The 139276-nt window shown below is 51.6% G+C and overlaps 6 protein-coding genes across 19 annotated transcripts; 2 read left to right on the plus strand and 4 right to left on the minus strand.

The window, feature by feature from the left end:
* Nucleotides 1-452: 452 nt before the first annotated feature.
* MAJIN (membrane anchored junction protein) lies at nt 453-17464 on the minus strand. 4 transcript variants are annotated; one of them, XR_003993806.1, is made up of 10 exons: nt 15930-17464; nt 11576-11621; nt 10244-10319; nt 8982-9107; nt 7664-7695; nt 6704-6819; nt 5129-5183; nt 2343-2405; nt 1776-1920; nt 453-940 (listed from the first exon to the last, which is right to left on the minus strand). XR_003993806.1 is itself a non-coding variant. In XM_030501873.1 (10 exons), the coding sequence occupies exons 1-10, from the start codon at nt 16028-16030 to the stop codon at nt 895-897; spliced, it is 816 nt and encodes a 271-aa protein (XP_030357733.1). In that variant the 5' UTR covers nt 16031-17464; the 3' UTR covers nt 453-894. The 4 variants fall into 4 exon arrangements, 2 of the variants coding, with proteins under 2 accessions (XP_030357733.1, XP_030357731.1); XM_030501873.1 differs by having other exon boundaries at nt 2333-2405; XM_030501871.1 differs by having other exon boundaries at nt 453-1411; nt 2333-2405.
* Nucleotides 17465-18680: 1216 nt separating this feature from the next.
* On the minus strand, nt 18681-57035 carry MORC2 (MORC family CW-type zinc finger 2). Of its 8 annotated transcripts, XR_003993808.2 has the most exons (27): nt 56749-57035; nt 50568-50621; nt 48536-48570; nt 47521-47589; nt 40652-40742; nt 39020-39128; nt 37628-37787; nt 37435-37546; nt 35592-35717; nt 33602-33681; nt 31736-31818; nt 30785-30870; nt 28720-28860; nt 28046-28200; nt 27776-27904; nt 25709-25814; nt 25315-25447; nt 24887-24961; nt 24251-24741; nt 24130-24172; nt 23825-23965; nt 23679-23733; nt 22777-23428; nt 22248-22439; nt 22058-22151; nt 20644-20832; nt 18681-20032 (listed from the first exon to the last, which is right to left on the minus strand). XR_003993808.2 is itself a non-coding variant. In XM_030501874.2 (26 exons), the coding sequence occupies exons 1-26, from the start codon at nt 56814-56816 to the stop codon at nt 19964-19966; spliced, it is 3084 nt and encodes a 1027-aa protein (XP_030357734.1). In that variant the 5' UTR covers nt 56817-57030; the 3' UTR covers nt 18681-19963. The 8 variants fall into 8 exon arrangements, 6 of the variants coding, with proteins under 6 accessions (XP_030357734.1, XP_030357735.1, XP_030357737.1 ...); XR_003993809.2 differs by lacking the exon at nt 24130-24172 and having other exon boundaries at nt 22824-22918; nt 24352-24741; nt 56749-57033; XM_030501874.2 differs by lacking the exon at nt 24130-24172 and having other exon boundaries at nt 22777-22918; nt 24352-24741; nt 56749-57030.
* A 20949-nt stretch (nt 57036-77984) lies between these two features.
* On the plus strand, nt 77985-100610 carry SMTN (smoothelin). 4 transcript variants are annotated; one of them, XM_030501881.1, is made up of 22 exons: nt 77985-78206; nt 83095-83255; nt 83496-83589; nt 83691-83769; nt 83863-84200; nt 85911-86013; nt 86242-86492; nt 86612-86675; nt 87939-88037; nt 88575-88928; nt 89926-90020; nt 92079-92195; nt 93252-93410; nt 93502-93577; nt 93855-94019; nt 94572-94634; nt 94769-94832; nt 95160-95330; nt 95406-95529; nt 95602-95753; nt 97029-97201; nt 99696-100610. In XM_030501881.1, exons 1-21 carry the CDS (start codon nt 78156-78158, stop codon nt 97171-97173), a joined length of 2925 nt encoding a protein of 974 aa, XP_030357741.1. In that variant the 5' UTR covers nt 77985-78155; the 3' UTR covers nt 97174-97201; nt 99696-100610. The 4 variants fall into 4 exon arrangements, with proteins under 4 accessions (XP_030357741.1, XP_030357742.1, XP_030357743.1 ...); XM_030501882.1 differs by having other exon boundaries at nt 97029-97099; XM_030501883.1 differs by lacking the exon at nt 92079-92195.
* Nucleotides 100611-101113: 503 nt separating this feature from the next.
* Nucleotides 101114-103028, minus strand: SELENOM (selenoprotein M). The gene is made up of 5 exons (XM_030501885.1): nt 102711-103028; nt 102598-102633; nt 102478-102512; nt 101922-102000; nt 101114-101830 (listed from the first exon to the last, which is right to left on the minus strand). Exons 1-5 carry the CDS (start codon nt 103020-103022, stop codon nt 101618-101620), a joined length of 675 nt encoding a protein of 224 aa, XP_030357745.1. The 5' UTR covers nt 103023-103028; the 3' UTR covers nt 101114-101617.
* A 2445-nt stretch (nt 103029-105473) lies between these two features.
* INPP5J (inositol polyphosphate-5-phosphatase J) lies at nt 105474-116036 on the plus strand. The gene is made up of 12 exons (XM_030501886.1): nt 105474-106329; nt 107251-107361; nt 108880-108988; nt 109758-109874; nt 109945-110120; nt 110686-110797; nt 111185-111294; nt 111627-111816; nt 113831-113968; nt 114389-114481; nt 114719-114823; nt 114956-116036. The coding sequence occupies exons 1-12, from the start codon at nt 105575-105577 to the stop codon at nt 115574-115576; spliced, it is 2637 nt and encodes an 878-aa protein (XP_030357746.1). The 5' UTR covers nt 105474-105574; the 3' UTR covers nt 115577-116036.
* An 83-nt stretch (nt 116037-116119) lies between these two features.
* Nucleotides 116120-119023, minus strand: PLA2G3 (phospholipase A2 group III). Its single transcript, XM_030501496.1, has 7 exons — nt 118789-119023; nt 118396-118747; nt 118176-118310; nt 117757-118043; nt 117307-117724; nt 117051-117185; nt 116120-116848 (listed from the first exon to the last, which is right to left on the minus strand). Exons 1-7 carry the CDS (start codon nt 119021-119023, stop codon nt 116647-116649), a joined length of 1764 nt encoding a protein of 587 aa, XP_030357356.1. The 3' UTR covers nt 116120-116646.
* Nucleotides 119024-139276: the final 20253 nt, after the last annotated feature.

Below are 139276 nucleotides of genomic sequence, written 5' to 3' on the forward strand. Positions count from 1 at the left end.
TCTGAGCAGGTCATTTGTGGTCAGCCTCTGCCTGTGGCAAGAGCTGCCTGCTCCTGGCTGGAGCTCTCGCACTCCTCTTGCTGGCAAGAGCAAGCTGAGAGCACCTACCCTGCACAGTGCCTGGCCTTCTCCTGCAAGGAGAAGGTCTGTCTGCCTGGGCATGCTCCTTCTGAGGGTGTTGTCAGGTACTACATAGAGTACTGGTAAAGTAACAACTACTCGGCATTAGGCTTGAGCCCAGCACTGGTGCACATAACATGCTTATGGTGCCTTAGCTCAGGAGATGGCTGAAGAGTGATGTTTTGTTGTAAATGTACTGGCGTGATGGCAAAAAGCTGCCTGAGCATCTCAAGTGAAATCTCAACTCCCAGCCTCACCCCACTGCTTATCGAAGGCATAAATAATTACACAAGTTGTAGTTTGGTGGTAAGAACATAATCCAAAATACTTTCACCAATTTTCACCTTTTTAATGGTGTGAAGCATAGTACAAGGGTCTATCTGAAACCAGAAACCTCTGCTTCTTCTGAGAGGGAAAAGGTGTTTTCTGCCTGCATGAGACTGATTAAAATACCATGCAGTCCCAGGGTGATGCCGGTTGATTTTTATTAGAATCTCACAGAATTTTTAACTGCAAAATTCCCAATTTATGACACTCAAGGATCAAAATCTTAAAGCTTGTTGCTCTTTTCCCAAAATACTCCAGGTTGTGAAGAAAAAGACACTTTAACCCAACATCTCCAGTACGTTAATTTGAAAATATAAACAAGGTAGAATTTCATTTAAAGCATTTCAAAGCTGAGACAAGCAATGTGAAAAGCGGAACTACACAAGAAACAATCCCACCCGACAGCCACGCTGCAAGTTTACTTTTCCACAACTTAGTGCTTTCAGGTCAGTTCTTTCCACCAAAAAGATGCTGTAGTGGCGACAAGATTGTGCTGGGGACACAACAAAAACAACACGTTACACTTAAAATACTTGCACTTAATAGCAGCATCCACCAGAAAGACACAACCCCAGCACAAAATAGTACAGAGGAAGGTTGAAAGAATAGAGGAAACATAAAGACTAACTTGTGCCATAACAGTCGAGTCTCAGCAGTTAACGGCACACATTCTGATTACAGGGGCTTTCATTTCTGCCACAACTGATTCAGCTACCAAACAAACAGTTCCTGCTACTGTTCAGCTTGTGCTGTGCCGTGAACAGACCACTCTTGGGGGACACAACTTCAACAGCTTTAGAGCATTCTTCAGTCAACAATGCCCAGCAACTGTCTGCATGGTTACTTTAATTTTGGTTTAAAATGGTGTCTTTGGGAGTCAAAGTTACAAAGGCCACAGTTGCTAAGTGGCCAAATAAAGATTGTACTTACCTTAATGGGGCTGAAGGTCCACCCTGGGAAGGCCCTGTTAAAAGGGGGAGTGTTTGAGTCCTTTAGAAATGGGGCTGGAGATGGCACTCCTCGGCTGATAAAAGCCACATTGTATGGGGGCTGTGGCTGTGGTCAGTAATCCTCATGTGAGTGCTTTTTTTCCCCCCAAAGACAGCTCAGAAGAGGAACATTTACTGGGGATGTTGCACCTTACCACAAGACAAAAGGACACCCCTGAATGTTCCTTTGCCTTAGGAAACTTTGGTTTAACCACAGAAAAGAGGGATCCATTCTTCAAGATAAGGCAGAATCATCTGAACTGCCAGAGTCAGGCATAGTCTCTGACACAGGCTTGGACACAGCCAGACTGCATCTGCTCATAGCCACAGTATTAGTACCTTCTCCAGAACTTTGAGAGACCTCTTCTGTCCAACTCCATGTCTCCTTTGTTTACCATTCGGTCCATTTGCTGCAGTAGCTGCCCTGCACCGTCAGCCTGACAGGTTGCTCTTCTTTGTTCAGGGTTAGGCACCACAGGTCCCCCTGTAAGAAACAGCAGCAAGAACAAAACCACAAGCTCGCTCCCTGCACACTCCCTGTACACCCAACAGCAGATGCTGAGACTGAGAGGTGGCTCCAGGCTGACTGACCTAATGCCTGGCAGGTTTCAAAGCAATCCCAATGCAGGCTGACTTGGAGGTGAGCTGCCACCTCACAGCCCAGCCCTGAAAACTGTGCAGCCCAGCTGTACGGGTGGGAATTCGTGATGGGGGAAGAGAGCCTCAGCCGAAATCATGGGTGACCTACTGCTTTATGGTGGTTTTAATTCCCAATCTCACCTGCTGGAAAACACCAAACACGATTCTTGAAGGAAAACTAGTAACGACGTAATCCTTGCAGCTTTTGATTTGATATGACCAATGTGAATGAAATAATCTGGGAATTCGTTACTTACAGAAACTCACTTGGTTGCAGCCCACTGTAAGGGACGCTGGACTAAACTCACACTCATTTTCTCTGAAGGAATTCTGAAAGGAAAGAACCCAGGAACTGTTACACAATGTAAAATTTTATTGTACAGGAGATTTTTATTTGTTTCTTGCTTTAGGAACTAAAAGGCAAGGTCTATACTCTTGTTCCATGATATTTTTTCCTGCTACTATGAGGACTTTCTTCACTAATACATTTCTACCCTCCCTTCTCAGGACATTCACAGGTCTAACATAAGCTATAATTTATTGAGTAGACTTCAGTACAGCAGATAGTGAAAGAATAACAGCAGCTATGGCATAGACAGAGATTTGAAAACACATGAACAGAAGTGCTGTGGGAAGTAACAGCCACTGGACAATACAGGCTCCCAGACACTAGCCCTACTAACACACAGTCATAGGAAACAGAGTAACAGGGAAGGGACAAAAGTGAAATGTCAGAAGCAAGAGGTGAGCCAGGAATACCCATTAGGAAGGCTATCAGGAATACGAAGGACCACAAACAACAACATCAGCACGGAAGATTCTTTAAGAGAGAGAGAAATAACTCTGTCATAAAGAGAAGATAACAGAACAGATTCCCTCCTCAATGGTGTGTCTCTTGCACTACTGAGATCTTTGCAGCTAAGTCTCAGAGCATTAACTAAGTTAGGAAAATTATCTGCAGTGCTGAGCATCTTTTGGTTCTCTCTTTCTTTCTTTCTTTGGCTTTCACTGGTGCATTTGGTAAGTGGAAAGACACAAGGGCTTGACTCCAACCATCGTGACTGACAGCCTACTCTCAAAATCACAGCCCTAGAAGGCTGAGAAGATGGATGATAGCTGAAAACGCAATCTATTGAACACCCATGTGACTGCAGCACTTCCATTTCCCGAACCAGTGCTGTAAAGTCAATCCTACATGTACTGAGTAGACAGATTTCCTTCTTGTTTAATGAGACCCTTTTCTTTTTGACTTGCACTCTAAAACACCAGGTGGATTTTGATCCAAAGTCATACACTGCTGCTAAACTGAACAAGAGCCTGGAGGAATGATCAGAAGAATCCTGAAAAACTACAGGAATGACTGATGTGTTTTTTCCTAAACCTAGTCTTCCTTCTTGTCCTGAAAACCAGAAGAAAGTAAATGGAAAGCAAACCAAATGGAAAGCGTGTCACAGGAGTACCTGTCTCTGATAGCCTAAAAAAAATGCACGAGGGAGAAGCCCTCTGCCCATGATTTCATGCATTGCTCATGACATCTGGTCTGCTATTCATAAACACAACAGTTTTGACATCTGGACATCCATCCCTCTCAGTGTAGCACTGCCCTAACTAGTGCAAATTTCAGGGACAAGCATCTGTTCTGCACAAGGTTCATCTCACCTGAATTGGTGATTTATTCATCACAGTTCCAGTTTACCTGGAAAGAGCTCAGGACATGTCCTTTCACATTAATCCACGCAGTACGAGGTCACAGTGATGTCTGCCATCCACCACATTATTCCTCAGGGTCCAACACGCTACCCTGGAGCTCCAGCTTTCAAGGACTCTAATATTAGTTTGTGAAATCCAACCACTGTACAAGGAGCAGAGACATTCTGGGGACAGTGATTAGAGCAAGGCAGGGAATAAAAACGCATTTCAGAGGATGACCCTTACCCCACCAAGAGGGTGTATGGAGCACCTGAGGAAAGAAGCCAGGAAGGGCATGTGTAGAGACCTGTCACTAATCCTGCAAAGGTAAGCTGAAGGGTGGAGAGGAGCAAGAGCAGGGGACGTGGTACAGGGTTTAGAGATAAATGAGCCTGTTCGGTTTAGAGAAGTTCTTCTGTACTGAATGCTCCTGAGAGGGTATGAGGCAGTCTCCTTCCCATCTTGAAAATGTAATAAACCCGTAAAAAACCCTCTTCTGAAAGAATGCTTTGGGCTTCCTTTGTGGACAATTCCAAGAGGAATGAGTTTGTCTTCTGCGAAAAGACTCTCTCCTAAGAGTTGGAGAGGGGAAAAGGCCAGGAAGGCAATAGTGTGGCAGGGATTTGAACTAAATTTAGAATGAGTATCAGTATCAAGAAAATGGATGAAATGCACTGGAACATTTGGGAGGATGGGCAACAGCCAGGAGGAGGAAAACAAGGGTGTTAAGGAAGACCCTGTTACCTAGCAGCTTTGCCTAACAGCAGCTTGGCCACAGCAGCCTTCCAGCCTGAGGGCTAAAACAGGCTCTTCCCTCCTAACAAAGCCTTGGGAGAACAGTTGGTTTAGAAAGCAACTGCCAATCCCTCTGGAACAATCCCATTCTAAATCTGCCTTCTGATGACATGGTGAGAAAAGTCATGACACTGTTTCCAGAAGAGGGAGAAGCCTGCAAGGCCATCTAGCCTAGAGAAAGGACACTGGTGGGGAGTGACGAGTATCCACACTGAAGCCAGTGTGAAGGTGTTAGTACTCACTGCTGGCCCTTCATGGAGTTCTGCACAAAGGGGCAGCTGAGGTAAAAGAGGACTGGAGTCCTGAAGACAAGGCAGGGCATCTTCAGGTTCACCTGTGAGAAGCTGAGAAGCTAAGCTCACCCCTAGAGTTTGTGGCTGGACAATCAGAAAAGCTTGTGCCGTCTCCCTGTAAAACTCATGGCTAAGTTTGATGAGCAGGAATCTCAAATGTCTTGATGCACGTGAAAAGGCAAGAAGAATTACCTGAAGGCATCTTTATGCTTGCCCCTTTAAGAATCTAGGACTAAACAGAAACTGTTGGCTCTTCCTGAATATTCTGTAGCTTACCATTTCAAATCCATGCTTTGCTTTACTCGTACGGTGAACACACTCAGCTCCAGTCCTAAAAATAAGTCAAATAAGAACTGAGTTTACAAAAAGACACAAAAAGAAAGCAAACTTGTAAATGACTACTCCAAATATTTCATTAGGAATCTGGATTTTAGTACCTCTAGACAACAAGATACCCTTAATCTATATTTGCGCTCATGTTTCAAAGTCTCACTTAAAAAATGAAAACATGCACTTGTTCCAGTATTAGGCTTTCTGCTTTTCTAGTAAAACCAACGAGCACTTAAAGAGGAGAAGAACTGTTATATGACATGGAAAAGAGGATGAGCAGTGAGTTGAGGAAGCTTGCAAATCCTCACAAAGAGAAGGGCAGGTAGCAAAGAACCACAGAAAGATCTACAAGATGCAGTCATGGAGCAACAAAATGGCAGAGGAAACTCTGTACAGAGTGAGAGGTACAAAGTGATGCGCATGCAGAAAACCAACCCTGGCTTCACACACAAATAGCGCTTTTTGAGCTGATCAGTATCGCTGTGGAGATTCTGAGAGCTCAGCACTCAACAGCACCCCAAGAAAATACAGGGCAACAAGGGAGATGATTTGACTTGGTCTGTTCATGGCCATGGAAGGGGAAAGGCGAGAATAAACACTTCTGATCACAGTGTTGGATCTGGGACTCTCTGCCACACACTTGCGAACAGAGGAGAATTTCCTGTTTTTAAAAACCACACTCTATGAAAGAAAGAAGCCTGCTAGACTCTAACTAATAATGGGCCTGCCTCAGAGAGGTAATCAAGGACTAAGCTTGAAGTTATCCACCGTAAGCCAGCATTGCACCCTCGTGCTGAAGGAGGCTAACAGCATCCAGAGCTGCACTAGGAAGAGTTTTGCCAGCAGCTCAAGGGAGGTGACCCTTCCCTTCTGCTCAGGGCTGCTGAGGCCAGTCTGTGTGCTCTGCCCAGACTGGGCTCCCTTTGTGACTGCAGCTGTGGTCAAGCACTGCAGCCAGGTGCTCACAGAAGTTGTGGTGTCTCCACCCTTGAAGTCCATTCAAAACATGAAGGGACACATCCTGGACTATCTGCTCTGGGTGACCCTGCTTGAGCAGGAGGGGTTGGACTTGATGATATCAAAGGTCCCGTCCAACCTCAATGAATCTGTGAAATCAACAGATAGAGATCTCAGCCTCAAGCCAAGAGGCAGCATTCATCAGCCCACTCAGAGGAACAGGCTGGGGTGCAGTTAGAAAACTGTTGGCAGTTCTTTCCTTGTGATCCCTGGCTCAGGTTTGCTAGCCAGCTGCCAAGTTCTCATCCCGCTGTGATTCTACAGATAATGTTAATAGAAAGATGATAAACAGGGAGACCTCTAGTTAATGGCATGGGAGCCTGAGAGCACAGGACAACTTCTCTGCAATTATGGGTAATGCTGCTTTAGAGTCTGTCACCTATGGAAGAGAAGGAAGAAGAAAAATGGGGCAAAGGATTACACAGGAGTGAAATATGAGGAAGGTACGTGAGACATTAAAAATACTGATACGTGCCCTGGAAGACTATTTTGTAGTTTACTGACCTGTCAACCTGACCACCCAACTGTGGGCATGAGGTCTCTGCTTGGACTTCCACTCTTCTCCTCTTCACTGATGCTTCCCCTGCAGTACTTTCTGAGACTTCATTTCTTCTCTTCACCTACAAAACATTGCAAAATTGGCATGGATCAAATTTGATGCTGACTTTTCTATTTTAGAACAAAATTCAGAGTTAATATACATTCATGTTTTGCAAAACCGTTCATACAGTGAAAACCAAAAAATGAGTCCAGCATAAAAGATTATCTGCCTTATTCAAACAGAAGATTAGCACTGAGAGGCCATCCAGAGAACTATGCTCAACGGTTTTAAACAAGAAATACTGCTCTCCAGGACATCCCTTTTGCTCCATCTTCAGAAGACGGCCTAGGAATATAATTAGCAGGAATGCAGTGCCAGCAGGGTTGAGGGGGATTTTCTTTTGGGCATTTTGGACAGGACGTCTTCACTAATTCACTCCATCTCCAGATACTTCCCCATATTGAAAACAAGCCTACGCTAGACAAAAAATTTCCAAAGAAGCTTCACATTGTTGCTTCTGACACATGCAGCACCTCAGAAACTATTTAATTCTTCTACAGACTCTCAGAGACTCTCACAGTGAAGAAACCATTTGACAGCTCAGCTCAGACTTGCAGAAAACACACTTAGCTGCAGCCAGCAGGACTCTCAGGTCCTTCATTCAAAGTCTCATGGAATTGACAGCAAGATTTCTTTTAACTAGGTGAGAATTCAGTGCCATCTAACATTGCCTGCCTGACACCTAGAAACAGGAGAACCATGGCATTGCCTATATGTTATATTATATTATATTATATTATATTATATTATATTATATTATATTATATTATATTATATTATATTATATTCTGTTTCTCCAAGCTATTTGGAACATAACTTAAAAGACAAACAAACCACAGAACAAAACCACACACATAACTTACAAGCTCATCACTGCCCTGGTTTACTTCTTTACCTGTAATAGAAGTATGACAAAATTTGGTGAGTATTTAGACTGGACATTCTTTAACCATCTTAAAAGGACATTTTTGCATTGCACCCTACTTTCTGAGAACAAGATAAACTACTTTTAGAAATTATACTGGACTTTGCATACGAGATGCTGACATCGAAAAACTGCAAATACAGCTCTTTCAGAACTGGAATTCCTGGCTATGAATACCACATGTTGATGGGATGGGGAAAGCTGCTTTTCTTGAAGAAGTCCAAGGAGTCTTCTGAAAAGCAGAAGGTACTGAAGAACTGTTAGCATCACCCTGTGTTCTGGGCACCAGGTGGAAGATACAAGGACAGGTGGAGCATAGACTCCACAGAATATTGGCCACCTAACCTTTGATGCATAGGATCCATACATGTTTCAGTGCCTGAAAGTAACAGCACATTATGTTGTGCATAACTGTAGAACAGAAGCATTGTAGAGCTATGTGCAAAGGGCAGTTAAATACTGGAGCAAGGTGTACAGGGAAGGGAGTGAATTCTCCATGTTTAGAAGTTTTTAAATCCAAATACAGTCTATTTGGTAGGGGATGCTAGACACAAGCAAATGGGTGAGACTAAGAAACTACTTGTCCATTTTATAAAGGGGACAAGAATATCTACTAAGCAGTCATAAGAAAACACAGCAGTTTTTTCCAGGGACCAATAACCAGAACAGGAAATAGTAAGAATAAACACTCAGTTTTCACAACAGAGGAGGTTAAATGTGGAGTCCCACAGAGGGCTCAGCTGGGGCCTGAGGCTGTTCAGGGGATTCATAGGAAACTGTAAAACAATACACTAGGGAGGTGACAACATTTGCTAATTTTACAGAAGACATTATTCCCATTATTACTATCATTATTTAGAAAAACACATTCATTCGGAAAACAGAAACAAAGAGTGCGAAGTTCAATGTCAACAGACATAGTCAACCCCAAGGAAGAAAAACATGTGTTCCATAGACATGTGCTGGCCCCAGCCCAGCCACTGATATTAAAGAATGAAGGTTGGGAGCCACTGGGCACTGTTTCACAAAAATACTAGTTGAAGAGTGAGCAGTGACAGAAAAGGCAAAGAGATTCAGCAAGTTTTAGAAAAGCAATACACACTGTTCTGCTCTGTTTCAAATCCATACTACAGCCGTGCTGCACGCAGCTTTGCTCCCTCTAATTCAAAGGCACAGTAGAGGAAGAGAAAGGGAAAAACAAGACAAAGATCATAGATGCTTCCCGAAATTATCCAAACACACCCATACAGACTTACCACAAGGTACGTTTTGCTGAAATGAGTTCAGTTCTAGATACATAGTGCAAATGTAGGGATAAGGCACAAGATGGACATTCTCATGTTTGAATCTCATCTTCGATACTCTCTCCCATTTACTCAAATCTGAGAATGATGATAAGACTTAAGAACATAGCGCTAACATTTCAAAGGAGCAGGAGTCCTGACAATGTCCCCTTGTAAAGCTTCTAAAGTCAGATCACACTGAACACATGTATAAGGGAGCAGACACAACTTGTCAAAATGAACTTTGTAACAACAAAACCTGCCTGTGAGAATAATCAAAAATTAGCTTCTACACGCTGATGCTGTGCTATGGCACAAAGCTTTTACACCCCTGTCTTTTGACAGCAGCTATCACCACTGGGAAGTTTAGGGAAGAAGGAAAAAAGCTGGTGGCTGGTCCCAAAGGAGTAAGGGGCAATAAAATATGGTGAATACTGGGTGGAGGACATTTGCTTCACTTTTACTTCTAGACTTCAAAGACTACACTGAAGAGGTGACCCGGATAACTGAGTGACAGCCCTGCAGGCTTTGTGCGTTCAAAAGACTGCTTATTGTCTTCCAGCTCTCAGCTCACCTACTTCTAGTACAACTCACTGTGAGGTGACTTTTACTCCTCTCAGCCACCTATGTGGGTACGTAAGCATATATTCACATTCGCTCCCACCCAAGAAACAACTTTTATACTCAACATCCCTCTAGGCAATGTAAGATTTCATGGGAATGTTATCCTAGTCTCTCAAGCTCAAGCTAACTTCTTCCTGTACAGACTGAGGACAGCTTTGCAGGTACAATCCATCCTCAGAGGCTCATGGATGTAATTTAATCCCAATGTACCTTACAAGAAAACTACTGCGGTCTTCTCTACTACTGAGCCTATGAGGAGCATTTTACATTTTACTGACCTTCTGAAACAAGGCACTAGCTTTGCTTGCAGTTGCATTAGGGGGGATCCCGCCACTTCATATATACACACTCATTTTCTCTGGCTAAATCAGACCTGGAATGCAAGGGTGTTCATCTGAAAACACTGCAAAACACTCTCTTCACACCAGTTCTCTCTCTGGTGAAGGCAACAACTGAGGACGATCTTCAGCTAACATAGAACTGCAAAGCTCAAAGCAGTTGTACTCCAGCTAAAGACCTGCACGCTACTGGACATGAACATCAAATTCTGTAATTGCCCACAGACACAAATCATTGAATCTTTTCTTTGATGAGTAGGAAAGAAAGGATACATGGAAAGATAGTGAAGTGGTCTGTAGAAAATGGATGCAAATCGTCAAGATTTCCAAGGATTACTCGAATTGCTTCCTGGAGAGGCCAAAAAAAGGGAAGACTATTAAGAGTAGAGCCACAATTCCACCATCAAGTACAGTTTTGAGGCTTGGGAAAGATTTAAATTTACAGTTTTCACAAATCATGGAAAAGCAGGTTCTAGATATTTTGCTTTTCCTCCTCCCCTTCTTCACCCATCACCTTAAAGTGCGCTGCACTAACAGGCTCATTGAAATGAGAGTGAGTGAATGTCTTAATCTTGAATTAACATTAACCATTACTACAGAGGGTGGAGGTGTGCTTTTAAATTTAACAAGTTTTACATTTAAGAAGTCTCCTTTTTGCCAGCAAAACATATGTAGCATTGACTTGTTTCAAAAAATAAACATATTCCCCTTTTTCTGGCTATTGACCCAATTCAATGAAAAGGAACTGTAATTCTGTCCCAACAAAACCCTGTTTCAAAGACAAGAAACTTTTTCTGGTAATACCTTTCAGTACTTTTCAAAAGTGAAAAAAAAAATCCCCACCAAAACCCAAACCATTAATTTCTTGTATCAGTTAAACCCAGCACATTTTCTTCAATAATATTTATAATGTTATTACTGTACTCTGAAGACTTTTTTAAATGAAGTAACAGGAGCACTTTTAAGCAGGCAATAGAGTTGTCTCATTTCCTTGGGAATGGCAGGAGCTTCCTTCCGTCTCAGGAAGAAGATGACAATAACAGCTGCCACCAAGCTTGGTCACAAAGTAATGGCATCATTAAAAGAGCCACCACTGATTCCACTAGCTCCACAGCTAGGAGGAAAGCATATGCAATTGAGCATTAGATCAGCCTCTGTCAAGCTAGCTCACCAGTACTGCCAGCTCCTGAAAAACCCGGGGGGGGCTGACACCTAGTCAAGCCTGGCAAGTTAAAAGCAGTGGGCAGGTCTGGGGCTGAGAGCAAAACCCTGGGCAAGTGCTACTGCAGGATGAATCTCAACAGGAATCAGAAAGGAACGGGGGGCAACTTGCTCAACAAATAGGAGTTTTCATTTGTCCAATGCTAACCATCTAGCTTCTCTGAGATATTTCAAATAGAAACATTGTTTTCCATCCTAATGCTGCCTGTCAAGGACAGTTTTCATTTATATCATTTTTTTCACCCTTATACTCTCCAGAGAAGTTCCCCATCTCTCTCACTCAAGGTGTTGCATCTGACAAAATGTCCTCAGTCCCATAATGAACAAATTATTTGCTCAGCTGAACTTTCAGCTCAGGTTCTGTGAACCTGCTTCATCTCCTACCTCTAACTCCTTGGCAGCACTTTCTGTGTTGTCGAAATCAGGAGCACTGTGAAACAAACAGAGAGTTAGTCCCACCCCAACCAAAAAGCAACAGAGATATGTTTGTTGTAGAGCTTAAACAACAACAAAACATCATTCCCATTGCACAGAGAAAATACTCAGTGGGCAGATGAACTCCTTCTCCATTATTCCACAAGGACTGTTTCTTGTGAATTTTGTGCTCATTTGTATTTTGTGGGAGATCAGATCTTTCCAATCGATCCTCAGTAACCTTTAGGGTTGTTTTTTGACCAGGTGCCCTCAAACCAGCACCTCTGTCTTCCAGCCTATCACGATGCTCTTCTGCTCAAGGGACTACAAGAAGGAACTGGCAGGACGTGCCTCTTAATCACCTCCACGGTGCAAACCTGCAGAGGAGCAGGCCTTCACAGCACTGGAGCTACGCCCTGTGATGCTGGGAGTTGTGTACTGCCTGCAACAAACTCTGTTCCCAAATATTAGCTACATCCTCTGTAAGACAGCTTCTCAGAAGTTGTTTGCTGAGAGGTGTTGGCCAACAATAAAATGCAGAAGGAGAGAGAAGGTCTTAAAGAAAATTCAAACACATTAGAAAGGAAAGAAACCACACAAATGTCACTTGGAAATAAGTAAATACGTGGAGTGCGAGGAATTACGCCATGCAAGCATTCTCTGGTACATGGCTTAGTAAGCAGCCATTCTCATATCCTCCACAGTCAGGGTCCCCAGCCAGAACTCGGTCAGAGATGAGTGCTTTTCATCCTCTTCAGAAAGTCTCTCTCCTTGTCTGGTACAGCACAAGTTAATGAAAGGAATTACACAGCACACCACAGCAGGACAGGTATCACCCACCCAAGACTTATGCTGTGCTTCATGGATCAGCAGGAAAACAAAAGTACGATTCAGGAAGGGACGTTGCTGTGGTGATGAGAAGAGGATGGGAAGAACATCCATCCAGGGTCTCCTGACAAGGATGTCAGACCTGCCATCTGACTGCAGGCCATTCATCGCTTGGGTTGTGAGGCTGGGGAGTAGGGGGTGAGTATTGTCTTTTAAACTGGAGTGTAGAGAGGCAGAAACAGGCTCATCTTTAAAGAAGGGAAGAACCTTCATTGTTACCTGTGTTTTTCTGGGGATTCGGAAGATCTTCAGTGAACATGACCTCACTCTAGCAACACGCATGTGTAGATGATCAGCTCTATGATCAGCTCTTGCAACTCTGTCAATGATCTTTTGGGAACCTGGCCTCGGATCAGTCACCACCTTATTGAAGGCAAAAGGAGTTTCACTTCCCAAATCTGCAGACAGACTGATAGCATTGCTTTGGACATAAGGCTATGGATGCACTTAGGAGTCACTCCTTTACTCTCTCTTAGGAACTGGGAGTGAATCCAGATGCTCTGAATAAGCACACCCACTCACCACAACCATGACACGGCAGGGAAGTTTCACAAGTTTTGGTGTACAAGGAGTTGCTTTTGCTGTATTTGACTATGTTGACATGAAGACAGACTTGACAAGCTCACTACCAATTCCAGAAAATACTGTGAAACAAAAAGGTCCTTCAAAAGTCTCTCCTCCTGTTCCCTCAAGTATAACAATGAATTGCAACACACACAAGACACGCAGGGGTAAAGAAAGACTAACTCAGACAGATGCAGCGCTCTCTTGAACACCAGGAGATCAAACACCCACAGGCTCTTCAGAAACATGTACACACTACCAGCAGAGCCTTCCAAAGGGATTACGTTGAGGGAAAGAGCTCAGTCACAGACAAGAGCAACATTTCAAGGATCTTCTGAACACCACACGACACCACAAGACAGACAACACACCTTCCTCTCCAAAGTCAACAAGAGAACAAAACAAGAAGGAAGGTTAATCCTCCTGGATGTGACACTGTTCCAGCAAAAATGCTAACAAGCAAAGCTAAGGAAACAATTGTGTTCTACTTCATCCCAAAATAAAGTCGTGAAACAGCATTTCAAAGACCCAGCCTACTTCAACAAAGGAAAAAGGAGACAAGTGTAGCATGAGATTTCATGTAGCTTCAGGTCTGGAGACAGCCTACTTGGCATGATGTTCACATTCACAGCACGTTCTCTTCCATTCTTCTGCAATTAACAACAGTCAGTTCCAGAGTAAACCCAGGCTCTGGCAGTGTCTGAGCACATCTGATTGCAAAAGGAAATCCATTCACACTCCTAAAACTACTCCATAGGCAGATGCTCAGATCACTGCCTATGGCATTTCAGCCCTGCTGCCACCTCACTGGCATGAAAACAGGATTTTCAGGATGGCACAATGCTGTTCTGTTTCTCTGATGCAGGGATACTTGCTGACTCCCAAGGATCTCAGTCCTAGTTTCTGCATGCTGGCCACCATGAAAAGAGATTTAACCTCAACAGTTGTTAGGTCTTTGCAAAAGCCTGTGAGGGCATCAACCTTGAACTGCTGTCTGATGATGATCACAGCCTCAAAGGATGTACACAGGGAGACAGATATTGCTGAGCCACTGTTCTGGGGGCTTTTATTAATATTTATGAATACTATCACTATTAATTCTTTATCAGAGGCTCAGACAGCAACAACTCATAAAGTTTCCAACCAAGGCTGAGCTCTACAGAACACTCCTTCAGCAGGACACAGCCAGGAAGCACCTGGTTTGGAATACTACCCTTAAACCTGAGCAGCTTCAGCTCTTTTTGCCAGAGCAGCTCAAACTTGTGTGATTATAGATTGCAGCCTCCAGGATTCTGAGTCTCAGACTAAAACTCCAGAGCTCCTTGAGTGAGCTGGTCAAGGTTTTGCCCACTTGCAAAGTACTTGGCCATCATCTCTGTGTGTCTGACCAGCAGACACAAGCAGATTCCTCAGGGATAGCCTTTTCTTTTACCTGTAAAAGATTACCCTCTTTACATGTTTTACATCTTTCCCGTCTTGTGCTTTAATTACTTTGCTGGCTACTAACCCCAACTTCCTATTTGAGGCTTACCACACAACCATTACCTCCCACAACCCTCCTATTCATTGTCCCCTGCACACCCAAAGGCAGTTTACCTTCCTCTTTCTTGCATGCCAGCAGTACCATAGACTAAAATACTGTCCCTTCACTCTCATTTCTCACTACAGTGCCTGTAGAAACTGAGAGAAACAGTTATCCGAAAAGCCCTGCTCAGCCTCCCTGCCTGCAGGAGAGGCTCACTCTTGTTTCAAAACAACCAGACAGACAGGCTCATCACAAACACGTTTGAAGGAGGCAGTGGAAAGGGAACCTTGATAGAAAAATTCCTGAGAGCACACAAACATCTGCCAACAGCCAGAGAGCTTCCAAAGGAGCATCCACACTTGAGCGCCAGATTACAAGGCCAGCAAAAGGTACATTGCTAACAGCAGACAGCCCAAGAAACAAGTACAAACTCTGAGAGCTCCAAGGCAGTGCTGCTTCTGACTGGGATTCCCAGCTAATTTTCTCCATAGTAGTTCGGTTGTGGCTATGTTTTGGATTCCTGCTGGAAGCAGTGTTGATAACACAGGGATGGTTTAGCTACTGCTGAGCAGTGCCTACAGAGCAACGAGGCCTGTTCTGCTCCTCACACTGGCTGTGTGCGAAAGGAGGCTGGGGGTGCACTTGGAGTTGGGAGGGGACAAGGCTGGGACAGCTGACCCCAGCTGACCCAAGGGATATTCCAGACCACAGGACATCATGCTCAGCAGTAAAACTGGGAGGGGATAAGGAGGAAGGGGGGACACTCGGTGGCGTTACAGCATTTGTCTTCCCAAGTAACCATTAGGCGTGATGAAGCCTGGAGATGGCTCTAATCACCTGCCTGCCAATGGAAGCAGTGAATGAATGCCCCATTTTGCTTTGCTTGTGCACATGCCTTTTGCTTTACTTATTAAACTGTCTTTATCTCAATCCACAGGTTTTCTTAATTTTACCTTCCGGATCCTCTCTTTCATCCCACTGTGGGGCAGTGACTGAGCAACCATGTAGGGTGTAGGGGTTGAACAGCTGCAAAGGCTGGGGAACTTCTCAGTTAAACACTTAGAAAATTTAAAATACTGTCAGGAAAAGCAGCCCCTTCTCCCACTGCAGCACAAACTCCACACATGGCAGTGAAATGATAGCATTTTTACAACTCAAATTACTCTCTCAGGCCGATGCCCAGCATGGGGAAGTGCAGGAGCAGCTTTTAAGTGACCACTCTCAGTGTCTGTGAAAGAAGGCAGGAAATGAGGAGCTCCCGAGCTCTGAATTTAGGGTTTGATCTTAACTCGCTGCTACATGCTGCCCTCAGACTGCAGGTTGCCTTGGCAGCTTTAACATGCTCACCTGCTGAAGTGGCCATACCGGATTTTAAACTTGTACACACGGCTGCCTGCGTGAAGAAACCTTGTTTCAGGCAACGGACAGGTAAATGATTTCAGTGGCATCTTTCTTCCTCCCTGAATGCCAGCCTAGGCAAGGAGGAGAGTCAAAGGGAAATTACTAAACCCTTCACCAGCTCTCTCCTGTCACACGGCAGAAGATGGCAGCAGCTTTCGCTCTAGAGGAAACGTGCAGAGAGAACCCCTCCTGCGGCACCTCCCGCCAGCCAGAACATCGCCGGTCCGCGCGGTTCGATGGAGCCCGGTGCCTGCAGCACGAGCAGCGGGCGGGCTCGAGCTGACGCTGCGCTGCCTCCAGCCGCGCTGCTCTGACCGGCGGCCCTGGAGCTTCACCGGCCTCTCGCTCCCGGGGCTGCCCCAGGCAGGACCGTGCCGCGGCCCGTGACCGACGCCAGGCTGCGGGGGAGGAGAGGGGCCGCCCGGGTGCTGGGAGGAGGCCGGGACCCGCCGCGGACGCCGGCCCAGCGCCTCGGCTGCCGAGAGGGGAGATGCCGCCGCCGCCGCCTCAGCCCCGCTGCCGGCCTACGAGGCCCCCGAGCAGCGCCCGGCCCCGCTGAAGGGGACAGGCCCCGCCACGGCCACCGGCCTCGCCGCGCCCGCCGACTGTCCTTGCCTCAGGAGCCGAGCCGAGCCGAGTTCAGCCGAGCCGAGCCGAGCCGAGCCGGAGCTCGGCCGGAGCCGCGCCGGGCAGGAGCCGAGCCGAGCAGCACGAGGGGCCGGTGCCCGCCTGGGGAGGGCGTCCCGGCGGCGGTGCCGCAGTGGGGGGCGGCTGCGGGCGGGATGAACAGCTGGTGACCGTGCCTTCGCTCGAGGGGTCGCAGCACACGGCTCCCGCCGGCAGCCGAGCACTGGCTGAGCATGGCGTAAGGGAGGCAGGATGGGAGCGGGTCCTGGTGCCAGATCCACACTGGGTGAGCAGGGCACCAAGCCACCAGACCCGCACAGCACAGCTGCCCGTGCCTTGCTTGGCAAGCAAAAACCAAAGCCACAGCTTTGAGATCAGACCGGGATGGAGGCAGCAGCAGCCAGGGTGGTGGCACTGGGAGAGGATCAATTGCCGTGAGCTCAGATGTTCCTGTCCCACTCTGCAAGAGGAACTGAGCAAATCCATATGAGGTGGAGGATCACGGACAGACCTCGTGTTCCAAGGTCAGCCTGGCACATCAGCAAGGACTATTGTGGTCCTGCTGACAGAAGCCTCCCAGCGTTATGCACGAAGCTGCGACAAAGTTGGCCTGGAGCAACAATCATCATGAGAAGCAAAAGTTAATGTTAAAAAAGTTATTTTCCTGCCTCATTATTAAATACATAAATTAGCAACCTTAACAATAGACATCTGTGTGCTACAGCATGTCTGGGTGACAGCCGTGGGAGGAATTTCCAGAATGCATGACTGTAACAATGGGCACAAACAGAGGAGATTGAGATGAGCTCTGAGGCAGAAGCTCTTCCCTGTGAGGGTGCTGAGGTGCTGGCACAGGGTGCCCAGAGAAGCTGTGGCTGCCCCATCCCTGGCAGTGTTCAAGGCCAGGTTGGATGGGGCTTGGAGAAACCTGCTCTAGTGGAAGGTGTCCCTGCCCATGGCAGGAGTTGGAACTGGATGAGCTTTAACTTCCCTTCCAACTCAAACCAGTTTTGGACTGCATGATTCTGTGATTCAACTGGAAAAGGCCCTGAACAATGTGATACAGCTTTTGAGTATACCTGATTTGGAGCAGGTTATTTAGATGACCTCCAGAGGTCATTTTGTTCCTATGTGTTCTAAAGGCATTACTAAAACCTGATGTTACACACAGTTCTATTTAATAAGGTTAAAAGAAAATCAAATCCCACAGAAGCTCCTGCGGGGGCCACGGGGGACGCTTTGAGAATGAACAACTTTTTTTTAGTTGGCACTAAGAAGCTCTTAGCTTTTCCTCGCAAAATGGAGCTTTGGAGAGGACACATCAATTGTACTGGTGGAAGGAATCCCGGGGAAGAAACGTAACTCAGTATAAATACCCGGGACAGGAGCAAAAAATGGAAATGCCATAAAATAATTAAAAAAAAAAAAAAAAAAGGAATGGGAAGTTTCCAGAGCACAGAGGAAAAAACCCGAATAACACGTGAGAGCAGGAGCAGGGGATGGAGCTGGGTCAGGAAGCTCAAGTAATGTGTAAGAGCTCTTTCTCTCACACCAGTATACTGTGAGTGTTCCAGGCTGAAGCTTGCACCAACTGAACTGCATTTTAATGAAATCTGGTTCTTAAACCAGAATTAAAATCAAATTTAAAATATAAAACCAGAATCTTATAAAGCAGAATTTCTGCTGGCCATCTGCAGAGGACAGAGGTTTCTTCCTTCGCCTTAATATAACCCTCAGCTTCTGCAGAAGGATCATTCACCTGCAACACCAACGTGGCACCACAATGAACAAAACCTCCAGCATGTGCAAGGAAATCAAGACAACCAGTAGAGCTTGCTCCGGCATTGAAGGAATGCTGCCCCTTAGTCCAGGAAAGTGTATGGGGGTGGGAGGATGCTCCTTACCTTAATCCATACTAGGATATCCAGGCCCAGATCCTGAATGGAAGTAGTCAGTCTCACTGCGTGCTGTTACAAGGACCTGGATTTCAGGTAATAAGCAAAAGTCTTCTCTCTTGAGAGTTCTCCAGGACTGTAAACCATTAGTGCTTAAGATTTTCTGTGCAGCACGCTTAGTTTGGACTTTTTTATTGCAAAACATCTATTACACATTCAGCTGTCAAAAGAACCCCAATGGTCCATTTCATCTGATGTTCCTGAAGGTGGGCACCTCTTGGTCACACTCTTTCTTCAAACTGCCAGGTTCTAGGGATTTCAGTTTTATGAGCACCAAGGTCACAGACTTCTTGCCCTTGCAGAGCTGAGCAGAGGGCCAGGCAGGGAACTCAAACCAAGTCACCGTGGCCACACATGGTCTGCTTGGAGCCGTAGTGCAGCCTCCAGCTGGGAGGACGAAGGAAAGGCATTGCCCTGGCTGCTGACCCAGGGCCACGTGGGACTCAGTGGTGCAGGCCTCCACAGGCTCCACATTCCAGCACTCCTAATAAAATTACCTGGAAGAGCAAGTTGATCAAAGCAACGCAAACCTGAGGGAGTGACAACAGAATAGAGGGTCACTTTATTTTCAGCTGGTTGAGGAGTTCTGCCGTTGCAATTACGTCTCAGAGAAACAGCAAGTGTGCAATAAGCTGACTGCTAGAAAAGAATGTGAACTCCAGCTTTCTCCTTTTGATGATCACAACCCACTGTGAGCAGCTTAGGAGGCCATCCTCTTATAAAAGGTTCCTCATCCTCTGACTGTTAGCATGGTGACAATACCACCTGCTTATGGAGACCTCATATTTGGGAATTTCACAGCACTGGCAAGTGCTAATCCCCTACTCCTAACCCCTTCAGAACCACCAGGATTTCATCCCCTCCACTCAAGTTCACCCAAGGACTGTACTTCGACCTCCTCCGTGTAGCTCAAATTCCTGATTTGACTTCCTCTAGCCCAAGTTCAGCATCTCTGAAGTACAAGTCCTGGCCTCCTTCTCCATAACCCAGGGCTTATTTTTAAGTTGCTGCCAGATTCTTACTTGAGACAACCCGCTAGGCAGGATGTTCTGGTCTTCCAGGTATAGCATATGAATATACCCCAGATGCAAAAGGGTACTCATGCTTTTACCTCACTAAAAACCACACAGCAACCCTCCCATCATATCAGGCACAGTTCCTATTTCTTTTAAAAATAAATATTTATAAGCAAAAGGAAGAGACCCAGAGAACTACAATGTTAAAAATTTGCCTGCCAACAGCACAAATGTCTTTTTTGCGTCAAGTCACAAGTTGTACACCAACACAGGTACTGTCTAAAAACCCTCTCTCCTCATCAGCTACTATAGTCCTCCACTGCAGGAATCCCATCGCAGCAACCAGCTCCTCTGCACTTCTCTAGGACTTGTACTGGGCTGCTCAATCTCCTTTTGTGATCAAGTCCTCGATATATGCATCCAGTTCATCATCTGTATTAATATCAATGTCCTGAAATCAAAGGCACAAGAAATACCAGTGAGAAGTGCATCTTGAAGAGCAGTGTAAGAACAGACAAGACAGAGCAGTACAGCGTCCTCTGCAACACCTGTCCTGGTCAGCCTTTACACCCCAACTTCCAGCCCTCTCCAGCTGCTGACATCTGCTGTGAAAGCACCACCAGCTTTCCTGGTCAGAGCCTGGCAGACAATGCCTGGAAACCAGTCAGCACTTGATGCTCAAACAGTGCGCTCAAGCAATAGATTTACTAGGCTGATCTGGGAAGAAATTCCCTGCAGAACACTGCCTGTGCCCAGGGAAATTCTCCTGCAGCCCCACATTTCCTAGCAAAAAGCAGAGAACAAATAGAGACTGTGCACTATGTACATGCCATGAAAAATGCATCTGTGAAAATAAACACTCATCAGGATGCCTGGATCCCAAAAGGTGGGCAGCGAGAGGAGCTGTGCTCTCAGCTGCTTCTAAGCCCAAGTTTCACCCAATTGAGAAAGGTGAAGCCCAGTTAATGCTGGACTAAAACAGCTCAAGTGCCTGGAGGGGCCTGGTCGTGGGAAGGTTGCTACTTGTGGGGTTGTTTGGTTTCACACCCCTTCCTAACCCACCTCCTGCACTTTCTGCAGAAGGGCCACAATGTTAGTCCTTAGCTTCTGCAGTTTCTCCTCTGTTTCCTTCAGCTTTCTCTCTGAGTTGCGGAGGTTTTCTTCACAGGCTTTGGCCCGGGCATCAGCACGTGTCTGATACGAATTGCACAGGTTCTGCAGACCAACCTCATACTGTTTGAAATATTCTTTCTGTAGAAGACAAAACACGTCAGATGATGTGTCAAGAAAAATCACCAAACGGCAAGAAAACCCAAGCACTCACAGCTTGTGGAAGAGTCCAGCTACCTGCATCCCATGACCAAACACCACCAGCCCTGCACACTGTTGTTACCGTACTTACATTTCCATTTCTGATTTGCCTACTGGAGGCAGCAAAACAGTCACACAGGTTTTCACATTCCTCAAACACCAGAACTGCAACAAAAGCTGCCTGAATTCAGATTAAAGATGTGGCATGTTTTAAAAAGCCTAAACCCACAGGTACGGTGTAGAAAGATCTGACGGCCTCTGTTCGCAGCGAGTTCCTTCATATAGACCACCCAGAAAACACAGTTTATTACTGCGAGGTAGGAACATCTACACATGTAGAAAACTCCTGACAAGACCAACGTGCTCTGTGAAAGCAGCAGGACCAGTAGCTTAAGCAGAGGCCAGAATTAACAGAAAAGAGGAAGAGAGACTGTGAATGAGGGAGTAGGGCACTGTGAAGACTGCCAAATAGGCAGTGGCTTTTGTCGTTTAGTCACCTGTAGGTGGATTTTGTCACCTACAGATGCCTCCTGAAAAGATCTCCCTTTGTAGTATGTCAGAGAAGAAAGAAGTCAGAGAAGCCACTACCATTTCTCTGCATTTCTGCCTGCACTGGACCTTCCAACACCAGCACAGGGATCCTGGTGTACGCTCAGCCCCATCTGTTCCTTGCTCAAATAAATGGAGGCTGCACCAAAAGCCTCAGGATGCACAGCGGCCTTTCAGGTGCTCAGCCTGCTTCCCTTGAGGAGTGTGAGAGGATTGGCTTCTGTGTTCTCTCCCATTTTTAAGATTACCTCCAATTAAGTTAGATTTATAAGGCTGGGGGCAAAACAAACAGGTCTGACTATTTCTACAAACGTCTAACTTGGCCTCACTTTTTAAAAGCTTAGCAGCAATGGACAAGACGTTAGGACAGGAGCAGCCAACAGCTTTCCCACACAGATGTATGGTAATTTAAAAAGTCCTCAGAGAATAACTGTCAAAAGACCTCGGGCACGTTTCAGAGGGTTTAATTCTTTTCTCAGCTGCATTAGTCTGCGAAACATCCAAATGATCTTCTGAAGAGTGTAACTTTGCATAAACAGGATGGATGCTTGCCATAAGAATGGAATGTGTTTGGGGAAAACCCCCAGACTTACTTTTCTAGAAATACTGAACTCACCAAGGGAAACGCCAACAACCCTTCTGAGCTCATGGAACTCAGCTCCTTCTTGGAGATAGGAAAATTGGGAGGTAAGAAGTACCGCAAACAATTTCTAGGCAGGAAAAGAAAAACACAAAGCCAGAATTGGGAGTTTAAAAGACTAAAGCAATCAGACTGCAACAGCTCACCAGAACTGCCGTGAACCCACCGAAGGATCTGGACTAGTAAGTCTACTGTTTCATGGCTGCTACTGGGACCGGTGGTGTCTGGCTCAATTCTGACACAGTCTGAGGTAGAAGGTTCCGCCACAACGACCTCCTCTTCCTGCTGTGTATCTGGAGCCTGGTACTCAGGAGAGGGAGGCTTCATCAACCTCACATCCTCGCTGCCCTTCTCTACCCTGAAAAAAACATAGTGAGGGAAAGTCAGATATCTTTTTCTATGTTGACCATACCCGAACCTCTGTTAACAGCTTCATCAGAACCTGTACCCAGCTTCACTCTGAGACCTCTATATTACACAACAGCTGCCTCCACAGAAACATCACAGCAGTGATGGGCAGACTGGATGGAGTCTGCCCTAATAATTCCTTACGAAGCAGCTGGACATTCCTGAGCACACACACGCTCCCTGATATGACAGTAACGTATCTGTCTTCAGCATGTATGGAAGTAAAATGGGGTCTTCCTCCTGAAAGCAAAGCAAGCCTCCAAAATCCAGTAGCTAGAGATAGTTACCAGCGATCCCTTGGTGTGGTGTCTGTAGGAACATAATCAAACTTCACCTTCCAGCGTACTGCATGCTTGCCCGTCTCCACAGCTGTGACACGGCCTGTGAACCACTCCTTGTTCACACGCACTTCCACATGCAGCCCTTTATCTGCAAGGAGGACGACAGTAAAGATGATTGCAAGCATTCAGATGCTGGAGAGCACATTCTGCATGAGCTCTAGAGAAGACAGCCACTCTCAGTGGGGAGCCAACCTAAACCTGTGATAATTCCTTCAAATGGTACATAAAACATACCACCACTGTCACACAGTTTAACTTCTACTTAGAAACATTAAGATACAAGGATACGGCATTTTCAGACAGAAGGTTTCTCCTGTACTCTGGGCTGTTTGACATGGGCTTTCCAGGCCCCTGTTGGCCAATTTGCAGAGGTTTGCAGACAGCTCCTTAGGAAGAAGCTGAAGAAATGCCCTGCTCTGGCAGAAGGTGCAATACATCCTGGCTATCATCTTTCCTGGGGATCTCTTCGCCTCTCTTCTCTCACAGCAGTGCAGCAGGTCTAGATACAGTCCTCAGCATCTCCCAGCTAACACAGGTCCATGCTCCATTCAGTAAGGAAGGGTGACATCAGTCTACACCACACAGCCAAGCATCACATCTGTTAATGTGACACAGCCCTCTGATTACAGATCTTCCCATGCCACAATTGCCTCTTTTCTAATCAAGGGGGTCCTGACCAAAATGTTTCATGTCAGTTAGTCATCTTGGGGTTTGGGACCCAAATTTACACTAATTCTTATTTTAAAAAGCTCATTAATGAAATCACGTTTAACCAGTGAGTCTAGTTCTGCAACAGTTCTTTTGCACTGTGGTAGATACCGGAGGCAGTTCAAGGGTTCATTTCTCACCTTTCTGAGATTTCTTCAGTTCCGCCAGCTCTTCTTCTCCAGCACTGTCTGTAAGCTGTGAGTAGAGACCTCAGATTAGCTGCCTCCCACCAAGATTATAAACACTTGACAAATACCTTCTGCTGGAGAAACCAGTGCACTCTCACCTCTACCACCACCTCACTGGAATCCTTCTCTTCTTTCACTGCCACAAATTTGCCCCGTTTTGTCTTCTCCCTCCTGTGCTCCTCCTCCTCCTCAGACCCATCCTCTGAGGTGTTCAAGATCCTCTTCCGAGTGGTGGAGGCCTGCAGGAAGCAAACAGGCTCTAGATATAATTCCAGCATGCTTCCAACCAAAACCTTCTTTCAGCCAAGTTAGAAAAGCCCTCAAAATCCAGTATTTCGTTTGGTAGTTCATTAGCTTTTCCAGCAGATTTTAGCAGGTGCTACATGACCATGAAAACACTCACCCTGCCACTCAACATTCCTTCATTTCTGGGGAAACAGTCTGGTCTAACAGGAAAGAGATGAAACAAGTCTTCACAAGGGGTGTGGAATGGCACCCTAACCCAAGAGTAAAGTAAACGTTACCTTGTACGGGGACTACAGTGCAAATCCCATGCAATAGAGCAAGACAGGCTATGCAGAATAGTAGGTAAGGACCTGACAGTTTTCATCGCATTGAGTCTCACCTGTGGGCATTTGACAGTGGCAGATTTCTTTACTGCTGGCACCTTGGCAGCTTTGACACTGGGTGTCTCACGTGAGCTTTTGGGATTCTGCAGGGCAGCAGAAGGTGGCTTCGTTGTTGTACCTGGTTTGGCAGCAGTTTTTAAATTGCTGTTAGACTTCCCAGCTGTCAGAGTGTGCTGGTGTGTCCTGGAAGTGCTGGCCTCCTCCCTGGAGAGCATGGTTGCCAGTTTGGGAGTGCTGATATTTGGCCAAGCTGAAGAGCTCTTTTTCAGCTGCATGGTGGACTTGGCAAGAGGTGAAGATGGTGGTGGTCTGCTGGGAGCATTCTTGATTACATCAGGTAAAGGAGGAGATCGCGGACGCTGAGGTCGGGTTGGTGACTGCGTGTTCTGAAACAAATGAGGGTACAGAGAGAGAAAGGACAAGAAGAATCGGGCACTGATTTTCAGAGCAGTTAAGGACAGCACAAATAAGGATATAAGAAAATAAGGATAGCTAAGGATAGTACAAATCCTACAGTGGTATCGCATTTACCTCCCCTGCAGGCCGTGTGGTCACCTCCAGAGGCAGTTTCTTTAAGTCAGCTTGAGATCGAATTGGAGTGGTTTTCTATTTAAAAAAAAAAAAAAGGAAAAAGAAATACGAAACTCAGAAAGGCTCATCATTAAAGGCTGCCAGGGCCTGCCTGAGTCCAGCCCTGCAAACACTTCTTCAGCTTCAAATCAACAATTGTAAGAGGGTGTGTTCTGTGTCCTTCAAGAGACACCCCTTCATCCGAACACCAGCAGTCCCTCCTATTTCCCTAGCAAGCTAAGATGCTTGTTAATCTGTTATTAAAACAACCCCTGCCCCAGTAAGGAGCACAGGCAGCATTAGAGGCTGAGACAGAGGTGATTGTCTAGTGATTTGCACTAGGAGGTCCCTCAAATCTGCTGTGCTTAGCTGGAGACCTCCAGATTCACCTGCAGAGCTTCCAGCTTTTCCTGCTGCTGGCGGATTTTCTCAGCCAGTTGTTTCTGCTTCTCTTCCTGTGATTTCAGGTCTTTCTTCAGAGTTCCCAGTGGTACCTTCTGCTTCTGCTCTGCAGCTTCACATCTAGCAGGATGGGAATGCAAGACAACCTCAGTAATGACAGTAACCTGTGCTGTCTCACACATACAGCATTGTCTCCACAACCCATCCCAAAGGCAGCAGTAAAACTGCCTTCCTTTCTGCAGGACACACAATCTCAAAACCAGTGGTTTTCTTCTTGGGAAACACATATACAATTTAAGGATCAAAAGCACAGTTGTTAAAAAATAAACACATGCAGATAAGGCATGCTGGAAGAAAGTCTTTATATTAACTGATTCTTACCTGTCTTGTTCAGGATCAGGGTTCATGGAGCAGACCCAGCTATCAGGGTAATTCTTCTCCACTGAACTCAGCTGGAAGGGGAGCGTTCGCCATTTCAGACACACATCTGTTAGATAAACACTTTGCAAGTCAGAAATACGCAGCCTGAGCCACCAAGTAATTTTGTTCTGTAGCACTTCTCAACCCTATTTGATGCTAAGAGACCACCAGTCACCACCCAGGGACCACCCCAATTGCCAGGTATCCAGTGACTGTCAGACTAGTGGCCACAAAAAAAAAAAAAAAAGTGAGAAAAGCACAGGATCTACTGAGCCAGTTCTTGCTTCATGCTCACAAAATGCTTGGAGGAAGACCTCAAATTTTGTACAAGGCATCCATAACAAGGATCTGATGAAGCCTGGGATCAACTGATACTAGAGGACCTCACATTCACTGCTGCAATGACAGCATGTACAAAACAAACTGAACAGCCAGTCCTGAAATCACTGCTCACCTCAGAAGCCAGGCTGCTGCTGACAACACCACAAAACAAGTCAGAGACTTATCCACTAAAAAAAATACTGTCCCAGGTTCAGCTGCAACAGTTATTTTTCTCCTTCTTAGTAGCTGATGCAGTGCTGTGTTTTTGACTTTAACCTGAGAACAACGGTGATAACACACCGATATTTTAGTTGTTGCTAAGTTAATGCTTACCCCAATCAAGGACTTTTCAGTCTCATGCTCTGCCAGTGAGGAGGGGCATGGGAAACCAGAAGGAAGCAGAGGCAGGACACCTGACCCAAACTGGCCAAAGGGGTATTCCATACCTCAGCACGTCATGCCCGGTATATAAACTGGGGGGAGTTACCCAGAAGGCCAGATCGCTGCTCGGGTCGGGCTGGGTATCAGTTGGCAGGTGGTGAGCAATTGTACCCTCTCCCCTTGTTATTTCCCTTATCATTATTGTTATTGATGGTACCAGTAGGGGTTTTGTGTTATACCTTAGTTACTGGACTGTTCTTATCTCAACCCATGGGATTTACATCCTTTTGATTCTCCTCCCCATCCCTCCGGGAGCGGGGGGAGGAAGAAGGAGGGGAGTGAGCGAGTGGCTGCATGGTTCTGAGTTACCGGCTGGGCTTAAACCACGACAAATACTTATCTAGTAAGTTTTAGATGAACCTGGAAGACAGATTTGGCTACCAGAGCATTGCCAGAGCTTTGCTGGCCTACCAGGAAATCAATAGCTTAGAAAAAAAAAGTTTTGCCAAGAAAATGGAAACATTCTTAAATGAGGCTCTGGAAGGATGTCAACAGCAGAAGACAAGAAGAATGACAGGAAAGCCCCTCCTCTTTGAGAGGAACTTGGAAATGACTGAGAAAACTGTTAAGGCAGGAGAGCCTAACAAAGTAATTCCACAAGACTGGCCTCATATCCCTTGTTACATCCTCATACCAAAATCCTGTGGGGAAATGAGGTCAAGGGAGTTTGGTGTCCCTCTACTAAGAGACAAAGTGCTTGTGTTGAAACCTCCCTTACCCCAGAGTAAGGGCTTAGCCAAATCTGTTCAGAGGTGCACAGAAGAGAACTTGCACTGATTTTGAAAGTCTACTGTAAACAGTTCCCTTCTGTGCTCACACCTAGTACCGATTAGCAAGCCTCTGCATCAGCATACAAATTACTTGGCCACTTTCTATTGGGAGAAATTTCAGATCTTATTCTAGTGTTGGGGTGGGTGGCTTTGGACAGTTCCAGTTCGTATGACATTCTAAGCCCATCCTCAACACTGGTACTGCCCACACCTGCCCCATTCTAAGGGCACCTGAAGAACATCATGGTTAATAAACTGCAGGAAAGCAACCTCATACCAAGACATCTAAGCGGACCATCAGCTGCAGACAATGGCAACTCACAGAAGGAGAGAAGCCCTAGAAGATGGTAACAGTAGTGAAGCTCATCTCAAGTCTCCTACCCATGTTGCTTCTAAAATCTCCTACCCATGTTGCTGCTCTCCAACAGCAGCCAGCAGTCCCTCCCCCGTGCACCAGGGAGGAGCAGCCTCCTAGTCGCAGCCTGGCCAGACGCACCGCACTGAATCGTGGTAGGGATCTCCATGGCTCTCCGGCGTTTGTAGCGCAGTTCACTAGATGGAGGCTGGTTCCAGTTTGCTGACAAATAACCAAATTCATCCCAGAACTTGATGATACCTCTCTGGGCTGGAAAACAAACAAGTTCCCACTCAGTATGGAGCCGTTACCACAAAAATCACCACCTGCAGTCTTGGCTGCTCTCCCCCTTAGCTGCCCTCCAGCCGAAGTTTCCCCTTCCAGCCTCTGGTAACTGTGAAGCTTCATTACCTATAGCAACATCCTTCCAGTACTGAGCCAAATGCTCCCCCATGGCCTTCAGCAAGTGTCGATACTCTTTGGCATCAGCAAAGTCTTGTTTATTATGAGTTGGCTCCAGAACCAAATAGGGCACATCCACCACACCTACCACTCCACCACATGCCCTGGAAGAGGAAGACACAGTCACTAACATCATTAAATTACCAGATCGGTGTTCAGAGAAACAGTGTTGAAAACAGCAGGTTATATACACATCCACCCACCTGTTCCTGCAGCAGTACTGGATTTAAATTATCAGCTTTCCAAGTCAGACTGGAGCTGGCATACAAAAAGGTGGGCTCAAATATTTGTATTTGCTTTCAAGACCTATTCTCCTTGTCCCTAGAATGAGGCAACATTGCTACCAGTATTCATCAGCCCCAAAGGCCAGCACTGAGCACAAATGCCTGACACTTTAGGTCTGACCAAAACCTGTGTAGAGAACTCTCTATCAAGAAACCAGGGAAATATTGGGCAACTATAATTTATTCGCCAGAATCCAAACTAAATGCTGACACAATGAGTAAGCCTCACACTCACGAAGAACAATTAATGCAGAACAAGGTTATTGCACGGCCTAAATTGTATGTAGGAACTCGCAAGGCTTAAGCAAAAGGATTGCTGAATAATCTCCAGGAACTCACATGCCACCCTCCAGCTGCGGGCCCACCTTCTCATACATCTTTATCAGGCGACTGCAGTTATAAATGAACATGCCGTCCAACTCGCGTTGCTCGATATTCACACCAAAGACAAAATTCAGCTCCTTGGGTTCCTTCAGTGCCCTGAGAGAGAATAAAACAAAGCCTCAGGAATGTTGAAACTAAAACTAATTCTTTGCTGTCATTAGAAGAGATCCAGAACCTCTGAGCATTAGGGGTTTACTAACACCCATCCTGTAGTCTGCTACTGCTAAAAAACACCAAGCACTTGTTGAATGTGAATGAACAAAATACAAAACCTTTGCAATACAGACACCAATTTAAGCTGGACAGTATCTTTTCAGATAATTTAATTATTTATTTGGATATGGTTTCTCCTTCCAAAATGAATTCTGTTTTTTATTTCAGATCTGCTTGTAAAAAAAAATTAAGAGTTACATAGCTTTAGAGAAGTACTGGTAGGTACAAACTGTCCTCTCCAATGCTATTTTGTTTATATTTTCCAGATGTACATCTCTATGCTAGATAAAGCATGGAAATTAAGATTTTGATACTCAGATTCTGGGAAAGTTCTCGTAATCACAAGTTTTCCAATGCCAGCTTGAACTCTAAGTTCAAAAGCTGGAAGATACAAGAGACAGCCCAAGCAGGGCTTTTTTTTCTGGAAATGACAGGATAGCAATTTGCATGATTTCTACTTTCTATGCAGCAGATGACATCAACAAAAGTTGGCCTCAAGTATGTTTGTGAGCACATGTGGATTTCTGAACAGAAACTGTCTCCTGCGATGCAGAGAGCCTCAAGATCTCTTTGTGTTACAAATAAACCAAAATCCACAGGTCTCACAAACAGATCTATTGCTCTTTAACAGACAATCAAGTAGGTTCCACAGCCTCCATGAAATCCATGCTTAGGATTTTTCATAATAAGGATCCTCCATTTCAGGCTGAATGTATCATCAAATGTCAGGTCCAAACTTTTAACTACTACAAGGCTATACCACTGACCTACCCGTCCCTCTCATCTCTGACCTCCAACTCCCCACCATCTCATCAAATTCTTAGCACTTATGTGCTTTATCCCAGCTAGAAATTTTACTTTTGCTTAAGGGATCAGCTGAAATAGTGGAATTCTTTAAACTGATCTGTTGACTGCCTACTAATATCAGGTATTAAAAGAACCTGAGCTGTGCATGCATGAGCACTGCACAATAATATTCTGCAGATAGAACATGTAAGTCTATCTTAATGGTCAAGCATCTCAAAATAAATCCATGAAATAGATTCATTTCATATTCACTTTCTGTTTAAAGCCATCCTCTTCCCCACACAGATAAGTACCCTGTAACACACCTTCCTTTAAAATAAGTTACTAGGAAAGCACGTGGAATAGCAGATTTCAGTAATTTTAACAGTAAACCTTTGCCAAGGGCTATTGTGAACACTGACAACATACAAGTTGCGCTAGATGTGTTAGATCTGTCTCTGGCAACAAGTCTAGCATAGTTCTGACCTAAGCAGCCATGTAAACTAGCATGCAAAACAACCAGGTGGGAATGCAGACTTGGCATAACCAAATCCCAAACTTTCTCACGCTCAGCATTTGTTTGAAGAGCATTTTTATCTGGTTATAACTTCATTTATGAAATGCATATGACAACTTTGAAGAAAAACCTTATAAAAAAAGTGAAATATTCTTGTGAATATATCAATAGCAAACTTAACTGCAACCAGAGCTAAGTGCGAACAATGCCTTGGGATTTCACAGCACTGACTGTAACAGAGCTCACCAAGTTTTTAGAAAACATCCCTACAATTCTAAAAGTCATTTCACTGTAACATTTCATTGCCTCCCTGAATCTTACCTGCAGATGAAAAAGAGTGAAAAAAGCTGATGTGAAAACCATGTAAACATCTACAGAAAACAAGCCAAATAGAAAGATGTCTTTCAGCAAGAGGGGAATAGCAGAAGCAACCAGAAGAGCAAACTCAGAGATGTGGAGTGAACAGCCGGGGAGACCCAGAGCTCTGAACCACCCTGCGCTCACCGCTGCTTCGCATCCTTGATCCTCTTCTTGACATCAGCCTCCCGGCGCATGGTTATTGCCGAGTTTTGGACTTGGCGTAGCATCACCTGCAAACACGCGTGGTACAGAAAAAACTGCTGCTGTGAAATTCATCATTCGCTCATTCTATGATTTTTTTGTCCTCTCCAAGATCTTGGAAATGTTTTAAATGTAAATAATTCACTAACAGTGGAGAGCAACAATCAGCACGTCTTTATATTTAGGGCAGTGTTCACTGCTAGCTTGTTTAAGCAGCTACACAGCTCCTTGGAAGAAAATGTCGAAATGTAACTAAACATCTAAGTTAACTGAAACCAGAGGGTAATGGAGGTACAAGGAAGCAGCCAGGGTACTTGGATACTCCTATTTCCATTGGATGCCTATAGGAAGTACAGTGATTTCAAGCTGGTGACACCTGGGGAAGCACCAGGCATCCCTGCAAGCTCTCCTCCCACCCAGATATGGTCTGGGTCTCAGACTTGCCCCTGTCAAGAGCCACGGCCCGTGGGGAGGAAGCAAACAGCCCCTCTCCAAAATCTTTGGAGCCAGTTATGCAGGCAGGGAAGGGGAATAGCCAAAAAGCACCCAGTTTTACTTCTGTTCAAACACCTTACATTCCCCTGGCCTCTTCTGCAGAGGCTGACATCAAACAAAGTGCCTGGGGGCTGTGGGTTGCCTTCCCTCCCAGAATATACTGAAGAACATCAGCACACTTCCCACCTGGGCTGGAAACCACATACTGATGTTAAAGCATGTCCACTGGTGATGAGCCCCCAGAGCTGCCCAAATGCTGCAAGCTACTCACCAACTGAAGTCACCGCCTGCATCACCTACACACTGGGTGCTACCACTGGACACTGACCCGCCAGCGCTGCTCTCTGAGCCATTCCCCAGTGCCTGAAACATGACATGCTGCCAAAGCACAGTGCTTACCCTGGACTCCCGCGTGAGGTCCCCACCTAGGCGCAGCTCAAGGGCACGGGCTTTACTTTCCGCCTCACGAGCCTTTTCCTCCGCTGAAACACACACGAAAAAGGATGATGTCAACCACTCAGCATATGCAGCATATCCTAAGGCATTCACCTGAAGTGACAGACTTCCAGAGAGCCTTTGCTGGGCTGACATGTACAAGGGTACAAAGGTAAAACAAAAAGGTACACAAAAAGCGGTGCCCTTACATATGAGAGGGCACCACTGACATGCCATCTTATAACTTGCTCAGAGGTCACAGTCAACACCAGCAAAATTGCAAGGCTAAACTCTGCAACAGCATGTTTAAAGGAAGGATCTATGAGGAAGTTAGTGAGGAATTGGAAAGAAAAAGGATGCACGTGGCCCTGTTTGCTCTGCTTGGAAGCATGAAGGCAGAGAAAAGGCTGTCACAGAACGAAGAGTGAGTTCAGGCTTGAAAAGGAGTTACAAAGAGGTAATCTTGCAGACATGAAGGGAAAGCACTAGTAGCAGAAATGCTTTTAGCTTTGATAATTGCTAAATTTTGCTTGGAAAATGACAAATCTGAGCTACAGAGTAAATAGGACACAGAGTTCTCTGAAAACCTACCACTCCACCTGATGTTTGCACAAAGTTTACCACTTGGAATAAACTCCCCTTTTCACTTCTCCCTGAGACTTCCTGGCAATAGCTACATGTCACCCTGGTATTGCAAGATTCATTCAACAGATTTCATTTTCAGCAAGGAGATCCCTTTCTAAAATTGAGCCACAAGGTGCTTTGGTAAATCAGCACCATACACCTTGCATCTGCACACTCTCCAGCCGAAAGAACACTGGCTGCAATCCTCTCTTGTGCCCTTTTAGGTCAGAAGCCTGTTTTACTCACAGCTGTACAACTAGCTGAGTGAGTGATCTTCCTCCATCTTACAGACTATGAGGTCCATGGGGGTAAACATGGACTGGCAAGTAACATCCTTTTTTAAAAAGGAAAAAAAGGAACACGTGAGGAACCACAGGCAGGTCAGTCTCACCTCAGCGCCTGGCAAGATCATGAACCAGAAATTCCTGTGCTAAGGCTCATGGAGAGTAAGAGGGTGACTGGTGATAGCCTCCACACAGCCTCTCTTCTCCAAGCTGAACAGCCCCAACTCTCTCGGCCTGTTTTCCTACAGGAGGTGCTCCAGCCCCTGATCATCCTCATGGTCTCCTCTGGACTTGCTCCAAGAGCTCCATGTCCTTCTTATGTTGGGGACACCAGAACTGCACACAGTGCTCCAAGTGAGGCCTCACAAGAGCAGAGTAGAGGGGCAGGATCACCTCCTTTGACCTGCTGCTCACACTCCGTTTGATGCAGCCCAGCACACGGCTGGTTTCTGTGCTGCGAGTACACACTGAAGCAGCTCATGTTCAGTTTCTCCCTTGTACACCCAGACCAACCACTATATGAAGTGAGAGAATAAAAATCTTACTTTTTGAACAACTGCCTCAACAAGGAAAGAGCAGAAGGAAAACAGAACCCAAAGCTAATACAAAAGGTGAGAGCAGAATTGCAGGGTAACAGGGCAGCAGCTTAGCCAGACTTCAGATGGAGCAAGGGCAGACAGCTGTGACTCCAAGAGTTACTCTGTACACGCATTTCCCAGAGGAAGTGGTCTTAGGGATCAATGTACATTCCTTCCATTGCATGGAATATGTTTGGGTCATCAGTAGTCACTGTAGTAACTAATTTCCTGAGCAACCAAAATGATCACAGAAGCAAGCAATTGCAGGCCATATCCAGCACGGCAGCCTCTTACTGACTGTTGCTACAGCACAGTCAGGATGCATGCATACCCCAAAGACTCACCTATCCTTGCCATGTGCTCTGCTTTCTTCACCTCTTGCTCTGCACGGGTCTTGAAACGGTTTGAAGTATATTTGTACATCCTGTGATGATCAAAACTTACGAATCAGCAAACTCAGCAGTAAGGTCAAGCCAAGATTTCATCACTGTATAAAAGAATAAAATCTCCACATGCTACTCCGCTCTTCTCAATTGATTCAGTAAATAGAGAAGGAGATTTACACATCAGGAACTGAGCAGTTTTGGATGCAGTTAGGCAAAAACTTTTGAAGTCAGTGATGCTTTAACAGCAGCTGCAAACACAATTCCCTTTTCTGCATTAACCAGTGGGAGTGAAATATGTCCATATTCTCAGAGGAAATCCCAATGTTTTGAGGAACAGCTTCTTTGGAAGCGGATGGGAAGAGTAAATATACATGGAAAGCTTCTCAAAAACCCTTCCTTTCTGCTGCAAACAGCCATTCACAGATGCAGTCTGATATTGCCCATCACACAGTGTAGCTCAAAGCCCCTAAGTGGCAGAGCAACTCTGAATGGAGCTTCAAGTTTCAGCTCTAAGGTTTCAGGACATTTGTGTGTACTACACATCTAACTCACAGCCTTGTAAACCATGCTTGAGTCACAGCGGCTTGTTCCACCTTCCCGTATCATGCCAAATGCAGATCACAGACTGACTACTGCAGAGTGAAAGGCAAGTGTGCTTAAGAGGCAGAAGCTTGTAAGTATGCATCACCTCTGTGCAGAGACACATAATTGGGGAAGAGAAAATGACACCAAGAAGGATGATCAGAGTCTGCAGGAACTCAAACTGCCTTAAGACACAAGGTTCTGGATGTTTCGAGAGGCAAGTCCCATCCCAAATAACTTTTTATGGAAAAATAAGGCTACGATAATTGTATGTAAAAAAGACATACACTGTGCTCCACAGGGAGGCCTTCTTTGCAGTCTTTGCTACTCTGCTGCAGGAATGGGGATTTTAAGTGTAAATGCCTTTACAGTGCTGGGAAATTTTTATTGCCCTACCACCATAAGCAGATCTACAAGGAGTTTGCAAAGATGTGGCACAAGCAGATTTGTTAGATACACCTGCACCAGCATTGATCCTATGAGTGTCACCGTGAGGCACTGCCCATCCCTGAGTTTCTGATATAATTTCACACATCTTCATTTAAGAAGCTGAGGAAGTACAAGCCTAACAAGCAGACCACGCTGTAAGCTGAAAATGGGCCAGGCTCTCAGGGCAACAATCAGTGGCATGACATCAGATTGTGGTTAGTAAGAGTACCCAACAAGTTGATAGTGGGCTATAGTATTGAAACAATTGATATTTCTGCTATCAGAAAAGCTATCCATAAATACTCTATAAAATTATTACTATTTTATTAAGACAAATCATGTTATGGTATCTGGAATACAGCCTGTGTGCTCCCAGGGACAGAAGAACACTACTGCCTCAAGCAGACTTAAACACATGTTTTTCTTCCCCCTCTCATGCTTATATCCTTTTCCAGACCCTGTTAAGCCAACTGGCAGCACATCTTGCTTGCTTTCAACTTTTTTGTATAAGGGAACTTAAAAGGAAGACAGGGAGTAGTATTTCCCAATCTCTATGCAAACCTTGATCAGCTACATATATAAGTTAATTTTCAAAGCAACTGTTTCAAAGTGCTTAGCCTCGTTTCTTTTCAGTAATAATTCTCACACACATCATATTTATTTCCTTAAAAACAGTTACCTAACAGTTTTGTATGGATATGTAATTTTGAAAAACAACTATCTTCATTTCTTGGTTTGATCTGAAAGGGAGCCAAACTGCACAAATTACTCAAGGTATTAAATTTTCCACTATCTACCTCCTTTTCCATATGATCTGTTTCTGTGGCTTTAACATGGAATTATGCAGGATATACCTGGAAAGCAAAATGTTAAACCTTTTCCATAAGGAAACTCCAAGAAGCCCTACACATCTGCAGATGTTGGGTCCAAGACTCACCTGGGCTTGTACAGGCAGCATGAAAGTCGTTTTGTTTGTACTTTGTGTCCATTTATGAAGATCCTCATTCTGGGATCAATATAAAGCACAGCAGCATAGGCACGGAAGGAGCGGCGCTCGGGCTTTCTGCAAGAGAGGGATGGATGCTTACAGAGACTGAGCAGTATGTTCAGCACTTCCTTGTAGAACTACCAGCAGACACTCTCCCCGTCTGGTCCATGTAGCCCAAAGATGACTGCATCAGTTCACCCCCAGAGTAATCAGTGACTCTTTAGTCAGAGTGCTCATCCTAGAGTCTCTTTCAGTCTGCATTCCACTTCCTCTTTCCTTCACAGTTTTCTCCCCTTCATTCCCGACCATTTAAGAAGAGCCACGTCACATACTACTGCCACAGAGCCTTGACCTCTATCCAAACCAAATTAACAAGTTTCTCCATGACAAAACTTTTAAGACTCTTATTTCCCAACAAAATGCTACCCAGTAGCCAAGTGCGCATGCTGCTCTGCATTACCCCTGATGTATTTTAAGCACCTGAGGCAGGATTCACACCTCATGCATCTCAGCTCATAGCCTTCTACTTCAAAACATGCCAAAGAGACATCTCCAGCAAGAAAGCTAGGTACAAGGCAAGGCCCTTCTATTTTAATTACCATTCAGCTGCGTTAAATGAAGCTTTTCTTTTAATTTTGTTTTACCCATGTCTTCTACAGAGATTTTCTATTGAGCTGTACATTTTAAATACTGTCACAAAACATTGATGTACGTATCACTGTAGCTTGAAAAGGATGTTTTGAATACAGCTGGATAACAAAGGTCGAACCTATAAACTGGCCCACTGAACACTAAGTGGGCCACTAAGGGTTCTCTTACCCTTCGGTTAGTCAGGAGTATGGTCTGAGAGGAACTGCACTGATCACACACATAAACGCTATCACAAGGTCAGAGGGAAGAAGCTCCTTCCAGTGATCAGTGCTAACCATGAAAGCTCACCAGCACAGCTCACCAGTTAAAGAAACTGAGAAGCATATTAGGTCCCCAAGGAGTTTGCTGCACCTGAGTACTCAGTAGCAGCAAGCTAATGCATACAGAATTACCTAAGTTTACGGTGTTTGAAACTGTATTTCTATGGGAAATTCAAGCACTTCCGGGAAGCAGCGTGTAATCTCATTAAACAGGTAAAGCTCACTAGGTGTGCCCATGGAGCTCTGGGATTTAATCAAGCATTTGGCTCAGCTGAGCTCATGTTTTCCTTTTCAGGCAGCTCTCCCTGAACACCCCTTATGCTCTTCCAACTGTCCTCTGAGTACATCCTCCTTTCTCCTCTGCAGGAAGCCCAGGAGCTGCCCCTGCTCCCAGGAAGATGTGGTGATACACCCCATCAGTACCACCCTTTACCATCCGTTCACGGAGGCTGATCTGTGCGGTGCTCACAGCTTGCCAGGGTTCATTTAATCAGAAAACTGAACATGAGTTTGAAAGCAGCACAGATCGACAACCAGCTGTCATTCTGATGAAAACATCTTTGATGAGTGTACAAGATTAAACCTATAGCTTAGGGCTCCTTTGTTTTAAGGTGTCTAAAGAAGGGCACTGAGTTTCCTGCTTTGACTAAGCTGAGACAAGCCAAAGTAAGCATTCACACCAAGCACATAAACATAACACCTCCAGGCTATTTACACACATAAACTCCAAACTGCTAAGAACAAACTAAAGATCTTTTAAATTCTCCAATTCACCACACAAAGAGAAGCTTTTAAAAAGCACATGCACACAGTATATAGCCAAACCCTACACATAATTTGACCAGAGCCCAAGGGCCTGTAACGACACCCATCACACTTACGTTCCCTCTGGAGATGTTTCTGCCATCTGAATGTCTCGGGGGTCAGAAGTCACATCCAGCTCTGGCTCTCCATTATCCATTAGTTTGAGGTTAAAGATTATCACCAGGGTGCCTGAGCAAGTAACAAGTTGATCAGGTGAATCCCAGCCAACCCCCAAATACCGTGCCTGTGACCAGCACTGTCCATACATACCTTTCTCACCACGTATCTTATTAAACTGCTCCACCACTTCCTGTTCTGACTTGAAAGGAGAATACTTGTAAATTAGCTCTGTCTCAATAGCAAACTTCTCCATGTTGTCAGTCACAGGCTCCCGGCTTCGCACATTCCAGGTGGGCAGGGGGACGATGACCTGCAAATTGCGTTGTACCAGGAGCACAGCTCACCCACTCCAGTCTGCAGACCATGACCAAGTGACTTGCCCCTTCTGACAAATGCTCAAGCACCCCTCTTTGCCAGCCTCTAAGTTGCCTTCCTACAACATCTAGTCTTAGACTGAGCTATTCCCAAGTAACCTCTTTGGTACTGGCTACTCACACACTCAATGGGTTTTTTCCCTCCTCTTGCAATAGCTTCCATAATACTAAAAAAAAAACCCCACCCAAATTTTGCTTCTTTTAAAATTTCGATTTCTGTACTTAACTTCTCTCTTGAACTCAAATATCCTTCACTCATATTCATCCAGATTTCACTCTTTATTATATTTATAGGTAAGGCTATTGGTGTATTCTGTTGTTTAGAACAAAACCACAGACGGAATTATAGCCTGCATCTGCCTATCAAGGACAGCGAATCCAGTTCTCACTTCAGAACTGAGGTCAAGCACAAATTTCTGACTCCAGAGCCACTGTGGGAACTACATCACTGTTCCCAACTTGCTTCAGCCATCAGCTGGCCACTAACAAGCATTGCTCCTTCAAAAGCTTCTCTGTAGAGCTCCCTCCATGATCACAATGGAAAATGCTTTCTTAGATACTACCCCAGTGCAAATCTACAACCTTTCATTATCAGCCTTGCCTGGAAAACACTCGTGTTTGAGCACAAAAATACTTCCATGTTAAGAGTCTGGATACAGAACAACAATGCCTGAATTCTGTATTAAGATACACAAGTTTTCAACAGGTAGAACCACACCGATTTTTTGTTTAAAAAAGATCCAAAAGAAGAGACATGTCTGGAGTTTATGTCCTGTGGGTAGAACTCATTCAATCACACCTTTAACTCTCTACAGAAGATCAAATCAGAGCAATAAATTTAAATACATCCCATAATCAAATTTTGTGGAAAAAAGAAAATGCAAGAAGTCTAGGAATGTCCTGAACTCAACATAAGCAACCTTAAGTGATTAAAACAAGCCCTTCAAACTTGCTGTAGTTTAGAAAGACCTCTCAGAATTAAAACCTAAAGGAAAAAACCTTTGATGACTCTGCAGAACCCTACAAGTTTATCACCAAGAGAAAACCATACACTGGTCCAACCAGTGGCAGCCAACACTGACACAGACACTTCTCCTGTGGGAGCTGGAGAGGTTCTGCTGAGACAGCATTCACCCCATTAGTTCATTATAACAAAGTACATGCAAACCTCATCAATGCCTTCTTCCTCATGGAATGTCCTTGACAAGAGGAGGCAAGTCATGGTGTTGTCTTTCTTTGTGAACAGGATAAAATCCTTCCCAATCCGCATGGAACCCCTAGAGACAGATTTCAGGCTGCATGTTACACCTGATGCATAACATTTTCTAGAAAGCAGACCACATTACTGAACTTTCTTCCTATTATGTTCAAGATGCCAAAATCAGATAAGGCAAAAGTAGGTCTTAAACAGCAGCTACCACTTCTCTCTAAATATCTCTCCTTTCAAAAGGCATCTTAATCTGAACATTCTCATAAGGCTTCAAAACCCTTAACACGAGTCACAATCAGAAGTGCAGACGTGCAGCGTGCCCAGGCTCATCCTAGACAGGAAGTTTAAAAAAAAAAATCATTTTTTTAAAAATCTAAGATGACTAAAGTGAGATGTGACAATATCCTGCAAATAGATAAGCAGAAGTGTGAGAAAGCAAACACACACTTCATTTCACTATACACAGAATGAACAGCAGCAGACAAGTTTCTGGAAGACAGACAATTGTTTCCTAATGTCTAACTTGAAAGACTCACTGACACTTCAGCCAACGCAACTTAGCAGCTAGCTGTTACAAAAGGGACAGTCCCATCTTCCTCCCCACTCTCCTATCCCCAACAGTGCCTTCCCCATCTTCTCTATTTTACCTCAACTTGTCCAAAAAACCTTAACAAAGAAAAATTAATGTTGCATCAGAAGAAAGATTAGTGTTCTGTCAGTTCAGTTCTCTTTAGATTGGCTTGATGTGATACCAAAGTGCACCTTTTGCATGTTTAGGCTTCAGTCTGCATTTCTCAGCTGTAATATAGTATGACTCATGCTCAAGGTTAAGAACAGGACAGAGATCCTGCCCCACCAGTATCTGGGATCTGTCCTGCACTGCAGCTGGATCAATGGGATATCAAGGTCCCTTACATCCCCATTTCTTCTTTCCTCCCATGCTATAGAGTCCCATAGGTTCCCCCAGGAGGATACATATAAAAAAAAAAAATCAAGCTACACAGAACAGTATAAAGCAGAACAGCCAGAGTAAGCCATAAAAGCCCTCTAGCTTTCCCAGATGCCAGTTTACCACAGAAACACTTCTCTTCCTAGCAAATCCCCACCTTTGTTCTGCTCTCACCTAATCCCACTCCTCCTCTTGTTCCTTCCATTACTCTCCTTCTTCTCTATGCATTTGTTTGATTTAGGAAAAAAAGAGAAGGTTGAAATCCATCTGACGAGCACCAGACAACTCTCCTAGTGAGAGGACTATTTTGCTCCCATTTTACTATCTGTCTCCCACAGGCATATTAAGGTTTTCTTTCCTGCTCTACCATTTTTTTTCGCCAGCTCTGATCTGTATCCTCTGCATCATGCAAACATAATGGCAAAACACTGTCATCAACTTTGGACAGACTTCTCAGCCACTGAAAGATTACAGCAGACGTTCACAGAGCTCCTGTCCCCCAAACCATGGCACCAGGATTTAGATTTCACCTGCCTTCTTTTTTCTGGAAAAAAAAAAAGATATATACCTCCAAGCAAACAATCCATTTGCTACCTCAGCCCTGAGCTCCATATCAGGAGGGTGGCTTTTGTTATACCTACGATTTCAAGCCGTTCCCATATTGCCCAATTTGAGTTGACTCAGGTGACCGCTTGGCTGATTTCCCAAACTGAATAACACTGGCAGCTTCATCTAGAACGAGAGAAAGCAAACAGCAAAAGGTTTATTTTAATATACAAACACACACACATCTTTTAGATAAATGTATTCACCACTGTAAGTAGCACAGAAAGACTATAGCATGGAAAACACCGGAAGCCAAAGTGTCATCCTGAAGCTCTACCATACAACACTGTAAGATACACATTGCTCGATGGCATTTACATTACTAAAAGCTTTGTGCAGATGTCATTATGCTGACAAAAAGAGTTTTAAGTTCCAGATGAGCCCCATGCTCCATCCCAACTGCACGAAGACATTTCTTTTTACCAAAAAAATCCACAAGATGATCTGCTGTGTCAACTACAATCATCAACATGCTTATAAACTAAAACATAGCCTGGGACACTGCAGCTCTGCTGTGCTGCATGTACTGCTAATACCACAGACTCAAACCCACTGCCACTAGAGCATATAGTCACTACTATAAAAAAAGGCCTTGACTTTGGGATAAACATCACTTTCTCTTCATGGTGTTGAGCTGAACACTATCATTAATTAATGCACTAATAAGACAAAAGCTAATTTTCACAGCAGATTGCTGGACTGTTGGCAGAAGGGCAGCTGTGGGGGAAAAGGCAGGACGAGCAAATACTGCAGCAATTAACAGAGTACTTTATCAGCAGAGACCAAAATGAAAGGACATGATGCGTCTGCAGCTGAGAGGGTCTGTTGTTTTTAGTTCAAGCCTTTATATTGTTCAAAGGATAAAGCCTTTTAACATTTCACAGAACAATTCCTCTCCCTTCCCCCAAGAGATCACAATCATTTCACTGTAGAGTTTGCTGGGAGAAATGAAATGTAATTCCAGAGACAAGGAACAAGGAACATCAAGTGCCTTAACAGGAAGGCTAACAACAATTACAACCCTCAAATGTGTACACAAGCTGTGAGGGAGCTCAGGACGTGTCTCACTGCACCAGCCAGCTACACAGAGGCTAAGCCTATGGACAAGCTGGACTTAAGCATACAGGAGACTTGCCCAAGTCCACCAATACTGACAGTGAGTCTTTACAGTAAGATGTTTACTAGTAACACCACTGGTCTCACATGAAATCACTGAGCTGGGTGTCTGAATGCCATTTACCATTGAAATGACATTCAGATTTAAAGTCACAAATCACAAGGCAAAAACACAGAACTGTGCAAGCACCTCACTGCCTCAATGCAGTATGTTCATAACGTAGGTCCACAAGCATTTCAAAACAAAATTTTGACTGGATGAGAGGACCTCTTCCTTTCCTTCAGCCTACAATAGTATTTTCTAGCCAAACAAGGAAAACATTAGATTACCTCAGATTTGAGATCTGGGTAAGAATATTGATGATGATTATATTATTACTATTGCTATTACTGTATTAGTTTGAAAGCCTAGGCAGAAAAGGGTATAGGGGATGTCCTAAGAAGAGAAGTTAACTGGAACCCTTTTGCTATACCAAAAGTTGTATCAACGACTATTTTTAAGAAAACTCTGAGAAGTCTAAAAAGGGTAAAGAGTAATTGTCCAAAGCATTTCCTCTCTCAGAAAAGGCAACCATATGGTTTATCACTCAATGCTGGATGTCCAAAACCACCTTATACAGATTCTTCTTTCTGGGCAGAGGGACAAAGATGGTGCCAAGCTGAGGGACTGCACGGGAGCACCTCTCTCTGCTCCAGGTTTGCTGTCTTTGGCAGAGATTTAAGCTTTACCTCCCAAGAATCAAGGTACAAATTATTTTTTTTTGGTTTTTTCAGCTTTGAGTTAAGGGTCTGGAGGGAGTTTTACTCACAGCTATTTTAGTCACAGTGTTTTCATTTTGTCATGTCTCAGAGTTACCAGGTTTAAAACAAACTCCCTGGCAACGTAAAGGGGGGGTGATCTATGCCAAACATGAGAGAAAAAACAATCTGAAGGAATTTGCTCAAGATGGCAGATTGATCTTCAGCGCCCAAGAAAAAGAATCAAGGGCACAGATAAAAAGTTTCCTAATAAGAAACATGAGACGCCTGGGATGAAGAACTGGGGGATGGAGTTGTTTAGTTCCCGACTGTTGGTCCTCCAAGAACAGCTGCAGAGCACCCTCCTGAACAACAGACAGGCTGTTCAGCATGCGCTGGCTGACACAACCCACCACGGACACTCCTGCAGGAAGCTGCCTGCTCCCCCACCATAAGTCACAAGCTGTACCCCTCCACTGCCCCACTATCACTCACTGAAGCCAGACCTGGCTTGCTCTTAAAGGAGAGTCCTCTCACATTCCCAAATTCACCAGACTGGAATATGCTAAAGGTGGTCTTGAATCCGAGCACAGAAAATGATCCTTCCTGCCTTCTCCATAAATACATCTGCTATATTCGCATTAGATGGAGTACTTGCAGCAGACTCGACAGCATTCTCAAAATATATCCCAGAGGCAAAGTGTCTAATTTACTACATGGGGGAAATCAGCCAAAACCAAAATTACTTCCAGTCAAGCTGTCCCTAGGACAGGGGAATGAACGGGAGAGAAGCTCTGAGGTCTTTCATCCCCATAACAAACACAAGACACTCAGCTACTTGAGGCTGGTACAACAAGACACCACTTTCTGTCCACATGGTGAGGGTGCTGGATGTTGTTTAGCTGGGCTTTAGCAAAGCATTGGATGCTGGTTCCCACAGCCTTCTCCTGGACAAACTGGCAATACACAGACTGGATGGGTGGTATGCACGATGGGCAGGGAACTGGCTCACAGGCTGTGCTTAGAGGGTGACCATCAATGATTTTTACTCCAGCTGGCAGCCTGTCACAAGTGGGGTCACCCAGGGATCGATGCTGTTCAGCATCTTCATAAGGGATCTGGATGATGGGATGGAAAGCACCCTCACCAGGTTTGCTGATGGTGGGTGAGCTGGACACACCAGAAGGGAGAGCCATCTTAGAAAGACCTGGACAGGCTAGAGGAGCAGGCAAGCAAGAACTGTATGAAGTTCAAGGGAAGGGCAAGGTCCTGAACCTGGAATGAAATAACCAAAGAACCCAGTACAGGCTGGAATCTGTGTGACTGGGGAGCAGCCTTGCTGAAAGGGACCTGGGGGTCCTGGCAGACAACAAGCTGAGTATGAGTCAGGAATGTGTCACTGCAGCTATGAAGGCAAATGAGATCCTGGGCTGCATCTGTATGGGCATTACTAAAGAGACAGAGATGTGCTTGTCAGGCCACACCTGGAGTACTCCACTTCTGATCTCCTCAGTTCAAGAAAGATGTGGACAGAGCGGATAAGGTAAAAAGGAGATGAAGATCAAAGGACTGGAGAACCTGCTCTATCAGGAAAGACTGAAGGAGCTAGGTCTCTTCTTCCCGGAGAAGATAGGGCTCACAGAGGGAATCTCATCACAGTATTCTAGTACTAAAGGGCAGCTACAAAGAGGATGAAGGCTCTCTCTTCACAAGGAGCCACATGGAAAAGAAAAGGGGCAATGGGTAAAAGTTGCACTGGGAGAATAATCAGTCACTGAAACAATCTCCCCATGTGGCGGAGTCCCTATCGCTGGACGTCTTCAAGATGCGATGCGACAGGGTGCTAAATCATCAGGTTGCTATGTTCCCTTTCCCATGAAGGGTTGTACCATGATGTACAGACGATCTTCGAGGTCCCTTCCAACCTGGGCTGTTCTATGATTCTAAAAGGCAACTTAAAGACTTATTTTCTTCAATCTTTAAAGAATACAATTACAGATCACTTCCTAAATTAGCTGTTATACTTTTTCAACCTTCAAGGTGATTGACTGAAACATTCAACCTACATTCTGATTCATGCAGCACCTTCAGAGCCCAAGCAATAGGTAAAATTCTCAAGCTTAAGTATCCTCAATAGTGATGCCACTGACAACAGGGGAAATCCTGACCTAAGATGTTTTCTAACCAAATCCTATTTAGTCCCGTATGAAAAAGCCAAACTTTTCAACCAGCACTACTATCGCAATACCTCCCCATAAGGCACGATGCTTTTTTAGAAGAGATCTGTACTGTGGCATCACTGAATCCTCAGATCTTTTGATAACTTATGACTCTACAGCATGCTTGCAGCGTGAGTACAAATGTATTTTGACCTTCAGACAACCCAATCCAGCATGATCATTAAGAGATCCAATGCAGCAAGTTCTGAATGCAACTGCAGTAGGAGTCACTTGACAAACAGTTTTTAGAAATGCTGATCACTTATACCTTCCACTAATTTTACTTGGGGAGCTGCCATTTGGCTTGATAAGGGAGCTATCAGACAAAGCACTCAAATTTGAGCTATTGTCTCACTACATTCTTCTCTGTTTTCAGGTAGCTTTCAGGTAAGAAATCTTCGAGATGTCTTTAAAACTGGTAGATCCTGCATTATTAGAAATTAAAACTCAGACCTCTATAGCCAGGGACAGATGTAGAGAGAGGCCCATGTAGGGAGTTAGAACAACAGTCTCTCTCCAGACATTCCTGTCCATGTTGACAGGCAAACTGTGCAGCAAATGGAGTTTCTGCCTGCCTGCCCTTGGTCAAGTGACTTTTAAATGTGTATCAAGCTTCCTATGACCACCCAGTGTTGAAGCCATGAAGATGTGACCACTAGAGCCAGACTCTGCATTCAAAACAGTATGTCTCAGGCTACTGAAAATTAAGAAGGGCTTTTTTGAAAGCACTAAAAGCTGCAATTTTACATCTGAAAAGCGACGTCCTGGAATGGGGCAAAGGTAACTTCACAGCCTACTTCAAATCTAAAATAAAATAAAAATTTTTGAGGCACAGAACGAACTACACTTTGATGCAAATATCAACAAAGGACGTAAATTATATGGTATTTGCTGTATATGATGTCTAGTGCTGTGAAATACCACCACAACCCACAGTACCTGCCACTCTCCTTTACAGAGGATCTCAGACTACCAAAGTTAGGATAAAATCCTCCAAGATTTAGCAGAAAGATCAGTCAAAAGAAGCAACTTGATACTTAGCCAATACTTAAACACCACTTTGTCACAAAATCAGCAATACAGGAGCAACAACAGCATAAAAGCTGCTATTAAGACTCTGAAGCATTAGAACAGATACTTGTCACCACCTACTCTCAACCCAGAGACAAACATGTAGTTTTCAAGATATTCAGAATAGGTTGTACTTCTTCTCCCCAATCCAAAGGTTTGTGAGAAGGCCACACTTAAGTCTCTGAACTTGTTTTATGGATGGGGCTTAATTGCTTCCTTCAATTCCACTGGTGGCAGAAGAGTACTCTCAGAAGACCTGTTAAGGATCCTTAATTGTATTCCAGACAACACACAGAAGGTATATGGAGTTCAAACTAAATTCCTTCATGCAGGTCACAAATCTGTGCATCAACGATGCTAATGAATTTTTATAAGCATTAATAAACAGAACTAAATACTTCACATCTGTACTGGTTTTGGCTGGGATAGAGTTAAATTTCTCCACAGCAGCTTGGATGGGGCTATGTTTTGGAATCCTGCTGGAAATAGCGTTGGTTTAGCTACTGCTGAGCAGTGTCTACACAGCATCAAGGCCTTTTCTACTCCTCACACTGCCCCATCAGTGAGAATGCTGGGGGTGCACTAGGAGTTGGGAGAGGACAAGGCTTGGACAGCTGACCCCAACTGATCCAAGGGATATTCCAGACCACAGGACATCATGCTCAGCAGCAAAACTGGGAGGGGAGAAGGAGGAAGGAGGACGTTCAGAGTGATGGCATTTCTCTTCCCAAGTAACCGTTACAAGTGACAGATCCCTGCTTTCCTGGAGAAGGCTGAACACCTGCCTGCCAATGGGAAGTGATGAATGAATTCCTTACTTTGCTTTGCTTGCAAGCACAGTTTTTGCTTTCCCTATTATATTGCCTTTATCTCAACCCATGAATTTTCTTGGTTTTACCTTTCCAATTCTCTCCCCCATCCCACAGGGCTGTGTGGTGCTTAGTTGCTGGCTGGAGTTAAACCACAGTATTACAAGCGCATCTTAAAGTACTGAGGGATCAGAATAAAATGTTAGTCGACATTTCTTTACTTATCCTCTCTACCTTCTTGAAAACCTCCAAATTCAGCCCAACTTTTCTGCCAGTAAAGAGCTCCTCACAGGAGGATTTACCTGTCTGCAAGACACAGAGCAGGTGGAGTGGGCTGACAGCACTGTTCACTGCTGCTAAAGCAAAGCAAGAGGTTTTTCTCCTGCTAGATACAACTCAGATCTACATCAATTCTTACAACAAGGCAGAAATATATGTTATATTCTTCTCATACTCCTAAGAATTTTTATTGTCAAGTGTTGATCTCAACCACAATGCCAGTGATGAAAGAATGGCAAAATGCTTTCAAACGCAAGCTTTCAATTTTTTTCATGACACATTTTCTTATTAGAGCTGAGAAACACTAACCACTTGGCAGCCTCTAACAGAGAAAAGGCTTACGCCCATCAAAGCTTGTACTTGTTGCCTTTTCTGGCTACTGTATTCTCTCTCCAGCCCCAAGGCCAACTTTGGTGTGCTGGAACACCACAGGCCAGGCTGACTAACTCTATAATGCAGCAAAACAATTTGCTTTTGGCCAGATTAGTTTTCTGCAGCTGAAGAGGCGAATAGTTTGATACATGCTATGGTGTGAAAGAGCCAGTGCAGTGGCAGGAACACATATCCAGGCATGGAACATGTCCCTTTCAACAGAACCATACTGTTAATTCAGCTTAAGCCATAACATGAAATCTCAGCTTGAAAATGCAAGTGTAACTTCCTGTGACTTACTTGAATCCATTCCTGTTCCATCATCCAAAAAACACAGCATGAATCCACCTCGTAGGTCATCCCGTTGCTCTACAAGAGAAGAATTATTCACTACTCGCACAAGCAAAAGTTAAAAGTTCCATAAAATGGAATCAGTGTTAATGACAGAAGTAACACAACAAGCAGGACTTTCACAACCCCACCATGGCTAAGCTGTAAGAAAGAGCAGCGGATTTGTGTTACAGAATAACTAAGAACTCCTCCTGTACTTTAAACTGTATGTACATACATGCTACAAGAGTGTATTGTAAAAGCAGGTTTCTTAAACATCCAGTATAAACAGCTACCCACTTTACCTGACCTCAGCTGAAGGCTTACCTAAGTGCTTGCCTGAGTTACTTGTGAAGGACTAGTTTTTGAAAGACAACAGGCACTGGGGCAGAGGACAAATGGCAGAATCAGAATTATTTAGGCTGGAAAAGACCCTTAATATCATTGAGTCCAACCATAAACTTGCCATTGCCAAGTCCACCACTAAACCAGGTCACTAAGCACATCATCTACCTGTCTCTTAGAAATGTGTAGATAGTGACACAATCACTGCCCTGGACAGCCTGTTCCAATGCCTGAGCACCCTCTGGGGAAGGAATTGTTCCTCATCTCCATCTAAACCTCCCCTGGTGCAGCTGGAGGCCGTTTCCACTTGTCCCATCCCTTGTTCCTTGGGAGCAGAGACCAGCCCCGTCCTGGCTCCATCCTCCTGTCAGGCAGTTGAAGAGAGTGATAAGGTTCCCCCTGAGCCTTCTCTTCTCCAGACTAAACCCCCACAGGGCCCTCAGCCGTTCCTCATCACACTTGTGCTCCAGAGCCTGCACCAGCTCTGTTGCCCTTCTTTGGACCTGCTCCAGCACCTCAAGATCTCTCTTGTAGTGATGGGCCCAAAACTGAACACAGTATTGGGTATAAACACCCTCACTGCAATTCTACCAGGTAGAACACACTGCTGACATGCAATGAAGCAGCAGGAGTGACTTACCAGTATAAATGTCTATTCTTGTGGCATCTGCATCTCTACAAAACAATAAAAACACAATTGGTATTCAAATGTCAAACGGAAAAAAAGCTAAAATCCAGGCACATGCAGTAATTTCCAAAATGAATATTTGCTGCACAGATCTAAGTCCATAAAGGCCCCTCAGTCAGCACTAACACATAAGTGAAAACACACAGTTTCACTTTTTGCCTTCCTGAACCCAAATTCCAGCATAAGACATTTGCTGCCACACAACTAAGCCTAGTTACAGTGGAGTATCACTGGCTTTTTAACAGAAATCATGGGGCAGGGGGAGGGAGCAAATAAGCCTGAGCTCCTTCCTATTCAAAACAAACAATACCTACATTTTTCCTGCCAAATTGCCTATAAAAAGTTTAGCAACTCCACATAAAACTCCATCCAAATACATTCAATCATTGTCATAGGAAACTGTGTCATTACCAGATCATTCAAGTAAAGCCCTTCATACACTGTGCATCCTCCTCTATTTGAAAAGCAGCATAAGCAGCATTACTGCCCTCTTCCCAAAACCAATTATTTTTTTCATGTAGACCATCACATACCCTTGGTTTGGTGATCAGAAGAGTGCAGCTGTAGTGCTGTAATAAACCACCACTTCCTAAATGCCAAAGTTACTTTGTCTTGTCTTTGTACCTCCAGCCAAATACAGTTACCTCCTTCCTGGAAGGCCAACCTCTCTTTTGCCAGAGGAGGAACCAGGTTGGAGAGAAAATTACCCATTAATTTCAGACACTACATTTAACTATGTTGTATCAAAAGTGTAAACCAGCAATGGTGCAAACACACACACAGCTGATTCCCTACACCGAAATCTTCCTGTTTCAGCTCCTTAAATTAAGAGCTACAGAGAATGACAATTCACACATTGATAGAAAATTATCTCAAAATATTTCCATAATTCCATCAGAATATTTATAGAATAGAATCATAATATGGTTTGGGTTGGAAAGGACCTTAAGATCATCCAGTTCCAGCCCCCTGCCATGGGCAGGGACACCTTCCACTAGAGCAGGTTGCTCCAAGCCCCTGTGTCCAATCTGGCCTTGAACACTGCCAGGGATGGGGCAGCCACAGCTTCTCTGGGCACCCTGTGCCAGTGCCTCAGTACCCTCACAGGGAAGAGCTTCTGCCTAAGAGCTCATCTCAGTCTCCTCTGTCTGAGTTTGAACCCATCACCCCTCATCCTATCACTCCAGTCTCTGATGAAGATGCCTCTCTGGCATCCTTGTAGGTCCTCTTCAGGTACTGGAAGCTGCTCTGAGGTCTCCACACAGCTTCTCTTCTCCAGGCTAAACAGCCCAAAGTTTCTCAGCCTGTCTTAGCCTTTATCTTATGAAGAGGTAAGCATGCAAGGCTTGGAACACAACTATAGCCTGGATTCCCAAATGCAAACATGGTCTAAAACCTGAGATTTCCAAATACCAAGTCTCAGGCATCACAACTACTCTAACTGTTCTTGCACCACTTTTCAGCATCCTGCTTCTGATGTCATTTTCATCCTATCATCATGCTTGATATTAAGAGTCCAGGATTATCTAAGTGCTTAAGAATCCCGGCTCCAGTAATTATCATTTTACCAATTTCTGTAAACAAAAAGGCAGACTTATTTTTTCCTGGAATCTATCTTGTGTCTTCTAACAACTTCCCTTCCAATCTGAGCTGCTCTATGATTCACTCAACTTTTTTAGGGGGCACATGCCTGATCACCCTTTTGCGGAAGAAATTTTTCCTGATCTCCAGTCTAAACCTCCCTTGCTGCAGCTTGAGGCCATTTCCTCTTGTCCTATCTCTTGCTCCTTGGGAGAAAAGACCAGAGGTCCTTGGTATAAGAGGACCAAAGGAAATATCCATACAAAGCCACAGCAAAGTCTTCTATTTTGTACTTATTTGTGACATCTACTAAAAGTGGAAATTGCTCAAGATTAACAAATAGACAGGTTGATTATATCTTTACCAATTTTACCTTGGAAATTAGGCAGTCTCAGGTACATACCTGGCATTATCTACAAGTTCAGCAAGGGCACCAAACAAGAACTCATGGGTGGTTCTGCAACGAAACACAGAATCAGCAGGGTAACACTGACACTTAGAAAGAGAGACCTTTAAATAAACAAGAATCTCAACCACATTTTAAACAAAACCAACTGTATGTCTACAGCAATGACTGACAGCAGACTAGAAATTATCATTTTATCACCTACCAGAGACAGACACAGAGCAGACAGGCTGCCCTGCGAGAGGCTGATCCAACAAACTGCTGCTTCTACAGTCTAAAGAACATGGCATGGTAAACAGAGAAAACAGAAGGAATTGCTGACCCGATGAACCAGCCTATGAATCAGTCAACAATTCATATAATTCCTTAAAGGATTTAGTTGCCTTAATGGCAACTAAACACTGCCTATATGTAAAAGATGGACAGATGAGGGTTATGCATAAGGTCCATCTCCCCAACGCACATATTCACTTTGTGTAAGTTATTTCTTACAGGCAGAAGCTTCCAGATCCTGGAAGACTTTCAATAGCTGCAACTGCTCCTAACCCATAGAACGACAGTCTTCTGCCACCATTGTACCATACCACCTTCCAAACTCAATGCTAAAATCATCTAGCTGGGTACCATTTCAGCACAATCTCAAAAGCCACGTTTAGTTTCCAGCCTCTTAACCGCCACCTTTTATAAGCAGCACCCATTTGAAAGCCACCAGTTATGCGCCTCAACTTTGAAAGACACACGGTGAGAAAACCTTAAAGAGCTAATAAAATCATTACAACACATTGGCTGCCAACATTAATGCAGTATCTCTGCTGAACACCCAACTTGGTGACCTATCTTTAAAATCTAACAATTATTTCAAATGTAGATAAGCCACGTCAACCCCAATACTAACACCAGCTACAAAGTCTGAAGAAACAGTTGCTGGAATTTGTTGCTCCTCTAGGATGATTGATGAAAAGACAGAGTCCTCAGAAACTGCTTTTATCAACACTTCAGTTTGCATGAAACCTGTTTCACTACCACGGAAAAAGGCCAACAGGTGACCAAAAAAATAAAGGGATACTTATTCATATTTTCAGCTTTCAGAAAACAGATACATAGATACTTCCCACATATAAAACATAGCTCTTCATAACACAAGAAGTCACAAAATGAACTTTGATATCCATCTTCAATGTCATGACACCTAACCAATCAACACAGCTCCAGTCAGAGGTAAAACACATCAGCTTTCAAAGTTATCACCAGAACCATTAGAATGGTTCTCTTCCATCTCTGCAAGCTCCCACTTGCCTACACAGACACAGGAGACAGAAGGGAACAGTGTTTTGAAGACTATCTTCCAAATCAGAAAGCTTCCATAGAAGTTCATCCCTGGTATTCTTTCCTTTGAGCAGGATTTTCTGTTGCCCCAGATTCTGCTGGGATGGAGTTAATTTTCTTCCCTGTAGCTGATGCACAGGGCTGTGTTTTGGCTTTAGTCTGAGAACAGTGCTGATAACATACCAATGTTTTTAGTTGCTGCTCAGTAGTGTTTACCCTGACCAAGAACTTCTCAGTCTCGCATGCTCTGCCAGTGAGGAGGGGCACAAGAAGCCGGGAGTAAGCAGAGCCAGGACACCTGACCCAAACTAGCCAAAGGGATATTCCATAACACAGCACGTCATGCCCAGTATAGAAACTGGGGGGAGTGGGCTGGATGGGGCTGACTGCTGCCCAGTCCGGCTGGGTACTGGTCAGTGGGTGGTGAACAATTGTATTGCGCATCACTTGCCATTCTTGGGTTTTATTCTTCTCTTTTTGTTGTCTCCCTTTTCTTCTTCATCATCATTATTATTATTATATTTTACTTTATTTCAATTATTAAACTGTTCTTATCTCAACCCATAGGCTTTAGTTTTTCTGATTCTCCTCCCCATCCCACCACAGGATAGGAGGAATGAGCAAGCACTTGCCTAGTACTTAGTTGTTGCCAGCTGGGGTCAAACAACCCCTGTGCATTGATTTTAAATGCCCCCCCCGAGTTTGTAAGCATGGATTCACTTCCACAAATCAAAATCCCAGAAGTTTATTTAGGAAGTAGCCCCTGTCAGGAAAAGCCCATCAGCAAATGGATGCTTTAGCACTAGTCACCATGCCTCATTAGCTGTTTTTACTCTACAATTTAAAGAATGCTTCAAACTAAGGAAAATATGTGGATAAGATACAAATAGGGATTTCCAAAGAAAAATATGTACCAAAACTGGAACCTCATGTGCTGATAGAGGCAAAGTGAAACCTTGGTACAAGCAAGTGAAATTCTCTCCAGCTAACAAAAAATTTATATACACTATAAATATCTTCTAGTCAATATATTAATCTCAACACTTACACTTGTCTTGTCAATACCTAATTAAAGTCATATGAAGTAACTCAGCTTTACCAAAAGCCACTAACTTGTCTTATGGTCAAAACTGCCTTAACGTCCACAATTATCAACTGGTGACGATTTTTCCCCCATCTCCCAAAACCTTGGGATTATTTTACTTGAAATAATCGTTTAAAAAACCATGAGACAAGCTGTTGGCAAAATGGAGTCTATGAGAGCTTGCACGTAACCTGGAAACACTTAAGTGAGAGCTAGGTGAGCCTCATGAGAAGCAACAGTAACATCCACAAGTCAGAGAAATACATCTATTACAGGTCATACAACTGTGTTGCTGAATGACACGCGGAAGCGGGGGGCAGCGTTATCAACATCTGTAGTCTCAGCAACAACTCATCTTGGCAGAAGCAGACTGGCTTTGACTTTCCAACAACTTCCAATTTTCATTCAAGACAGCTCCATGCAGGAGCACAGGCTTGACAAGAAACACAATGGGGAAGTCCAATGCTGCCCATTTATTGAAATGCTGGTTATGAAAGGCCAAGTCAGATGACTCTGTAGAACATGACCAATTTCAAACACCTCTACAACAACCATTTAGCCTAACATCCTAAGGGAAGAGAAGCTTAAGCGGATCACCCATTTAAGCCCAGCTGGACTCCTGATCCCGCACAGTCAGACAAGTACTAACGAAAGACGTAAGACTTCATTTTTGTTCTGAAAAGAGGCCACATCCAGGAAAACATTTAAGTTTGACATCTGCATCAGGAACAAGAACTATCCTCTCAGTACTGCACTACATTTCAGGCCGGAACAGAAAACAATGCACAGGAAGGAAGTGGGAGAGCTCGGGGAATGGGCGAATGTTGGTCTGTTATTACTAATATTCATCAAGAACACCATGTGGTCTTTTTGAAGTCTTTCTATCTGAGTGACTTTCTTCCACTCCAGCTGTATTCAACAGGACAATTCTAGTTACAGGAAAAAAAAACCCAACCCTGAAGTTTAGTTACAAGCTAAATCCTACATACTCTCAGAAGACAATTTCAACTGCTCAACTTTTAACAAAAACTCCTTCATTTTTGCACTGCAGATATTCAAAATATGCAAACCAAAGTTGTCTGGGCTCAGGTGCACTTCTGTGATCACCTTAATGAATGGCTTTGGAAACATCTTAAAGCATTTAATTTTTAAGGAAAAGTAATGTGAAGGCAAGCAGGTGGCTTGCCTCATAAAAACAATACATGGGCAATTTCCACATGCTTGCGCACGTGGTTTTCATTCTAGGATCTAAAAGAATGTTCACATAGAACCACAGAACAGTTTGGGTTGGAAGGGACCTTGAAAGGTCACCTAGTCCAACCCCCCTGAACTGAGCAGGGACATCTTCCAACCTGATCAGATTGCTCAAAGCCCTGTCTAACTTGACCTTGAATGTTTCCAGGGACAGGGCACCTACCACCTCTCTGGGCAAACTGTGCTAGCACTTCACCACTCTCATGGTAAAACATTTCTTCCTTATATCTAGTCTAAATCTCCATTCTTTCACTTTAAAACTATCACCCCATGTCCTCTCACTGCAGGCCCTACTAAAAGTCTGTCCCTACTCAACTATTTCTCCAGAAAAGCGCTGGGAAAAGCACAGCGGTATTCGTATTAAAAAAAAAAAAAATAAAAAATGTATGGCAACTGAAGTGATTCAGATACATGCCGCTAAATTTGCCATCAGACATGGAAGCATTAAGCAGCTACTGAAAAGATCTGCTGCAAGTCCTCAAGTTCAGGGACAAGATAAACTGGCTTTTCTGAAGCACTTCAGACTGAGGACTCTCTGTTAGAGATACTAAAACTTTTTCTAAAGGAAGTCTTAAAGGAGAAAGACATAGAAGTCATGGCTTCCTTCTGCACCTCAACAGCCAGATGGCTGATTTTTAACTACAATTTAAGGAACTTCTACTCCATGACTATGAGAACACTTTTAGCACTGAAATGAATTTTTTCTGAGATGGTATGGCTTTCCTAGCAAGAGAGAGTAGTCCAAAAGATGGGAGTCTTAATTATCAAAAGCTCTATGCTGTTCACGGGTTGGTTTTGGGTGGTTTGTGGGGTTTTGCTCATTTTTTTCTTGAGGGAGCAGGAGGGGTGTTTATTTGTCACAGGCTGGTTTGAGTGGTTTGGGGTTTTTTTGCTTTTAAAATGACATCAATTGTTTCCACTCTCATTCTTAGCAAAGCAGTTGTCTTATGCTTATTCCCATATCTGAAGAGGCTCTTTACTCATGATGGACAAAAAGCCCTGGCTCTGGCTTGTTCATACTCATTAGCTTCCAGCTCCTCCCAACAATTTTGTAATGTAGTTATGCAGTGCAGACATGTGGCACACTGGAAATAGACCAGCAGCATAAGCAGAGCAGGAAGTATGGTGGCAACATGAAGTAGCTTTAGTATTTAGTACTTCGGGGCAGCAATACATCAGCTTTTTCTGCAGCACAGACGTTAACTTCTTATGAAGACGGACAGCATTCTGGTGTTCTGCAGGCAAACACAAGCTGCTGACAGAGCTCTGCCATACGGTCTTCTAATCCATAAAAACGTTTGTTTTCTGAAGCTGGACATGAGAATTTCACAAATCAGTGACAACACGAGGAACATGACTCAGTTTTGTCCATCATCTTCAGGGACCAGACTGTTCACTCCCCATGCAACCACTACGAGTCAAGCCAGAGAGCGAAGCCAGAGGACACGGACCCAAGGCTGACACCAGGCTGTTACTAGGTTTCTTCTCCTGTGCAAAACCCATTATCTTCCTGATTCTGAAAAGAAATGGATCATAATGCTCTTGGCATATGAGATTCATCCTAGTTGCTCTTGCAGATGTATCCTGAGTTACCAATAAAACCTACTTTGCAATCAAGTTGCCCGTAAATCAGAAGTCTTCAGACTGCTGCAGATCACTGTGGTCCTCCACTCTAAGCTTACCTTCACACAAAGGAAATGAAAAGTTAAGCCTGCACTTTAGTTCTTCTTCTATTCATGGTAACAGTTAAGAGTCAACTCTTCCACAAACTGTTAAAAGACAACCTTACGTTGGTGACCAGCTGATCAACATGAAGAAATGCCAAGTGTAGTTCCACACTGTTCTTCCAAGGCAGTTCAGCCAGAACAAGCTCTTTAAACTCTTCTGTATGTGGCACTACAAGTCTTCTGTGCAACAGGAAGGTCTCAGATGAGTGCTTAACCCTGCTAAACAACATTTCCTGGCAGTGCTTCCCATTTTCCAGAAAAGCACCCCAAAGTAAACTGCTTTAAACAAGAACTTTGTCTCTTCTCAGGAGATTTTTAGTTTGGAGGATTCCTCAGTGACACAAAAAAGCCATAGCAGCTTCAAAAAATGGATGACAAGACGAACGTCATACTCCTGCTTGAAATACACGTGCACAAAATATTCAGGCACGAATGAAATGCACTGCTGGAGGGATGGCAGCGCCTGTGCAGCACGGGCACGTCCCTGGGAGTACGGCTGCCCTCGAGGCTGCACTCGTGCCCCCCCAGCGGCCCGTGCTCTCCAGGCACCGTTACTCCCTGTACCCGCAGGCCCGCCCGCCGTGCGCGGCCGCGGAGCCGTGAACAGCCCGCGAGGCGCCCGGGACGAGCGGGGAAAAGGGCGGGCAGCGCGATGCTGCGTGGCCTCGGCCGGGCGCGCCCGCACTCACCCGCAGGCACAGGCCCCGGGGGGAGGGGCGGGCAGCGCGGCCCCGGCCCCGCCCCTCCGCAGCCCTGCCCGGCGGCCGCGGCCCGCCCCGGTACTCACGAGTTGGTGTGCAGGTACTCGAAGGTGAGCTGCGCCCGGTTCAGGCTGCTGTAATTGGCCAAGGCCATGGCGGCGGCGGCCGGGCCGCGTGCGCCTCGAGGCCTCCCCGCCCGCCACCCCCCGCCGCCGGTCACTGCCCCCGCCGGACGGCCAGCACCGCACCGCAAGGCGGGGCCCCCGCCGTGCCGCGCCCGCTGACTGTCGTCTGCTGCTGCTGCTGCTGCTGCTCCGGGGCGCCGCGCCCGCCCGGCCCCGCTTTGTCTCCACCGCGATGGCAATCGCGATCTTGCCCCGCCGCCGCCGCCGCCTCCCGCAGCCACCCCCGCGAGGAGGGGCGGGGCCGAGCCGCTCACCGCCCATTGGCCGGGCCGCGGCACGTGACGGGAGAGGCATGGCGCGGGCCGCCGCGGCTTCTCTGCAGCCGCGTGACGGGCGCGCGCGGGCCGGCGAGAGGCGGGAGGGGTAGGTGAATGCTCCTGCGGCCCCCCGGGCCCGGCAGCGGGAGCAGCGCCCGTTCAGCGCGTCCTGAGGAAACCCCGCCGAGACCATGGGCCGGCGGGGAGCAGGGCGGGCGGAAGTGGGGCCGGGCCCGGTGCTGTCCTCTGAGGCGGGGGAAGCGGCTGCGGCGGGCGGCGCTCGGCGGGTCCAGCGGAGAGGAGATCTCGGGCGCCGCGCGGTACGGGGGAAGCCTTCGGGATTCCGTCAGAGGGACGCAGCCGGGTGGAGAGACCCCGCCGCTGAAATCGGCTTCTTGCCTGCAGAGTGCATGGACTTCAAAGGACGGCTGGTGCCTGCAGCCGGCAGCAAGTACGGCCGGTGAAAGCTCTGTGAAATCTTTCAGGAGAAGCGACTGGATGTGCCCGTACTTAATAAAACATATTAACAAGGCATATAAACTCATAATTATTCTTGCTTCAATCTGGTGCCTTTTGATTCATCTTGAAATCCGAAGGGATTGAGCAAAGTGAGGCTCCTTTGCTTGTTCCCCTCCAAACCACAGGCTGAACCCAGGAATCCTGAAGGCCAAGAATACTTTGCTGAATGCGTGATTTGCCCACTGAAAATACATACCAAATTCTCCTTCTGTAATGGACTGTAAAACAGGATGGCTGCATCTCCTGTGTCTCGGATAATAGGAATCCAAACTAAGGATCCAAAATCTGAAGGAATTCGGTCTGTGCAGAAGCTGGTGCAGTATATCCAAGCTATGCAGTGAAAAGTTAAATTTAATGATCTATTAATCGTGAATGCCTAAATTCCGAGCTTGTCTTTAAGTTGCTTGCATCCCATTTTGTTTGCAGTACCTTCTAGTCCATGTGTTTGTGTGAAATGGGTCCCCAGTGCTATGCAAACCAGAGCTGATGAGTCTGCAGCTTTGACCCGAGAACTTCACTTCCCAGCACTGCATTTAGTTCTGTTCATCCTCAGTTCGACCTGTTCAGGTCTAAAGAGTTCTTCAAGCCCACAGGTCGTGTCATTACTGCTGATGGGGCATTCTATGTGTGTATGTGTAGTCCTCAAAAAGTCACTGCAAACATGCATGCGGTGACTCTTTAGGCCTTATCTTTGAAAAGCTGTGCACAGCAGAACATCAAAACTGCATGAAAGAATTAGGAAAACTACTGGCAACAGCTGTGTTTAGGTGTCATTAAGTTTATGACAATTTAAAGTATCTGTACAAGTTTCTTAAAGATTTTATCATCATCTCTTGTGCTCAGCTTTTATTTCATCGTATTGCAGTCAATATCAGAAGCACATGTTCAAAAGCAATATAAATCCCATCAGTGTACAGGCAAAGTAACTAGCCAGATACATGTTCCTAAGGAACATGAACCTGAACTTATGTGTCTTGTCAGCCTTGCCCTCTTTGGTCCTCTGGGTATCTCATCTTTGCCTAACAGGAACTTTGTCTCATCGTCTTGCCTTCAGGAGGGAACCAGTATGCCCTTCCTGACATTGAAGAGGTTGACAACATCAGCAGAGTACTGCAGCAGTCTGGAACGGAGCAGTTGGACGCTGTGGGATCTGACTTGCTGGCTGAATGCCAGTCCTTTCCATCTGGCCCTTGGGAGAAGACAAGTACATTGTAGTTCCATTGTATTTGGTCAGTTCCAAGCAGGAAACTACTCTTTTCCATCCCACCATTCCATGGTGTTGAATTCCATGTCTTTTTCACTTTTTTTTTTTGACAAAAATGAAATGAAAATTTAATTCTTACACTTGCCATAGCTGTTCTGAAGTAGGTTTCAGACATGTTTCTGACTTCTGCTCTTGGGTCTTTCTTGCCCCACCCAGTCTTGAAAGAATCGTATCATTGTTCATTGGCCCTCTGAGTTGCCAGATATTATCCCTAGGAATAACGAAATTAAATCACCTCTTCAAAACAGCATTTGGATAACACCACAACTCTACCTGAGCCAAAGCAGAGCTATTCTTTGATGGGAACCTGTCTGTCAGTGGATGGAGAGATCATACGCTCTTTTTGCCTATGTGCTGCTGCTGCAAACTGCCAAGTTCCTTAGTGCTTTTGAGATGGAAGTCTTCCCACTACAAATTCACATTACCCTCTTTTGGGGCAGCTGTTTCATCTTGGAAACTGTCTCTCCCTACTTGTGTAAACAGTTCTAGATCTCTCTGTTGGAAGGATTATGACAGGCAACTTGCCTTTTTTTTTCATCTGCTACCAGCACCATTTCCCTGAGTTCCTGTCAGCACCAGGGTCTCTGCAGCCAGCTTCCACGAATGGGCAGAACAAGAGTGGCTTCTTAAATACCTCTCACCCTTGAGGGGCTCTTGTTGCAGTAGAAAGCAGCACATAACTTCCGTGATAAATGACCTGTAGATTGGTGGTTTGTGCAGCCTCTACCTGTCGAGCTTGAGGCAAACTGTACTGCTCTTCTTTAACCTGTGGCTGAGTTTCTTACTCTGAAATAATCCCCTTGTAAAACTAGTCTTTTGATCCCGCCACACTGGTCAAATTTTGTGTATCTAGGTTGGGGAGCGAGAGTTCCCATGCAGTCCTGTAGAGTATTTGCTGGGTCCTTAGTCTGGCATAGTATTTTGCTCAGCCTCTTTCCATTGGAATCTGGGCCATAGCCTGAGGTCGTTGAACAGTTTATTTGTGTAGCCCTTGTTCTGAAAATTGGAGATAACTGCTTCTAACACCTGTGTGGGCCTTCAGTCAACAGTTATTCCTTGTCTCCCCTAATTTTTATGAAACTAGACTTACAAGCCAGTATTTAATGGGTGAGTTGCCACAGTGGTGAGTACTATATTCTGCGCCAGACAAGTGTACTTAAGACTGTATCAAAGTGTCTTTTCCACACTCCTGTGAGGTTTCCTGAGTTAACTCTTAGTGGCTTTATTCTGTGTTCATGCATATGAAGAAATGTAAACCTTTGCATTGTAGAAATGAGGTTTTCACTGTCAGAGTGACAACCACTGCAGGCAGTAAAAAATAAATCTGAGAACACCAATAGTTCTCAGGTCCTTCCTTTATTCTGGAAGGAAGAAATAGCATCCGACACTGTCTTTGGGTACAAGGTCCTCCATACATGTAACAGAAGTTGCTGAAGTGTTCTTTTTGTAAGCATTCACTTTTGAGATACTTCTCTTAAGTTAGGGTGCAGTTACAGGCCCTGATAACCAAAGTGGCATGGATCCTGAAATTATAGAAGGAATTTCAAAGTACCTTCCCTTAATGGGCTGTGAAGTCATCATGTTGGCTCACAGGTGTTTGGTTCATTCCTTTGTGTGGTGTCACATGCTGGGTCAGCTGCATGATTCCGTCTGATTATCTCTCTGTACAGAATGGAAACTTCTTGCCATGAAATGACACTACTCCCTCAAAACAGCATAAGGTCTTCTTTAAATGGAGTGTGCCTGTCTCCCTGAGAAGGGCTGCATTATTCATCAAAACATTCTGCCCTGTCTTGGGCATGAATTGAATCTCAGGATCAACTCAATACAAAAACACAATACATGAAGTCAAGAATGTAGAAGACGCAAGTGTTTTTCCCTGGCTTTTCCTATTAAGGAGTTCTGCCTTGTGTGACCTGGGGTAGTCTGGTTTCTTGTGTTTATAGTCATGTCTGTCCAGCCTCCCTGTCATTCATGTCAAGTAGCAGAGTAATTTCCTGACTAAATGCAAAGGAATTGTGCAGTGAGACTTCTCTTAATGAAAGTATTGTTTTCTCCTATGCTGGGAGACCTAAATCCTGCCTTTCTTCTCTCTGGAATAGTCATTTAATGAGCAGTCAGTGAGTCAGTCCTTGCAAGATATGCAGACCAAGATGTTCCAGTGCAGTATCTAAACGTGTATGGGAGGCATAAAAGTTCAGAGACCTTTTCTGTAGTGCCAAGTGTCAGCCTCTTGCTTCTTTGTCTCTAGGAAAGTCACACCATGGATTTAAATTCATTATTTCGGTCTAGGTACCAGTCTCAGACAGTGGCTATCGGAAGTGAGTTTGTAAGTGAATTTACAGGAGAGTGAAAAGGGTAAAAATAGATGAGAGCAGGGAGACATCTTGAAGTGAGAAGCAGGAAATTGTCAGCAGAATGGTGGGTGGTGAGAATCCTCCACTACCAGTCAGGCTCATCCGGTCCTGAGTCCAGCTTTGATTAATGAACTAAGCAAAGAATGGAATTAACAGACATGAAAAAAAAAAGTAAAATGTCAGCATAGCATTACTGCATCACCTCAGGCCCAAGACAGAAAGTACCATGTGTCTTTGTGAGAATGACCTGCAGAGGAGCCCATGAGAAGCTAGTAGAGGAAGAGTGATGATGACATCTTGAAAGAATTCATCTGGACACTTGTAAGAGTTGCAAATGGCATGAACCGATCATTTGTCAGAGATTAACAGTTTGGCCTCGGTTGGATGGTTTTCCACAGGGATACTGAAAAGGACCCAACCCTGTAGGCTTCTTTCTTTCTAAGCTGTGATTGCAAGACATTTCTAGAGGCTTCTACCAACATGAGAAGGGGTGCAGGCTTCTTAACTCGCAGAATTTTTTTTCATGAGTAAATCGTTTTCCCTTATTTGAAATATGTGGACTATGTCACCTATTGGGTTTTATTCAGTTCTGAGCATCTTTTTAAACCAGCCTGATGGATGTGCCTAACACGGGCAGCTCAAATAATTTCAGTTTGGCAAAGCTGCAACAACCAAAACCATGATCTTGTAGTGAAAAACTTACAGAAAACTCATGTGTGGGTGTGTCTTAGAAGTAACATCTGAGTAGACTGAGCTGTGGTACGACTGAAGAGATGAACAGCCGTATGACCACATCTGGTACAGAACATAGTTGGGGAGTGCTCAGGAGGGAGCAAGGCCCTACAGGTTCTTCCTGTTAAGACATCTCTCAGTGGTGACTGACAATAGGTAGCTGCTGCTTCTAGTGTGTGCTGTGAACGCTACCTTGTGTTAAACGTTTTATATCGTCTCTGAAGGTGTTCATCTCCCCTAATTTTAGATGCAGACAGATAGAAGGTGCACCAGAACCACAGATTGCCCTTCTGCACTACATGAAATGGACATCAAAGAAGATGGGCTTGGCTGCCTTGGTGGGAGAGAATGAGGGGGACTTTAGGTGCATCTTCTCTGGCATGTAACGGTTAGTGGGAAGCTGGTCAGTCTGAGGATTGCAAACGTGGAGGCAAGAGGTGGTATGAAGAGCAAAAGTACCATAGAAACAGACTGTAGCAAAAAGCTGGCGGTCAGTGCTGTGTCAGTACACAGCTCCATAGATTTGTCCCTAGCCTGAGCAGGGACTGTCAGGAAGCCTGGAGGTCCTCAGGAGGAAAACAAAAATAAAAATAAAAGAAGCTGTGAGGCAATAGCATTTTTTTTCCAGCAGGTTCACCCTGAAGTTTTTTGTTCTTGTCACTCAGACCTTTCATCCAGGCATGGTTATTTTCATTAAGAGAAAGAAACTCAGGAAAGGTTTCATCACCACAGTTGGATCATCTCATATGATGATCCTGTCCTCAGCAGTCCTCAGCAATCCTGTAATCCCATTAGTGTCACCATGTTGTTCAGTACATCCTGAGATCCTCTTCTTCATGGGATCTGGCTTTGTCCTGTACTAATGAACTGGGCAATACATGTTCTATTCTTACATGAGCCTGAGCATTTAAAAAAAGACAACGACCTTTGCTCTGTAAAGATGGCTTTGCCTGTGTGTCTCTTCCACACTATTTCTCTCCCCTCTCCCCACCTAACCTGACCTGACAAGGAAGAGCAAAGTATTTGTAGGCTCACACAGAGTGTGGTAGTGGCACATTTCCTACAGGCATGTGGGATAGTAGGTATGTGAAAGCCATTGAAAAGAGACTGTCTCCAGCCTGTGCTGAAAGTCAGCTGAGATACTGCAGTAGCTGTGGCAGCAGGTGAAACATAGGAAAATACCAGCATTAATGACATTAGTGCAGAGTTCATAGAATCATAGAATCACAGAATAGTTTGGGTTGAAAGGGACCTTCAAAGCTCATCTAGTCCAACCCCCCTGCAACGAGCAGGGACATCTTCACCTAGACCGGGTTGCCCAGAACCACATCCAGCCTGGCCTGAAATGTTTCCAGGGATGGTGCATCCACCACCTCTCTGGGCAACCTGTACCAGTGTTTTACCACCCTCATGGTAACAAATGTCTTCCTCACATTCAGCCTGAGTCTCCCCTCCTAGTTTAAAACCATCACCCCTCATTCTGTCGCAACAGGCCCTGCTAAGAAGTCTCTCCCCATCTTTCTTACAGGCCCCTTTCAAGTACTCAATAAGGTCTCCATGGATCTGTCTCTTTGAGTTGCTGGCAGATAGCTGGCCCTAGCCTGAGGTTAAATGGAGGGGTGATTGTCGGGCACTGCAGAGAGTGGAGAAGCTAAGGGGGGTCCAGCCCTCACCTGGGGCTGTGCAAACAGAAGAAGAAACAACCCAAGGGGTGAGAGGTTGTGTCAGACCTGTCCTGGATGGAGAGTGCCTAACGACCGTGTGACCTGACTCACCCAGGCTAGAACTACTAAGCGAGGGTACAAAGTTATAAGAATTTGAGCTGGCTGGGGAGCAGGTGGGAGGGGGAAAGAACTGGGGTAGGTTGGTTATATGTCAGGGGGAAATGGGGGCAAAATAGAGGACAAAGCAAAGCATGTGGCTGGGGCTGTTCAGGGCCCCAGCACACATCAGGTCAGATGCAGTCAGCATCAGGACAATAAATCCGCTGTGGCCATGCGAGTGTGTTTGCTTTGCTGCTGCAGCCAGGGGGATGGGATGTGACCCACAGCACCACTGAACAAGTTCCCTGACAAAGTCTACACTATGTGCAGCTCAAATTAGCATCACAGTTCATCTGAATCTCAGAAAAGACCCTCTAAAGAATGTCATCTGTATCCACATCCTTCTGCAGAGTCCTTCATACAAAAGGACTAGAAGAAGGAGGAAGGTCATACAGTGTCCTCCCACCTCCCAGAGAGAAAGGCCACAGGCCTTTCCCCAATCTGCTGCTGGCAATGTCTTTTTTAGTTTAAGGTGTTACATCTCCTCACAGACCCCACCACAGACTCTGCAGCACTTGTAGGTATTTGGCTCAAGCCAGGAGGTGATCCTTGCCAGGAGGAGCTCAGCCACTTGCAGGCAGCAGGTACATGTGCAACCAGACCAGATAGTGCACCTCAGTGCCATCAGAAGCCATCCTGACTCCAAACGCTCCATGGGGAAGCTGCCTGAAAAATGAAGGAAAACTTTTGCATCAGGAATGAGTAAGGGCTTTGGTAGATTGTGTTCTCAAATATTTATTTCAGTGTTCTTATAAATGTTTTATTTGAAGAAAAATATTGTAATTGGCCAATATTCCACAGAATCTAAATATTTTGCTCTAAGACAGTACTTCCTCCACTTACAGAGATTTGGTTCTTTGCAGATTACATGGTTCAAGCTCTGGGTATGATGGGGGCTTCCCCCCACTCTGCCGTCTGTTTACATGTGACTAAGGCCTTAATCCAACCACTGTCATAGCAAAGGCGGGGGGGGAAAGAAAATTTATCCTTGGTTAATCCTGAAAAATAGCTTTTCATCTGACAGACTTTTCCACTGAGAACGAGGAAGATGGGAAGAGTGCACACTGGAAGAGGATGGGACAATGGCAGGACAAAAGCAGAGCCTCCCTGTCCCACCTGCACTGGCTGCGCAGAGGAGGCACTTGGCAGGAGCGAGGTGTCCTTGCAATAGAGGCCACGTGATGTCAGAACTCACGCAACATGAGGAGCCCACAAAGTGGTGTGAAGCAGGCAGTGTACACTGCACCACACCTGGGGCTTGTCCCCGCAAGCTCCTCCTTGAGGCTCTCCAAAGCTGAACAGCCTGTAAAGGGGTTCATCTTCCCTTTGATTTGGCAAAGGTATCATTGGTTTTGTAGTACTGGAAGGCTTTCAGGCACATCGGGTGATTCCTGCTGTGGAGAAGTGTCCTGTTCTACAGCCAGGTCTCTGCTGTGTGCTGGTTTCATGGTCCAGAGATCCACTAGGCAGAGCAGGGTGCAAGCCTGTGCTGAGGATGTTGAGGGCTCCAACTTTGCAGGACTCCCATCAGAGCACACAAGGGGCTGGCCCTGCTCTTCCCATTCCTGAGCCCATGACAGAGCTGAGGTCAGGCTGCCAGGCTGTGGCTGTTGGAACAAGCAGGCACCAGCTCCTAGTTATGCAGATAAGCAAAGGACAGCTTGATTATAGCAGTGCTGGTAACTGATAGGAGTCAGACATCTTCTGAGCAAGTACTTCCCTGAAACAAGGAGAAAGATGCAGGGACTGGAGGCCAAATGACAGGGATAGGAGCAACAATGTGCAGCATTGCATAGAGAAGCACACTCAGCTGAGAGTCCACCACCCCAGCCTGCTGTTGAGCTATAGCCAGTGAGTTTTGGATCAGCTGGAGATCGCTGCTGCCACTGAGAGGTCATGTCCTTCACAGGGACCTGGCGTGATGGTGCCCTTATCGCATGTGGTAGTTGGTGGGACCAGCTGTCTACTTTTTTTGCTTCCTGCAGCACCCAAATGAAGTATAGGGCAGTATTTGTTCCATGGTGCCTTCTGAGTGGCCAGTCTGGAAGTGCCCACTGTGTTTACAAAGGTGGGTAGGGAAGTCCATAGCATGAGCATCTTAAGAATTGTGAGGGGGGTTTTGTAACATCAGCTTGAGACTTTAATCCATTTTATGATCTCAGTGAATGTTGCTGGTATCCTTAAACATTCTGCTAGGTTCACTTTATCATGTGTACCTGGGGCCAGAAAACATCTTAACTGGTACTGGGAGAAGAGAAAAACTTGTAACAACAACTTGCTGATTTGCAGGATGGCAAAAGCATGTACATGTTTAAGAATGAAAGATAAATGCTGTGAGTGGATTGGGAGCAGCTTTATTTTGTGACAGCTGTTTTTTGTCTTGTATCACAGCTGCAGGAGTGGGAACAAGAATAGGGCACATTTTGGGTGGCTGGCAGAGCAGCTTCCTCAAGGGACAAGATACAGCATGAAGGACCTCCAAATGTGGGCACAACTTGCAAGAAATGTCAGAGGTTTTGTAAAAGGTTATTTTAAGATTTCTGCATGTGCCATCATACCAATGAGCAGAGTGAAGAAATCATGTAGTGGCAGGCAATAGATGTTGGTCACATATTTCTAGCTGGGTTATATAGTGTGTTTTGCTGTATGTGTATGGAAGCGTGGCAGGTGTTCAAGAGGTGTCTGTGGGGATGTCGAAGTAGCAAAACTCAAGAGAGAGCAAACCGCAGCATTCAAAACTGTAAACATAAAATCCCCAGTGCCTTTTATAGGTAGATCTGGAAATATGCGTAGGAAGAGTCCATTGGCCTTGGAGGGTGCTCTGAGGTATCTGATGCTGGGGAGGCTGGCGTTCCTGCAGTGAGGTTCATTGTTCCTCTTTGCAGTGCCAGATAAATCCTTCCTGTTCCTTTGCTTTGGATGGAAGATAAAAATTACTCCAAAGTCACCTCCAGTAACTTCTTTAAAGGAGGTCTATTGTAGTCGTCTTTGCAGGTAACAGTCTCTCCAGTGTAGTGGCACTGAAGAACTCAGGTCCTAGTCTGCGTCCGAGTTGTTTGCAGCCCAGGTAACTGGAGCAGGAGCTTGGCAATCACTGAAGCATAGGATCTGCTGTTGGATTGGAGTGCAACAGTCAGCTGTGACTGAATCCCAAGGCATACAGTGCTGGTTTATGCCCTCCACATGTGCTGGAGCTACAAATGACCCCAATTTGATGATTGAAGTTGGGTCTTGCAAGAATGACCTACAGAAAAAGAAAGGGTAGGAAAGCACATCATGGGAGCCAGCAGAGCAACGGGGTGCTGGTGGAATCATTTGCTCTGTGATAAGGACCAGCTTGTACCAGCTTTGCAGTGGGTAAATGAATCTTCCATCTCCAAAGTGAATTTGAGACCACATACAAAATGCCAAACGGTGTGCTAGCAATCTTTTTGTACATGGACAGGGCATTTTAATGCAAGATAACTCAGCCTGGTGCAGCAGACTAGACATACCAACAGGGATTAAGAGTCCAGTGCAAGACTTGGCAGAGTTACAGCTGGGTAGAGAAGACTCCTGACCAGGCAGCTGTTCAGTTCTTTCTTATGCAAGCTCTCTGGACCAGACAAGAGGAAACAAAGCCGTAAGACTCTCACGCCCTGCACAGATGGTCTCCAACCTACAGCTTTCATATTTGAGCTTGAGCAAAGCAAGGGCGTGAAGAAAGATGTTAGTCAAGTCAGCTATGCATAGAAGAGTCTATGAACAGCTATAAAAATAATGGAATTGCCGAGGTGAGTATCTCCAGAGAGGACGCCTTTAACACCGGAGCGGGGGGAAGCACAGCGTCCAGGAGCCTCAGTTCGGAGCGGCAAGAGCGACCGAGGGAGCCTCAAGTCCTCGACAGGACTTGCCCAGGAGCCGGCAGCTCAGCTGACGCGAGCAGCTGCCTCACAGGGGGCGGCGCCAGGAGTGACGGCACCAGCCCTCAGTGGGTAAAAACCCATCCCAGGGAGCGCGGCGACCAGGGCGGGCAAACGGGGCGTGGCGCGGCAGTTGGCGCAGGCAGGGCGAGCGGGCAGCGAGCGGGATGGTGAGCACTCGCCTCAGGACCAGGGCCCGCTCTCGGAGCTCTGCCCCGGCGGTGGCCAGCGTAGGCACCCAGACAGAGCCGATGAGAGGGGAGGCTGCGGCGCAGACCTCGGAGTGTAGAGAGTGCCTCGACTGGTCTCTTGAGGCGAGGGTGCACAACGGACAGGGCTGCACTCGGTGCGCGCTGGTGGAGGTCCTCCTGCAGCAGGTGGCTGAGCTGCGGGAGGCTGTTGGAGAGCTAAAAGATGCCAGGGAAGCTGAGAGGAAGCTGGGCTGCTTGTTCCGGGCCCAAACTGCACAGGGGCTGCAAACGTCCAGCACTGCTCATATAGGAAAGAAGGAGGGCAGCAACCCAGGAAGCTGGGAATTAGTCACGAGAAAAACGAACAAAAAAAGGAGGAAGAGGACAATTAACGACAAGGGGCTTCCTCCTAAATCTGATGTCCCCACCCAGAACCGCTTCGCAGTTCTGCAGGGGGCTAATGAGAAAGCACCCACCACGCCTAATGAGCATCCTGCTGATGCACCAGTAAAGAGGATCACTACTGGTGCCTCCAGGAAAAAGCGGCAGGTCATAGAAGTAGGGGACTCTACTTTGAAAGGCACAGAGGCACCCATCTGCCGGCCTGATCCAGTCTCGAGGGAGGTGTGTTGCCTGCCGGGGGCTCGGATCAGGGATGTTGCTGAGAGGCTGCCTGCTCTAGTAAGTCCTGCTGACTGTTACCCCCTTCTAGTGGTCCATGTGGGTGCTAGAGATATAGATAGCAGTAGCCTGGAGAACATTAAGAAGGACTACAGAGCCCTGGGAGAGGTGGTTAGGGGCTCTGGAGCTCAGATAGTTTTTTCATCGATTCTCCAGGACAAAGGGGAGGACTTTAAAAAAGCTAGGCGCGTTTGGCAGGTTAATAAATGGTTAGAATGGTGGTGCCATAGTCAGGGGTTTGGCTATTTAGAACATGGGGCTCTATTTGGGAGGCCAGATCTACTGGAGGCTGGTGGAGCTGGTCTGACAAAGAAGGGGAAGAACTGTTTTGGTAGGAGGCTTGCCAGGCTGGTCAAGAAAGCTTTAAACTAGATGTGTTGGGGGAGGCGAGCATTGATCCATCCCAACACTCCTGGTCAGTTGCCAGCACCTGTAATAAGTGCTTGGAGCGATGTAGAGATGTTTCAGCTGCCCCAGCCATTGAGTCGGCTGCATTTGGAGCTCGGCTAAGGTGCCTCTCTACAAACGCCCGTAGTATGGGGAACAAGCAAGAGGAATTATAGATGTGTGCAAGGCTACGGGAATATGATGTCATTGGTATCACAGAAACATGGTGGGATGGCTCCTATGGCTGGAGTGTCGGAATGGAAGGTTACAGGCTGTTTAGAAAAGACAGGCCAGGCAGACGGGGAGGGGGCGTAGCTATCTATGTCAGTGATAGGCTAGAGAGTATGGAACTCTGTCTGGGGATGGGTGATGAGGTAACAGAGTGTTTGTGGGTCAGGATCAAAGGGAAAACAGCAACAGGGGACATTACAGTGGGGATCTGTTACAGGCCGCCTGATCAAGAGGACTCTGTGGATGAAGCGCTCTACAGACAGATAGGAGCAGCCTCACGCTCGCAGGCCCTGGTCCTCATGGGGGACTTCAACCATCCTGACATCTGTTGGAGAGGTGGTACGGCCCGGCACAAGCAATCCAGGAGGTTCCTCGATTGTGTGGAAGACAACTTCCTCTTTCAAGCAATAGAGGAGCCGACGAGGAGAGTTGCCATGCTGGCCTTGTGCTCACCAACAGGGAGGGACTGGTTGGAAATGTGACGCTCCAGGGCAGCCTTGGCTCTAGTGATCACGAGATGGTTGAGTTTGAGATCCTCAGGACAGTGAGAAGAGCGTGCAGCAAGCTCACTGCCCTGGACTTCAAGAAAGCAGACTTTGGCCTCTTCAGGAACCTCCTTACTAAGGTTTCATGGGATACAGTCCTAGAGGGCAGGGGGGCCCAAGACTGCTGGTCGGTATTCAAGGATCACCTGCTACGTGCTCAAGAGTGTTGCATCCCGACTAGAAGAAAGTGCAGCAGGAGGGCCAGGAGACCTCCATGGATGGACAAGGAGCTGCTGAGGAAACTTAGAGGGAAAAAAGAAGCTTATAGAAGGTGGAAGCGAGGACAGGCAGCCTGGGAAGAATATAGGAGCATTGCCCGAGAAGCTAGGGACCAGGTTAGGAAAGCTAAGGCCCAGCTAGAATTGAGTTTGGCAAGGGATGTAAAAGGTAACAGGAAAGGATTCTATAGATACGTAGCAAATAAAAGACAGACTAGGGACAACGTGGGCCCTCTCCGGAAGCTATCAGGAGAACTGGCTACCATGGATTTGGAGAAGGCTGAGGTTCTTAATGACTTCTTTGCCTCAGTCTTCACCAGCCAATGCTCTGACCACACCACGGAAGTCTTGGAAAGCAAATGCAGGGACTGTGAGAATGAAGACCTTAGGCCCACTGTAGGAGAGGATCAGGTTCGAGACCATCTTAAGAACCTGAACATGCACAAGTCCATGGGACCTGATGAAATCCGTCCGCGGGTCCTGAAGGAGCTGGCGAATGAAGTTGCTAAACCACTGTCCATCATATTTGAAAAATCCTGGCAGTCAGGTGAAGTTCCTGATGACTGGAAGAAGGGTAATATAACCCCCATTTTCAAGAAGGGGAAGGTGGAAGACCCAGGGAACTACAGACCAGTCAGTCTCACCTCTGTGCCTGGCAAAATCTTGGAACAGTTTCTCCTGGAAAACATGCTAAGGCACATGAAAAACAATGAGGTGGTTGGTGACAGCCAGCATGGTTTCACTAAGGGGAAATCCTGCCTGACCAATTTGGTGGCCTTCTATGATGGAGCCACGGAACTGATGGACAGGGGCAGAGCAGTTGACGTCATCTACCTGGACTTGTGCAAAACATTTGACACTGTCCCGAATGACATCCTTGTCTCTAAATTGGAGAGACATCAATTTGATAGATGGACCACTCGGTGGATAAAAAACTGGCTCGATGGCCGCACGCAAAGAGTTGTGGTAAATGGCTCGATGTCCAGTTGGAAACCTGTAACGAGTGATGTCCCTCAGGGATCGGTGTTGGGACCGGTCCTGTTCAACATCTTTGTCGGCGACATGGACAGTGGGATTGAGTGCGCCCTCAGCAAGTTTGACGACGACACCAAGCTGTGTGGTTCAGTTGATAACGCTGGAGGGAAGGGATGCCATCCAGAGGGATCTTGACACACTTGTGAGGTGGGCCGATGCCAACCTTATGAAGTTTAACCAAGCCAAGTGTAAGGTCCTACACCTGGGTCGGGGCAATCCCAGGCACTGCTACAGGCTGGGCAGAGAAGAGATTCAGAGCAGCCCTGCAGAAAAGGACTTGGGGGTGTTAGTTGACGAAAAGCTTAACATGAGCCGGCAGTGTGCACTTGCAGCACAGAAAGCCAACTGTATCCTGGGCTGCATCAAAAGAAGCGTGACCAGCAGGTCGAAGGAGGTGATCCTGCCCCTCTACTCTGCTCTCGTGAGACCTCACTTGGAGTACTGTGTACAGTTCTGATGTCCTCAACATAAAAAGGACATGGAGCTGTTGGAGCGAGTCCAGAGGAGGGCCACGAGGATGATAAGAGGGCTGGAGCACCTCCCGTATGAAGACAGGCTGAGAGAGTTGGGGCTGTTCAGCCTGGAGAAGAGAAGGCTGCATGGAGACCTCATAGCAGCCTTCCAGTATCTGAAGGGGGTCTACAAGGATGCTGGGGAGGGACTCTTCCTTAGGGACTGGAGTGGTAGGACAAGGGGTAATGGGTTCAAACTTAAACAGGGGAAGTTTAGATTAGATATAAGGAAGAAGTTCTTTACAGTGAGGGTGGTGAAGCACTGGAATGGGTTGCCCAGGGAGGTTGTGGATGCTCCATCCCTGGCGGTGTTCAAGGCCAGGTTGGACAGAGCCTTGGACCACGTGGTTTAGGGCAAGGTGTCCCTGCCCATGGCAGGGGGTTGGAACTAGATGATCTTAAGGTCCTTTCCAACCCTAACGATTCTATGATTCTGTGATTCTATGAAAAGAACAGTAACTGGTGAGATTTATTACAACTAGGAAAACATTTGATGTTTTGCACACAGAAGGTCCAGTTTTGCCAAGACATGTCCTCACAGTGAGCCTGTGAGACTCAGGTAGCAGCACTGAGCTGCGGGAGAGGGGAAGGATGGTCCTGGGGAGGAGCATCCCCAAAGAGCACACACACACTCAGAAATATTTTGCCAGATTTTCTTAATTCCTTGTGACTGTTCCAGGGGAGGCTCAAGTGAATATGAGGAGACAATGTAATCACAAAAAAGACTGGTCTTATTATAGTTCACATGGCAAATGAGACAGAAGGGCCTGTGGCTGGGACAGGTGCTGAAGCAACCAGAGCTGTCACCAGAGAGCAGCAGAGCAAGGCTCAGCCTCTTAGTCGGTTGGGACATGGTAGTCCTGGAGCATGGGTCAGAAGCCTGGAGATGTGACACGCAGCCAAGCCTCACACCAGGTGGCAGGACATGAGCCACTGGGTGCAGCCCTTTGTCAGAGCCTGATTTGGCTCATTAGCAATACCAGGACTGATGTCTTACAGCTTCCAGAGTGCTTGGAGCAACGTGGCACTGGTGCCTGTGATGCTGTTTCCATGCTGTTGGTGGCTCACGAGAGAGCAGCCACTAAGCAATGAGGCACACGGGGCCCTGCCTGGGCTTCTTACCTGCCTGCAGCCCCTCTGGGGCTGTTCACAGGACCAGGTTTGTCCCCAGTCCCAGAGGAGAAGCTGTGCCCCTCGTTGGGGCTGCAGGACCCAGGGTAGCCCTGTGCTTGGTGCTGTATCTTCCTCTGCAAAGGCAATTTGCTGCTCTGGCGTAAGTGTTCTGTTTGCCTTGGCACAAGGCTGCAGAGAGGACTTGGGGAGTCCAGGGAGTCTGGCCACCTCTGCCTATGGCACAGTGGTGCCACTTGTTTGTGTCTCCTCTAGATGCTGAGGACTTAACCCTGAACCCATCCCTGCAAGAACAGCCATCCTATTCTTAACACACAGCTTGTAAATGAAGCAAGATTTTAGGGCAGTCTGAAAAACTGATTCTTTGGCTCCCCCTCAGCATCCTGATGGCCAAAACCCCTGACAGGCAAAGTTCTTGGAAAGGCAAGGTGGCTGCTGTGAAGTCTTCTGGAAACCTCTGGAAGGGCTGGCATGTTTGGTGGTGTCTGGAGCTTGGGATTCTTAGGAGCGGGTTACCAGGAGTGGCATTTTTCCTGAACCCCCATCGTTTTTCCAAAACCTTCCTTTCTTGGCCACAGCATATCTCAATATTGTGATTTATGGGCTCTAGAGGTGTCCCAAAAAGGGAAAAAATAGCTTTGTTCACTCAGCATGACAAAGAAACTGGAAAGGCGGGGGAAGGGTGCTGGGGAGGGACAGGTCACCTCTCAGGAATGTCCTGCCTGTGGAAATACTGAAGCAATCTCCCTCTCCATCACACACAGCCAGGGCCTTATGCAAGCTCCCAGCTCTGAGGCCAAGCTGGAGCCTCTCTCTGGTCTGAAAGCACAGAGATCTTTCTCTCCAGCTCCCAGTGGGGCTTTTGAGATGGCCAGGATTTATGATCTACATGGCTCCTGGTTCCCACAGCTGCTCTAGGTGCAAAGCACAGCAGGATGAGACCCTGTGTGTCAGTGCCCCCATACTTTGGGAAGGTTACAACCCCTCAGAAGAAGGAAAGGCAGACAAGTAACATTTGGGGCTCTGGGAAGGCTGGAGGTAGAAGTTCTCCATCCCAGCAGCATTGGCTGTGCAGGTTCACAGCTCTGCAGCAAGCTCCCTGCCAGCAGAGCAGGGAGTGAGGCCATAGAGGGCTTCTGTGGGCACCCAGCAGTGGCAGATGTGCAGCCAGGACAGGGACCATGTGCTCAACTTGGGCACACGTGTTGCCATGGGCAGATCCGTCTGGAAGTGCCAAAGTACAGAGAAAGAAGGTGCCCAGTCTTCTTTACAGTGCTGGTGGCCCTGTCAGTGCTGGAGATGCTGATAGCAGGACCCTGACTGTCTTTAAGCACTCCAGTCCCCTGGGCCCACTGCCCAGGAGTAGGCTGCAACCTCACGGGCCATGTTCTGAGCAGATGCCAGCTTCACTCCAGCCTCTGCCTCCGAGCACTCTCTCCTTCTGGCAGACAGTGTCCTGCCTGTGGCCGTGTCCTGCATAGCAGGATGCTGTGCAACACCATGGTCCATCCCTGGCTTGCTGGGCTCCTGCAGCACAGAGGACTGATGGTGTTTCCCTCTCCTAGGGGCATAGGCAAGGTGGATTCATGGCCAAGAGGTCCCCAGACAGTGTCAGAGGCACTGCAACAGGAACAGATCCAGGCTGCCATGGTGGTAGTGGTGTCTCAGGACAGACCCTGGGAGAGGGGCCCGTGCATCCTGCTGAGCCCTTTGCTGGCTCATTCTGCAGGGCAGGGAGTGGGACAGGCTGTGCTTGCTTCACAGGATCCCAGGGGACTCTGCACAGGACAAGGGTCAAAGGTGAGCAGAGGGAAAAAATCCAGGCAATGGATTCATTCATCTGGATTTTAACTCCTACTAGCCAAGGCCATTCTGGGGCAGGAGCTCAGTGCCTGTGCTGCAGCCCCACAGCAGGACACGAGCTAGACCAGGGTGGGCATGGTGCAAGCAGAGAGGATGTGCTGGCTGACCTAGCACCTGCACATGCAGTGCAGGATCCTTCCTCCGCAAGAGGCTCCTGGAGGGAGTGTGGGTTTTGCGCCAAGCGGGCCGAGCACCTGGTCACTGCTGTTCGCAGTGTGGCACCAGTGCAGTCAGATCCCTGTCACAGCAAGATGTGGGATGTGCACCAATGCTCAGCATGTCACAACTACCTGACACACACCCCCAGCCTTAGGCCAGGGTGCCCACACCTCTGTGGGCAGCAGGAGCACACAGACCAGAGCCAGGAGACAGATGAACAAACCTGTCCTTGTGTGCAGGTAGAGGCACAACAGAGATCCAGTCCTGGAGAGCCACACTTGGGGCAAATTGCTTCTAGCTCAAAGAGAAGAGTGTGTGCTTTATCCATGATGGTTCTCCTATGTGCCAGCCAGGTACAACTGGAGTCATGTACCTGCAACGTCATTGTTACTCCGCAGGCATTGTGGTGACCCAGAAGTGGGACCTTTCTTGTCACATGGCTCTTTCCCATCCCTGGTGATGCAGCACCCCCAGGGCAGGCAGGAGGCTGCCCGGTGCCTGTGCCAGCAGCAGCATGTGAGGAATCCATCACACCCGATCTTGCCCTGGCTCCCAGCAGGATGTGAGTCACACCTGAGAAATGGGGACATGTGCTTTGCCACGAGTGCCCTGTCCTAACCAAATGGCACCAGTACACCAGTTCTGTGCAGGCAGATGGTCCCTGTGGCTGGTCTGGCCACAGCAAAGCTGCTATAATGCTGTCCTCATCCACCTCCAGCTGTATTGCTTGTCCCGTCTCTTCATAGACACTCTCCCATGTGTCCTCTCTGGCCACCCACCCTGCCCTGCCCAGCCTCCATTCACACCTCATGGGGAGAGCTGGGGGGCAGCTCTTCACCCATCCCTTGTCCCGCCATGTCTCTGTGGGGTGCACCCACCCCCAGGTCTTGCCACCTTTTTGGGATTGGACAGCCCTACATCCACCCCCAGGTCCTGCTGCGCTGGCCTGTCTTCATTCCAGCCTCAGAACTAACCCAGCTACGTGATGTCCAGGGTCCTGTTGTCCAGGAAGATCTTGGCACATCCTCACACCCAAGGTTGCAATCCCCAGGAGGGAGAGGAGGAGGCACAGAGAGCCGCAACCTCAGGGAGTCAGAGTTTCTCCCCTGCCTGGGAGCTAGGCACTGCCAGCGCCTTCTGCCATGGTGTGCTCTGGGAAGCACATCTGAGAGCCTCAAAACGTGGCCAGCATAATGTGATGTTAGTGACTGTAATAGCAGGGTACTCCATGGGAACTGCCCTGGTGTCAGGAAACGAGTGACAGCATCAGGCTATTTGCCATGGGCAAAGAGCAGTGCGGTGAAGCCAAGAGCCATCCTCCTCCTCCTCCCTCTCTTCTGTGGGCATGTCAAGCCACTGTTGTCAGCCAGGGCTGGGTGACAGGTCCCCCCTCCCTGTCCTTCTCTGGGAGGTGGGGCCAGCCAGGTCCAGCTGATTTGTGACCTAGGGAGTGGTCACACGGTGTTGGGTGCAGGAAGAGCGGGAAGCATGCAGTTTTGTGGGTGTCAGCTGTTCCCAGGGGAGGAGGGGCAAGGCTGGGAAAGCTCCTGCGTCCTCCCAGGACCCTCCTCTCGCCACTGCCAGGGTCCAGCAGCCTGTGCAGCCTTGCACTGCCTGTGGGTCTGAAAGGCCATGGGCTCAAAAGATACTGAAATCTCCTTGCCTGGTGCTGCAGCCAGGTCCCTACCCTTATCTGCATTGTCCCACCCTTGAGTCAGGCCGGTATCCCCGGCCCCTGGGCCAGACCAGTCCCAGACACATGCTGACACAATTCCATCACTGGTATTTAGCATTTCGTATAGTACCTACAAAGGGATCCCAAAGCACTCGTGACTGTCCCATCTGCAGGGGAATCTGTCGCCTGCGCTCTCTCATGGCAGGCCTGTGGCTTCTGCAGCGGGTGGGATCACACCCACCCTGCCCACTCTGGATGCGCTGAGCAGCAGCCCGTCCGCAGCCCACCCTGCTCTTCGCAGAGCCAGGCCTGGCACCAGACACCCTGTGCTCCCTGAGAGGGTTGTAAATCTCTCCTCGCTCCACTTCCATGGGTCTGTTTCTCCGAGGCTGCACTTGGCTGGAAGCACGCACCCCTCAGTGCCCTGGGGAGCCCCAGAGGGTGTGCATGGAGCCGAGCAGGGCTGTGGGCTCCAGGCTGCACCAGCCCTTTGTGGTGGGTCTGTGAGGATGTGGCTGGGTCATTACCCGAGTGAATGAAACCAGGAGAGGTGCAGACCTGCAGGAGCAGGGGCAGGATAAATACCACTGCACATGCTGAAAGCTGTGCATTCAAGGCTGCTTTATCAGCACAGTTCAGTGTTTCTGCAGCTGGGTCCTCTGTGCAGGAAGCCCAGCGTCAGTGCAGTCAGCCATGCCACCAACAAACCAGTTGTGCCACCACTAGTTCTAGGTTGCCAGTGGGGACCCCCACACACCCCGAAGGCAGGAATGCTGCTGCCAGCTGCTGCCTGACAGCTGTGCCAGCTCCCCAAGCACAACCTCAACCAAGGGACTGTGTAATGAGCAGAACTGCAGGCAGTGGAGACCCCTGTGTGGCACATGTGGCACACAGCAATCATCCAGCAAGTGAAGATTGTGTCACTTCTGAGACTGGCAGAGGGATGAGAAAGGCCTGTTGGGAGGCACAGTGCTTAGAGGGGTTGGCTTTAGCAGTTGCTTGGGAAGGGGCCACCATAGAATCATGAAATCAACCAGATTGGAAAAGACCTTTAAGATCATCAAGTCCAACTGTTCCCCCAGCACTGCCAAGGCCACCACTAACCCATGTCACTAAGGGCCTCATCTACACGTTTTTGAACACTTCAGGGACGGTGACTCCACCACTGCCCTGGGCAGCCTCTTCCAATGCCTGACGACTCTTTTGGGGAAGAAATTTTTCCTAATATTCAGTCTAAACCTCCCCTGGTGCAGCTTGAGGCCGTTTCCTCTTGTCCTATCCCTCGTTCCTTGGGAGACGAAACCAGCAGCTTCTCCTGTGGGCAAGGGCAGGGGCTGAGGCAGAAGCAGAGGCAGGGGTAGGAGCAGGGGCAAGGGAAAAGGCAGGAGCAGGAACAGGGGCAGAAGTAGGGGCAGGAGCGGGACAGGAACAGGAGCAGCGGTTGAGGCAGGAGCGGGAGCACGGGCAGGGACAGGCCGGACTCCGGGGCACAGCGGCGGTAACGCGTCGGACACCGGGACCCTGCGGCGGCGGCTGCACCGCCACGCACTACGGCGGGAGGAGCAGGCCAGGGCGGATTGGGGCGGAGCTAATCAGGGGTGCGGCCGCGCGTGGAGAGGCGTGGCCAGACGGGGCGTGGCGTGTCCGGAGAGTCCCGCCCAGCACTAAGAGCCAATGGCTGCGGTGGCGGGCGCGTGGGTGGGCGGGTTCGGCGGGGCGGGGTGGTGCTGCCGGGAGCGCGGGCCGGGCCGGAGCGGAGCGCGGGGCTGTGGCGCCCCGGCCACTCTTTGTTGTCTCTTCCGGTCCGTGGCAGCGGCGGCGGCAGGATGTCTCAGGACAGCCTGCTCGGCATGGACGAGGGAGCGCTGCGGAAGCTGGTGAGTCCCTGCGGCGGCTGGGCCGGGGCACGGCGCACGCTGCCCGCAGCCGCTGGCCGCTCGGGCTACCCCGGCTCCGTGACCCGCCGCGGGGGAGGGACGGCCGCGCTGCCTCCCGGGGCTCAGCGGCAGCGTGGGCCTGTCCGCGCCTCCGCGGGTGGTGAAGTTGCCGCTTCCCCTCAGCCGGGGCAGTGCTGGGGGGTCCCGGACAGCAGCACCTGGGGAGGGGCTGAGCTGGCCTGGGCTGGAGCCCTGGGCACCGGTGAGCTCCCAGCACAAGCCGTCATTCTGCCTCGGAGACTTCGGAGGCTCCGGCCCTGCAGCTCTGGCCACGCTCGGCCCTTTGCTCGCACCCGCTCTCTGGCTGTACCGTCTGTCCCTTGGCTTCATTGCCTTGGCCGGCGGCTCCCTCCTGAGACGTTTCCTGCTGCCGGCTCTGGTGACTGCTCACCTGCCCTCCCGGTGCCGTCTGTCCCGGATCTCTGCTCCTCTGCTGCCCGGGCCTGGCTTGGTGCCGGGAGCAGCTCCTCATGCCCTGTGTCCGCACGGCTGGACGACGCCTCCTGTGCAGCGGCTGCTGCAGCCACATCCGAGGCACTTCCCTTACTTCGGGAGCAAGGACGGGAGCCGAGCCCTGGCCCCGCGGCTGCCGGAGCCGGGTGGGCTCGTGGTGGGATGAGCCCGAAGGTGGGACTCTGGGCGCTGGGCTCTTACCCACTCAGGCTGTTGTCCTGGGAATCCCTTACAAAGTGCTGCCCAGCTCGGGCAGCTCCGCCAACCCCCTCCAGCCCCGCGGGCTCAGGGCCGGGGCTTTGCCGGGTGTCCCGGGAGCTGATCCTGGGGCAGCAGGAAGCTGAGTCAGCCGGGAAGGCACATCTGCGGGAACAGGAAAGGGTCCGGGTGCCGCGGGAGCTGTGTTGCGCCCCGGACCGGGGGCTGCCGGATCCCATCCTCAGCCTGCCCTGGGCGACAAGGCGCAGCCCTGCCCCTTGTTCCTGGGCTCAGGAGCTCACTGCCCTCCATTGGGGCCAACGTGGGGTCCTGGAGGAGCAGGGATGGGTGGTCTGGGCTTTCTCCCTGTACTGCCAGTGCTCTGGCCTTCCCATGTCCCAGCTGAGGTCTCTGGGCTGAGATGGAGCCCCGGGAGTGGTGATGGGATGGGTGTCGGGTCTGTGGTGGCTGATTTCCAGCCAGCCCAGGGAGGCAGATTTTGTCTTTGACATGGTGGGGCTTTGCATCCCCAGAGCACCCTGCTCAGACTCAGCTTTCCCTGTGCCTGGGCTGGGGAAAGCCTGCTCCAAGCTGATGTGAGGCGGGGATGGAATTATTTTTCTTTCTGGTTAGGTTTTGGCTCTGATCAGCTGGAGGAGGATTAGTCCATATAAGGGAAAACTGCCTCTCCCACCGCTTCCTCCCTGCTCCTCTGCTCTCCCAGCCCTCTGCTCTGGATTGCTTCCTCTCCTTCTGTCTCCCAGCAAGTGAGACTTTGGCAGCAGTGCGTGACATCCCTGGGGGTCCTGGAAGAAGGAGGGTGGGGGATGCAAGCAGATCCCTGCAGCCCTCGTACTGGGACTGTTGCTGTGCTGGCTCTGCTGGGAGCTGCCCAGCTCTACCCCCATCTCCCTCCTATAGGCATCCATGCGGTTCTCTCCCCACCTGCCTGCTGGTACTCCAGTCCGGGGGGGAAGCCAGTTGGGATGAACCTGTGATGCAGCACAAAGGTGACCAAGGGCTTAGAGGAACCCAGAGAGGGAACTGCAGGGAATGTGGTGGGTGCTGCTGCAGGGTGGCCTTCTGCTGGGTGTCTGGAAGGAGGGGGTTATTTGAGTGCTTGGGGCTGTGCTGAGCTTCAGGCTGTGGTCTGCTGGCCCAGTGCTGAGGAATGCTTCCCTCTCCCAGCCCTTCCAGATCTCAGTCTGATTAATTAGACAGGCAGGGTGCAAATCCCCTTGCAGGCAGAGGCAGGGCAGGCTGGAGAAAAGCTGTGGCCATGAGGTCACCTTCTTGTGGCCGGTGGGAAAGGTTTCAATGGCCTCAAGGGGTGTTGCATGCCTGCCATGTACCCATCGCCTGTCTGTCCTTCCTGCTTTCCTCTGCCTGGGAGACAGCTATACTCCATGGCTCCTTCCAAAGATGACAGCAAAGCTTGGGGCTGCAGGAGGTGCTTGAGGTCCTATCCCCTGAGCAGCTTCCCTATGGCTGGGCTCCAGCCTCCCAAGTGCTCTGTACTTGGCTGCTCTGGGGAGCCAGGTAGATGCAGGGCTACTACCTGAGGAGCTGCTTACTGTGCTCGGGCTCTGAACACTGCTGTGCTTGGGCATCATCAGGAAAGCTGCTCAGGGGTGCATTGCCAGCACCCTTTTCACAAAGCTACTTTGTGTGTGTGCCGAGGCAGGCGTTTGCTCATAACCATTAATTTGCTGCTGGCTGGGCAGGGCTGGTGGGGCCCTGGCATGTACCGATCCCTAGGCCTGCCCGTGCTGGCAGGGAAGGGCCCCTCAGCCCTTTCCCACCCCTGGCTCCATCTGTGGTTTCCGGCACGTTCCTCCTTGCTGTTGTCCACGGAACCTCAAAAGCCACTCATTTGCCTCATCCTGGCTCCCTGCTGACGTGGGCTGGAGTCAAGGCTCTTTCTCCTGTCCTGCCACTGTTTTTCTTGCAAGAAGCCTTCCAGGACCCAGGTGCAGGTCAGACCCCAGCTGGAGCCTCTCAGGCAGGGCAGACCCTGGAGCTAGCAGGCAGATGTCACACAGCACGCAGGTGCTCTGGGGTGCATGGGACTTGTGTTCCATCACGTCCCTCCCTTCCAGCACTCCTAGCTCCTGCAGCTGCTCCTGTTTCCCCCTATCACCTGACCCGGCTGCTGGGGCAGAGCCACACACAGGCAGTACCTTAGCTAGGGAATGGCCAGGGGCTTGGCTTCTTGGCGTGTGGTGAAGTTTTTCTGTCCTCAAGGCTTTTTCATAGTTGCAGCGAGCCATGCTTGCCACAGGGCCAACACCTCCAGCCCCTCGGTTTGGGCTGGACTATACTCCATCACTCCCCCAGCCCATTGCTGCCACCTTGTGAACAGCAGAGCTGGGCTTCTTGGCTTCAGTGGGAGCTGCAGGGGGAAAGGCATCTTGGTGCCTTTGTCCCTGCAGACAATGTCTCTGCCTGCAACAGCATCCCCAAGGCCAGGCAGGGCAGGCGCAGACGGGAAATAGAGGCCCTGTAGACCGCGGGGCTGGTTTCCTCCGTGACATTCCTCTGTCCTGGCAGCACAGTGGCTCCTGCTCTTCCCAGCCACTTCCCTGCCCTTGCGCCACCAGAGGTACCAGCTCCAGATAAGAGCATGGAGGGCTGCAGGCCCCAGCTGCAGCCCAGAGGCAGATACTCAGGCTGCTGTGGGATTCGACAAGTGGCTGCAGTGTGCTGGGAGGGATGACACTGGGAGCCAGCATGGCAGGGGCTGCCATGGTGGGAGGGAGCACCCTGGCTTCGAGTGACTGTTCCCAGGGTTAGCTGCATCTTCAGCACCAGGCTGGCTGAGGGGAGATGCCCTGGAGGTGACAGTCCAAACTGCCAAGCATCCTGCTGGGGTCTTCCCAGCTGGGGAGGGATAATGCTCCTGGCTGGGCCTCAAGGCTGGTAGGGGCTGGAAGAGCACAGTTTTGGCTGCCACTGTGGTGGTACATGGCAGCTCCATACCTGCTGGTGTCACTGGGATGGAAATATCCTCCCCTGGTCCCCAGACCGCAAGCAAGGAGCATGAAGGGCTATGGCTTTGCTGGGGCCTCTGTGCAGGGGAGTTTCTCTGTGTGGGCAGTAGTTTGGGGCCCTCAGTGCTCCTCTGCCTTGGGTCCGGGTGAGCAACCAGTGCTGATTCCTGCTGCAGCACAACCTGAAGGGCCTGGATGGGTGGCCTCGCAGTGGCCTGTGGGACAGAAAGGAAGGGGACTGATGCTCTTGTTCTGTGGTGCAGCCGTGGCTGCTCTAGCATGCCAGGGCTTGATGCCGGCAGCAGCTGCTGTGGCTCACAGAGTTTATTTTGAACAAGCTCCGTGGGAAATTGCCTCCTGGGTTCTCGGCACAGGCTCAGTCCTGATGTCTCGCAGCAGGACAGTGGGAGGACAGTGGGGCTGTGCCTGCCCTGGCTGGGCTTTCCCTGTGGATCCAGCCTTCTGCCCCCACTTCAACATGGCCCCCCTCAAAGCGCTTGGGCCAGTGGCAGGGCTGGGGCTGTGGGTGCCCATGCCAAGTCCTGGTGAGTGGTCTTCGGTGGGCTAAGGAGCACTCATAAGATTTTCATGGGAGGGTTGTGGTGAGGTTGAGGCTATGCTTCCCACATACAAAGGGCTGGACTTTGATTTGGGACAGATTCTGCTCACAGATTTGGCTCCAAGAGCTGCCTGGCATCCCCTAATGCTGGGTGAGGGTAGGGGAGACGGCTGCAGGGGGACCGGGGAAACCCCTCCTCTGTACAGTGCTGAGTCTCCCCAGCCAGCACCTCGTGGGGGCCACAGGGGTGGTAGTGGAACAGACTCTGTTGTGTGTCCCCCCTACTGCTGGATGGGCTGGCATGGATGGGAGGGCTTGTCCCTGTGCTGGTGGCATGGGGAGCAGGGCTGCAGGAAGCCCACCCTTAAAGGCTGTGTGGACTACCAGTGAGCATCCACACGACATGCCCTGTTGCCTTGCTCCTAACATGCCCACCTGGCAGCCCCTCGTTGACGTGGTTGGTCCCAGCATCCTGCCCCCCTTCCCCTGGGGCCAAACAGTGCCAGCAGCATGTGCGTGTGCCCAGGCAGACAGATGGCCCCATTGTACGGATGGGGCAGTGTGGGTGGCACCAGGGTTGAGCCAGAGCGGCCGAAGCCAGTGCTGAGCCTGGACCTGTCACACCCAGCTGGAGGCAACGCTGGATCTGGCTGAGCGGCGCCGCATCCGCTCAGCCATCAGGGAACTGCAGCGGCAGGAGCTGGAGCGGGACGAAGAGGCTCTAGCATCCAAGCGCTTCCGCACAGAGCGTGGCAGCCACCGGCAGGATAACAAGGAGAACTGGCCACGGTGAGTCTGGACTGGGACCAGGCTCCCACTCACCCCCTGCCTCTGTCCCAGAGGATGGTGGCTTCAGTGTCCAGCCGCGCTGTGGCTTGGACAGATTTGGGTGGGCATGAGGGTGGCAGCAGCCCGTGACAAGTGGCTTGGCATGTTGGGGGGGCATTGCCTGAATTTGCTGGCTGCCTGTGAGGGGACTTGCTTCAAACACCCACAGCAGCTCCCGTCAGCCACTGTCACTCCGCACAGGTCCCGGCGCCTGGAGGAGGAGCAGCAGGCGGCCCTGGCCACCTTGTCCCGGCAACTTGAAGCCATCACCGATGTGGAAGAGCTGACAAAACTGGTGAGTGTCCGTGCGCCAGGGCTGTCCATGTGTGTGCCAGGGCTGTCCATGTGTGTGTCGCGGCTGACCCTGCTTCTCTCCCATGTCTTTCCCTCCTGCAGCTCCGGGCAGCAGGTGAGTATGAGGAACGCAAGCTGATCCGAGCTGCCATCCGCAAGCTACGGGCTGAGGAGATTGAAGGTGAGGCATCATCCCCATGTCCTGGAGCTGCTACCTTGGAGAGCCCATGACATGGACAGCTCCTTCCTAAGCACTGCCTTTGCTGCTACCCAGCTGCAACCCTGGCTGGGAATGCGCAGAGCACCCAGAGGGATGGCAGTGAGCCCTGCACTGTGCCTGGGGATGTGAAAAGCAGTCGGAGGGATGATGCTGAAACACCAGCCCTGACTGGGAGGGAGAAGAGCAGCCAGAGGGGTGATACCGAGTTGCCAGCCCTGGCAGGGTGCGGGGAAAGCTGTGGTGAGGCCAGTGCCAAGCCCTTGGACACAGCCAGGAGCAGGGAGAGCAGCCAGCGGGATGATGCAGAGCCACCAGCGCTGGCCGGGCCAGAGGAGAGTTGCCATGGAGGGGCTGCAGAACAGCCTGCTGCCCAGGAGCCCAGCAGCTCAGCGGTGAGTGAGCATGGTGCTGCTGGGGAAGCAGGACCACTAAAGACCTGCCTGCCCTTCCCTTGGGCTCCTATGTCAGCCTGCCTCGGGCACAAGCCCCTGGGCATGCTGGGTTCACCCACCCAGGAACACTGGGGCAGGCAGAGTCTTGGGGATATGGGGACATGGCTGGGCTGTGCCATGCCAGTGTGTCCCCAGCAGTGGTGAGCTGGGGATGGGGGCTTCCGCCTGGGTGCCCCTCGGCTCCTCCCTGAGGATGCAGCCTGGGTACAGGTGCTGCAGGCAAGAGGCCTGTGGGGCCCTGCACTGTGCATGGTGCACTGCTCATCCTGCCTGCATCAGTTCCCTGGCACAGGCAGAAACCTTGATCCCCCAGACCCCCCATGCAGGTTTTTCCTGCTGGCCCTTGTTGGGCTGTGGCTCACTGGAGCAAGGCTGGTGCTCACCAGCCATTGTGGGGCTCTCTGTATGGGGGAGGGTTGAACTGGTGGGGAGGGCTGGAAGGAACGGGCACAGCCTGGGTTTTCTGCAGAGCAGCAGTGACCCTGCAGGGGACTGTGGGTCTCATGGCAGCAGGAATGGCTGCATTCTGTATCTCTCATGGCTGCAGAGACATCATGCAGCATTGCCCGTTGGGGGAGAGGGTAACGCAGGGCTGCCTTTTAGGGGAGAGAGTGGTGAAGGGAGAAACAGTGGTTGCAACCACAGCCAAGTGGGAAGGCATGGGTCCCTGCATCTGCCTCCACTGAGCCCAGCTTCCTGCTCTGTCTGCCATGGGATGAGGCTGCAGGGGGGATGTGGCCCTATGCCACCTTTCAGCACTGTCTGCCTTCCCCATCCAGATATGCTGGCATGCTGTCCCCAGCTCTGGCTGTGCTGGGACACCTCCCAAGCAGCCAGCAGGGTTGTCCCACTGTCTGGCTGGTTACTCCAAACCCGAGGCTGTTTTCCCGCAGCGGCACCTGCATTGTGGTCCTGGTTTCCCTGTGCCCCTTTGGGGTATGGGTCCCTCTCCCCCTCCCACTCCCTGAAGCCCACAAGGCTCCCAGAAGCTCTGGCACAGCCAGGACTGACACCCTATGCCCTGGCTGGTGATATCAAGGACACGCTGGCTCTGCTCAGGCATGTGTCAGGGACACCCTTGTCACCTGCTCATGGTCCTGCACCAAGAGCATCCTATCGTTTGCCAGCACTGACAGTGGCGCAGGCAGGGACAGGGTGATGTAAAACTAGGCGCTCCCTGCCGCACAGAGCCCTGAGGTGCCTGGGCTGGGGTCAGGAAGGGACAGGGCGTGCTGGGAAGGGGCTGTCCTTCCTTCCCACCTCCTGGCATCCATGCTGGACAAGGCTGGTGTGGCAGAGGCCACAGAGGGATGCAAGAGCCAGCTCCTTGCTTCATGCCCTGGTGCTCATCAGCCCCACACGGAGGAGTGCCAGGAGCCCCAGGGTGCACAGGGTTTGGGGCCCCCCTTTGAAAGACACAGTGTACCCCTCCCTACCTGGTGGAGGAAGAAGGGTGTGGGGACACTTGCCCTCCTGCCAACCTCCTGCAGTGACCCCTGTGCAGGAGGTGCTTGTCCATCCCTGGCAGTACCCAGGTGCCTGCCTGCACAGTGTAGGAAGAGGCCACAGCCTGTGGCAGGGATAGGACAGGGTGATCTGGTCAGAGACTGGAGTGGGGCTGGCCCCGCTCTCACCCTCTGCTCTCCCCAGGCCCGTGAGCAAGATGATGCAGTGGAGCAGGACTGCGTCCCAGCTGGGATGCAGGAGCTACACAGCTGGCAGGCAGGAGACTCCCAGAAACCCAGCACCCAGGGTGAGTCCCCATGAATGCTGGTGGCAAAAGCCCATCTGGGTGCATGTCCAGGGCCAGAGCAACGCCAAGATGAGCCATGGGCAGGGGTGGGAGGATGGAGAGGGCGGCACAGCATCTCCCAAAGGTGCAGGCAGGGAAGCCAGGTCCCTGGTGTGGCTGAAGGAGCAGGGATGGTGTGCAGGCAGTGGCAGGCTTCCCCCCATGCACAGCCTCTTCTGTCTCCCACAGCTGCGGTTTCGGGGACCCTCGTGCTCCTGGAGCTGCAGCTGGCTTCAGAGCCTCGTCCACAGCTCGAAGATGCTGGCAAGGACCTGGAGCGGGGTCAGCTGTGCTCCCCAGGCACTGCCCAGCCCAATGGGCACCAAGCAGCCTGGAAGGATGGGAGCCTGGGCAGCCCTGCCACCACCCAAGAGCCCAGTGAGGGGCAAAGCCACCAGGTGGAGCAGCCCCCTGCCAGCCAGCCCAGTGCTGGCAGCCAGGTACAGACATGGCAGCACAGGCTGGGGCAACCACTGCCCTCTCTGGCAGGGGCCCACGGTCCTGTGTGTGAAGGCTTGATGGTGTGTGCTGACTGGTCTGCCTGTTTCTCTCGCTGCAGCTTGGTGCTGCAGTGCATGGTCATGTGCCAGGGCCGGCTGGGAGGCACAAGGAGCAGTCGTCGGGTAAGTGCAGTCCCATGGGGAGGGAAAGCTGGGGCTCTGCTCCCCAGTCCCCCAGCTGGGCAGTGCTGTGCCCCCCTGCCCTGCAGCACATGTATCCCGGTGGTGCCAGGAAAGGCGTCAGCCCTGGGGACGTGACTTAAGTCCACGCAGTCTAGGGCAGGAATGTGAGGGCAGGATGTGGCCCAGCAAAGAGCCATCTCCAGCCAGGGGTCATTTGTCCCCCAGCATGTGGTGGCGGTGCCTGCCCCAGTGTGGTGCTGGGCAGGCTATTTACCCATCCCCCAGCTCCAGGCCAGGCGGCAGCAGCGCCATGAAAGGGAATCCGTGCCAGCAGCAAACTCCGGCCTTTTACATTCTTTGACCCAATAAGGCCAGGAGCCGTGTCCCGGCTGGCCATGACCCTCCCTGGGGCTGCACTTGCTGGTCCAGCCAGCACCCAGCACCATCTGGGTCCTCCCCACAGCCTTGACAGGTCATGGTGGCCAGCAGCTGCCCTCTTTCTACTGCTGGGAAAATCGTCCCCACAGCTGTGCCAGGAGGAAACAGGAAAAAAAATCCAGAAAGCAGGTCTCTGCCCCCAGGGTCAGGGATCCTGCTCAGAGTCACCCTTGCAGGCATAGGTCCTCTCCCTCCAAGAAGTCCCAAGGGGCTGCTGGCTCCTGGGAAGGCAAAACCCTGGGGCAACACTGGGCGGGGTGGGCTGCAGTGTGGCACAGCCCTGGGGTGGAAGGTAGCATGCAAGACCTGACACACACACCCCTTGCCAAACCTGGGTGCTGGGGAAAGGCTGAGCCTTTGCTCACCCAGGACTTGGACATCAGTGACTCTGGTCCCAGGCCAGAGTGCTGCTTGTTCAGTGCCTGCCTGCACGCTGGGGGCTCCCTGGGTGGGGGACTGGGGCACTGGCCTCCCTACTCCTACTCTCCAGAAGTGATTGCCAGGCTGGCTATGCTGTGCCAGTGCCTGGTGGTTGCAGGGGTGATCCCAATGTTTCGGCAACGACTCCGGGTACCGCTCCTGCCTTGTAAGGGTGCAGGTACCCCAATCACTGGTTTGCCCTGCTCCACTCCTGGGGTGCAGAGAAGCCTGAGTGCTGCCAGAGTTTGGGACTATGCTCCAGGGAGTGTGGGGTGACAGGGAGGGATCCACAGGGTGCTGCGCTTGGCAGAGAGGTGGGCAGGGATGGCAAGAGGACCCTGTGCTGTGCTCACCCTCTGCTCCCCTTGTCCTGAACCTTGCATGTCTGGCTTGTCCCTTCCAAAGTGGCAGTGCCCACCCAGGATGTGGCAGGGACCCCGGCTCGCCTGAACACTCACCGGTGGGAGCAAGCCTCCTCCTCCCTGCGCCGGCCTGGCCACACAGGTAAGCTCCTACAGCAGCTGCCTCTGTTTTGCTTCACAGTGGCGGGAGGTCCCTCGTGGAGCCTGGGCAGGCATAGAGGTTCATGGTGTCAGGATGCTGCAGGATGCCGCTGGCTGTGCCCCTGCTTTCCTGCTCCCTGCCCAGCATTCGTTCCTCCCCACCCATGTGCACAAGCAGCCAGGCCCCAGCAGAAGTGGGGGGAACAGGGACAGGATGACACAGAAGCTTCAAAGGGCTGCAGCCACCCCAGGGGGCAGCATCCAGAGGGGTTGAATGTGTGGTGGGGTCTCTGGAGGGCAGCATGGGCTGTGTGCTTCATGCATGGCAGGGCGCCGGAGGGGGAAGTGGCATCATGTGTGCTGGAGCACCCCAGGGCAAGGGGTATGCATGCTTCCAACAGGGTACCCTGGGGCGCTGCATGCTTCCTGGAGGGTACCTCGGGGAGCTGCATGCATGGTGTTGGCAAGTGCATCACGCGTGGCAGGGACACCCGTGCATTGCTGCAGGCCCGGTGACCCCCCGCTCCCGTCCCCGCAGAGCCAAACCCCGCCGCGCCGCCACCGCGGGCCACCTCGGTGCGGGAGCGCGCCCAGCGCTTCACCCCGGCGGGCGCGGGGCCGGCCCCCAGCACGGCGGCAGCGGCGGGGGGAGCGGGGGGACGGGCCGAGCCCGGCCAATGGCAGCGTGGGCCCCGCACGGCCCCGCCAGGGCCCGCTCAAAACGCGCGGGGCTGCGGCGGAGGAGACACAGAGCAGCACCCGGCCGTGGTCGCCGCTGGTCCCCGTCCCAGCCTCGACGGCATGAAGACCTACTTCACTATCGAGATCAAGGATGGGCGCGTGCAGCCCCTTGCACCTCGTGTCCTGGCCACCCCTGGCAGCCAGCGGGCAGGTGGGCACCGGGCAGGAACTTGGGTGACGAGGGCAGGGGCAGCCATCACGGATGGGATGAGAATGATGGGTAGCACAGGCGTGTGGCATCCATCAGAAGACTGTCTGGGGAAGATGGGCGGCAGGGGCAGAGGGCACCCATGGGGAAGATGGGATGGGAAAATGGGCACCGTAAGGATGATGGGCCTGAGTAGGCATCACTCAGGGAGATGGGACTGGGAGACGTGAGCACCCATCGGGCACCATGGGGGCAATGAGCACCAGCAAGCAGGTGGGTGCTGGCAGGGCCATGAGCACCATGGGAGAGTGCTCCTGACATGATGATGTGCACAGTTGGGCAGTACAGATAATAAATGGATGCAAGTGGGCACATGGGCACTGACCGGGTGGTGGGCACCAGTGAGCAGGTAGAAACCAGCATGCAGGTGGGCAGCAGTGGGTAATGATAGGCTGGCCAGGGACCGATGAAAAGCAGCACCAACAGTGGCATTTGGATGCTGGTGGCCGAGCACAGGCACTGCCAGAAGAGCAGAGGCTGTGGCAGAAGTGTGCCTGGCAGCCCGCGCCCCATGGCAGGGATGCTCAGCCTGCTCATGATATCTCAGTACTGGTCAGCCATCTGGTCTTGCAGCCTGTCCTGTCCCACTGTCCTGCACCGTTCATGCCCTGCCCCTGATCCTGCCCTGCCTGCCCACAGAAGTGACTGGCTCAGGATTCTCCTGGGGCCGTCCCTCACACTGGGGTGTCTCTGGTTCCAGATGGAATGTTGCTGAAAGTGCTGTTCCTTGGGGAGGAGGATGAGCTGGGGTGGTGAGGGGGGTCTGGCTTCCCCATCCCTTGGCTGTGCCCAGACCCCTTCCCCTTTGGCAGAGCTCAGTGTCATCGCTGAGGCAGGATATGTGTGGCAGCCCAGCAGTCCGGCTGGAGCCGCTTCTTGGGTACAGAGCTGAGCCTGCTGGGCTGGGGCAAACCCTGTGTGCCTCTTGCTCCCCTTGCAGAGGTGACCCTGGGGCTGCGGACCACCCCCATCCGCATCACCACCATCCCCAGCAGCATCAGCAGCATCTGCAACATCAGCAGCAATGTCACCAAGGTGAGTGCCCAGAAGGGCTGGGTGCCATGGGGCCGCGTCCCACTTGGGCATGACCTGGGGGCTCCTGGCCTGGGGTGGGAAGCAATGCCCAGGGCAGGTGGGTTGTTGCTGGCAGCACAGTCTTCAGGCTCTGGCTGTTTCTTTGGGTGGGTTTTTTTGGAGGGGGTGGGGTGTTTGTGTAGGTTGAGGTTTTGTTGTTTTTTCTTCATTTGTTTTTAACAGAGACCCTGAGGGTCTCTATGTGAATGCCCAGCCGCAGGCGTGGGAGCCCCCTGCATGCTGGACTGTGCCACTGTGTGGTACAGACACTTGACGGTGTGGGGGAGGCGGGCTGGGGCCTTTTGTGGTTCTCCTTCCATTTAAAACACCTTTTAGGGTGCAGCAGCTCAGGGAAAAACCCATCACAACCCATCCCTCTGTTTTCCCTCTTGGGAATGGACCTTGGCTGTGGAGGCTACCCACGGGTATCTGATCCACCCTGGAGCTGCAGGCTGGGGTTCTCCCTCCTCCCACTTGGCAATCCCAAGCTAACAGTGGAGCAGCAGCCCTGGTCTGTGAGGGATTCTTGGGTGCGACTGGAAAAAACAAACCAACCCTCTGCTGTATTTTGTGGCAGAGCAGGATGTGGCTCCCTCCCATGTGCTGGGGGGGGGGGGGGCCGCGTGCGCACAGGAGGCAGCTCTGCACACACAGCCCTTCAAGTGCTTTTATCTGCTCCTGCCCATCTAGGGTAATGCGAGGCACTTGCGCACGCAGCCTTGGCAGGAGCTGGGATGTCAAGCGCAGCACTGCTTCACTCCTGGCCCTGCGAGCACCCGGCTCAACTGCCTGCCTCTGCAGGCACAGCACTGCTGGTGGCCATGGCACCACTGGCTCACCCTATGAAGCAGGCAGTGCCTGCAACCTGGCAGGGCTGCCCTCAAGTGCTGCCTGTACAAGCCAGCGGGTCCTGCTGCCTGCCGAGGGGTGACTGCCCTGTGCTAATGCGCTTGGGCAGGCTTGGCCTGAGCAGTCCGTCAGCTCTCATTAAGGTATTAGTGGTGCTGCCCGATGGGGTGGGTCTTTGGGACCCATTGGCTGCCCAGCAGGAAACACGGCCTACAGGTGTGCTCCCAGTGGGCAGGCAGGAGGAGGCAGCAGCCACAGCGGTGTTGGCAGCCCTGCCAGGTAGGGCTTCGGTAGGGGGACCGATGGGCTGTGGGGATTTGGGGACAGTGCTGCTGCAGCATGTTCATTTGCTGGTGGGGTCCCCCTGAGGTGTTCATCAGGCAGCACAGGGGGACAGAAGTCCCCAAACATCACAGCTGGTAGCCAAGGCCATCACACCAGTGCCAGCTTGGGACTGGAGATGTTGTCATTCTGTGGGTGGTGCTGGTCAGGAGTAGGAGGGCACCCAGGCAGAAGAGCGCGTGGGTGGTCCCCGGCCCTGGAGCGCACCTAGCAGAACGATGGTCTGGGGTTGACCCTGCTTGGGGCTCTGCCCCACTTGTTGTGCCCCACAGCTCCTCCCATCAGGCTGGTGTCGAGGGCCCTGGCAGCTGCCCCAGGTGGGCCGCACTTGTCAAGTTCCCTCTTGCCAAACCACCTGGTCCTGGGGCTGGAAGCATGTCCAAGTGCTGGCACCTGCCTCAGCACCCCTGTGCGGGACCCCTGGGTGCTGCGATAAGAATAGCCCAGCAGGCGCGGAGCTGTGCCGGGCCGGCCTCCAGCCGGGGGGGAGCCCCCGGCGCCCTTATAAAGGGCAGAGGACAGCTGAGCACCAGCACTACTGCCATGCTGGGGGTCAGCCTGGAGGGGCTGGCGCAGGCCGGAGCGGCTGAGCTGGCCGAGCTGCGGCAGGAGCTGGGAGCCTTCCGGGGGGTGGTGGAGGGGCAGCTGGAGCAGGCGCTGCAGCGGGTGCAGCCACTGGTGCTGGCGCTGCGGGCACTGGAGGAAGAGCACTGTGAGCTGCGGGCAGAGCTGGCGCGCCTGGGCCGTCGCCTCGACCTGCTGGTGCTGCGGCTGGGGCCGCAGGATTCCCCTGGGGAGGACCTCAGCATGCTCTTTCTGGAAGCACAGGACCCTTGCGCCCACTTTGAGGGCACCGAGGAGTGCAGCAGCCCCGTGGCCCATCCACCCACTTTCTCCAGCACACGCCAGCAATCGGCCCTGCATCTCTCCCGGAGCAACAGCGGTGTGAGTGCGGGCAGCCCTGCCCCATGGCAGTGCCTAGCGGTGGGGTGGGGAGTGGCACCAGCCCACAGGGCTTCTGGCAGCGCTGGGGGTGCCTGGAGCCAAAGCAGAACTCCTGGCACGAGGTGGGACCATGGCTGTGGTGCACGGGCAGTGCAGTGTCACCGAGATCTGCCACCATTTGGGCTCACTGCTGTGGGGGACAAATGGCATCTGCCTGCTCCACATTGTCAGCATTCCAGCCAGGCTGCAGGCAGCTGTCCTCCTCCGTCCCACACGGCAGTGGTGAGGCACAGGTGGTGGTATGGGTGCGTGTGGCCAGTGTCACTTCCCACCAGTGGCTTTGCCATGGGCTGGGTGCCAGGCTGGGGCAGTGGGATGCAGGATGGGGCCAGGTGAGTGTTGGGGCTTCTTCAGCCCCCATGCTGGCATCTCCTCTCTGCTGCCTCCATGCCCTATTCCGGGCCTGGCCTGCTGCCTGCCACACATTGCTGGGGGGTCGTGCTGAAAGGGACTTGGCGTCCTGGCTTTGCTCTGGTGGGGGCCGGGCTGGCCTAGATTCTGGGCAGGAATGCGGGGGAGGCTCTTGATCTTCTGCACAAGCTTTTCTGCCCGCTAAGTCCTTTAATTCCCTGGAAATCCTTTGTGCTGCTAATGACCCACACTGGCCTTGCCAGCACCTTGCCTGCACTGGGCACCAGGCACAGCCCAGCCTGGAGCACCCAGGCAGCCCTTGTCTGCTGGAGGGCCCTGGCAGCCTGTGGTGATGGGGCATGGTGAATATTTGGGGACATCTTGGCAGCCAGACTGGGCCCTCATGGACTAGGGGGTGCTGCAGGGGGGGATGTTGTGCTCCCCTGCCTGCCTTGGTCACTGCAGGCAGCTGTGGCTCCCACCAGCTGTGAGCTCTTATGCCGCATGTGGCATGTCTTCTCCAGTGTCCCCACTGCCCATGGCACTGGGCAAGTGTCAGGGTGGTGGGGGGCTTGGACCCTGAGCAGCAGGGAGTGGGGGTGGCCGAGCTTGCCGGGGCTCAGTTGCACAGTGCTATCCTTGCAGATGGAACCAGAGATGGTGGAGCAGCCCCAGGCACCAAGGCTGGAGTCGGAGCTGCCCAACGGCATGGAGAAGGTCCAAGTGAGGGAGCTGGAGAGAAGGAGCAAGCTGAACGTCGAGGAACTGAACAGGATTGAGGATGAGGATGTTCTGGATAAGATGGTACCTCTGCCACTGCTGGGCTCCTGGGGGAAGGTGCGGAGACCCTGAGCTGGTGGCAGGGAGGTGATGCTGACTTCCACCTCCTCTGCAGCTGGATCAGACAACAGACTTCGAGGAGCGGCGACTGATCCGAAATGCCATGCGGGAGCTGCGCCAGCGCAAGCGAGGTACATGGGGATGGTGACTCCCACAGGGGTTGGGGCTCTGGTGGTGGCATTGCCAGTGGAGCTGGCGGGGCACTGATGCAGGGCTGTCTGGCTCTGGTGAAGCAGGAGGGAGTGCTTGGTCTTCTGCTGCACCCCTGGCTGAGCCAGGCTGAGGACATTGTCCTTCCCATAAGCCAGTTCTGGACCGGTAACGGCCAGCAGGACCCCTTGTGTGGTGGGACAGCGCGCAGCGCTCCTGCCTCTCGCGGCTGATGCCATCTCCCACCTGCATTTGCAGACCAGCGAGAGAAGGAGCGGGACCAGCGGCTGCAGGAGACTAGGAGCCAGGCTACGGCAGGGAGGGCTGGGCACACCACAGAGACCACCACCACACAGAGCACCCAGTCAGCCGATGGCTCGGCACGCAGCACCGTCACCAAGACCGAGCGGCTCGTCCAGTCTAGTACGAGCTGGGGGAGTGTGGGGATCACTTACTCAGTACAGCCAGTGCCGTGTGCCAGCCCCTCGGGGAGCTGTGCAGAGTCTCCAGTGCTCTGCCATCACAGCTCCTTTGTGCCACTCCCACTGCTTGTCCTGGATCTGTCTTGACTGCCCTGGGAACAGGACTATGGGTCAGGGCTGAGTTTTGCTGCATCTCCTCTGGCTTGCTCTGGCTGCCTGGGGATCTTTAACGAATCTGCTCTGGTGACTTCCCAGCCAATCCTCCGGCCCGTCAGCGTGGTAGGGGCCTTGTCTGCATCTCAGGCCTGTTTTCTGGACCCTACACCTGTGCTCTCCTAGTCCCTGGGTGGCTCAAGCCAACAGTTGCTGCAGGGCTTTGCCTGGGGGGCATATGCCACCAGTGCCCCCTCTACCTGCCCTGCCCATGGCTCTGCCCCCTGGGACTTCTCCCTGTTGCACTACATGGATGTCACGGTGCTTGGCAGCAGTGGGTGTCTGTGGGTGCCACTGCCCCCAGCTGCAGCTGATTCACCATTGCATTGCTCCCTTGCAGGTGATGGTACCAAGACCTCCCGTACCACAACCATGGAGTCGAGTTTTGTGAAGAGATCAGACAGTAAGAACTTTTGCTGCCCTTTCCCTGTAGCATCCTGGTGTAACCAGGGGCATTGCTGCTGCCAAGCCATCCCTACCTGTGGCGCAGGCAGAGCATCTCTCAGCTCTTGCTCAAGGCCTCTCTCTTTTCTGCAGATGGCAACAGCACATTCGTTCAAACCAAGTCATCCTACAGCTCCTCTTCCAAGAAGACTGGCAGGTGAGTGGTGGTGCCTCAGCCCCAAGTGGGCCCTGTCAGCAGTCTGCTTGCACAAACCCTATCTGCCAAGCTTGCGGTGCCCCTGTGCTGGGGTGCCTCCAAAGCTTCCTGGTCCTTGGGGCATACTTGCTGCCTCCAGTGGTCCCCATGGGTCCCTCCATGTACGTGGAGACATGTCTGCCAGCTGGGGACCTTAAGCCACCCCTCTTCTTTCCCAGGGATGTGGAGGTCTCCACAGCACCAGGGCTGGCAATGGGCTGAAGCCACCATGTGCCCTTTCCCAGGCTGCCTGTGGCCCCCTTAGCTTTGTGTCTGTCTCTTTCCCAGCATCTTCGACCGTGAGGATGAGAGTGCCTCCAGGCAGAGCAGCCTGGCTGCGCTGGAGCGGCGCCAGGCTGAGAAGAAGAAGGAGCTGATGAAAGCTCAGAGCCTGCCCAAGACATTGGCCTCACAGGCTCGCAAGGCCATGATGGAGAAGCTGCAGAAGGAGGGTGGGAGGTGAGGCTGAGCAGGGGGCAGGCTGGCCAGGATGGTGGGCACTGTGTGGGTAACACTCCACATCTTCTGCCACAGCTCACCAAACCCTGTAGCGGCACGCACTGCCGTGCAGCGCTCCTCCAGCTTCGGCGTACCCAATGCCAACAGCATCAAGCAGATGTTGCTGGACTGGTGCAGAGCCAAGACCCGGGGCTATGAGGTGAGTACCACCTCCTCTCCCCATCTCCAGGGATAGTCATTCTGCCGCTCAGTAACTCTCCTGCTCCCGCAGCATGTGGACATCCAGAACTTCTCATCCAGCTGGAGTGATGGCATGGCCTTCTGTGCCTTGGTGCACAACTTCTTCCCTGAGGCATTTGACTACAGCCAGCTGACACCCCAGAACCGTCGCCACAACTTTGAGGTGGCCTTCTCCTCTGCAGAGTATGTAGCTCTTGTGCCACCATGGGGGCTTGGGGTGGTTCAGGCAGCTCTCCTGCTCGCTGCCCAGGGCGAGGGGGCACAGGGGCAGGCGTGATGATGCTGGAGGTGGGTGCCCATCAGCATTGCTCCCCCTTGTTCTGCAACAAGGTTTGGACGCCGGGGGAAAGCAGTGTCAGTGCAGCCCAGTCCGACATGGTGAGGGTGGGTGTGGGGAAGAAGAGCACCCAAAAGCAGGGCAGCAGCCCCCCAGCACGCCCAGCCACAGGCAGTACATCCCATCCCAAGGTGCTGGGTGTGGGACTGCAGCCTCTGGGGAGTGGGGAGGAAGGTTTGTCCATACCAGGTGCCTCCTTTCACGGTCATAGGGGCTCAGAACACCATTGCAGCTTCTCCAGTCTCTTCCCTTCCCCTTTTGCTTCTGGTTTTCCTGGGTGCTGAGAGATGGGAGCTCATCCAGCTGAAGGGCTGGCAGTCAGCCCCTCTCTCCTTCCTTCTGTCTCTCTCCCACCCACTCCTCCACTCCAGCACCCTGCCCAGGGGCAGGGCCAGGCAGGTGGGGGTCCCATCCTGGCCAGTGCCCGGCGTGGCAGCGTGAGCTGGGACCTCGTGTGAGCTCCCTGGGTGCCATGATGCCATTCGGTGGAGCGAGAAGAGGGCCACGTGCCTGGCTCTTGGTGCTCCTGGTAATAGACTTTTTGTCTTAATTGGGGAACCGGTGCGTGGACTTGAGAGAGCCATCGACCTCTCCAGCCTGGAAGCCAGGTGGCCTCTCGTCCTTCCTCCTCCTCCAGCTCTTGTGAGCATCTTCTCCCGAGCTTCCTGCACCAGGGCTGTGCTGCGCGGTTCCAAGCGGAGCTGGACAGGAGGGCTGGCCTTGCCCCCGCATCCTCCCAGCGGATGGCTATATAGAGGCTATATAGAGTGCCACTCTGCTCTGGAACCCGCTCCCCGAGCACCTGGCGCACCAGAACACCTCACTCCTCCTTCTTCTCCATCTGTCTTTCCCTCTGGACCTCACGCCTCTCCACGCCACTCACTGCCTTCCCCATCCCTTGCTTGTGCCCCCCCCAAATCTCACTGAATGGCCTTGGCGCAGCGGTGCCTGGAGCCCTCCTGCCTCTGCATTGTGCACCCCCAGAGCATGTGAGAGCAGAGCAGCATCTGCCCGGGGGAGGGATGGGAACTGCATTGATCTGTGTCTCTTGTTTTCTCTCTTCCTCCCCTCCCCGACTGGGCTGCGGTCACTGGCTTGCCCCTCTCTCTCCCTGCCCCCAGGAAGCACGCGGACTGTCCACAGTTGCTGGACGTGGAGGACATGGTCCGGATGCGCGAGCCGGATTGGAAGTGTGTGTACACATACATTCAGGAATTCTATCGCTGCCTGGTCCAGAAGGGGCTGGTAAAAACCAAAAAGTCGTAGCCCATTTCCACCCCCCCTGGGAGTGATGGTGAGAACCTTCTCCTCCACATACCTGCCTGCGCCCACTGCCATGGCTTGGCCCAGGGAGTGGCCACCATGGCTGGGGAAGAGGCCGGGGGCTGCCTGTGGGCAAGGGGCAAGTCCTGGCAGTTTTAGCCAGCAGAGCTAAACTCTGGCCAGGAGAGAGGGGTGGAGGTGGCTGGCTGGCCTCTAGCCCTACAGTATAGCACCCATGGGATTTGGGGAGGGAAGGGGTGATGGGAACACACATGGGACAGAACATGACAGACATGTCACCCTGGGGGGCTGTTGGCTCTCCAGCCATGGGGAGGGCGCTAGTGGGAACAGAGCTGCCGTAGAATCATAGAATCAACCAGGTTGGAAAAGACCTTTAAGATCATCAAGTCCAACCTTTACCCCACTAAATACCCTGCCACTAAATAATGTCACTAAGGGCCTCATCTACATGGTTTGTGAACACTTCCAGGGATGGTGACTCCACCACTGCCCTGGGCAGCCTGTTCCAATGCCTGAGCACCCTCTCAGAGAAGAAATTGTTCCTACTACCAGTCTAAACTGCCCCTGACTCGAACCATGGCTTTTCCCTCCCCATTGGCCAAGCCTGACCCAGGGCATTAGCTGCTGGGGATGACATGCAGCAGTGGTGCCTGGTGTGGGTGACCCCCCCGAGGTGCCCTAGTGTCACTGCTAGCACATGCTGCTTCCTTCCCCCTGGCCGGGATGCGCAGGGGCTGCCCCATGGGTGCAGGGCCAGGCGTGGGCCATGGTGCCTGGCCTGCATGGTGCTGCCTGCTCATATATGGGCAAGAGTGGGAAGCCTGGAAAGTGTGACTCAAGACTTGGGTCCTGCCTCATCTTGCAGTGTTTGTGCCTGTCTTCAGGGGCATCCCAGCTGGTGCTGGAGCCGTTGCTCCCTTGGGCTCTGCACAGCACCGGCGCACCACCTCCCAAACAATGGCTTTATAAGGGCAGAGCTGTGCTCCTTGCACTGCCGTTGCTTTGCCATCACCCCTGAGCCAGGGCTGGAGGTAGTGGGGGGGGGACTGCTGCAGCTTAGGTGGGGGCTTTCCTAAGGCCCTGAGCATGCCACCCCCTACCTTCTCCCCTGATGTGGTCCTCACCACATCATGAGATGGGACCAGTGGTGGCCAAGCCATCGGCTTGGAGCCCATTGACTCCAGCACAGCAGAGGTCCTGTGGGAAAGCTGGGACAGTGGGGCACAGCAGCAGGGTCCCAGGAGAGCCCTGGGCTGGGGCCTCTCCTTGGTCGTGGTGCTCCCCAGGGTGTTGGCACCATCTGGGGCTCCCTCCTCAGCTGTGCTGGCTGGATTGCATTGGGACTGAGGAATGTACCAGGGGTACAGTAGCCTAGGGAGGGGGCTGGGTGGCTGGAGGTGGGTGGTGGTAGTGGGTGGCAGCTTGGGGTTCTGACCCTCCTTGTGTTTAGAGCCCAGTGCCCCCACTGCAGAGTAGCCCCAAGGCCAGACCAGCTGAGCTGGCCGTAGCAGCAGTGGGTGTTCCCCCTTTGCACCAAGCAGCCACCAGCATAGCCTCTGCTGTGGGCACTCCTGGCTACATCAGCTACTGGCAGTGGCAGCACCCTGGGGTGCTCCAGCAATGTGGTACCTGGGACAGCTGGCACCTGCCCAGCTACCTGGCCAGGGTGCAGGGCCAGGGGGGTGGCAGCAGTGACAGGGTTGCTGTTTCGCCCACCCAGCAGAAAGGGGAAGACAGAGGTGGCCAGTTCCCCTCCATGCCCTGCCTGCCTGTCACCATGACTACCCCAGCTGTGCTGGCAGCCCATGGAGCTGGGGGGGTGGTGGTCTGGGAAGAGTGAGGGCAGGGTTATCATCCCACCGATGGGACTGCAGCAGAGCCTGGAGGCTCTGGGGATGGAGGGGCAGCTATAGATGCTCTGCACAGGCCCCAGCACTGCACAGGAGCCTGGCCTGGGAAGTGGTAGACACAGACCAGCACTGAGTTGGTTGAAGCTGGGCAGTACCCATTCTACTAGTGGTGCTGTGCCTGGGGCAGGCAGCCCCTCAGGCTCCAGTCCAGGAGGGGGGAGGGCTGGGCCAGGGCTTGGAGCAGGAGTGATAGGCAGCATGTGAGCAAGTGCCCTCCTGCTTTCCGTGGACCAACTGTTGGGATTTGGGGTGGGGGCACAGCACACAGACAAGGTCTCTTCTTACAGTGCACCAGCATCAGCTGGAGGAGAAAGAGGGTGGGCACAGCCTGAGCAGGGGGTGACTGTCAGCAAGAGCCAGGGTAGAGAGCACTAGGAGCGCAAGGGGTGCAGGCAAGCACACACAGTCCCTCTTGCAGACAGCATATGCTCTTTGCAGTGCCAGGACCAGCAGGACTGAGGGGTGGACAGGAGCTGAGTGGGACTGAGGGCAGCAGTGCCCAGCACCAGCAGCCCCTGGGGTGTGGGTCACCCACCCTAGCCCCCACTGTGGGGCAGCCCATCCAGAGCCATGCTGAGTGCTGCATTTCCACAGGACGCTGGTGGACTGCGTGCCCCTGGTGGACGTGGAAGACATGATGATCATGGGGAAGAAGCCAGATGCCAAGTGTGTCTTCACCTACGTGCAGTCCCTCTACAACCACCTGCGTCGCCACGAGTTGCGCATGCGGCAGAAAGAGTGCTAGAGCTTGCCCTGCCTGCCACCCCCTGCCCTCAGGGAGCTGCCTGCCCCAAGAGGGCCCGGGGGGGGCCAAGGGACCAGTGCTGGGGATGGGGGGGGCTCTGCCACAGGGCACCCCCATGCCTCTGCCTTGCCAGAGCCCCTCTGCCCTGTCCAGCTGCAGGCTGACCCCATGGGTAGGGCAAGGCAGGCACTGACGGGATGCTCCGCAGCTTGGCTTGCCTCCCACACTCCAGTGTGTTAAGTTATTTGTTCTCCAGGAGTTGTTTGTCCTGTGGGCAGTACCCCTGCGCCCCCAGGGAGGCCCAGGCACTCCTTGTGCCCTCAGGCCTGGGGCTGGCAGTGGTCAGCAGCTGCGTGGCCCGGCCTCGGCATATCCTGCAGGCAGCATAGCTGCGAGTGGTTCTCCCTGGCCCCCTTTGAGGAAGCCCCTCTGCCCACCATAGGCCCTGCTTGGTGCCACCTTCCTGTGGGCAGCTCCACAGCCCTGTGCTGAAACCCTGCTTCCCACTACGCACGTGCACCCTGGGATGCTTCTATACTGGGGGGCTGCAGTACCCATGTGCTGGGGAGTGGGCAGGGGGGGTGAAGGGTCCCAGGGGAGCAAGGGGCTCAAGGAGCAAGCCAGAACAGCAGCCCCTGCTTTCCTCCCCAGCTCAGGGCACCACGTGCTCAGCACTGCTTGCCCTTCCATCACTGTCTCTACACCTGTGTTGACACGTGTTCCAAAACCAGCCAGACAATAAAGGTTTATTCTATAGGATGACACCTCTGCCTTGGGTCCTTGTTCCTGGCCACACTGCTGCTTCTTGCCACCAGTGCATACCACAGTGCCAGGCGAGCATTGGCAGCCTGCTGCTCTAGACCTCTCTGCCTGGGGGACCCCTGCTCACCCAGCCCAGGGGGATGCCAGGGCACATGCTCCTCCTCCTGCTCAGGGATGATGCCCAGTGGCACCATCAGCATCCCACCCTGACCAAGGGCTGTTGGTTTCCGGCACTGCAGGATCCACTCATGGGCTCGTACCCATCCCTCTGTGCCCCATGAGAGCAGCTCATCCCAAGCCCCATCCATACATCACACTGAGGAAGACGTGGCACAGGAACAGCAAGGTTGTTCCATAGGATGGTTTGTCAGCTTGCTAGCAACAACCTGCTGACACTGCCGTCCCCTCCAGGCTCTGGGGCACCCAGCTCCTCCCGGCACCCAGTACAGAGCAGCACAGGATGCACCCCACTGAGCCCTCCCTGGAAAAATGACACAGTGCAGGCGATAGTATGCAAGGGCTTTACTGGGGGCTTGATATGAGACAATCCTGCTGGGGCATAAAGCCATAACCCCTCTGGGGGCAGCTTTCCCACCTCCAGGACTCAACACATCAACCCTCAGCACGTGAGGCTTTCTGCTGAGGGTTTCATCCTGTCCCACGCAGGTAGGATATCGCTGCCCAACGCCAGGCGTCAGCTAAATCTCAGGGCACTGAGAGGGAGCACAAAGAACATCTGACCGTCTGGGAATGCTGGGCTGCAGGGGAAGGTGTGTGCAACAAGTCCTGTGTGCTTGTTGCACACCCCTGAGAGGGCCACAATGCCCATGAAACCCCTGATAAAGGCTGGGGCAGCTCAGGGCATCCTTGGGACAGAGGCTACACAGCACCAAGCAACAACAGGAGCACCTCTGCCACTCCGCAGCACCATCCCCAGCTGCTGTGATGTCCTTATCCCTGCACACCAGGGACTGGCTGCAGGACCTTCTCCTGGCTGCAGCACCCCTCATTAGAGGTCTGGGTGTTCTCCCTCGTTGTGTTTGGCTGGGGTGTGGCCATCAGCAGTGGGAGTTTGGGGAGGTGGCAGTGGGGGCAGAGGCCTGGCAGGTGCAAACTGGAACTCCTCGGGCACAGGGGCATCAGGCGTCTCCTTGCGGTAGAAACCCAGCTCCTGCACCAGCTGATTGATCTCCTCCCGGGTCATGTCGCTTAGGGGGATTCTCTGCACACAGGCAGGGGTTGCAGCCCGGTGCCTGTGGGGCACCAGCCACCCAGACCCTGCTGCGGCAGCAGGTGCCATGCTGCCCACTCACCTCCAGCTCCTCGTATCGGTGGCTGAGGAGCACAAGCTCAGGGTCAGCACCAGGCAGATGCTTCATCTCTAGGTTATGGCTGGGTGGTGCGCTAAGGAGCCAACAGTACTGGGCACGTCCATGCAGCACCCCCCTATCCCATCCTGCTTTCTGTCACATCCCATTCCCTCCCATCCCATCCTCCATTCCATCCCATCCTCCAGTGCATCCCACCCCATTCTGTCCTATTGCAGCTTATCCATTGCCCAACCATCCTGTCCTCCACCCTTTATACAATCCCATCCTCTATCCCACCCCCTCCCATCCCTCATCCTGTCTTCCATTGCATCATGTCCTGTCCTCCAGCCCATCCTGCTCAGTCTAGTCCTGTCCCATCCTTTATCCCCATCCCATCCCGCTCAGTGTAGTCCTGTTCCATCCTTTATCCCCGTCCCATCCCGTCCCACCCCCACTCCATCTCATCGCGTCCCATTCCAGTCCCCTGCCGCCCACCCCGGCAGAGGCCCGCTCTGGGCCGCAGCCGCACCGATCGCTGTCCGCCTCGGCCAGCGGGTACTAGAGGGGAATGTCCTGGGTGACGAACGCCTTCACCTGCGGACACAGCGGGCGGCCCGCCCCGGCTCAGCGGAGGAGCGGCCCCAGACCCCGGCCCCATCCCGCACCCGGCGGCACTTACCTCCCTCAGGCGGTTCAGCCGTCACCCGCCGCAGGTCTGCGGGACGAGACACCCCGTCACCGCCGCCGGCGTCCCGCGGTGTTCCCGCACCCTCCGCCCAGCCCCGTGCTCACCTCCACCTTGCCCCGGGCCAGGTCCCGCAGCTCAGCCCCGCGGTGCCGGGGGGGTCCTGGGCCGAGCCCTGCCGCCAGCACCGACACCAGCAGCAGCAGCGGCAGCGCCCGCAGCATCCCGCAACGCCACGTCACGGCCACGGCGCGCACGGGGGATCCCGCCCCGACGGGCTCGAGCACGCGCACGTCGAGCAGCCTCAGCACGAGTACGACACACGCTGCACGCGCACAGCAAACGCACACCACACATGCGCAGCGTGGACAGCCACGTGTACACACGTACACACACCGTGAGCACGTGGAAACGCTCATCACCCCCTGAATACGCCCGGACACCTCCTAAACACCCCTAAACACCCACACTGCGCACACTCACACCCCCTGCACACACCCCAACACCACAAACACACCCGCATCACAAACTTGGATGTGCACACTGCAACCGCACACCCATGTGCACACGTGCACATTGCACACCACAAACATGCACACCAAAAACTGTGGATGCACACACAGACTGCACCCCAACACACACAGTGCAAACACAGTATGCACATGCAGACATTGCAGACACACACGATGTGCAGAACAAGGGGGTGTGTGTGCATGGCTGGCTGTGTATGCACACATGCACACAGCTGTGCACACTTGCAACCCCCTGCACACACAGCTGTGAGCACACATGCACAGCTGCATGCACAGCTACATACAGCTACATGCAGTCCACACACCAGTGCACAGATGCAATTGCACACAGAGCTGCAAAGAGGCAGAAACACACACCAGCACATGCAGTCACACATGCAGCAATGTGTGCATGCACCCAAAGCTCTACACACATGCCCAGCTGCGCACACACACACATATACTGTGGCTGCTTGAGCTTGGAGGCTGTTGGGGTCCAAGCCCCTGCTCAAGCAAGCCCACCCGAGGCTGGTTGCCCAGGTCACTGTCCAGTTGGGTGTTGAGTTTCTGCAGGGATGGAGACTGTACAACTTGTCTGGGCAGCCTGTGCCAGGGCTTGGTCAGCTCACAGGGAAAAAGTGTTTCCTGACATGCAGAGAGAATCTCCTGTGGTCTAGTTTGAAGCCAATGCCTCTGGTTCTGCTACTGGGCACCACTGAGAAGAGCCAGCCTCTATCCTCTTTGCAGCCTGCCTTCAGGTATTTGTGTAGATTGATGAGACCCCCTTGAACCTTCTCTGCTCCAGGCCAGACAGTCCCAGCTCTCCCAGCCTCACGTTATGTGAAAAACACTCCAGTCCATTATCTTTGAAGACTTCTTTGGACTCCCTCCAGTATACCCATGTCTCTTGGACTTTCTCTTGGGAGCCCAGCACTGGACCCAGCACTCCAGGCGTGGCTTCACCAGTGCCTCCTCAACCTCCCTTGAGCTGATGACAACATCAAGAACACACTGAACTCATGGTCAGTGTGGTCTCCGCCACATAATCTCTCCAGGGCCTTTTCTGCAGACCTGGTTTCCAACCAGGTGGCCCCCACGATGTCTTGGTGCCTGGGGTTGTTCCTCCCTAGAGGCAGGACTTTGCACTCCCACTTGTTGAACTTCGTAAGGTTTCCTGCCAGCCCATTTCTCCAGCTTGTCCAGGTCTCTCTGGATGGATGCATGACCCCCTGGTTTATGAACCACTCCTCCCAGTCTGGTGTAATCTGCAGACTTGCTGAGGGAGCATTCTGTCCCATCATACAGGTTGGTAATGAAGATGTTTAACAGGACTGGACCCAGTGCTGATCCCTGGGTTTGCACTACTACTTAACTGGCCCGCAACTAGACCTTGTGCTGCTGACCACCACCCTCTGTGTCCAGCCACCAAGCCAGTTTTCAATCCAACTCAACATCTGCTCATCCAGCCTGTACATCAACAGCTTCTCTAGGGAGATCTGATGGAAGATGGTATCAAACGCCTTCCTGAAGTCTGGGTAGACAACATCCACTGCTTTCCCTTCATTTGCAGGGCCACTCCATCATAGAAAGTGGTCAGGTTGGTCAAGCAGAACTTCCCTTCAGTGAAGCTGTGCTGACTCCTCCAGGTGCCTGGCAGTGGTTCCCACGACTTGCTGTTCCACCACCTTTCCAGGAATGGAAGTGAGGCTGACTGGCCTTTAGTTCCCTTGGTCCTCCTTCATGCCCTTCCTGAAGATAGAAGTGACATTTGCTTCCCTCCAGTCCTCTCCCAGTTGCCACAGTCAACTGCAGGTTATTGAGAGTGGCCTCTTGATGACAGGAGCCAGTTCCCTCAGCACTCATGGGTCCATCCCACCAAGGCTCAGGGGCCTTGTCCTCCTCCAGCAAGATCCTCTTCCACATGGTGCTGCAGCCTTTCCCAGGCTCTGGGGTTCCTGAAGGCTGGTGGTCTCCCACCTCCTTTGGGTGCATACAAGTGCATATGCACCCAAGCAGCCCCGTGTACTTCCACGCCCACCAATGCAAACCTGTGCACGTGAGGCCCCATGCGACACTCAGGGACCTGCATGGCTGCAGGCACATGCATGGCACCTCCCACAGCTCCAGCTGTGCATGTGAACACAGACACACCTGCCACAGCGCACACATGCACATGGGTGCATCAGGACACGGCATCGCAGTGCTGCACACACATAATACGCGCGTGTGGGCGGGCAGGTGTGCACGAGGGCAGGTACGCACGCGCGAGGCCAGTTGTGCACGCGCCGGCGGGGGGCGGGGCTCGGGCCGTCTAGTGGGCAGGTGCGCGCGGGGCACTGTCAGTGCCAGTTTGCGGCTCCTGCGCCTTTAAGGCGCGGGCAGGTGCGCGGCGCTGTCATCACGGGGCGCGGCGGGGCTGGGCCTGGTGTTGGTGCCGCTTGCTCGGGCTCTCTCCCTCGATGGAGCCGGCCCGGCGCGGTAGCGCAGACCAGGGCTTGACCGCCGCCTCGGGGCCCCGGCCCGGCCCCTCGTGGGGCCCCTCGCCCGCCGCCCCCCCTCCAGCGCGGCCGGTGCCTTTCGGCTCCGGCAGCTCGGCCCCGGCGGCGCCTTTCCTCGGCAGCGGCGGAGTCCCGGGTGCCCGCCGGAGCTCCCGGTCGGATGTCGCCGGCGATCCCTTCCCGTATGGCTGCCCGCGGCCCGGCGGGGTGCAGCGCTGCAGCCCCGAGGAGCGGCCCCCGGGCCGGGCCGCCCAGCCCTTGCCGCTGGAGGTCGGCCGGGCGCAGCCCGAGGGGCCTGGTGGACCCCACACCTTCCCGCTGCCGGCCCTGCCGCCCCCCAGCCCGGGCGCCCCCCCGGCCCAGCCCGCCGTGCCGTCCCCGATAGCGCCCGCCTTCCCCGAGCTCGGTCCCCTAGAGCATACTGTGCCCGGGAAGGCGCCGCCCGCGGAGCGAAGGGAAATGCTCCCCAAAGCCGAGTCCAGCGACCACATCTCCGCCTGGGCGGGCTCCTCGCCACGGGCCGCCGGGCTGCCCAAAGCCGTCTCCAGCGAGTTCCTCGCCAGCGGGCGGGTGGGCCTGTCCAAGCCGTCGGCTCTCCCCAAACCGGAGCCAGAGGACCTCTCCCTTTTCGGGAGGTCCCTCGGCCTGCCAAGTGCTGGTGATTCCTATGACGCACTCGGCTGCTCAGGAAGGAGTCCGGAGGACAGTTCGTTCCGGTGAGCAGGTGTTGCTGCGGGGGGACAAGCAGCGGGAGCAATGCTGGGCCGAAGCTGCCAGTGCTGTGAAGCAGCAAGTGCAGCCTCCTGTGGGGCTGGAGTTGCCCCTTTCTTCCTACTGTAAATGGTGTTCTCGTGGAGGAGATTGGGGTGAGGAGCTGTGGACACATAGGTTTAGTGGGGGGGAAGGATGCTCAGTGCTTGCTGTCCGTGCAAGCAGTGCGCATGGGGTGGTGTGTCACAGGCTGTGGAGTGGGTACCATCTGCCCCCACTGTCCTGGAACTCTGGAAATGATGTGGCACTACCCTCCCTTGCTGTTGAAACATGACTCCTGTGACTGAGGCTTGTCCTAGTGCTGCTGGAAGAGCCTGCAGGCTACTGGTGCGTGCTGCGTAACAGCACTTGTGTTGCAACTGATGGTTGCTTTGCGCTGATGAAGGACACCGCTGCAGGGCTTGCAGCACTGCTGTCACGTGCAGTGCCTTGGCCTTTGGGACTGACTGAGCTCTTGGGCAGAGTCTGGGGCTGAGACTGGGTTCTTTTCTCCAGGAGCCCAGGGGATGTGTGATTTCTAGGGAGGGGAAGTGGTTTTTGGGGGAGACCCTGTCTTGCAGGCTGCCTGCTGTGCTAGCCTGCCTGTGTCAGTCAGTGGTGATGAAAGCAAGAGGTCTTTCATGCTGGTTTCTAGAATTTCACAGGGGCCTGGGTTATAGTGGAGCTCATCTTGCACCAAGATGCAGATCATGGGGCAATTCAGAGGCAAGGACCCACCTCCTGTACATGCCCTGGCTGAGGTTCAGCTGTGGCCATTTCTGCTGTGGGCAGAGAGCTTCCTTAGTGGAGCTGGGGGTTGAACGGAGGGGGGACAGGGAACACCTCTGAACCTCAGTCTTAGTCTCTTCTTCCTTTGTCCTCCCAAGCATCACAGTGGTTACCTGGAACGTGGGCACAGCTATGCCCCCAAATGATGTGACATCCCTGCTGCACCTCAACACCGGCGAGACAAACGATGCGGATGTGATCGCCATTGGGTAAGAGGGTGAGGTGCAGGGCCCCCTCCCCTGCCCCACCACATCCCTTTCTGGGGGATTCCCATAGCCCTGCAGGGTGGGGAATGGAAGAGCTGCAGCCCAGCCCCCCCGGGGCACAGTGAGCAGGGAGGGGTGTGCATTGCAGGCAGCAAAATATCAGAAAAGATGATGGGAGAGTCAGGTCCCAGAAAAATGGGAGCGCTAAGAGGAACTGAAACCCTTGAATCCCAAGTATCCTTGAACCCTCAAAGGGCCTGAAGCTGGCTGTGCCGTGCAGAGCTGGGCCTCAGCAGTGCTGCTCTTGCTATGAGCCCTGGCAGCCCTGAGGTCAGGTCTGTAGAGGCATTCAACTTGGAATCCTCTGGGAGTGTTTTCTTCATCTCAGCTTTTGCCCATGTTATGCAGGCCTCAAGGGCACAAATCTGCCGTTCTCTCACAGATGGATTGGCTCTGTGCCCCTTGCAACACTTACCTTTGGGCAAGGCAGTGCCAAGTCAGTGTGGTGAGGTTTTATTGGCATGGCTGGCGAGGCCAGATTCTGAGGGCACACTGGTCCCTCAAGGTTTGCTGTGGTGTGTGTGGATTCCTGCTAAGACCAGGGACATGCTGCCTTTGCACAGGGAGTGAGAAGCTGCCTCTGCTTTTGTGTGTGAGGTAGAAGAGCTGGATTTGCTTCAAGGAGGCTCCCAGGGACTCCCTGATGCTCCTTGCTCCAGGGAAGGAGCATTGTAAGGCTGAGGCTGCCAGAGCTACCATGCGGTGTTGGAGATGGTCTCCTGGTCCCTTTGGCCTTGCAGACCAGCAGTTTGGGGCTGTGGAGGTAGATTGAAGCATGGATGGATGGGGTAGGGGTGTACCTTACAGCAAGGGACTTGCTGGGACAGTGTCCTGGCTGGGGCAGGGTGTCCTGCTGCTCCCCACCCCCAGGCTGTCTCTGCCTGGCTGTGTCCTTCCTCTGACCCGTGTCTTTGTGCCCTGAGCACTTGACGTTTCTGGGCAAGACATTTCCTGATTCTGCCATTCACTGGGAACATTCTCCTTCCCCCTCTTCACTAATTGCTGAGCTGGGAGGACACTAATTAACCTTCTGTTTGCTGCTGCCCTGAGCTTGGTGGTTAGGATGCATCTGGACGCCCTGGGCTGAAGTACCGGTGAGACTTGGCTTCTCTGTAGAGACCAGTACAGCTGAAATGTCCCATAAGCCCCTCTTGCAACTAGAGATAGGCTTTAGACTGCTGCCCAGCCCTGTGCAGCTGAACTGCTCCTGCTTTGGAAAGGGACAAGGCCTCTCATGGGTTCAGGGCCACTTATACCTTTTGCTAGCAGATGGCCCAGCATTGCTGGAGCAAGGATATGGCTGGCTTGTGCTCTAAACCCAGGGTCCTCCCTTGAACTGCCCTTCCTGCCTTGGCCCTGCTCCACGGCACTATGCTTTGGCACCTCTCCTAAGGAGCTCTTGCTAGCTTGGACATAGACACTTTCCTGGTGTGGCTGTGGGACCTGTCCCTTTCCTCCCAGGCTGCAAGAGGTGAACTCTAAGATAAACAAGCGCCTGAAGGATGCCCTCTTCACAGATCAGTGGAGTGAGCTCTTCATGGATGTGCTGAGCCCCTTCCACTTTGTCCTGGTAAGGAGTTCCCAAAGGGGCTGGGCAGCTGGTGTTCCATCTCTGCCTACCAGGCAGGTAGACCACAGATAGGGAGAGTTGGACTGCAGGGACGGAGGGAGGAGTTGCGGTGGGAATGCACAAACTGCTGGCAGGACAGCCTGCAGCTATCCAGGCAGCATGTGGGGGCTAACCTGAGGGCTAGAGGTGTATTTCTCACCAGCGTGCTGTCTAGCTTTTGCCACCCTGCTCCCTTTCCTGCACCTTAGGCTTCCCCTGTGGGGCTTTGGAGACACTTGCTGCCTGCTTCATCACACCAACACGAGGAAGTGAATGTGGGAACAAGCCTGTGCTTCTGGCAGCAGCCTGCAGGTCCCAGGGCAGGTTCAACTCCCCAGGGTGCTTGCCCCAGAGCATACATGGGCCTTGGCATTGCTGGGCTTATCTCAGCTGTCAGTATGGAACAGGTTGCCCAGAGAAGCTGTGGCTGCCCCATCCCTGGCAGTGTTCAAGGCCAGGTTGGACACAGGGGCTTGGAGCAACCTGCTCCAGTGGAAGGTGTCCCTGCCCATGACAGGGGGTTGGAACTGGATGAGCTTTAAGGTCCCTTCAACCCAAACCATTACATGATTCTATTCAGGAGGGTGTTAATAATCTGAACAAAATGTGCTATTAGTCATCTGCACAAGATGGGGAGCATGCAAAGGATGGAGCTGCTTCTCCTATGGCCTGGAGGTGGGGGACCTCTGCTGTGGCTACCCTCCTGCTTCAGCCTCTGCCCCCATTCCAGGTCAGCACGGTTCGGATGCAAGGTGTGATCCTACTGGTATTTGCCAAGTACTACCACCTCCCCTTCCTGGAGGACATCCAGACAGACTGCACGAGGACAGGGCTGGGAGGCTACTGGGTGAGTGTAGCCCTAGGGGAGGTGGTGAGTGGCTGGCTTCCCAAGGAGTCACAGGATCCTCTTGGTGCAGGGCAACAAGGGTGGGGTGAGTGTTCGTCTCTCCATCTTCGGCCACATGGTCTGCTTCCTGAACTGCCACCTGCCAGCACATCTGGAGAAGGCAGAGCAGCGCAAGGAGGACTTTGCCACCATACTGCACATGCAGCAGTTCGAGGGGCGTGCGGCCAGTGGCATCCTGGACCATGAGTGCGTACCCCACTATTTTGCTCCCCAGTCTGGGCCAGGGCTCTGGTGCCAGCCCCTGTCCTTGACTCCCTCAATCCCAGCACAGCTTCAACATGGAGTTTTGCAGCCTGCAGGGCTGCAAAACTGTCCCATGGCCCAGCAGCAGCCCAGTATGTTGGGGTAGGTGTTGAGAGATCCTTGGTCTCCCCTGGAGCACATCCAGGCATGGAGCAGCTCCCTGCCATACTGGCACTGTCGGGGTTTGGAAGCGGTGAGGTGGAGGGCCTAGCTCTGACCCGCTGTCTTGGCCATGCATTCCAACTCAGTATGTGACTCACTGTGGAAATTTCCACCATCAATGCTCACGGAAGGTGGGCCTGTTGGTTAATGGTTCTTGGTCCTACCTGGGTAACCCTGACAGGCCTGGCTGCTGGCCAAGCTGTCGGCCGAGTGCTGACCTGTACTGGTGCTCTTGGGAGCGCCTGTGCCACGGGCTGAAGCTGCCCACAGGATATTTCTCCCCTGCTATGCTGCCAGCACCGATAGTCTCATCCCTTCCAGCCCATTGCCCTCCTCCCACTCACAGCCTCGTGTTCTGGTTTGGGGACCTCAACTTCCGCATCGAGAGCCTTGACATCCGCTTTGTGAAGTATGCCATTGACAGTAACATCCTGAGCCAGCTCTGGGAGAAGGACCAGGTGAGAAGGATGGGCACACTGCAGAGACTTGGCCAGGCCTCGGCTGGCACTTGGCTCTTGTCCCACAGCTGCATGGGCAGTTTTGGCAGGGCATGTGCCCTTGCTGCTCCTGGGGCACAAAAGGCCCTGGTTCTCTGGTGAAAGGGCAACACAGTCCCAGGATGGTCTTTATGGGAGCTGGGCACATGCTTCCTTTAGCAGTGTGCTAGGAAGAGCTGGGGCCCTACAGACTTGCTGCTTGCATGGCATGGACAAACCCTGAGAGCTGTGTGTGAGGGACTGGCAGCAGTGGGGCAGGGATGAGTGTGCTAGGGGTGGAGAGGTCTGGGGGGCTTGCAGAGGGGTCTGGCCATAGGGGCTGGTGTGCTCCTGTTCTCTTTCCCACAGCTGAACATTGCCAAGAGCACCTGGCCTGTCCTCAGTGGTTTTCAGGAGGGCCCCCTGAACTTCCCACCCACTTTCAAGTTCGATGTAGGCACCAACAAATACGACAGCAGGTAGGATTGCAGAACTCAGGTGTGTGCTGGTCCTGGGAGCAGGTGGCACGGCTGAGGGACACAGGTGGGGCATGGATGCCAGCCAGGGCATGTGCTGGTGGGGCAGGGGCTAATGCTGGTGCAGATGGATGGGGGGGGTGGCCTGGGGCTGGCAGGCTGGGATACAGCTGTTGTGCTGGTGCCAGCGCAGGTCTGTCCCTGCAGCTGCACTGAGCTGTGTGCCAAGACGAGCTGCGTCCCCTGCCCACGCATGCGGTAGTGCCGGGGGAGGCAGTTTGGGGTGGAGCCCACTGGCCCCTGCCAGGCGAGAGATGCCCCTCTGTGCCCTGCAGTGCCAAGAAGCGGAAACCTGCCTGGACTGACCGCATCCTCTGGAAGATCAAATCTCCCGGTGTCGGGCTTGGCACAGGTGGGCACCGGCCCAGCCGGGGTGTCCTCTCAGTGAGCCAGCTCTGCTACTGCAGCCACATGGAGTACACAGTCAGCGATCACAAGCCAGTAGCTGCCATCTTTGCAGTGCAGGTGAGCACTGTCCACAGCCAGTGGGCACACAGGCAGGAGCTTCAGGGGTGAGACACCCAGTTAGTTTGTGCAGCTTATGATGGGGTGTGTGGGCCTTATTTTGTTTGGTAAGCTAAGTTGTCACCATGGCTGGGGGCTACTAGACAGGTGCCCTGGGCAGCAGAGGCAGCTCTTTGGCATGCCCTTCTTTACCATGCATCATAGAAGCACAGAATAGTTAGGGTTGGAAAGGACCTTAAGATCATCTAGTTCCAACTCCCCGCCATGGACAGGGATGCCTCACACTAGACCGTGTCACTCAAGACTCTGTCCAACCCGGCCTTGAACACTGCCAGGAATGGAGCATTTACCACTTCTTTGAGCAACCCGTGCCAGTGCCTCACCACTCTCACAGTAAAGAACTTCTTCCTTATATCCAACCTGAACTTCCCTGTCTAAGTTTGAACCCATTGCCTCTTGTTCTATCACTGCAGTCCCTGATGAAGAGTCCCTCTCCAGCATCCTTTTAGGCCCCGTTCAGATACTGGAAGGCTGCTATGAGGTCACCACACAGCTTCTCCAGGCTGAACAGCCCCAAGTTTCTCAGCCTGTCTCCATACAGGAGATGCTCCAGCCCCTGATCATCCTCATGGCCTCCTCTGGACTTGCTCCAACAGCTCCATGTCCTTCTTATGTTGAGGACGCCAGAACGGCACACAATACTCCAAGTGAGGTCTCACAAGAGCAGAGTAGAGGGGCAGGATCACCTCCTTTGGCCTGCTCCTCACGCTCCTTTTGGTGCAGCCCAGGATACGGTTGGCTTTCTGGGCTGCGAGCGCACACTGAAGTGACTCATGTTCAGTTTCTCATCGACCAGTTCTGGTGTCCTCAACATAAAAAGGACATGGAGCTGTTGGAGTGAGTCCAGAGGAGGGCCACGAGGATAAGAGGGCTGGAGTACCTCCCGTATGAAGACAGGCTGAGAGAGTTGGGGCTGTTCAGCCTGGAGAAGAGAAGGCTGCATGGAGACCTCATAGCAGCCTTCCAGTATCTGAAGGGGGTCTACAAGGGTGCTGGGGAGGGACTCTTCCTTAGGGACTGTAGTGGTAGGACAAGGGGTAATGGGTTCAAACTTAAACAGGGGAAGTTTAGATTAGATATAAGGAAGAAGTTCTTTACAGTGAGGGTGGTGAAGCACTGGAATGGGTTGCCCAGGGAGGTTGTGGATGCTCCATCCCTGGCGGTGTTCAAGGCCAGGTTGGACAGAGCCTTGGACCACGTGGTTTAGGGCAAGGTGTCCCTGCCCATGGCAGGGGGTTGGAACTAGATGATCTTAAGGTCCTTTCCAACCCTTACGATTCTATGATTCTATGACCAACACCCCCAAGTCCTTCTCCACAGGGCTGCTCTGAATCTCTTTCCTGCCCAACCTGTAGCTGTGCCTGGGATTGCCCCGACCCAGGTGTAGGACCTTGCACTTGGCTTGGTTGAACTTCACAAGGTTGGCATTGGCCACCTCTCAAGTGTGTCAGGGTCCCTCTGGATCCCATCCCTCCCGTCAGCAAACTTGCTGAGGGCGCATCAATCCCACTGCCCATGTCGCTGACAAAGACGTTGAACAGGATTGGTCCCAACACCAACCCTTGAGGGACACCACTCGTTACCCATCTCTAGCTGGACATTGAGCTGTTGACCGCAACTCTCTGCGTGCGGCCATCCAGCCAATTCTTTATCCTCCGAGTGGTCCATCCATCAAATTGATGTCTCTCCAGTTTAGAGACAAGGATGTTGTGTGGGACAGTGTCAAATGCTTTGCACGAGTCCAGGTAGGTGACATCAGCTGCTTTGCCCCTATCCGTCAGTTCCGTAGGCCCATCATAGAAGGCCACCAAATTGGTCAGGCAGGATTTCCCCTTAGTGAAGTCATGTTGGTTGTCACCAACCATCTCATTGTTTTTCATGTGCCTTAGTATGCTTTCCAGGAGAATCTGCTCCAAGATTTTTCCAGGCACAGTGGTGTACATCTCTCTTGCAGTTTGCTTCCAAGACAGACAAGCCCCCAGTTGAGATTTATGTGGCTGATGAATGGAGCAGGCCTGAGCAAGCAGTTGTCAGGTACAAGATGGCTGCTGGTTTCCACCGGAGCTCGTGGGACTGGATAGGACTCTACCGGGTAGGGGCTTGGGGGCTGCTGGGGCTGGAGGGAGTGGGGTGCACTGCACAGCACTGCGGGGTCCCTTCTGAGCTATCCCCCAATGGTGGGCACTGGTGCATGGCATGGACCTGTGCTCTGTGCTCTCCTTTACCCGGGGAAGCCCTGGCAATTAGCAGCAGGATTTGGCCCTGCTTCAGGAGACTCAGATCCAGCAGTTCTGTCTTCCTCCTGCTTGGTGGGCCCCACAGGGTCCAAAGCCTGGCACTCCTTGGAGGCTGGGGGCCAGGGCACTGCTGGGTGGGTGCAAGGGAGCTCTTGGTTTTGCTGTGCAAGGAGAGGAGGCTGAGTGCAAGGCAAGCTAAGGTGGGGTGGGGGTGATGGTGCGGAGTAAGGCTGATGTTCCTGTGCACCTGTGTTCTCCCATGTACATGCACACAGGTGGGCTTTCGGCACCCTAAGGACTACGTGTCCTATGTCTGGGCTAGGAGCGATGAGGGTGAGCGCTGTCTAGAGAAGCAACCATGTGCACAGGTGAGCTGGGCCAGCCCTGCTGTTCTGCTGGGCACATGTGTCCCATCATGGGGGGACAGTGACCTCTTTATGCCCCTGATGGGGGCTTAAAGAGGTCCTTACTGCTCTGTGCTGAGCCTTGGGCAGGCCTACTGTGCTGGAGTCAGGGATATGGGCTCTAAGCTGGGGCTGGAGGTGGGAGGGGGCACCTCCAGCTGTGCCAAGCCTTGGTGCCCATCAGCTGTCTCTGGGCTGCAGGTGATGTTCTCAGAGGAGGCGCTGCCCAAGGGGAAGGGCGAGTACATCCTTGGATACTACAGCAACACCTCCAGCAGCATTGCTGGTGTGACTGAGCCCTTCCAGGTCAGCATGGCCAAAAGGCAAGGGTGAGGGGTGGAGGGAGGCAGAGGGTGATGTGTATAAGGGTGCTTGGCTGGAGGAGGACAGTGGCTGTGGTGCCCCAGATCAGCCAGCAGTGCTGATGCAGGGGTGCAGATCTCCCTGCCCAGGTCAGAGGAGGGCAGCAGCCCCACAGGCAGCTCGGGCAGCAGCTCGGAAGAGGAGGATGACAGCACACTTGTCCTGCTGGCCCCCAAATCCCGTAGCCCCAGCCCAGGCAAGATGAAACGGCACCGGAGCCGAAGCCCCAGCCTAGCCAAGTTCCAGGGCCTCATACTGCGGCCATCAAGCCGGGACAGGGGTACAAGCCGCAGCCCCTCACCCCAGAGCCGCTGTGGCCTCCCTGGGGACATCCCCACCATCCACCTGCCCCAGGAGGAGCTGGGATGCCGTGGAGCAAAAGCCAAGGAGCCAAGGCAGACAGCCAGCAGCCAGGAGGGCAGCTCCTTCTACCAGACTGTGCAGGAGCAGGGTGGCCCCTGGCATGTCTCTGCTGACAGCCCTTTGGCCAGGGCTGACCCCAGGAACCTGGGCTTGCTGCCTGCACTCCGCCTCGAGATGATCGACCAAGCTCTGGGATGGCGGAGGGAGAACACAGACCAGGGCTACTCCAGCCAGAGGATGAGCCCCAGCAGCCCCCCTGGCTGCAGCACCTCCCCCAAGGAGGCAAGCAGCCCCCATGAGCTGGACAGCCACAGCTGTGCCCTGGGCCACTGATACAGTGGCCCCTCCTCTCCTTCCTCCTTGTAGTGTGCTTGCTGTGTGCTTTCCTCTGCCACTTTCCTGCTGAGACATACCTTTCCCCTTATTTATTGTAGTGATTCCTCACTACTGCGATAGAGGCCTCCCCCTGGTCCTCCCAGCCTGAGCTGCTGCCCTGGGCCTGGTAGAGCTGGGACGTGGCACAGGGGAGGGCAAGGCTAGGCTAGTATGGTGTGGGGGGAGAGCCGACTTGAAATTTGAAGTGCAAGACCTTTTGGTCCGATGGGAGGAGTGCTGGCCTCACGCCTCAGGTGGGACAAGGAGCGCAGGGTTCTGGTAGCAATGGTGACGGGCATAGAGAAAGAACCGCCCCAGCGTACCCCTTAGATTGAAGCTTGCTCCTTCCCTGCTGCTACCACTGTACCTCAGCCTGGACATAGTGCAACTGACAAAATAAACCATCCTGCCCACTCCAGCTGCACTGTGCTTACTACAGAGGTGGCAGGATCAGCCCCTGGTGCGGGGACCACAGCATGTGCAGGGGGCAGCAGGCTTGGCCATGGCACCACACACCACACTCACCATCCTTTATTCATCTTCTGCACACAGGGACTGACCCCTTCCCTAGAGCCAGCTCGCCCACTGGTGCCCATTCCACCCTGGCTGGGGAAGGGAGTTGGATCACACCACAATGCTCAGTCTTTTCAGCTGAAGAGGCACAAACCTTAGGGTGGGGGCAGTGCTGTCCCCCATACCTGGGGGAACCTGTGTGCCCCAGGGCACAAGAAGGATGGAAGAGGGTGGGTTTCCCCTTTCCCAAGCCCTCTTCCTTTCCCCCTGCTTTGATGCTCATGGATGGCAGCCACTGCTGCATATCCCCCCCCCCCCCCCCATATCTTGAGAGGCTTCTCAGTCCATCTGCTTGCACCTGCTCCAGCTGTGGCCCCCCAGCTCCATGCAGTCACCCCAGCAGTCACACTTAGTGCCATCCTTTGTCTCAAGAACCAGAAATTGAGCAGCTCCACCTCATGGCTGCAGCACAGGACATCTTCCTCCCCACAGGAAGCAGTGCTTCTTGGGTATCATCAGAGCACAGTGTCAGGCTGAGCATGAGGCTTTTGCTCCAAGGCCATCCGAAGGCATTGCTCATAGAGAGTGCCACCACTATCCTGTGTCTTCCAATCTGGATGTTTGGCCCTGGAGTTCACATGCAAAGAACCCCAGTGTCTCAGGGTCTTTTTGAGATGCCGTGCAGGTACTAGCACAGCCCGGGTTGTTGCAATACAGCTGTTGAAGAAGCATCAGTGAGCATCAGTGTAATGCTGCAGCACTGACATCCATTCCTCTCCACCCCAGCCTTACTCATGGCACAGTAGAGGATAACGCTTGCAATGCCAGCTTCACGCCAAGCCTGCAGGATAGCACCCAGCCCTGCCAGGACATCCCTGCTGCCCCCGCAGGCTACGTTCCTGTGACCCTCCACGCTTACTTGTGCTGTGAGCCCTCATCCAGGCTGCAGGCAGTGGGTGGCTCCAGAACAAAGCAGTCTGTGGCAATGCGGTCTGCCAGGACAGCCACCTCCATGTCACTGAGGTCCCTCATCCTGTGCAGGAACCATGCCAACCTGTGGGCACAGCAGTCAGCAGCTGCTGGCCAGGTTGGACATCCCACCTTGCCTGACCCCAAACTATGTGCACATAGTGCCAGGGTGGGAAGAGCCCTGCCTTTTCCTCCTGGACACACACCTGCGAGTGCAGTTGCAGTGGAAGAGCATCCAGGTGTCCATGTTGTGCAGCTGGTACTTCACCTCGCTGGGTACGATTTGGTGCTTGCACTTATCCAAGTGCTCGTAGCTCTTGCACACCCTGCCCAGGCCTGAGGACAGCAGGGCAGTGAGGGGCACCCCCAGCACACAACCCACATGGGCTGAGACCTTGGGACACCCCAGCTGTGGTGCATACTCTGTCCCCAGCACCCACTCACCCTGCTGCTGTCTGCACCCTGCCACAACAGTCATCAGGGGGGCACTGTGCCACTCCACAGCTGGGCTGGATCGGATGCTGCCATCCTGAGGGCAGGCAGGGTGTGCTGAGCCCCCAGACCCTTGCACTGCTCCTCCAGGCACTCGCCTTCCTCCAGCAAGGTCCTGTCCCAACATGGTCATTGCTGTTGGGGGCCTGGACTCCAGCCCCCACTGTGCTGCTGCATGCCTGCTTGTGGGCTCAGCCTTGTCCCTGGCGGATGTGGGGGATAGGGTACCTGGACCCTGCGGCTGCTGAGCTGTAGCAGATGTCCGTGCCTGGTAGAGCTCAGGTTTTGACTCAGTCCCTGTCGGAGCTGCTTGTGCCCTGCTCTTGAGAACTTCCCTCCCTTGCCTGGGGGCTGCACAGCAGGGCTGCCCGTCCCCTCTGTAGGCAGGCTGTAGTGGTACTGACGCTGCTGCACCATCCTGGCCAGGGGTACTACACCATAACGCTCACACCTGGGAACACCATGTGCCATAAGGCCCCGTACACCCACCCTGCCGCGGCCAAGCCGGTGGCAGCTGGGCAGGGCATGCCCAGGGCTGCTGCAGCAGATGCTCAGCCGCGGGATGCAGCACCGGAGCACTCACCCTCCCCACCAGTGCCACTGGACGCACTCCTCGCTCTTCTCCAGCACGAAGCACGGCACCTCCAGCAGGTTGAAAAAGGTGACGCCAATGATGTTAGAGATGGTGTCGTTGAGGGCCAGCAGGCACTGCCGGAACCTGCAGGGCACACCGAGGCAGTGAGCGGCTCGGCGGCCCCAGGGTGTGTCTGCGTGTGTCCCCCCGGATCCGGCCCCCAGCGCACCTGGCGTCGCAGTCGCAGTGGAATACGGTGTGCAGGCGGTAGTTGCGGATGCCGTAGTTGAACTGCAGCGCCATGATCTGCGCCGAGCACTGGTCGTGCTCACGGCAGCACCGGTCGGGGCCGCGGAAGACACCTGCAGGCAGCTCCGGTGAGCACAGCCCCGCCGAGGGGATGGGGTGCGCCTGCCGGCCGCTCCCTCTCCGCTCTCCCCCCTCAGTACCCAGGTCGCTGTCATTCCCCGCCGAGTCACCGGCTCCGCACCACAGCGTGCCCGTCAACGTCCAGCCCCGCCGGCGGCGGCGCGGAGGCTCTGCCGGCGGCGCGGCGCCGCCAGAGCGCTGCCAGGTCCAGCCTCAGTGCGGGACCGGCGGCGGGCGGGCGGGCGGCGGGCACAGGCGGCGCGGAAGGCGCGGACCAGGCGCGGGTCGCAGCGGACCCAGCAGCCGCGGAGGCGGCCGCGCCCGGCCCAGGCGCGCTCCACCAGTGCGGTCGGGCCAGGGCCGCCGCGGCTCAGGAAGGCCGCGTACCGCGCACCGCCTGCGCCCGCGGCCCGCCGCGCGCACACGGCACCGCCCGGCCAGGCGCGCGTGCCCGCCACCGCGCAGGCCAGCGCCGCGCCCACCCACATCCTGCGGCACACGCCACCCCCCGCACACCACCTCCCGGCCGCCTTTAAACCCGCGCCCGCTGGGCGGTGGACACAGCGCTGATTGGTCCGCGCCGGCCCCGCCCCACCCCGGGGGAGGTGAGCTGGAGGAGCGGGAAACAGGCGGTACCCCCCTCCCTATGCACCCCGCTTCCAGACACCCCCGGGTCAGTTCTGTGGGGCAGAGCCCCCCGGAGAGTGCAGAGGTACACGCGCCTGGGCAGGGATGTGGGTGCAGGTGTGTGCAAGTACCAGCATGCCCGCCTTGTGCACATGCATGTCCCATGCATGACCAACCATGCTCATGCACCTGCACAGGGTGTAGGCATGTGCATGCGCGTAGATCTGTGCATGGTGTAGGTCACAGACACATCGTCCTGCCCAGCCGCTGCTAAAGCTGGCTCATAGTCCAGGATTGTATCTGATCAGGTGCTAAGTATCTCCAAGGATGGAGAGAGGCTCCTCTTTCCTGGGCCAACAGGGAGCTGAGAAGGGGCTGGAAAGAGAATGAAGGAATCGGAGCCACCATGATTCCTCCAGTGCAGCTCTTGCTTCTAGAGCCAGCCTGGATTTTATGTACTTGATTGGGGTGAAGCTCTCCCTGCTGGGGGCTGGAGAGGACAGTTTGCAGAACCCCATGCTCCCATGAGTGCTGCAGGGCAGCCAGGGGCTGGCAGCCAGGGTTTGGCAGCAGAGCCTTATCTCACTTTAGCAGGATTTCCCTAACAGCGTGGACAGAGGCCAACGCCACAGACAAGTGCAGAGCCCACTGCAGCAGTGATATAGCTGCTGTGTGCCACCTATGATGTGGCCTGAGGTGTTGCAAAGGCCTCCCAGATGCTGTGTCACCTGGTGGGGCCACCTCTAGGCTCGCATGGCCCCTGTCCCATGGAAGTACCTTTCCACCCTGGAGGCTGTGTTCACCAAGTGGGATGCGGTTGGCATGCTAGTGGAGGGGAGAGGTCTGTGAGGGGATACCCTGCTGGAGTGGAACCAGCTTTCATCCACCCCACCAGCAACCGCAGAGCTCTCCTGCTGAGGACTCTGCCACCTTGCACTGTGCTCCTGTCCCCTGCACTGTGCTCCTGTCCCCTGCACCCCCAGTGCGCCCCAGGGCTGCCCAATGCCTGGGTTGTGCTTGCAGCCCTGCACTGGCCCCACGGGGATAGCTCCACACTGACATCACACTGAAGCCTTGGCTGCGAAGTGTGTGTGCCAGCTACCCAGGACCCAGTTTGGGTTTGTCTGGAAGATAATGGGAGATGAGGCAGGAAACCCAGTGTTCCAGCCTTTATCCCGCAAGCAGGTGGGGAGGGATGTGGCTGGCCCCACGCCACAGAGCACCCCAGTGTCTAAGCAGGCACCTGCTGCCCTGCTGCTGACTGCTGGGGTGAGGCTGGGGTCTGGCCAGCGGGTGCGGGGCTGAGCCTTGTGCAGGCCTGCATCCAGCTCCACTGGCACAACTCAAGGTCACAGGCAAGGTCAGCGCTGGGCTGAGAGGCCAAAAGCTGACACAGCTCTTGGGGCACCACTGAGTGGGGGAGTGCTGGCAGCTACAGTCCTGTGTGGTGAGGCTGGCTGGCAGGTCCCGGGCTCAGTTGGCAGGGGTGCAGGGATGGGCTGGTGAAGTGATTCTCCCACTCTGCTCTGCATGCCTTGTCCCATTTGGGGGTCCCCAGTACAAGAAAGACATCCCATGCTGTAGCGAGACTGGTGAAGGCTACTGAGCTGGTCTGGGCTGTGGCTGGGCTTCCTTGGGCAGGCGGAGGGGCAGGAGAAGTGTGAGCTTAACTGCCTTGAACTTTGGGTCATGGCAGGGCTCATTCCTTCCCTTTGCACCTCCAGGCCAGCATGGGCACTGGGGTGATGCCTCTTATGGGAACGTCCTGCAGGGAGGGGCTGGATGTCCTGACTGTGGGTGACTGCCGGACCTTGAGCCTCGTCCATGTCTCCTGTGGACATGCAAATGTGTGAGCATGTACCCTGCATGCTGCCAACTGCATGTTGCTCCAGTGGATGGGGGGCACAGCTCTCCCCTCTCTGGAGAAGGGGCTGTTACCCTGCCTGAGGCAGTCCCTGAAGAGCCCAAGCTTTTTTGCAGTACAAGCAGGAGGGGAGCTGGCTCTGGAGAGCCCTAGATGACCCCAGCTAGGTCCTGCATGTGAACATGTAAACATGTAAGCGTATAAGTGGCTCAAGAACTGCCATGGGACACTGCCCTTCATGTGGGGTATCCATGGTGGTATTGCATAAGGAATTCCTGTAGTACTGGATAAAAGCCTTTCTGCTTTTCACTGCTCTGACCTGGAACTTAAAACTTTGTGGACATAAAAAGGAGGATAACCACAGGGTATTCTGGACACAGAAGGCAGGGCAGAGAAACAACTTCACACAAGCAAACCTCTTGCAAAGGTTGGAAGCCAAAATAAGAGTTGGAGCAAGCAAAGGGATGATGCAGTTACTTCACACCTGAGCTGAGGTTATAAATTCAACCAGCTTGCAGACCCAGGGGAGACTCTTGAGGGCTTGTGTGGACTCTGCCATGCACCCACAAGTCCCTCAATCCCCTTCTGGGGTACGGTGGAATGATATTCCCCAGCCAGCAGCTAACATGTCCTCCACCTACGTGCTACCACATCTGTCATGCACCTCTGCCTAGGAGAATCTGGGGTGAGTTCTGGCTCCATGTCACATCTTTGTCCCACCTGGGTCCCCTCCTTCAGCACCAAGACCCCACACTTGGGCCACCCTGTCAGGCTTCTTCCTCAGCACACAGCAGCCAGGAGTGCCCTTAGTGCCTCTGCCCTGGCCTGCTGGATTGGGGTGCCTCTCTGACAGGAGCAGAGCTCAGTCTTTCCATCAGCTGGTGGCACTGGGGTGTGATGGGAGTCAGGCTATTTGGCTGCTTTTGTGGCATCTGTCTGCTTCCTGGCTGCCACCTGGGACTAGAGACTGGGGTGGTGGACCTGGCTTGCCCCTGCCCTGCAGCCCTGGTTCCGTTTCAGGCTAGGGTTGCACTAGTGTCCGTACGTGCTCAGCCTACCTTGGGTAAGGACAGGCATACTCTGCCTGCACCGCCAGGCCCATCTGCTTTCTAGAAAGCACAGTCTCCTTTCTTTTGGTGTCCAAGGTAAACTGTGTACTGGTATTTTCATCTCTTTGGAAATGAGATGAAGGGGCCAAAGCAGATTGACAAGAGAAAAAGTTCCTGAGCAGTGAAGCCAGTCAGATCCAATATACACAATGTTTGCTTAACATTGTGTATATTGGATCTGACTGTGAGCTTCTACAGCTGATGGGGAGTTTTAGGTGCCTGAAGCAGGAAGTGTTGTATTGTGCTAGGTGTGCCACTGTAGGTCCAGTCTAGAAACAAGGCAGATACACACAAACACACAGGCACAAAATTTCTATAATTTCTAATTTCTATAGCAATTTCTACAGAGGCTGAGCCTCAGGAACAGCCACAACACGGAGCCTCTAGAGAAGATGCTGCAGATGTTTACCAGCAGCAGGATGAGGCCAGCTGTGTGCAAGGGTGTTAGAGTGTCAGCAGTGGCAGAGCAGGGCAGCAACACAGACCAGCAATTCATGGAGTGAGCCCCAGGGCCTAGGGATGAGGCAACATTGCTGACACAAGATATTGCGTGAAGAGAACCAGGACTCAGGAGCTTCTTTGTCCCTGGCCAAAGACAGTGTCCTGTCAGGGTTGGTGAGACTGCAGTAGCACCAAAGTTTTGTGAGCAGCAGAGGGAGCCCATGGACGTGGAGTGAACCTGGCCTAGAAACACGCCGAAGTAATCTGCAAATCCAGCTGCTCTTCCAGAAAACTGCTACTGGAGTATCCCTGAAGTGGTGGGCAGAAGGTGGCTTGTGTTTATTTTGAATAGTTACAGCACCTCCAACATGCTTTAATTCATCCTGGTGTTCATGTCAGTCAGCTTGGAGGGCCAGGACATCTTCACAAGCTCAGGACCTGCGACTGCCTTTACCACTGTGGCCACACTGCATGCACAGTCATCCTGTAACCTCCTACCCTCTGGGGCTGGCAGTCACCACTTCTCCACTCTAAGCCAGAGGTTCTCTGGGCAGGCAAGGGCCAAGATATAATTTTCATAGAATCATAGACTCACAGACTGGTTTAGCTTGGAAGGGACTTAAACCTCATCCAGTTCCAACCCCTGCCACGGGCAGGGACACCTTCCACTAGAGCAGGCTTCTCCAAGCCCCGTCCAACCTGGCCTTGAACACTGCCAGGGATGGGGCAGCCACAGCTTCTCTGGGCACCCTGCGCCAGTGCCTCATCACCCTCACAAGGAAGAACTTCTGCCTAAGAGCTCATCCCAATCTCCCCTCTGGCAGGTTAAAGCCATTCCCCCTTGTTCTGTCCCTCCAGGCCTTTGTCCAAAGCCCCTCTCCAGGTTTCTTGTAGCCCATTTAGGCGCTGGAGCTTTTCTAAGGTCTCCCCTTAAGGAGCCTTCTCTTCTCCAGGCTGCCCCAGCCCAGCTCTCTCAGCCTGGCTCCAGAGCAGAGCTGCTCCAGCCCTCACAGCAGCTCTGTGACCTCCTCTGGACTCGCTCCAACAGCTCCACATCCTTCTTGTGCTGTTGCCCCAGAGCTGGATCAGGACTGCAGGGGGAAGTCTCCCCAGAGCACAGCACAGGGGGAGAATCCCCTCCCTGACCTGCTGCTCATGCTCTGGGAGTGCAGCCCAGCACACGGGGGGGGGTGGGGGTGGGGTGGGGGTGTGTGTGTGTCTGGGCTCAAGCACACACTGAAGCTGGGTCATGGGGAGCTTCTCACCCAACACCACCAAGTCCTTCTCCTCAGAGCTGCTCCATCCAGTCTCCCTCAGCCTGTGTTTGTGCTCAGGACTGCCCTGACCCAGGGGCAGGACCTTGCACTTGGTGTTGTTGAACACGAGGTTCACACAGTCCCACCTCTCCAGCTTGTCCAGGTCCCTCTGGATCCCATCGCTTCTCTCCAATGTGTTGACCGCACCACACAGCTTGTTGTCATCAGCAAACTTGCTGAGGGTGCTCGATCCCCCTGTCCATGTTGCCAACAAAGATGTTGAACAGGATCAGCCACAACACTAACCCCTGAGGAACATCACGTGTCACTGATCTCTACTTGAACATCAATCTGTTGACCACAAAGCTTGGACCATCCAGCCCATTCCTTATCCACTGAATAGTCCATCTATCATATCCATGCCTGTCCATCATATTTGAAAAATCACAGCAGTCATGCCATGGTGATATCAGGTGAAGTTTCCGACAACTGGATTAAGAGAAATATAACCCCATTTTCAAGAAGGGCAAAATGGAAGACCAAGGAAACTATGGACCAGTCAGTCTCCCCTCAGTGCCTGGAAAAATCTTGGAGCAGATTCTCCTGGAAAACATACTAAGGCACATGAAAAACAATGAGATGGTTGGTGACAACCAACATGACTTCACTAAGGGGAAATCCTGCCTGACCAATTTGGTGGCCTTCTATGATGGGCCTACGGAACTGACGGATAGGGGCAAAGCAGCTGATGTCACCTACCTGGACTCGTGCAAAGCATTTGACACTGTCCCACACGACATCCTTGTCTCTAAACTGGAGAGACATCAATTTGATGGATGGACCACTCGGAGGATAAAGAATTGGCTGGATGGCCGCACGCAGAGAGTTGCGGTCAACAGCTCAATGTCCAGCTAGAGATGGGTAACGAGTGGTGTCCCTCAAGGGTTGGTGTTGGGACCAATCCTGTTCAACATCTTTGTCAGCGACATGGGCAGTGGGATTGATGCGCCCTCAGCAAGTTTGCTGACGGGAGGGATGGGATCCAGAGGGACCTTGACACACTTGAGAGGTGGCCAATGCCAACCTTGTGAAGTTCAACCAAGCCAAGTGCAAGGTCCTACACCTGGGTCGGGGCAATCCCAGGCACAGCTACAGGTTGGGCAGGAAAGAGATTCAGAGCAGCCCTGTGGAGAAGGACTTGGGGGTGTTGGTCGATGAGAAACTGAACATGAGTCACTTCAGTGTGCGCTCGCAGCACAGAAAGCCAACCGTATCCTGGGCTGCATCAAAAGGAGTGTGAAGAGCAGGCCGAAGGAGGTGATCCTGCCCCTCTACTCTGCTCTTGTGAGACCTTACTTGGAGCACTGTGTGCAGTTCTAGTGTCCTCAACACGAGAAGGACATGGAGCTGTTGGAGCAAGCCCAGAGGAGGCCATGAGGATGATCAGGGGCTGGAGCACCTCCTGTATGGAGACAGGCTGAGAAAGTTGGGGCTGTTCAGCCTGGAGAAGCTGTGTGGTGACCTCATAGCAGCCTTCCAGTATCTGAACGGGGCCTAAAAGGATGCTGGAGGGGGCTCTTCATCAGGGACTGCAGTGATAGGACAAGGGGTAATGGGTTCAAACTTAAACAGGGGAAGTTCAGGTTGGATATAAGGAAGAAGTTCTTTACTTTGAGGGTGGTGAGGCAGTGGAACAAGTTGCCCAAGGAAGTTGTGAATGCTCCATCCCTGGCAATGTTCAAGGCCAGGTTGGATGGAGTCTTGGGTGACGTGGTTTAGTTTGTGGTATCCCTGCCTGCACAAAAATCCACTCACAGTTCCCCAAATAAGCTCAAATGATTGCCAAAGTGGCTTTAATTGTACTAAACCAGACCCCAAATATCCCAAAACTCTCCCAAATTCCCCACAAGTCCCCAAAGCAGTTCAAAATTCACCCAGAATGCCCCCAAACGGCTGGAATTACCCAAAATTATGCACAGACAGCTCAAATTTCCCCCAAACCAGCTCAAAACCTTCCAGAAATGCCCCCAAACCACCTTCAAATGCCCCAAATTACACTCAAACCACCAGATCCCAAAGTGCAAACATCCAGCCCCTGATGCTAAGCCTAAGGTGCTAGCAGGACAGAAAGCTGGTGCTTGGTGATGATTTGGCAGAGAAGCAGGTGAGTAGTGGACTGGAGGGTCCTCCGTAGCAGGGGGGATATCAGCTAGGTTTGGGGCTGATTCTCTCGTAAAGACCTTTCTATGACGGGCTGTGCTTGTGGAGCCGTAGCCGCTGTGGTAGCCCAAAAATACCCCTGATTCTGGGTCTGCAAGGGTTGGGGCGATGCGGAGGGGGCTACCCCCAGAAAACTCTGTACGGCAGGTGGGGGAGTGGCAGTTCTGCGCCGGGCGGCGCTCGCTGCTGCCATTCTGTGTCCAGAATTTGGTACTGCAAGTAGTGCTGATGAAGGGGGGGGTGGGTTTGCGGTGTGGCGCCGGGCGCCGCTCGCTGCTGCCATCCTGTGTCCAGACTTCGGTACTGCAGCTCGGGCTCTGCGCATGCGCCACGGCGCTTCCTTTGTCCCCGCTACTGTTCGCCGGAAGTAGTGGCGCGATCCTGTGGGCCGCTGCTTCCCGGTGAGGAGCTGCCGCCGCCGCTCCACGCTCAGGTGTCGGCGGGCGTGCGGGGTGCTCGTGGCCGCAGCCCGGTGTTCGCGCACCGGTTCTGGTCCGTCCGGCGCGCCGTCGGCGTTTGTCGCATGCGCAGTGCCCGGGAGCAGCGTGGCGGCGCGCAGGGCCCGGGTCCCGGCACCGGCGGCAGCAGGTGAGATCCGAGCCCACCGAGGGTCCGGGTCCGTCGGGGAGGCGAGCGAGCCCGCCCGCCTCTCCCTTCGGCGGGCGCAGAGGGGCATCTCCTGCCCGCTGGCCGCCCGGCGTGGGGAGCTTCACACCGCCTGGTGCGGTAGGGTTGCGGTCTGCCGGAGACGAGCCGTGTCAGGAGCCCCCAGTGTGCTTGGTTCTCCCTTAATCTCAAGCGCCTCGGAGGCTCCTGCCCCGACATCCTGCGTCCTGCCACTGTGCTTGTCTCTCCCTTTGCCCTGGTTTCAGCTGTAGCAGATTTAATTCTCTTCCTGCGATCTGGTGCAGTGCTGTGTTTCGTATTTAGTCTGAGAAGAATGCTGGTAACGCGCCGATGTTTCAGTTGCTCAGTTGCGCTTACCCTGATCAAGCACTTTTCGGTCCCTCGTGCTCTGCCAGTGAGGAGGGGCACAAGAAGCCGGGAGGGAGCAGAGACAGGACACCGGACCTGAACGAGCCAAAGGCATATTCCATACATCCCGCAGCACTTTGTGCTCAGTCTAGAAACTGGGGGGAGTTACCCGGAGGGTCCTTAATTCCCACTGCATCTTCTTTCATAGGGAAAGGGGCAAAGATAGAAATACCCGTTTAGAAACTAGCCAAGGAATTCTCTGTTTCTCGCTTCCATTCTAAAATTGCAGTTATTTTGGAAATGAGACTATTTAGCGTAGCTTTAAGATGCTGAAAGACCTGGAGACTGAAATTCTCTCTCCATGAAATCAGTAAGGTCTGCAGCAGCAGCAGCAGGGCTAATTGCCCTCCTTTTGTTCTGCAAATAGACCTTAATGTGTTGTGCCCTGGTGGACCTGGTGTCTTGCTACAATAGTGTCATTAGGTTTCTTCATAAATGCTTATTATTCTAGATGCACAAACACCGTTGTGAGGGAGCTGATCCAGATCTCGATCTGTGTTGCAAGGTGCTTGTAGCAGAAGATGCATCGAGTTACCAGAGTGGCTGGCTTTAGGGCTTCACTAGTTTATGCCAAGTCATTTCAAGTCTCAGTCTGTTGAGAACAGGCAGAATCTTTATTTGTTCTGCTGCTGATTTGCCTTGGTCATCGAGCTGAAGGCTTTACATCTAGGAGCAGTTGATCTAAGGCTTGTTCACGTCATTTTATGCCATGTAAAAATTATGCCGTCTAAAAATTAAATGGAATTTCTCTCGTTAAAGCTCTACAAATGCCCTTTAAATCCTAGTGCTTCTAATGTATGAGATAGCTATGGGTGGCCCAGTATGCAGCCTATGCATACAGCACCCTTCAGTACAAAATATATATGACCTTATTGGTCACTCCGTGCAGATAAAAATGAGTGTAGTGTCACAGGAGGTTATTTGAGAATGAATTGAAAATGTTCCAGGACTTGTTTCTGGATTGTCCTGGTGCTCTGTGGCCAGGCTCCTGTCTGTGTGTTGTCTGTGCAGGTGTCTAGCAGGCTCCTTGCTTTGTCATGGAGTCACGTCCTTCACAGAAGTGACTCTTAGTTACTGTTGTAGCTCAGCACAGGCCCTCACTAACGGCTGCAGTCACTGTGAGTGCTGGTTTTCATACATGCATTTTTTTGCGGGGGATTCTCTCTTCTGTGAAACACTTGCATGGGATTTCTACATAAAAAAAAAACCCACTGCTTTTGTTTTCCCCCTCTGCTTGCCTGTGATGACCAGGAAGAAGAGGAAGAATGCCTAGCAGAGACAGGTAAAGAAGAGCAGGGGAAGAAACAAGACCAGAAAAGCAGTGTGGAAGATGCCAGTGAAGAGCAGGGAGAAAAGAAGCAGCAGCCTCCAGCAGGTCAGGCAGAAACTGCCCCTCCCAGAGCAGAGTCCCAGAAAAAGAAAGAAGGCAAGAAGTTGGAGTCTCGGGTGAGCATCACACTGAGGGAATGGGTCTTGGATTTTGGTGTCTGAGAAGCTGAATTGCGAGAAACGGTCTCTAGGTTCAGGCAGGCTTCGGTCAGACACAACACTGAAGCAGATATTTATTTCATGTTTGTGCAAAAACGGGTGTCCTGGCAAGTAGGCACACACAGCAAAGGCAGAACTTTGATTTGTATTTCCTATCCCGTCCGCAAGTTCCCTCCCTTGTTTCCCTGTTGGTTGGGTACTCCCAAGGTTTACAGCCTATCCAGTGAATATAATCTATATGCTAACTGTCTCGCCTCTGTTTACACCTCCCCTTACTCGATTTCGCATGCCCCTTCCTCTTATTTATTTATTTGTTGCCTTTCATGGTTCGATTTCATAACTCTCTGGCAGACATGTGATACCCCAACTTACTGTTTAACTACAGCAGCAGTTTGCACCGGCTTATTTTCATACATTGTACAAAGAGAGTATTCTTTTCAACCACAAGAGTGTCTGTCGCCCAAAGATGACATTGTCTTTAACCACAGAATGTGTCTGTTTAAGTCATGGTATTTCAAACCCTTTGTTTCGTTTCCGTAGTAACTTAGCCCCAGCCCCAAAATTGCAAAGTCTTCATATTGCAAAGTCTCATCCCCAATATGCAAAACCAACAGTGTTTCTCTCACAGGCATCACCTACACACACAGAGCTCCTGCCCTCGCTTTGCCACCTAAAACTCCTGCATACTGCCTGTCTGGCATCCTGGAGCACAGCTCACAGAGTGCAAACGTCCAGCCCCTGCTCCCACAGCCGAGGAGCCAGGGCAGAAAGCTGTTGCTGGGCATTACTTACACAGGGTGAGCTCCGCAACGGTGCCACCAACATGGCAATCCACCCTCACTTTGCCATGTAAAACTCCATCTGCATACTGCCTCTCTGGTGCCCGCTCTTGGGCATCCTGGAGTACAGATGTAGTCCTGGTTGTGTGTCATAAGTGGCACATTGGGAACCATAGGTGTTAGGTTGGGTATTGTAAGTGGCGCTTTGGGTAGTGTAGGTGGCAGATTGCACATACAACCCCTACAGGGTTGCATAGGTTGCATTTAGGGTATGCTCATGCAGCTGACTCAGGAATAGCCCAGCTTTATTAAACTGGTTACATCAGAGTAGTAGGGAGGTAGGGGTAGGAGGAGTTAGGGAGAGAGATCCAGTGAAGACCAAGGGAGACAAAAGGTGACATCCTAGCAGGATGAATCCCCTGGCTTAGATGTAGGCACTGGTGAGTTGTTGTGTAGGGAGTTAGGAGGACTATCTGGGTAGGTAGGGCTTTTCCGTCTAGGATATTTCAGGTGTCACCTGTGAGCAGCTTTCAGTCCACAGCAGAGAATCGCATCTTTGTGGTGGAGACAATAATGGAGGAAATAATAATGGAGACAATGCAACCATCAGGACTGGAGGAAGCAGATTGGCCTGGTGGTGGGTAGGAAAGGTGGCCAACAGCAGATGCATGAAGAGATGGTGGTGGGTGCTCTTCTTTCTTTGCAGGTGACAGGTCTGGCACCCTGGGATGGTTGGCGATGAGAGCTGGGATTCCAGAAGGGACACGACATTCGGGATGGACTCTGGGCAGGTATAAGAAACTCTTCCCTCCCCCTACCCCTTCCCCTAACCCCCTCCCTACCGTCCCTGAGCCCTCTGGGGAGGGAGTGGGGAGCGGGTGGGGACTGCTAACCCCTTCCATCCTATAAGATGTCCTCTCTGGAGGGCAGAGTGCAGGGCACTCCCTCACCCCCCCCCAAAACCCTTCCCCCTCCCCTAAACACCCCCCCATCCCCCCTCTCCCCCTCGCCCTACCCCCCCTCCCCACCATCCTACCCTCACTCCTCCTACCCCTATCTCCCCACTACTCTGATGTAACCAGTCTAATAAAGCTGTGCTAATCCTGAGTCAGCTGCATGAGCATACCCTAAGTGCCATCTATGCAACCCAGCCTGCCACCTACACTACCCAAAGTGCCACTTAGGATACCCAGCCTAACACCTATGGTTCCCAAAGTGCCACTTATTACACACAACCTAACACCTATGGTTCCCTAAGTGCCACTTATGACACAAAACCTAACACCTACAGTTCCCTAAGTGCCACTTTCGATACCCAACCTAACACCTACACTACCCAAAGTGCCAGCGACGATATCCAACCTAATGCAACCTTAGGTGCCATCTACACTACCCAGCCTGACACCTACACTACCTAAAGGGCCGCATACTCTACCAGGCCTGACTCCTACAATACCTGAAGTGCCACCTACACTACCCACGACACCTACGATACCCAACGTGCCACCTACAGTATCCAGCCTAACACCTATAATACACAAAGTGCCACGGACACTACCCAGCCTATCACCTATGATGCCCAAAGTAAAACTGACACTACCCAACCTAACACCTATGATTTCCAATCTGACGCCACCTCAAGTGCCTGAAGTGCCACTTACACTACCCAGCCTGACATCTACACTACCCAATGTACCACTTACGATACCCAACGTAAACACCTATGGTTCCCAAGGTGCCTGGTCTCTCCTCCAGGCCTTTGCTTCCCTGGCTCCTCCCAACTGGTACCCATATGCACCCACCTATCCAAATCCTTCCCAAATAACAGCCTTCATCCTATGAGATGCAACAAACCTACGCTACCCACCCTGACACCTACAGTACCTAAAGCGCCACATACTCTACCAGGCCTGACTCCTACAATACCTGAAGTGCCACCTACACTACCCACCCTGACACCTATGGTATCCAACCTAACACCTATAGTACCAAAAGCGCCACCTACAATATCCAGCCTAATACCTATGGTTCCCAAAGTGCCACCTACAATATCCAACCTAACACCTATAATGCCCAAAGTGACACCGACACTACCCAACCTAACACCTTTGTTACAAAACCTAACACCTATGCTTCCCAGCCTGGTACCTATGCTAGCCAAGGTGCCACCTACACTACCCAGCCTGACACCTACGGTACCCAACTTGACACCTACACGACTTGACACCTGTACTTCCCAACCTGCCACTGCCTGCACCCCTTAACAACTGCCTGTATCCCTGCCAACAGGGCAACCTGCAACTACCCTACACTGTGTCCCTAGAGTGTGTCCTTACCTGCTGGGGCCCTCTCCTTGGACCTGTGTTTCAATGATGTCCTGTCTGTCTCTTCACCGTCTGCTCCTCATCCCTAAACAAACACCCACCGTGACCACCACCGACCACTACCAAGCAGTGCCCTCGTGCATGGGCCACTGCAGATCTCATCATCATCCTCTGATGTATCCTCACCACTCAGAGCTCGTGCCATTCGGCACCTCGGTGGGTTGGCATTGCTAAATAAAACCCTCTCCCTTCCATTGCTGGCCACTCATCCTCCTCCTCCTCTTCTTCTTCCTCCTCCTCACTACACCTTGCTGCAAAAAAACCCAGGGCACCTACCAGACAGGATGATGCTGGCACTGGTGTGGCCCAGCTTATTCGTGGCCACACACGTGTAGTTGCCATAGTCCTTCTCTGAGACATTGACGAAGGTTAGCACGGACAGGGGGCCCTTGCTCTCAATCCGCACACCCTCCGGCCCATTGCCTAACCTGCAGGGTTCAAAGACACATGATGATGCTCAGAGTGCAACATGCTGTGCTCCCTGCCCTTCCCACCAGCCAAGGCCCACACATTCCCCCTCCAGACTCCCCACATCCCACCAAGACAAGCCCTGACACGCTCTCCATCCCCGAACCCTTCTTCCCGCATGACCTACATGGCCCACATCAACCCTACCAGCCACTGCCATTGTCTCTGAGCAAAACAACCCACTTAGACCCAGCACAATGTATTAACCAACTCTTCCTCCACACAAGGCCCTTGACCACCTTGGCTCTCAGCTGGTGTCCTCATTGAACCACTGAAACTCTGCCATGGGGATGGGGAGGAGAATCATAGAAGTGTAATACCCACAGGCTGAGATAAGAACAGTGTAATAACTACAATACAATCACAGAATTATCTGCGGTGTAGACAAGATTTGCCAGCCTGGCTGCTATTCCCTCAGCAACCATATCTCTCCCACATTGGAATTCAACACGAAGGCATCCAAAAGCCTGGGGGGATGCAAAATCCACCCACGCCAGGGACCAAACGCTCACAGGACATCACAAGAGTGAAACATGGGCATTGACCACCCTGCCTTAGGTCGTCTCCCAACTCCTTGCCGTGCACCCTTGTGCTCCAGGTTTTCACACAGAGCCAGGGAAAGCCATAAACCCAAACTCCCAACGTTCTACCTACTGTGTAACCACCTGCCAGTATATTTATGAGCAATTAGGAAGCCAGAGCGCTTCCCTGGGAGGTATTTGCGCCATGCTAGAATGGTCTTTCTGCTCGCAAATAGAATGGGGAAACACCTTTTCCAGTTCTCCCCCCTCTTCTCTATGTTCCCTTTTGGCAGTAATTCATCAGCCACCACCATGCTGTTGTTCCATCAACTCCCAGCCCCCATGGCACATCTCACCGGATCCTTTTCCCTGACTTTCAGAAGCCTTGAGAACAGGAGGCCAAGGACTCACTGGGTGCTGCCCATCCCATCCCTCCTCCATAGCCCCATCTGGATTTCAGGTCCATGTCCTCTTTAAGGACAGTGGCTGTTCCCACCTAGGCAGGATGCGCTGTTTCCTTCCCAGATCTTCCTGCTCCCTGTGCCTTCACTCCTTCATTACTCTTTTATTTACCCCCTTTTGATGCTCGGTGCTTTTCTGTGTGTGCACATTTTCTTCTCTCTTCCTTTTGTTCTACAAATCTCAGAGCTTCTCTACTCCTCCTCTTTGGTTTTATTCCCCCTCCACTTCCTTCTTCCTTCAATCTTTGCTATTCCTTCCAGATATTCTCAACAGTGCCACCAACATGGCAATCCACCCTTGATTAACCACGTAAAATTCCATCTGTGTATGACCTTGCAGGCCAGCACTCTCAGATGCCCCATAAACCAGCTCCCTAAGTGAGAAAGTCCAGACTCTGTACCTAAACCATATGTGTTAGGACAAAAACAAACAGCTAGGCACATTCTATACAGGGTGCCCTCCAGAACGGTGCCACCAACAATGATATTCTCACTTACTTAACCACCTAAAACTCCACCTGTGTAAAGCTGCACTGGACAACACTCTCTCTGCTGACCCACAAACCAGCTCCTTAGGTGAGAATGTCCAGACCCTGCTCCTAAGCCTAGTGTGTTAGGACAGAAACCATGATCTGGGCATGTCCTACACATGGTGCTCTTAGGAACAGTGCCAGCAACATGGATTTCCTCACTTATTTACCCACGTAAACCTCCACCTCTGTAAAGCCTCACTGGACAGCACTCTCCGGTGACTGAGACACCAGCTCCCTAAGAGCAAACGCCCAGACCCTGATGCTAAGTCAAAGGTGCCAGGACAGAAAGCTGGTGCTAGGCGTGTCCTACACATGGTGCCCTCTGCAACAATGCCTCCAACATGGCAATCCACCCTTGATTAGCCACGTAGAACTCCAGCTGTGTACGACCTTGGAGGCCAGTGCTCTCAGATGCCCCATAAACCAGCTCCCTAAGTGCGAATGTCCAGCCTCTGTACCTAAACCTAATGCATTAGGACAAAACCAAATAGCTAATCAGGTTCTACACAGGGTGCTCTCCAGAACAGTGCCACCAATGTGGATATCCCCACTTACTTACCCACCTAAAACTACATCTGTGTAAAGCCTCACTGGCTAGCAGTCTCTGGTGACCCACAAACCAGTTCCTTAAGTGCAAATGTCCAGATGCTGATGCTAAGCCTAAGGTGCCAGGAGAGAAAGCTGGTGCTGGGCGTGTCCTACACATGGTGCCCTCTGCAACAGTGCCACCAACATGGCAATCCACCCTGCCTTAGCCACGTAAAAATCCATCTGTGTATGACTTCACAGGGCAGTGCTCTCAGACGCTCTACAAACCAGCTCGCCAAGTGCAAATGTCCAGACCCTGTACCTAAGCCTAATGTGTAAGTACAAAAATAAATAGCTGGGCATGTTCCACACAGGGTGCCCTCCGGAACACTGCTACGAATATGGATATCCTCACTTACTTACACACCTAAAACTCCATCTGTGGAAACGTGACTGGACAGCAATCCCCGCTGACCCACAAACCAGCTCCCGAAGCGTGAACATACAGACTCCGATGCTAAGCCTAAGGTGTTAGGACAGAAAACAAAATATGGAATGTCCTACACATGGTGCCCTTAGGAATAGTGCCACCAATATGGATATCCTCACTACTTACACACCTAAACCTCCATCTGTGTAAAGCCTCAATGGACAGCACTCTCCGGTGACCAACAAACGAGCTTCCTACATGCAAAGCTCCAGACACTGATGCTTAGCCTAAGGTGAAAGGACAGAAAGCTGCTGCTGGGAATCAGCTACACATGGTGCCCTCCACAACAGTGCCTCCGACATGGCAACCCACCCTGGCTTAGCCATGTAAAACTCCATCTGTGTACAACCTTGCAGGGCAGTGCTCTCAGATGCCCCATAAACCAGGTCCCTAAGTGAGAATGTCCAGACTCTGTACCTAACCCATATGTCTTAGGACAAAAACAAATAGCTAGTCAGCTTCTACACATGGTGCCCTCTGCAACGGTGCCAGTAACATGGCAATCCACCTGCGCTTAGCCACCTAAAACTCCATCTGTGTACAACTTTGCAGTGCAGCATTCTCAGATGCCCATAAACCAGCTCCTTAGGTGACAATGTCTAGACCCTGCTCCTAAGCCTAATGTGTTAGGACAAAAACAAATACATGGGTATGTTCTGCACAGGGTGGCCTCTGGAACAGTGTCATCGACAAGGACATTCTCATTTACTTACCCACGTAAACCTCCACCTCCGTAAAGCCTCACTGGACAGCACTCCCTGCTGACTCACAAACCAGCCCCCTAAGTGCAAATGCCCAGATCCTGCTCCTAAGCCGAATGTGTAAGGACAAAAACAAATAGCAGGGCACGTTCTACACAGGGTGCCCTCCAGAACAGTGCCACCAACATGGATATCCTCACTTACTTACCGACCTAAAACTCCACCTGTGTAAAGCCTCACTGGACAATACGCTCCGATGACTGAGACACCAGCTCCCTTAAGCGCAAATGTCCAGACCCTGCATCTAAGCCTAATGTGTTAGTACTGAAACCATGATCTGGGCATGCCCTACACATGGTGCCCTCCAGAATAGTGCCACCAATATGGATATTCTCACTTACTTACACACCTAAAACTGCATCTCTCTAAAGCCTCACTGGATAGCAATCTCTGCTGACCCACAAACCAATTCTCTAAGTGCGAACTTCAATTGAAGCAGAATGTTCAGCCATCGCATCTGCTAAGAGTACTCCACGTCTAGTGCTCATCGATAACTAGGAGATTGCTCTAACTATGGGTTGCTCCATGCCTTGCCACCACCCCAAGCAGAGCTGCTCCAGTTTGAGGGGACTGTAATGGGTTCACACACACGATATGGCGAGTGAGGGGTAATCTGAGGCTCACTTAACGCAAAGGGTTTGATATGGGGTTGCATGGACCAGGCAGATCAGGCAGTCTCACCACTCTCTCATGTACTCTCTTGAACATGGTGTTATTTCCACTTCCAGCCTATGGTGCTGTGATTAATGCCATCTAATTGGTCCATTTTTGCCTGTTTTACTGTCATTATACTAGTCCAGATGCTACGTTATTCCTCCCCATCACAATTCTGACATCCACAAATGAAACCAACGCCAAAAAAACAGTTGCCCAGCCAGAAAACCATTTCACTTTATTCACCTTTTTATTATTTTTCACTCCATATGCTCACAATTCTATAGATTCCCACTTTGCTGGTTAATAGGCAGAGGGAAGGGGGGGGAGGAGATATAATTCTGGAGTTTTTGCTTCCATACGCTTTTCCCCCGTTTTTAGCCCTGCACAGATGTGTCACACGTCAGGGTCTCTTGACAAAAGTGGCCTTTTTCTGCTGGGGAAAAGCTGCTGGGAAGGAAATTTTCCTCCGAGCTCTTATCCCAAATTTCCTCACGTTTCCCACGGCTCTTCCTGTGCTAGAGCACAAGAGAGAGTGCGTCCTCCGGGCTATCCCAGCACACTGGTCTGCCTCGAGCAGTCACCCAGCCTTGCACATCTACAAAAATGGCACAATAATGGAAATTGCCATTAACAGGAGGAAATAACTTACAGTAACTTCAAAAGTAAGTGTCCCATAAGGTTGAAGGAGCCCACAATTAAAGACAAAATACAGCGTTAGACCTACAGGAAGTATCTCTGCTAAAACATTACAGGCAAACCACACATAGACTCCACTGAAGGCACATAACCTTAAGTGCCAGGGATTGCAGGCCATTAGTGCCTGGACACAGGGCAAGGAGAAAGGAGGTACCTTCAGCCACCACCGCAAAGAGGCATCCCAGTCAAAACAGCACAAGCCCAGGACTCAGCACCAGGCTACGTGGCTATTTTTTGGCTCTCCGTGCTTGTTTTCTCCCTAGGCCTCAATTGATTCATGTGAAAAATGGGGATGATAATAGCCATCTAACAGTGGCAATCTTGGAAATATCAGGTCTGCTCAAGCAGGTGAGGAGAGGACTGGGGCTGGCTCTGCCTCTCCCTCAGGACAGAAAGCTGGTGCTGGGAATCACTTCCACATGGTGAGCTCTGCTACGGTGCCACCATCATGGCAATCCACCCTCACCCTGCCACCTAAAACTCCATCTGCACTTGGGTGTCCTGGAGCACGGCTTCAGAGTGCAAACGTCCAGCCTCTCTTCCGAAGCCCATAGTGCCAGGACAGGAAGCTGTTGCTGAGCATCACCTACACAGGGAGACCTCTGGAATGATGCCCCCAACATGGGAATGTGCCCTTGTTCTACCACCTAATACACAATCTTTGTACTGCCACTCTGCTGAGCGCTCTTGTGTGTGCAGAAACACGGTTCCAGAGTGCAAACGTCCAGCCTCTATTCCCAAGCTCATAGGGCCAGGATAGAATGCTGGTGCTGAGCATCACCTACACAGGCAGACTGCCACAACAGTGCCACCAACATGGCAATCCACCCTTGCCTTGCCACCTAACACTCCATCTGCGTACTTCCCCTCTGCTCAGTGCACTTGGGTGTCCTGGAACACGGCTCGCAGAGTGGAAACGCCCAGCTCCTGCTCCCACGCCCATGGTGCTAGGACCAAAAGCTGGTTCCAGTCATGACTGACACATGGAGACCTCCGGAACGGTGCCACTAACATGTCAATGAACCCTTGTTTGCCACCTAAACCACCATCTGCACCCTGCCCCTCTGCTGAATGCACTTGGGAATCCTGGAGCACGGCTCCAGAGTGCAAACGTCCAGAACCTGCTTCCAGATCCAACATGCCAGGACAGAAAGCTGGTGCTGGGCAGCACCTACACATGGAGACCTTTGGAACAGTGCCACCAACATGGCAATCTGCCGTTCCTTTGCCACCTTAAACACCATCTGTGTACTTCCCCTCTGCTCAGTGCACTCTGGTGTCCTAGAGAACAGCTACAGAGTGCAAACGCCCAGCTGCTGTTCCCAAGCCCATAGTGCCAGGACAGGAAGCTGTTGCTGAGCATCACCCTACACATGGAGACCTCCGGATCGGTGCCCCCAACATGGCAATGCACCCTTATTTGCCACTTAAAACACCATTCACATACTGCCCCTGCATTCAACAGAGCACATGAGAATACCAAATGTAGAGGTCCAGAGTTCCCTAAACGGTCGGCCAGTGGGAGCTGGCTACCATAGCCTTTTAATGCTGTTTTACACTTCCCACACTCAAAGACTATTGAGACGAAATCAAGTGCTGAGATTCTAAACACCCCTGATAAGAAACTCTTATCAAAAAAAGGAGAATCTGCATGCAAAACACCACTGTGCTACAAATGCAAAGCCACAGAGCAAACTAAATGAGTAAAGAACAGCTCAGATTGAAGTTAAGCAGCATCCTGGATGCTAGTTAGTGAGATGACACTTTATCATCTTTAATATACTTCTAAAACATGCCTGGCTGAAGTCCCTGCTAAACTAAATGGGCTCATTGCCTTGCAATGAAGTAGACAGCTGGAACGGCTACAAAGTGACCCTGCTCCTCTGCCCCAGATCACCTTGTCACCAGCCGATTCTTCCACTCCCTTTTTTCCTTCCCATATTAATGCCTTCCGTCATAATAAGGGCTCCTCCCCACTGCCAAAACTCACTTGGCACTCTTTACTTTAATAGCCTCAGTTGTCATGCGATCATGTGCATCTCCCCCCGGGACCGCAGCCCTGTCACTCTGCCAGAGGGTCTCGTTTACAGTTTGCTCTTTCATTATTAAAGATTCAGTTGCTTCCATTTCAAGGGAAACAGTCTGGGAACTCCCACAGCCCACAGCATACATTCATACATTCGGTTTTAGGGTTACAGACACTTCAACTCCAGCCGACTCTCCCTCTCCGCACTGCCCCACCACATCATCCATCCCTCTCCATCACCTGCCACTTGGTTATTCCTTTTCATCTTTTAATCCAAACTGATTATGGCATTTGAATATTGCTGTAAAATTTCAAGTGGTGGGAGGAATTTTAAGGTTTTTTAAGTTCTATTCTCTTTTTGAAGGGTGGGGGAGAACAAGAAAGGGGTAATTTCCTT

The sequence above is a fragment of the Strigops habroptila genome, chromosome 11 (genome assembly GCF_004027225.2).
Source record: "Strigops habroptila isolate Jane chromosome 11, bStrHab1.2.pri, whole genome shotgun sequence".
NCBI classification, from domain to species: domain Eukaryota; kingdom Metazoa; phylum Chordata; class Aves; order Psittaciformes; family Psittacidae; genus Strigops; species Strigops habroptila.

What these genes read in the sequence shown, in the direction of transcription:
- MAJIN (XM_030501871.1), bottom strand. Translation starts at nt 16,030, where the DNA reads ATGCCACTGAAATCATTTACCTGTCCGTTGCCTGAAACAAGGTTTCTT. An exon ending in TCAGCAAAACGTACCTTGTG is followed by an intron (nt 7,696 to 8,981) that starts GTAAGTCTGTAT and finishes CTTCTATTACAG; the next exon opens with GTAAAGAAGTAAACCAGGGC. An exon ending in CTGCAACCAAGTGAGTTTCT is followed by an intron (nt 1,921 to 2,332) that starts GTAAGTAACGAA and finishes TGTTTCTTACAG; the next exon opens with GGGGACCTGTGGTGCCTAAC.
- MORC2 (XM_030501874.2), bottom strand. Translation starts at nt 56,816, where the DNA reads ATGGCCTTGGCCAATTACAGCAGCCTGAACCGGGCGCAGCTCACCTTC. An exon ending in GAGTACCTGCACACCAACTC is followed by an intron (nt 50,622 to 56,748) that starts GTGAGTACCGGG and finishes GTTTCGTTGCAG; the next exon opens with AACCACCCATGAGTTCTTGT. An exon ending in GAAACATCTCCAGAGGGAAC is followed by an intron (nt 35,718 to 37,434) that starts GTAAGTGTGATG and finishes CCTCTCTTGCAG; the next exon opens with AAAGCCCGAGCGCCGCTCCT.
- SMTN (XM_030501881.1), top strand. Translation starts at nt 78,156, where the DNA reads ATGTCTCAGGACAGCCTGCTCGGCATGGACGAGGGAGCGCTGCGGAAG. An exon ending in TCTCCCGGAGCAACAGCGGT is followed by an intron (nt 92,196 to 93,251) that starts GTGAGTGCGGGC and finishes CTATCCTTGCAG; the next exon opens with ATGGAACCAGAGATGGTGGA. An exon ending in CGAGCGGCTCGTCCAGTCTA is followed by an intron (nt 94,020 to 94,571) that starts GTACGAGCTGGG and finishes GCTCCCTTGCAG; the next exon opens with GTGATGGTACCAAGACCTCC.
- INPP5J (XM_030501886.1), top strand. Translation starts at nt 105,575, where the DNA reads ATGGAGCCGGCCCGGCGCGGTAGCGCAGACCAGGGCTTGACCGCCGCC. An exon ending in ACCAACAAATACGACAGCAG is followed by an intron (nt 111,295 to 111,626) that starts GTAGGATTGCAG and finishes TGTGCCCTGCAG; the next exon opens with TGCCAAGAAGCGGAAACCTG. An exon ending in CTGCCATCTTTGCAGTGCAG is followed by an intron (nt 111,817 to 113,830) that starts GTGAGCACTGTC and finishes TCTCTCTTGCAG; the next exon opens with TTTGCTTCCAAGACAGACAA.
- PLA2G3 (XM_030501496.1), bottom strand. Translation starts at nt 119,023, where the DNA reads ATGTGGGTGGGCGCGGCGCTGGCCTGCGCGGTGGCGGGCACGCGCGCC. An exon ending in CCGCGCCTTCCGCGCCGCCT is followed by an intron (nt 118,748 to 118,788) that starts GTGCCCGCCGCC and finishes TCCCGCACTGAG; the next exon opens with GCTGGACCTGGCAGCGCTCT. An exon ending in AGCAGGCATGCAGCAGCACA is followed by an intron (nt 117,725 to 117,756) that starts GTGGGGGCTGGA and finishes CCCCAACAGCAA; the next exon opens with TGACCATGTTGGGACAGGAC.